Raw genomic sequence first — 106,782 nt, forward strand, 5'->3', positions numbered from 1 at the left:
TCAAAGTTTATCTTATCTGTGTAAAAGTGTTGTCTCCTTTTTTAATAGTTATGGTTTTCGATTATTTTTAATTTGAGCTTTTATAATCTATGTTTTTTTTAAGCAATTAAAAGACTAATACATTAATTTTCGCGACGTTTCGTCTGGTCTTCAGGGGTTTTAATTTTATTAGACATTAAAGTTATGGTTTTGTTGAGAAAACTTCTGAATATTTATGTAAGACTTAATTACATCCTCCTCCTAACAAAAAATTGTGGTATTAGTTAAATTAATTAAATTCTTTTACTGCAAAAAATCACTATAAAAAAGCCTTACAAAAATTAACACCGTGTTCTTGCTTAAATTTTGTCTATATTACCGTTCCAATAATGCAAATATTTTATTTTTTATTGCAAGGCTGCATCCTTTTCCGTCTACATGTATCGTTTTGACTTTTGTCGACTTCAAATAAGTATACATGTCTCTTATGTTTTCATCATATTCACTGAACTGAAAGAAAGATTTCATTCGTAATATTTAATATCAAGCAATTTAGTTAACTTACCTCTTTTTCTACTCGTGAGATGGTGTTTTTTAGCTTGAATCCGTCTTTCGATTCATCCCACTGTTTAACCAGTCTTTGTAAGGCTATACTTTTGGGACAGTGTAATATTACAAATCTATTTGGAGGAGTTTGGAATTTCTCAACTAAAATTTCTAGTTCATTAATGGATTTAGGGAAATTAACGATGATCCATCCTCTGGACAAAGTATCTGGCTCCAAAAGTCTTTTCCAAAGTGCAGCCGTTATAGCAGAACTTGAAAAGTGTTTATGTTTACTATACGATATAGAAAGCACTTTAGCCATATTGTCATTTTTAGAGTGTAAGATTTGTTCAATATGAGATTCAACATTAACTAATTGATTAGAGAAATTATTGTAAAAAATAAAAAAAAAGATTTTTCATAATTACATACTGTATACGGAATTGTATCTGACAGCAAGCATTTTTGCTTGAGTTTGTCTTCCAGAACCTCTTCTTCCTATAATAACAACTCTGTAGACGAAATTTTTTCCTAACCCGAAATTAGATTTCGGACTAGGAGAATATTTGATTTTGTGAAAGATTTTAGCGGCTAGACCATCAATATCATCATATTTTGAAAAAGAAATTTGTTTGGTAATGCTTCTGTAGAAATCCAAAACCTCTTTTAAATTAATTTCTGTCTGATTTTGCGATGTTAAATTTATGATATTTGTTACTTTAATGTTACATTTCTGAAGCAGTAGGCTTTCTTCAAAACTACTGGGGAAATCTGCGAATAAATTGTATTATGAATGTTGAGGTTTACATTTTTAGGGCACTAGAAAGTAGTTTCCAATGTTGTATTTGTGTTTTTTCAAAGTTTTCAACTCTTATTTTTTTCTTTCGGAAGCTTTTTGTTCAATGTTGAATAAGAACAGTAAAATTAATTTTTTAGACTGCTAGATGATTTTGGGAAAAACATCAAATTTTCACCTTGTCGTAATGTTGCCTTGTCGCCATGTTGCCTTGTCGCCTTGTCACCATGTCGCCTTGTCGCCATGTTGCCTTGTCGCCATGTCACTATGTTGCCATGTCGTCTTGTCGCTATGTCCCCTTCTTGCCTTGTCGCTATTTCGCCTTGCCGCCAAGTCGCCTTGTCACCAGGGCCCTATTTCATAAAACTACAAGACTAATAATTATTTGTGAATTTACTTCTAGCTTGTAAATTATCAGCAAATTTCTGTTTCATAAAGAATTTCAATAGACTAATAATTACAAGTAAGTAGACTTGTAGCTACAAGTGAAATTTACAAGTGCGGCGAATATTTCTGTTTCATAAAAGTATTTGTAAAATTTTTATTAGTGATAGACTTGTAACTACAAGCGATTTTTTTACAAGAGTAGAAAGACTAATAAAAACAAAATATGATGGCTAATTTTGGTTCCTTTGGGTTTTAAATTTAATTCATGGATAACGTTGTATCACTAAAATGGATCTTAAATTATCAAGCATTATAATCAAGAATTTACAACAATTTTTGGATGTCATGGACAGAAAAAAATACTAAAAAAATACTAGTTTTGTTGTCCCTTTAAGGAGCGTTAATGGACGTCGTTTGGCAGTTAAAGTGCAATACCAATGCAGTCTTTTAAATTTTTATGATATCAAAAATTAGTTGGCACTAAAATCAATTTTCCATTCCTAGATACAAAAAGTCTTGCCTTTTAAATCATTATGCATTCATCTTCCTGCAATATGCACTCAAAATAGAAGCTTTTGATTGTAAGTAATTGCGGTTTAAGGATATAAAGGAAACGACTTGAATTTAACTTTTTGATATAGTAAGAAGGATTTGTATTGGTGCCGGGCATTTGTATGGTAATTAAAAAAAATTGCATTGTTATAGCATTGAATTTTCATATGCTCTTGCTGTAGGGATTTCAACATTCATACACAGATAGTTTCATTAGTTTAAATTTCTCGTTACCTACTGCATTAGATTTGGAGCGCATGGGTTTGAAGACTATCTAGGAACTTTTGATGCTTAATATAACGCTAAGACCACTAAAATATTTTTTTAGATGGTAAAGAATTTTTTAAACAAAAAGTGCAAAAAGTTCCCGAGGCATTTCCACCCCATAACGCGGAAAAGTAATGAATATTAAATTTGGTTATTTATCCTTAAAGATTAATTTACTTAGAGATAAATATTTACTTCATTTATGAGTTTAAGCTTTTTTGACGAAAGTTGCAAAAGATGATTTGTTTTGCCAAGTAATAATTAGTGCATCAATGTTTTAGTTCAAAGGAATTTCACAACATTTTGCCATTCAAAAATCGAACACAACAACACTGATTCATCTTTAAAGCTCGATTTCATTTGTTTGTAGCTTTTTTCTCAAGAAACATAGACTTTTCTATAGCCTAATATTTAAACTAAATGTTAAGACCATAATCTACCAAAAACCAATCTTTAAAAATCAACCTTTAGCTAATAAAGCCAATAATGTTTATTATATTTCACAAATATTCCTCATAATATTTCGTCTCTCGCTGCTGCTACAAAAAGTTCGAATATTTGTTTATTATTTGTTTATTTTTGTTACCCCTAGTTACACTTGTAGTTTTTTAGAAGCAAAATAGTTTGAATTCGCCAGATTACAAATGAATGAAAATTTTTATGAAACAGAAAACTACAACTCCATACTTTATTTGTGCTTGTAACTACAAGTCTACAAGTACAACACTAATAGTTTTATGAAATAGGGCCCAGGTCGCCTTGTCGCCATGGCGCCTTGTTGCCATGTCGCCATGACGCCATGTTGCCTTGTCGACATGGCGACAGAGCGACTGTCGTCTTGTCGCCATGTTGCCATGTCGCCTTGTCACCATGTCGCACAGTGCGTTGAGTGCAAAGTATGGAAAAAATTCAAAACAGCCTTATTTTTATGATCTTTTCTTTTAACATTATTTTTTAGTCTCATGGCAAGTAAATAGTGTATAAAAACATTTTTTATTTCGATTATAAGTTTTTGTCATATAAGTACACTAAGGATTGTTATTTTTTTAACTCAAAAAGTGCGTTTTTCATACAAATTGTGTGTAAAAAGGCTTGAAACAATCAGTCATAGCTAGCAGGGACGCGGGTGGACGCGGATGAATGATACCTTGGAAAGGTCGTATTTCCCACTTTATAACCTATTAACTTTTTTGATGAATGCACGTGAATCAAAAATTATGCTGAACTTTGAAAATAAGCTGTTTTTGTGAGAAATAAACCGTTACTTTAACGGTTATTAAAACGATCTAAGACTTTGGAGTGCAAAAAAAACCAATAAAATATATTAAGCTTACCCTCCTTACGAGTATCCAATTAAAAACCGGTTTAATTGGAGCAATTTAACTCCGTGGTGCAGCTATTTGTAAATCATCACTAAATGGCCTACTTTTGACATGTTACCTTTAAGGGGTTGTGTAGCTTGCTGTAGTTGCATTTTACAAAAAAAAAAAATTACAGTTCATCTAGTTAGACATCTGGCTATAATTTTGCATTCTTCAAAACCGGTTTTAGAAGGTCAAATTTTTTGACTTTTTTCTACTGGTCGCCGCACTGTGTGTCGTCTTGTCGCCATGTCGCTTGGTCGCCAAATCGCCATGTCACCTTGTCGCCATGTCGCCTCGTTGACATATCGCCTTGTCGCCGTTTCGTCTTGTGGCTATGTCACCATGTCGCCTTGTCGCCAGGTCGCCATGTTGCCTTTACGCCATGTCGCCATGGCACTATGTCGCCTTGTCACCATGTTACCTTGCCGCGGAGTGCTATTAAATGAGAGGGTGGATACTGAAGATAGGGGTGTAAAATCCCCCTTTTTGGTTTTTTCAATATATCTCGTAAACCGAGCAAAATTTTAATGTATTGCTCCCAAAACTTTTTGTAGAGAATTGAATTTCCTATTAGAATAATGTTTTTTTTAAAAATTGTAAAAAAAATTTCCATACCAAAATAGTCGAAACAATCATAAAAAAATATCAAAAAAATCGATTTTTTGAGTTTTTTTGCTTTTTTTGTTGTACATTTTTTTTGGGTTGAGATAGACATAAACATTGCTCCAAAGAAAAAAAGAAGATTAAATATCCTTGAAAATGGTGTACTCACTAAATTTTTTCATTGAAAATTAACCGAAGTATGGCCATTTTAATCTATCTTTTTTTTCGCATTTTTAGTTTTACTCAAGTAAAACAAACATTTGAGGGGAAAGTACGATAACTTAAGCACCAAGAACTGATAATGAGATTTTGTAGAGGGGTTAAATACAATCATTGTTTACTATGGGAGGGGGGGTCTATGTGCCCCCGTTTTGGCGGGAGGGGCAATTTTCTAAAAAAAAATACTTAAAAGAAAAAAAAATCATTAAAAAACAACGGCAACACTTACAGTTTTGATTGATACTTTTCTGAAAAGCTAGAATTATAAACTTAATTTTAATTTTAAAATGAAGTTATTTTAATAAATTGTTTTTAAATACCCGATTTCAAAGTCAAAACTTGTGAAAAAAAAGTTTAAAAAGCACATTGAGTACAATTTTCACAAAGACTGTGGACTTCAATACGAAATTGATCGACAAAGTAAACTGCCCTAATTGATTTCTTATCAAATCATGAAAATCATAATGTTCCTATGCCTTCTACTTTTTGAGAAAATTAAAAAATAACAAAATACTTTCACTATCGGAATCACTCGTTTATTTCAAAAACGATTGATTAAAATAACTTCATTTTGAAATTAATATTAAGTTTATAATTCTAGCTTTTCAGAAAAGTATCAATCAAAACTGTAAGTGTTGCTGTTTTTTTTTAATAATTTTTTTTTTCTTTTAAGTATTTTTTTTTTAGAAAATTGCCCCTAGCGCCAAAACGGGGGGACATAGTAAACAATTATTGTATTTAACCCCTCTACAAAATCTCATTATCAGTTCTTGGTGCTTAAGTTATCGTACTTTCCCCTCAAATGTTTCTGTTTTACTTGAGTAAAACTAAAAATGCGAAAAAAAAGATTAAAATAGCCATATTTCGGTTAATTTTCAATGAAAAAATTTAGTGAGTACACCATTTTCAAGGATATTTAATCTTCTTTTTTTCTATCTCAACCCAAAAAAAATGTACAACTAAAAAAGCAAAAAAACTCAAAAAATCGATTTTTTTGATATTTTTTTATGATTGTTTCGACTATTTTGGTATGGAAATTTTTTTTACAATTTTTAAAAAAACATTATTCTAATAGGAAATTCAATTCTCTACAAAAAGTTTTGGGAGCAATATATTAAAATTTTGCTCGGTTTACGAGATATATTGAAAAAACCAAAAAGGGGGCTTTTACACCCCTACCTTCAGTATCCACCCTCTCATTTAATAGCACTCCGCGGTTTTATCTTCTCTTATAACCCATTGAACGATTCCTGCAATAAAAACCCGTGAACGTCTTAGTTTCTTTCTAAATGACATAATCAATAGCCTAGAAGACATATTGACCTGACCCTGTTTCAAGTTTATCTCTTTGAAGAAGCAATCTTTTTTCTCGAAACTTGGTAGGTCTTAAGGGCACATGATAAAGTTCATGTTCTAGAAGTTTCACTAAAAACTAATTAAACGCAGCCAAATTATTCACAGATAAAGCAGTAACGTCTTTGTCTGTTAATAACTTAGTTTTATCATGAGCCCTTGAGACCCACCAAGTTTCAAGAAAAAATATTGCTTCTTTAACCAGATAAACTGGATAAAAAGTGTGAAAATGCCCTAAAAATGCAAATGGAATGGCCGATGAGCGCAAATGACAAAAAAACGATTTCTGTATCATTTCTGCAGAATTTTGAAGAATAGTTACTAACTGTACAGCAAAAAAACTGTTAACACTCACTCAAAAGTATTTTGTTGCGAATTCCGTTTTTTTGGCATATATTTTCAAACTTCAATAATTTTTCTTCAAATTTCTTTATATCTGCATTTTTTGTATTTGTGTTATATAATATCATTGGAATGTTATACGTTTTTAACATTATATTGGCAAATTCTCTTACATCTAAAAAAATTAAATATGTAGGTAATTTTAGTAACCAAGTAGAAACAAAATTTGTTGTTGTAATTTGTACTTACCTACTCCAGGTGGAAGATGAATTGATGTATTCTTTGTCAAAATATTATTTGCAATTTTGTGAAGATTTTTTCGCACATAATGCTTTAAAGAATGAGGTCGGTCTATAACTAATCTTACTAAAAGTTCCTAGAATGAAAACGATTTTTTTTTCAAATTGTTTTAATTACATGCGAGTGCATAAAATTAAAGAATTAAAATAATCTTACCCTTAAGATATCAAAAAAATTGTGTTTCTCAAAATATACCATTAATTCAGCAGCATAATAAATTGTGTTACTCATCTTTTTCAGCTAATTTTGAGAAAGATTGAATTTGGGAAATTTGATAGATAAAACTTTTTTAAATAAGAAAATCTCCTGAGTAGTTGAAGTTAAAAATTATTAAAATTTTTGGGTTAGGTTTTTTTAGAACTGTAATAAAAAGCTATACTTTTAACTGTTAATTTAACAATGGTTTTTGTGTATCACAATCTGCGATGCTTGTCATAAATTTATAAATAAATTTTTCTGACCGTGCCTTTTAATCTTTCTTGAATTTTTAAGACTTTAAATTGGATCTAAACTTATTATGCTTGGATTAGGGGTGTGCTAAAGAGCGATTTTAAAGAGCAGTGATAGCAGTGAGCAGCATATTAAAAAAGCAGTGATTTAGAGCTGCTTTTTATTCACTCTTTAAATAGCAATTAGCTAAAGTTGCAAATTACTTTCCTTATTTGAATTATGATTGAAAATATTAAATGCAAAATAAATAATAAGTAAGTAAATTGCCATTTTTTAATAACTGCTTGAATGCCTGCACTAAAACAATGGTTATTCAAATAGAACTTCTCTGTTCTGCCATCATCATGTTAGACTTTTCTCTACACCTTTGCCTTTTTTCATGGTTAATCAAATCATTTGATATCAATAACAGAATGATCACAAAAAAGCAGTAGAAATTTTAAAGAATCGAGAATATTTTCTGAAAAAGAGCAGTGAAGTAACAAAGAACAGAGAGCAGCTTTGCTTTTAAAAGCAGTGAAATCCTTAAGAGCATCGAACATTATTACTGTGTTCTTGAAATTCTTGATCTTACAAGGTTACAAGGTCAAAAGCAAAACCACTTGTATTATATGTTCCTGAAATGGAAATTGACAGCCCTAAAATTTTTGCAATTTCTGTTTTCTGAACGAAGCCCAAACAATTAGGGATATTCTCACGATCCGGTGCAAAAAAAAGTGTAAATTTGCTAAATTTTGTTTTTCTACTACTTCAACTACATAGATAAATTTTCTTTGCAATAGGGTTAGAGTATAGCAAAAGTATAAAAGTTTAAAAAAAATTGTCGTCTGTATATTTGGTTGTTTTAGTGTTAGAAAATGTTACACTTTTGCAACGATACAAGGCCATTTTGCATCGAATCGAGAATACACCTATTGTTTTTGTTTGCCCTAAATCCTGCTTTTGGAGGTTTATTGACATTGAGTTAAGATTTACTTTGTTTGAAACAAACTTACTAAGTCGTCACTAAAGTAATCTTTAAAAAAATGTTAGTTTTTGTCACACAGCCCCAAAAGAAAAAAACGAAATATGTAAGGCCCCAAATTGGAGTATTTTTTTCAAAATGAAATATGTCCCAATGAAATAAGGCCTTAACTTGCTGTCGGTTATAGCGATCAGGAAAATGAATCAGGACAAAGTTCAAATAAACCCACCGAAATAACTATAAAGGCAGTCGATTTTATTCGTTTTTAAACCATATAAAGAATATTTAATTTTTACTACTTGCACGAATAAGAAGACAAGTATATATACTAGATTGTTTGCCACCCTTTATTTTTATTTAATTCCTAAATATAAGTATATACATACTTGTCTTCTTATTCGTGCAAGGAGTAAAAATTAAATATCCTTTATATGGTTTAAAAACGAATAAAATCGACTGCCTCTATAATTATTTCGGTGGGTGTAGATATTTTGTGATGTTTTAATTCGATTTGAAACACAAATGCAATAATGCCAGTCGATTATAAATGACTCAAAGCATTTTTTTCGAAAAGAAAATTTACAATTTGTTTAAATTGTATTTATTTGTTTTCCTGATGCAAATTCATTTTTCTTGCCAGCTGATTGACATTTGAAACAAAATGAAACAAATCGTTCCCCTGAAGTGTTTCATATTTTTCAGGTTCCACTGCATACGTAAATTTTGTTAGTCTACTTTACGATCAGGAAAATAAAAGAGTAGGTAGATTTTGTGTGTGTCAACTGACGTAAGTTTTCCTGATCGCTATAAACGAGTATCAGGATAAAATATTCAATTTCTTAGTGTTTCTTTTTTCTAATGCATTTTCCTAATCGCTATAACCGCCGCCGCGGCGCGCCGCCTAGTTTAAACCTCCACTCCAATTTTTCTATTTCATAATGAACTTATTTTAGATAAATCGCGCGATTTTGTCCGCTTTTCTGTTACTTACTAATACTTTTCAATTTAAAGATCGGTCTGCAAACCATTAGCGGGTCCACAATAAGCTGTACTTTTGAGTATTCTGGGTCCTTGATAAGCGGAATTTTACAAACGTTTTTTTGATAACTATTTACGGCCAATTTCTTCACACAAGTCCTAAGTCAGCTTAGTACCCGGTCTAGCTAGACCAGGTCCTAGCACTAGTACTCGGTCCTAACGAAAACTTAGTACCTGAGCATTTCTTCACATTTATAGGACCCGACCTAAAATCACAAAGCAGTACTAAGAATTAATACGTCTAAAACTGGTCTAACCCTAATTTTGACAATATTTTGACTTTTCAAATAATTTATTTTGATATTTCATACAAATTGAATATGAAGAAAAAAGAATATAAATTGTGATTTTTCAAAATACTCAAGAATTAAAAAACAATAATGATGGTGCGTGGGAGCGAAATACCCACTGAACAACCTGTAATAAAAATAAAATGTTTTCATGCTATGGCTTTCTACCTCTCAGCTTATTTAAAATCTATTTACCCGTATTTTTTCTGTTTGATAATTTTTAAATTTCCACGAATATTGATATATTGTTCAAAAAGCTTGCAGGCCAATTGCATTATTTAATTAATTCATTCAAAACCTGTTATTGTTGTGTATATTATTTCTAATTCGAAAAAAAAATGAAAAGAAAGGAAATGGTAAATGTAAGCTCTGACGCGAAAAAAAATCGTAGTGCCAACTGGAATCAATTTGACACCGATTTGTTGTGCGATCTCGTCCGTGAGATTGGGTTGAAATCGGTGTTAAATTGCAGAACAAATGGCACTACAAATGAAATTAAAAGGGCAGATTGGGTCACAATTTCAGAACGTTACAATTCTCATCCTTCGGTAAGTTCTTAATTTGTTGTTTAAATTCTTAAACATTTTTTTATTTGAAGGTTGCTACTCAGCGTAATGTGGATGCTATTATATCCCGGTATAAAAAAATCATGCAAGTGCTTCGAAATCATTTTGCTATGGAAAAGTATAATGCCAAGCAGACAGGCGGAGGTACGTCGTCTGTGCCAAAAATTGAAATAACCGGCCCAATGTTGGAGCTCAGATCATACTATGGGCATTTACTTTCTGGATTACCATCTTATGATTCTGACTTCCAGACACCGCAAAACGCAATGGAAACTAGTAAAACACCACCAAAAGAATGTTCCACTGAGGAAATGGAAATTTTAACTGAAAATTACTGCAGCACCAAAGAGACGAACACAGAGATAACTATTAGAGATGCCGCGAACTATTCGGCCACTATTCGGTATTCGGCCTATTTTTCTGGTATTCGGTATTCGGCCGAATAGTTTAACTATTCTGCCGAATACCAAATAGAGAAGAAAAAAGGCATAAATTATTATACCAAAATGTGTGTTTTATTAAAAAATTTTAATTTTAGTACTTATAATCTACTAAAGGCAAGTTGTGGTGAATGAAAACTATATTTGTTCCGCATTTGTTGTGTAGTAAACGATTACGTTTATCTTCGTAGACTATTTCTGATTCGAAAAATAGTCTTTTACTGTAAACGCTTGTCCCAGGAGAGGAAAGGTAGACTTTAGCAAATGTTGTCAAAATTGGAAATTTTGTAGTATGTGTTGACCACCACTTGTAAGGGTCCGCTGTTCGATCTTGGCGAACAGTCCTCTTATCAGTGTTGCCATGAAAATGTTTTGAAAAATCTGCTGAAACGACGAAAAAAAATCTGCAATGCAGACTTTTTTTTAAATTTGGGACACTCAATTTGAAAGTTTGCGAACAGGTGTCAGCAAAATGAATAACGAGAATATTTTTCCTCGTTCAAATTGTTAAATTTTCTTAATAGTTGTATTGTTATCCATTTTCCTCTATAAAACGTTATGAACAAACTCCAGCTGATTTGAAAACTATAGTTAAATAATAGAAAAAATTGATAGTTTTGGCAAAATATATGATGTCTTAATTCATCCTAGGCCTTACTTTAATTACCATTTTATTAGATTTTTTGGAAACGTTAAGTTTCAGTTGCAGATTTATGGTTCTTAAAAGTCTGGGAATAAGTTGAAAATGCAGATAAATCTGCACTATTGGCAACACTGCCTCATATGTAATTCGATTTTAGATGTCTACCTTTGCAGTAGTAGGTAGTGTGTTCAGACATTTATCTTAAAAGTAGTTCAGTTATTCATCGTTACAATACGATGTTGTTGGGAATTTTTTAAGCCACATCTATTCTTGAGACAAAGTATAAAATTTTTGAAATTACCAACGTTTTTTTCTGATTATCCTTGGCCGAATATTCGGTATTCGGCCGAGGAGCGTGGCCGAATAATAAGGCCCCAAATTGTTTTTAAAATAAAATGAAAGTAAGCCGCAAAATTATTAAGGCAGTGAATTTTTAAAGGTAGAGTAATTTTGAAGGAACAGCATCTTTATAAGCTGGGCATTATTAAAGCTAGAGCTCTTTCGAAGGTAGGGCATTTTCATAAGTTAGGGCCATTTTTAAAGCTAGAACATTTTTGAAAATATGACATTTTCATAAGTAGGGCATATTGTAAGGTAGGACATTCTTGAGACAGGAGATCTTTTAAGTTGGAGCATTTTTGAAGCAAGCCATTTTTATAAGAAGGGTATTTTTGAAGGTATGGCATTTTTCAAGGTAAGGCCTTTCTAATGGTTAAGCATTTCTTAATGTAAGGCATTTTTCAAGGTAGGGCATTTTAAATTTAAGGTAGGGCATTGCCCCTCAATATCTCCCACTGGCTACGGGCCTATTCATGTTTATAATTGTAAATATAAGAACAAAAATAAGATTGGTTTGGATTCTTGTAAGTTGTGGGCTGAGCAGTGAGCAGCATATTGAAGAGCAATCTTAACTGTTCACTGCTCAGTGGAAGAGCAGAGTGATTGAAAGCAGCTATTGCAATAGCAGGCTCAGCTATAGCTTGGATTAGATTTTTTAAATTGCAAAGCAAATTAAGTTTACAGCATTAGTTATTTTGATTCGCCAGAAGATCCCGCCATAGGACGACCTACCCTCAAACAAATTTAATTTCGTTCAAGATTTCACTAACGAAATTTTGTATGAAAAATTTCGTTTCGCTTCAGCTGCGTACTAGGCTTTTAACTTTATTTTTATATGAGTGTTTTCAAAGATTGGGAAGGCATTGTTTTGTTGAAATTTTATTGCTTGTCTATGTCTATCTTAAAAAATCTCTATTACTAACTAAGGCAGATTTAAAAATAACTTTACATGGCAACACTGCATCTGCATGCCAAGAAAATATCAATGTACAAATTGGAGAATTTACAAAAATGTCGCACAACAAGTATCCATTCAATGCCCCAATGTCTCTAAAGCAAAAATTGGTTGGTCTTTCTCCTTAACAAGGAAAAGTATGTTATTCGCGCATTAGCAACATCAATTACACCGGCTTCTTATAGTCCACCAACGATATAATATAATGTCCAAACGGTCTTCATGCGCTTAATATTGCAAACAAGGTTCTCTTCACGAATTAAATTACAAATTAAAAACTGCCCACTGGCTGGTTGCAATGTTGTGCATCCATTATAAAAATACTGTTGGAAGTGCAATTTTCGCCAGAAACAAGTATATTCTATGCGAACCTGCTGCTGCCGCATTATCCATCTTCAGAACCAAGATGCATTAATTCTAAGTGAGCAGCATGACTTGGTATCTATTATGCATGCATTCCTGTTGCGGTATTTAGCTTGTTGTAGCTTGATGTTCATGTAGGAATGTGGAACAGAGTGTTTAGTGGGTTATAACCTAGTTGAAGGCTTTTGATATTTTAATATTAATGCCTCGTTAAATAAACTATTTATTCATCCATTTTTAATTTATTATCAACTTTTTTTTTTATTTTCTTATCATGTTTATTAAATTGATTGAAATGTTGCTTGATATCATGATCATAGTTTGAAACTCTTTGATCATAATGTAAGCAAAGGTATTACCTTCACTTGTTTATGCAGATGTGGCAATAGGTATATTTTCTTATTACGACCGGGCCGGGCTTAACTGGACAAAAAAAAAGCAGTCGGGGCTAAGCAATTTACATGTTAAATGCAACAACACCTTAGCCTCTCGCACAGTGCGGCGACCAGTGGAAAAAAGTCAGAAAATATGATCTTCTAAAATGAGTTTTGAAAAATGCAAAAATATAGCCAGACATCTAACTAGATGAACTGTAAATTTTGTTTTTGTAAAATGCACCTACAGCAAGCTATACAACCTCTTAAAGGTAACATGTCAAAAGTAGGCCATTTAGTGATGATCTACGAAGCGCTGCACCGCGGAGTTAAATTGCTCCAAATAAAGCGGGTTTTAATTGGATACTCTTTAGAAGAGTAAGCTTAACATATTTTATTGGTTTTTTTTGCACTCGAAAGCCTTCGATCGTTTTAATAATTGGTTAAGTAACGGTTTATTTCTCCCAAAAACAGCTTGTTTTCAAACTTCAGTATCATTTTTGATTCACGTGCATTAATCAAAAAAGTTAAGTTGGTATTGCCATGTTCAAAGGAGAGATCCTGAGAACCCCGTCAAAAAAGCAATATCATATAACGTTCCAACACGAAATAAAAAGAAAGGTAGGCCTTAAAACTCCTGGTACAAGCAAATGCAAAAACACCAGCATTCAGTTGGCCTCAGAAACGGAACAATACAAAACCGGGAGGCTTGCCGCCGATTTCTGACGGAGGCGGATCACTAGTGCGAAGCAGTTACGTGGGAAGGTTATGATCCCCTCGACATCGAGATCATAACAGCGCCGAGAAAAAGGAAGAAGAAGAATAAAAAAAGTTAATAGGTTATAAAGTGGGAAATACGACCTTTTCAAAAACATATCATTCATCTGCGTCCACCCGCGTCCCTGCTGGCTATCACTGTTTGTTTCAAGCCTTTTAAAACACTATTTGTATGAAAAACGCACTTTTTAAGTTATAAAAATAACAATCCTTAGTGTACTTATATGACGAAAACTTATAACCGAAATAACAAATGTTTTTATGCACTATTTACTTGCCATGAGACAAAAAATAATGTTAAAAGAAAAGATCATACAAATCAGGCTGTTTTGAATTTTTTCCACACTTTGCACTGAATCAACGCACTGTGCGTCGTCGTGCTTAGTTGTTTAGCCGGAGAATTCTCTGGGCTTAACTTTTTCAACAGATTTAATTCTGGGCTATGTGAAGTTAGCACCTCCAAATGCAATTTTTTTTTTCAAAACTATCTGGTTCGATTGCCCAAGGATTTTTTTGTCCACCCTTAGTACTAAAATTATAACGGAGTTATTTTTTTTTTTTCACCTCAAAAATCACAAAAAAAAAATTTTATTTAGTGTAAAAATTGTTGGTTTTGCACTTTGGTTCGCATGCCCAACGTTATCCCAAGATAGCCCACCTTTTTTTTTCTTTATTCCACTATTTTTTCAAAAAATACAACAAAAAACTTTTTTTAATATCAGAAACCGAAAAAATTGTGTTTTTTTTTCATGTGAAAAAATCTTTGGTTAAAAACCGTGGTTTGTTTGCCCAAGGTTAGCCCGGAATAGCCCAACTTTTATTTTCGCTATCCTACGCTTAGTTTAAAAATTATACAAGAATTAGTTTTTATTCACCATACCAAAAACCATTTTCACCATAGAAGGTGAAATGTCAACTTAATCTTCTCAACAAGAATGTTTTATGGACTACATTCAATCAAGTAAAAATTTTAAGTCAAATAAATAACATTGGAGGCGAAATGCAAACACCAGTGGATTGAATTATTGTTCTAAATTATAAATTAAAAAAAGGTAACTGCGGTGTATGCGTACTTTTTTTTTTTTGGTGTGGTGAATAAAAACTAATTCTTCTATAATTTTTAAACTAAGAGTAGGATAGCGAAAATAAAAGTTGGCCAATCAAACCAGGTAGGTTTAAAAAAAAAAAAAAATTGCTTAGCTACAATATTATGTATGTCCTTTAACTCTATCAAATATTAAACACTTTGGCCAAAAAAAAAGTGATTTTAGTGTTTTTTTTTAGCATTTGAGTAGGGTTGCCGAGTACTTGTCTGCATTTGCGAGGTGGCACTCGACATTTTTTAGATAGAAGAGAGTATTATCTAAAATATGGTGTATAGTTTAGCTTTCTAGTGCATAAAAAGTTATACTGTTTTGTTCAAAGAAGATTTTTGTCAGTGTTGTTTTTATTTGAATGGGGTTGCCACATGTAGGGTTGCGTTCTTTATATTATTTTATTTTACTATTTTGACTTCGTTTGGCTTTAAAGAAAATTTTTTATCCGGCCAAACAACAAAGATATGAATGTATTAGTGTGACAATACATGTGACAATTTTTCTTTTTAAATAGAGTTGCCACATGGAAGTTCCCATTTTAGAAGTGGCAACCCTATTTTTTTATTTTCAGTATCAACTTATCTTTCATTTGACACCAATTTTAACCTCTAACCTTATATGAGCTTAGTAACTCGATGGTCTTCGCTTGGACTATGAGGGACCCATATCAGATCTCGTATTTGTTTGTCGGTTGAATACTTTTTCAAAATCAACCAACATTAAGATAAAATATGCCTTAAAATGACTTCAAAGTTTGGTTATGATGAAAATATTCACAAATATACCAGAAAAAAAATGTCTCACTGTTCGGACCTACATCATTTATCTATCAAAAGATTTTTTACTCAATTGCGTCAAAAATAAAAAAAATATCCGGTGGAATTGACCTTCACATAAGTATTATGTGTTATTTTCTGATAAATTTTCAATTCTTGTTGACTAACTTAAGCTAATGTAAAAATTATTCAATTGTCAGCTCAGCGTGAAAGTAATTTATTTCTATGTGTAATCAACTCCTTTTGAATTGAGATCCAAATTATAGGATATTTGATTGTATTATACCTAGGAATAAACCCACAAACTCTTAGGATACGCATAACCACGAAATCTTAGTTGTGTAGATTTTAGTCTGGTATTATTTAGATACATACAACTCTATTCAAGGTTACAACGCGACGGTGGTGGTGACAACGACACAAAGTCAATATAAAAGCTGAACGAATCTTGCTCGAGCTCTAATTTTTTTTTTAAATCAATGAAGGGATTTGATTTTTTTAAATTTTGAAAACCCACTGAATAAAATTCAAGAACTGGGTTTTTGGATGCTACTTTTTCGTATACATTATACATATTCTATGTTTTATTGGGCTCTAGGACTGCACTTTTTAGTACTTCTGAGTGCATTCAAAGACCTGTTCTATAGAAGAAATGAAGTTAAATGCAACCTGAAGTACTTAGCATTAGACGCTGGAGCCTAAACGAACAACTCTATTTATAAAATCACTTAATAAGAAAAAAAAATCGGTTTATTTATTTCAGCTGTGCCTTTAGAAATTTACCAAGATTTCTCTTTGGAGTGATAAAACGAACAATGTAAGAGTCACTGTGGCGTATACGCAACATTTATTTCTATGGAATACTTATTAAGTTAATATATATATTTTTTATCGCTGACAAAATAGAATATATGTAATTTATAATTTGCGTTTTATATTATGTTTTTACCGATGCTCACACCATTCAAAAATTTTTAATATAGGGCTCGCAAATATTGTAACAAGTTTGAAATAATAAATAAGAATTTTGATGTGCTCAGTGCCTTTTAAATGCAATTAAATGGATGTTATATACAGGGTGTCCCGGAATGAGATAAGAGCATTTTGGGGGATGATTCTTGGGTATATTCTGAGAAAAATATTGTTCCACAGTAACACTCTATCTGAAAGTTGATACCCTTTAGCGATGATTTAAGAAAACGCTTACTTTGCTATGCCTTTATTCATATTAATTTTAATTTCTCCATGTCCCCAACATGTTCCGAGCATGTCCCGAGCATTTCCCGACCATGTCCCGAAGATGTCCCAAGCATGTCCCGAGCATGTCCCGAGCGTGTCTCGAGCATGTCCCGAGCATGTTCCGAGCATGTTGTTCCGATGTTCCGATGATGTCTCGAGCATGTCCAGAGCATGTGCCGAAGATGTCCCGAAAATGTCCCGAAGATGTCCCGAAGATGTCCCGAAGATGTCCCGAGTATGTCCCGAGCATGTCCCGAGCATGTCCCGAAGATGTCCCGAACATGTCCCGAGCATGTCCCGAACATGTCCCGAACATGTCCCGAACATGTCCCAAGCATGTCCCGAGCATGTCCCGAGCATGTCCCGAAGATGTCCCGAGCATGTCCGGAGCATTTCCCGAGCATGTCCCGAGCATGTCCCGAAGATGTCCCGAAGATGTCTCGAGCATGTCCCGAGCATGTCCCGAAGATGTCCCGAGCATGTCCCGAAAATGTCCCGAGAATGTCCCGAGCATGTCCCGAGCATGTTCCGAGCATGTCCCAAACATGTCCCGAGCATGTCCCGAGCATGTCCCGAGCATGTCCCGAGCATGTTCCGAACATGTCCCAAGCATGTCCCGAAGATGTCCCGAAGATGTCTTGAGCATGTCCAGAGCATGTGCCGAAAATGTCCCGAAGATGTCCCGAAGATGTCCCGAAGATGTCCCGAGCATGTACCGAGCATGTCCTGAGCATGTCCCGAGTATGTCCCGAGCATGTCCCGAGCATGTCCCAAGCATGTCCCGAAGATGTCCCGAAGATGTCCCGAGCATGTCCCGAACATGTCCCGAACATGTCCTGAAGATGTCCCGAAGATGTCCCGAGCATGTCCCGAGCATGTCCCGAAGATGTCCCGAAGATGTCCCGAGCATGTCCGGAGCATTTCCCGATCATGTCCCGAGCATGTCCCGATGATGACCCGAAGATGTCTCGAGCATGTCCCGAGCATGTCCCGAAGATGTCCCGAGCATGTCCCGAAAATGTCCCGAGCATTTCCCGAGCATGTCCCGAGCATGTTCCGAGCATGTCCCAAGCATGTCCCGAGCATGTCCCGAGCATGTCCCTAGCATGTCCCGAAGATGTCTTGAGCATGTCCAGAGCATGTGCAGAAAATGTCCCGAAGATGTCCCGAAGATGTCCCGAATATGTCCCGAGCATGTCCCGAAAATGTCCCGAGCATTTCCCGAGCATGTCCCGAGTATGACCCGAGCATGTCCCAAGCATGTCCCGAAGATGTCCCGAAGATGTCCCGAGCATGTCCCGAACATGTCCCGAACATGTCCTGAAGATGTCCCGAAGATGTCCCGAGCATGTCCCGAAAATGTCCCGAGCATTTCCCGAGCATGTCCCGAGCATGTTCCGAGCATGTCCCAAGCATGTCCCGAGCATGTCCTAAGCATGTCCCGAGCATGTCCCGAAGATGTCTCGAGCATGTCCCGAGCATGTCCCAAAGATGTCCCAAGCATGTCCCGAGCATGTCCCGAGCGTGTCTCGAGCATTTCTCTAGAATGTCCCGAGCATGTCCCGAGGATGACTCGAAGATGTCCCGAAGATGTCCCGAAGATGTCCCGAGCATGTCCGGAGCATTTCCCGATCATGTCCCGAGCATGTCCCGAGGATGACTCGAAGATGTCCCGAGCATGTCCCGAAGATGTCCCGAGCATGTCCGGAGCATTTCCCGATCATGTCCCGAGCATGTCCCGATGATGACCCGAAGATGTCTCGAGCATGTCCCGAGCATGTCCCGAAGATGTCCCGAGCATGTCCCGAAAATGTCCCGAGCATTTCCCGAGCATGTCCCGAGCATGTTCCGAGCATGTCCCAAGCATGTCCCGAGCATGTCCTAAGCATGTCCCGAGCATGTCCCGAAGATGTCTCGAGCATGTCCCGAGCATGTCCCGAAGATGTCCCAAGCATGTCCCGAGCATGTCCCGAGCGTGTTTCGAGCATTTCTCTAGAATGTCCCGAGCATGTCCCGAGGATGACTCGAAGATGTCCCGAAGATGTCCCGAAGATGTCCCGAGCATGTCCCGAGCATGTCCCAAGCATGTCCCGAGCATGTCCCGAAGATCTCCCGAAGATGTCCCGAGCATGTCCCGAGCATGTCCCGAGCATGTCCCTAACATGTCCCGAGCATGTCCCTAGCATGTCCAGAGTATGTCCCAAGCATGTCCCAAGCATGTCACGAGCAAGCCCCGAAGATGTCCCAAGCATGTCCTGAGCATGTCCCGAGCATGTCTCGAAGTTGTCCTGAGCATGTCCAGAGCATGTCCCGAAGATATCCCGAGCATATCCCGAGCATGTCCTGAGCATGTCCCAATATGTCCCGAGCATGTCCCAAAGATGTTCCAGCATGTCACAAGCAAAGATGTCCCGAGCATGTCCCGAAGATGTCCCGAGAATGTCCCGAGCATGTCCCAAGCATGTCCCGAGCATGTCCCGAAGATGTCCCGAACATGTCCCGAGCATGTCCCAAGCATGTCCCGAGCATGTCCCGAAGATGTCCCGAAGATGTCCCGAGCATGTCCCGAAGATGTCCCAAGCATGTCCCGAGCATGTCCCGAGCGTGTCTCGAGCATGTCCTGAGCATGTCCCGAGCATGTCCCGAGCATGTCCCAAAGATGTCCCGAGCATGTCCCAAGCATGTCCCGAACATGTCCCGAACATGTCCCGAGCATGTCCCGAAGATGTCCTGAGCATGTCCAGAGCATTACCCGAAGATGTCCCGAACATGTCCCGAGCATGTCTCGAAGATGTCCCGAAGATGTCTCGAGCATGTCCCGAGCATGTCCCGAAGATGTCCCAAGCATGTCCCGAGCATGTCCCGAGCGTGTCTCGAGCATTTCTCTGGCATGTCCCTAGCATGTTCCGAGCAAGTCCCAAACATGTCCCAAACATGTCCCGAGCATGTCCCGAGCATGTCCCGAGCATGTCCCGAGCATGTTCCGAACATGTCCCAAGCATGTCCCGAAGATGTCCCGAAGATGTCTTGAGCATGTCCAGAGCATGTGCCGAAAATGTCCCGAAGATGTCCCGAAGATGTCCCGAGCATGTACCGAGCATGTCCTGAGCATGTCCCGAGTATGTCCCAAGCATGTCCCGAAGATGTCCCGAGCATGTCCCGAACATGTCCCGAACATGTCCTGAAGATGTCCCGAAGATGTCCCGAGCATGTCCCGAGCATGTCCCGAAGATGTCCCGAAGATGTCCCGAGCATGTCCGGAGCATTTCCCGATCATGTCCCGAGCATGTCCCGATGATGACCCGAAGATGTCTCGAGCATGTCCCGAGCATGTCCCGAAGATGTCCCGAGCATGTCCCGAAAATGTCCCGAGCATTTCCCGAGCATGTCCCGAGCATGTTCCGAGCATGTCCCAAGCATGTCCCGAGCATGTCCCGAGCATGTCCCTAGCATGTCCCGAAGATGTCTTGAGCATGTCCAGAGCATGTGCAGAAAATGTCCCGAAGATGTCCCGAAGATGTCCCGAATATGTCCCGAGCATGTCCCGAAAATGTCCCGAGCATTTCCCGAGCATGTCCCGAGTATGTCCCGAGCATGTCCCAAGCATGTCCCGAAGATGTCCCGAAGATGTCCCGAGCATGTCCCGAACATGTCCCGAACATGTCCTGAAGATGTCCCGAGCATGTCCCGTGCATGTCCCGAAAATGTCCCGAGCATTTCCCGAGCATGTCCCGAGCATGTTCCGAGCATGTCCCAAGCATGTCCCGAGCATGTCCTAAGCATGTCCCGAGCATGTCCCGAAGATGTCTCGAGCATGTCCCGAGCATGTCCCGAAGATGTCCCAAGCATGTCCCGAGCATGTCCCGAGCGTGTCTCGAGCATTTCTCTAGAATGTCCCGAGCATGTCCCGAGGATGACTCGAAGATGTCCCGAAGATGTCCCGAAGATGTCCCGAGCATGTCCGGAGCATTTCCCGATCATGTCCCGAGCATGTCCCGAGGATGACTCGAAGATGTCCCGAGCATGTCCCGAAGATGTCCCGAGCATGTCCGGAGCATTTCCCGATCATGTCCCGAGCATGTCCCGATGATGACCCGAAGATGTCTCGAGCATGTCCCGAGCATGTCCCGAAGATGTCCCGAGCATGTCCCGAGCATTTCCCGAGCATGTCCCGAGCATGTTCCGAGCATGTCCCAAGCATGTCCCGAGCATGTCCTAAGCATGTCCCGAGCATGTCCCGAAGATGTCTCGAGCATGTCCCGAGCATGTCCCGAAGATGTCCCAAGCATGTCCCGAGCATGTCCCGAGCGTGTCTCGAGCATTTCTCTAGAATGTCCCGAGCATGTCCCGAGGATGACTCGAAGATGTCCCGAAGATGTCCCGAAGATGTCCCGAGCATGTCCCGAGCATGTCCCGAAGATCTCCCGAAGATGTCCCGAGCATGTCCCGAGCATGTCCCGAGCATGTCCCTAACATGTCCCGAGCATGTCCCTAGCATGTCCAGAGTATGTCCCGAGCATGTCCCAAGCATGTCACGAGCAAGTCCCGAAGATGTCCCAAGCATGTCCTGAGCATGTCCCGAGCATGTCTCGAAGATGTCCTGAGCATGTCCAGAGCATGTCCCGAAGATATCCCGAGCATATCCCGAGCATGTCCTGAGCATGTCCTGAGCATGTCCCAATATGTCCCGAGCATGTCCCAAAGATGTTCCGAGCATGTCACAAGCAAAGATGTCCCGAGCATGTCCCGAAGATGTCCCGAGCATGTCCCGAGCATGTCCGGAGCATGTCCCGAGTATGTCCCGAGCATGTCCCAAGCATGTCCCGAAGATGTCCCGAACATGTCCCGAGCATGTCCCGAACATGTCCCGAACATGTCCCGAGCATGTCCCGAGCATGTCCCGAGCATGTCCCGAGCATGTCCCGAGCATGTCCCGAGCATGTCCCGAAGATGTCCCGAGCATGTCCGGAGCATTTCCCGAGCATGTCCCGAGCATGTCCCGAAGATGTCCCGAAGATGTCTCGAGCATGTCCCGAGCATGTCCCGAAGATGTCCCGAGCATGTCCCGAGCATGTCCCGAGCATGTCCCGAGCATGTTCCGAGCATGTCCCAAACATGTCCCGAGCATGTCCCGAGCATGTCCCGAGCATGTTCCGAGCATGTCCCAAGCATGTCCCGAGCATGTCCCGAAGATGTCTTGAGCATGTCCAGAGCATGTGCCGAAAATGTCCCGAAGATGTCCCGAGCATGTCCTGAGCATGTCCCGAGTATGTCCCGAGCATGTCCCAAGCATGTCCCGAAGATGTCCCGAAGATGTCCCGAGCATGTCCTGAACATGTCCCGAACATGTCCTGAAGATGTCCCGAAGATGTCCCGAGCATGTCCCGAGCATGTCCCGAAGATGTCCCGAGCATGTCCGGAGCATTTCCCGATCATGTCCCGAGCATGTCCCGAGCATGTCCCGATGATGACCCGAAGATGTCTCGAGCATATCCCCAGCATGTCCTAAAGATGTCCCGAGCATGTCCCGAAAATGTCCCGAGCATTTCCCGAGCATGTCCCGAGCATGTTCCGAGCATGTCCCAAGCATGTCCCGAGCATGTCCCGAGCATGTCCCTAGCATGTTCCGAGCATGTCCTAAGCATGTCCCGAGCATGTCCCGAAGATGTCTCGAGCATGTCCCGAGCTTGTCCCGAAGATGTCCCAAGCATGTCCCGAGCATGTCCCGAGCGTGTCTCGAGCATTTCTCTAGCATGTCCCGAGCATGTCCCGAGGATGATTCGAAGATGTCCCGAAGATGTCTCGAGCATGTCCCGAGCATGTCCCAAGCATGTCCCGAGCATGTCCCGAAGATCTCCCGAAGATGTCCCGAGCATGTCCCGAGCATGTCCCGAGCATGTCCCGAGCATGTCCCGAGCATGTCCTGAGCATGTCCCGAGCATGTCCCGAGTATGTCCCAAGCATGTCCCAAGCATGTCACGAGCAAGCTCCGAAGATGTCCCAAGCATGTCCTGAGCATGTCCCGAGCATGTCTCGAAGTTGTCCTGAGCATGTCCAGAGCATGTCCCGAAGATATCCCGAGCATATCCCGAGCATGTCCTGAGCATGTCCCAATATGTCCCGAGCATGTCCCAAAGATGTTCCAGCATGTCACAAGCAAAGATGTCCCGAGCATGTCCCGAAGATGTCCCGAGAATGTCCCGAGCATGTCCCAAGCATGTCCCGAGCATGTCCCGAAGATGTCCCGAACATGTCCCGAGCATGTCCCAAGCATGTCCCGAGCATGTCCCGAAGATGTCCCGAAGATGTCCCGAGCATGTCCCGAAGATGTCCCAAGCATGTCCCGAGCATGTCCCGAGCGTGTCTCGAGCATGTCCTGAGCATGTCCCGAGCATGTCCCGAGCATGTCCCAAAGATGTCCCGAGCATGTCCCAAGCATGTCCCGAACATGTCCCGAACATGTCCCGAGCATGTCCCGAAGATGTCCTGAGCATGTCCAGAGCATTACCCGAAGATGTCCCGAACATGTCCCGAGCATGTCTCGAAGATGTCCCGAAGATGTCTCGAGCATGTCCCGAGCATGTCCCGAAGATGTCCCAAGCATGTCCCGAGCATGTCCCGAGCGTGTCTCGAGCATTTCTCTGGCATGTCCCTAGCATGTTCCGAGCAAGTCCCAAACATGTCCCAAACGTGTTCCGAACGTGTCTTTTCCAAAAATTCTCAGTTGATTCAATTATGCCTGTAGTAAAAACTTATATTTTTGCCAAAAATTTCAAAAACTTTTAAAAGGTAGGTAGAAAGTCAAAAACTTAGATTTAGATCCACTGGTAACTACACCAGAAACTATTTCCAAAATTTCATTAGAATTCTAATTTTATTTCTTTTCAGAATTCTAATTTTACTGGAGTATATTTGTGTATCGAAAGTTTTTAATTTTCAAGTTCAAATGGCCTTACTTGTTTTTTCCAATATGCCTTGATCAGGTGCATTAATTGTAACTTTTTTCTTAAATTGTGTACTTACTACCTTAACAATTAAGTAGTGTCGAGTGTGGAACTGGACCTTAATTGGAATTAGTTGGCCTTGAAACCTTGAATTGAGGAAGTTAAAAATTTTCTTTTATTTTACTGACTTTCCTTTCATGCTGCATTTCCTCTCAATATTTTTTGCTTTATCTTTCTTATATTCCTTACCAATGAGATTTTTTATGACTAAAGCGTTGTCTTAAATATTTTGTCCAGGTTATTGAATTGCTTCGTTTGTGACAAAACTTGTTTTGTAAACGCACTTTATTTATAATTCCATTTTTTTTTATTTAAGCATCACGACTTCGATATCAAGAACAGTTTCAGCTTTGAGTATCTGCTGTCCAATTACACACAAGACAGGTCAGAAATTTAAGATATGATCGGAATGTGGAATTGGAAATGTGCGCTACATTGGTAGTTGATACTTGAACGAGCCAAAATAAGAGAAAAGACATCATCCAGTGTACGAAGACTACAACGAGTGTTGTTGTATGTTGTTCAAAGATATATAGAGAGAACATCATGGACCGGTCTTAACCGATAACCGGTGGTAGTTACTGACTGAACTGACGATAAAGAATTTATTGTTATTATTCCCATGTCCTCTCCTATACGCTCTTTGATGGTGCCATCTTCGTGTGACTGTTCACGATCTTACTATTAGCACAACGCCGCGGGAGTTAATGTTCACGAAGCAATGTGAAGATATACCTGCAAATATAAGATACTCGAAGAGTCAAGTTCTTTTGGGGAAAATGAAAATGTACACTGTACATGCGTACAGTGGCGTGCAGTTTAAATTTATAAAAAAAATTCTTAATGGTTCCATTATTAATTATACCAAGTAAAAGCTAAAATATTACCGACAACTGTCAACTATAATGCTTTTAAATGTAAGGATCATGCTGCAAACCACCACAATAAACGGTTCTTTAACAATTCTGGGTTCTTGATTAGCGTATTTGCACAAAAGAAAATAAAAATTATGCAAAATTAAATAAGGCCCCAAATTGTTTTTAAAATAAAATGAAATTTAGTACCAAAATTAGTGTTCGGGTCTTATTTCGTTGGAGACTTATTTTAATATGAAACACTATGCCCAAAAAAAAAAAAAAAATGAAATAAGGTACCAAAAATGAAATAACACCCCATAGTTTGAGAAATTTTGTTGTAGTTGTTTCGTGTGTATTTTGTTGCTCCTTACTTCTTGGGGCCTTACTTCGCGAGGCCAAATTATCCGTCCAGCAAGATGTTAAATGTAGAGATCTTAACTAGACAAGCAAGGGATCGCTGGTTCAACATCGATGGTGAATAATATGTTTTTTGTGTATTCAATAAAGTCTTCGAATTGTTCAAATCAGTTCATTATAAACAATTGGTCATATCTCAGGCATTAATGAACTGATTTGAAAAATTCAATGACTTTATTGTCTGGCTAGATTTCAACTTTAATATTTATTCATTTTGTTTAAAATTACACTTACCGATTTTGAGATAGTTCCTTTTGTTCCTTTTCAAGAATTTGCAAAAACTAACATTGCAGCTAGATTTCTCATGCCCTAAAACATATAAAAAAAACTCCCATATTGCGTTGATCTTAAAATTTATACTCAAAGCGGGTATAACGTTTAAGCTGAGTAAGGTAATACTTTATTTTTTTCAATTAACTCCAAAAATATGGGTCATATAGAAAAATTTATTAAGATAAAAGTTATAGAAAATAAAATTTTCTACAAGTTTTAACAATATAATTTTCGTCAAAAATCAAAAATGGCCGAGTTATTCACTAAAACTTGTTTTTCCTTAAATCCAAGATGGCGGCTTTTCTTTAAGCTCGATTTTCTCGAAAAAACTGCTTTTGAGCTGTTAGTGATACCCTCTACCGTCCTATGAAAAAAATTGCAGGATCTAAAATTTTTTTTTTGAGTTTTTTTTGTGCATTTCATTTACAATACTATCAGCATTGTATTTTTAAGGCTTTGGAGTTGAGGTCACTTGAAATTTAAAATTGAATCATTGTATTTTTTACCACACTTTGTATGGTATGGTATCCGCTATGCTCTGACCGCTTACCAATTAGATACTTAAACTAAGCAAACATAATATTTATTCGCGCAATTTATTTTTAAAACTTTGATTTTAACCAATAAAACTCAAACCATTTTGGAGAATCTTTTTTTTCGTTTATTATTACATAAATAATGTTAAATTAAAAATAATAATAAATTATTATTATAGTATGTCATTGATTTTGTACTACATTATTTTTATTTTGTTTAATATTTTCAAGTTCAGCTTCAGTCAATTTTATTTTCAGCAATAGATGTTGTCTCTCTAGTTCTTGGATTTTTCCTTTATGTTCGAATTCTTGTTCAAGTATTTTAGTTTGTGCAAGTTCTTTTTCAATTTCTTGCTGGACCAGTTGTTTTTGTAAATTCACAACTTCCAATTTTGCCTCAGCTAACTTATCATCGGCTAACTTTCGTTTCTTCAACTTATCTGTTAAGTGTAAAATATTAATTCATAAGAGGTAAGGAAATCAAAGCAGTAAAGTAAGCTTTTTTCAATTATCACAGTGTTTATTTTGATAAAAAATTACCAATGATTGTAGAATAATAAAACACTTACTTTTACAAAAAACTGGATGTTCTTTTTGTTTCACCGACGAAGTACTTTCAATTACTGGATCTATTACTTTTGTTGCAGCTTCAGTCTCACAATTATCTTGAACAATAAATTATATATAATTATATAATTCACATAAAAGTGAATTTTTAAAGAGTATAAGTTATTGTACTTACATGGAACATATTCTGATTGATTTTGAAATGGTTTTTCTTCAACTTCTTCAAACTGAACATCATTATTTTCAAGATGGTAGTCTTCGGCAGGATTATCTTCATTACTATCAATTGAAGGTAGTCCAAGAGAAAAGTTCTTTACATCTGAAAGAAAGATTTAAGGAAATTATACGAATGCTCAAAGTTACTTCAATTCAATCGGCGGGTTTTTGCGGGTAGGGGTTTCTCTACCTCTAAAAGTCTAAGTATATAATGAAAATGATGTATGGAATCAAGAAAGATATATAACATAGATGCTTTATCATAATTGTCTTTACTAATTTTCTGTGGGAAAGTAATGTCTTTTTAACCCGCCATTGGTGACGCAAATTTGACTTCGATAAATGGTGCCACCGGCCGGTCTCGCAGTCCGGGTTTTTCAACTGAAGATTTTTTGGAACGTGTCACTAAAAGTTCATGTTCTTAAATATATGCTCCTTTAACTATATAACAACGATATTAAGTCAACGTGCAATCAAAATAACAAATTTTTAATACTACATTTTTTAAAATTAAGTAAAAAGTAAAAAAATAAAATATTTATTAACGAAAATTACGCTTTTTTGTCCCTCGACATTAAGAACTTTAATAAACTAACAAATTGGTATTTTGGAGTAGGTATTCGATTTTTTAGGCCCATTTGCTCCATGTAAAATCCTTAATTATTTTTTTCCATGAACGGTGATGCACGGTCTCATGGACCGGGATAGCAAATAATTTATACAAATTGTGCTCATTTCAAAGTTTTGACGTCAAGTGATAGTGGGGGCGTGCAATGCGGCAGCTACTTTAAACGGCAACAAAAGAACAATAAATATTAGTAAAGTTATTCGCAATTTTTAGCACACCCGGTCTCACAGACCAGTGCGTCACAATTGGTGGGTTAAAAGAGAGGGATTCCATTAAGGGGCTAGGTAAAAAGTGACTTTTTAGCAGAATTTTTTTAATACAAAAATACCTTTTCAATGACATATGACTCATCGTTATTGGTCTCAGGGCCAAAATTACCATTGTCCTTTATGAGAGCCTTTAAGACTCAAAACCAAAAAAATTACGCGCCGTTGCACAGTGTGTCGTCCCCTTATGATAAATCACTTTTTTTTTTGTTAAAAATTAATATTTTTGCTATTAAAATATAATTTAGAAGTGTCAACTCATATGAAAACATATTTATCTTAGAAAATAACCCAGGTTATGTATTCAAAATAAGCTCCGAAACATGAGTACTTCGGAAATCGAAAATATTTTGAGGAATTTATGGGAATCTTTGAGAGTGTATATTTCATGTTTGGTAATTGTTGGAAAAATTTTATTAATGTTATTTTGTTTATTTGAGTGTTGTTGTAAAACGTATAACAAAAAAAAATAAATTTATAAAATTATGTATGAGTTATTAAAATTTCTTTGATAAATGGCCAAAAAAAAAAAATTTAATTTTTAAACTTAATTTAAAAAAAAAAACATATAAAATCATATCGATAATTTTTTTATATTATTTTGCCTTAGGCCTATACTTAATATTGGCAAAGTTTGGTCTACTTCTGTTTGCGATTACCAGAGATAATCACATTTATGTGCTACGAGTCAAGTACTCAAAATAATTCATTTTTTGAGAAACATCTTCAAGGGGATCACAAAAATGAAAAAATCGATGTTTTTAATAATTTTTAGCCATACACAAGTAACAAAAAGCTGTTCATGTAATTAAAAATATTTTAAATATTGTTTTCAACAAAAAAAAAATTATATTTTTCTGCATACTAAATTTTTAATATAATTACTTGACCCGGCCAAATATTATAGCGTATTTACCAACCTCGCCGATATAAGAATTTACGAAAATGCAAATAAAACGTTATTTCAAAATTTCAAAGCGATTGACAAAAAACTATTCGAGATTTGCTATGAAACGCAAATAAACATACGATTTTTTTGTATAGAGAAGATAAACAAAACAAGTTGACTTCAACTTAAGATTTCTCAAAGTAGAAAAAAGATATTGAAAAGATTTAAACGGACTTTAAAAGAAAACATTTAGTTCTTTTAGAAACTGTCACAAATTTATTTAAAATAAATCACCACGTTCAAGAACATAACCTCAAAAACTGTTAAACAACGACATTTCAGATTTTCTAACGTGATATGATATAATTTTTCTGACTTCGGATTCGAGTTCAGCACACCAAAAACCTTACGAAAAGTATATTTTTGTTTATATATAAAAAAAAATTAATTTTGCTCACAAGTGGCTTCTTCAATAAATGTTAATTTCATAAATTATACTAAAAAAAAAAGTAATAGGTTGTTTAATTTGTTAATTTGTAATTTTTTTTTCTATTCCTGCCATAAAAACACAAAAAAAGATATTCAAACTCCAAAAACTTAGCTGCAAGTATTTATGATAAACTTTTGTATGGGCTCGACACACTGTGCGTTGCAATAAAAATATTTTAAAACAAGTAAAAGTTTATGTTAAGTTAACAATGTTCCTCACAATGTTAATTTATTTTTACATTTACTCGTGTGTTTTAAGATATTTCCAAACAAAAAATCGTTTAAAATAATTTTGTCCAGCTTTTGAAGCTAAATGCTCCTATGTGCACTAAGGAGCGTTGTTTCTAACAAAGGGTTCCCAACAAAATATTAGTTTAAATTAATAAAATATGAAACAAAAAAATAACAAAAATATAAACAAAAGATATGAATTAATCATTATACTTTATTGTTTTTAACATATTTGCATTTTTTTTCCTCGGCTAAAAACGCATATTTATACTTGTCTTGGAGTAATTTATTCCACAAATCGACTCTGTTTCAATACTGCATGCCAAATCTGGTAGTATTACGATCTACGATGTAAAATAACTTAGTTCTTGTGTAAAACTCTTTTAAACTCTTTCGTTAGCATTTTTTTTGCTCGGTATTTATTTTGAAAATCTGCGCAAATTGACTGATGAAAAACACAAAATTTTAAAATGATTTCAACCCCATACCAAATTACGAATTGTTCCAAACACAAGTCTTAATTTTTACATCAGATTTCTATGCTTCTTGATCTTCTTAAACAAGCAGGTATATTACCTATATCTGTTTCTGTACTCACCTTCGGGTTCATCAGATAGAAATTCTTCTAACTCCACTTGGTATCTTGAGTTACACTCAGACTCTATTATAGGACTTTCCTCAATCTTCTTTTTATATCCTCTATTATTTTGACAAAGCTCACATATGTTAATATAGGTTTCTATATCTTTACGTGTTATATTTTTGTATCGACTTCCTATTTCCCTCATCATACGATCTCTCCCGCCGTGACCAACTTTTATATGTGTACCGTGCAATACGTCAAACAACTCGCTATCACATACATATAAAAGTATGCTTTTTGGATCTTGAGCAGGAAAAAAGAGCTTCATTTTTTGGTCTACCAAAATCATATCGTATCGCCGTAATAACCAATAATCGCGAGCATTCTTTTTTCCTGTTGTTTTTGCTGTCATGACATCTTTTATCAATGCTTTGTAACGTGCATCTTTAATATAAACTGTATTCTTAGCACTTGTTGCCTTTCTAGACTCTTCTAAATCTTTGTAAAACCGATGTCTCATTAAATCGACACATGGATCTGATGAATACGAAGCCATTATGAACAACGGAGACGTTTGTACGCAAGGAAAATTTTTCGACACTAACATTATTCTGTGTACAACAAAAATAATTATGTACCTAAAGTTCTTCTCTGCTTAGCATGTGCAAAACGCACATAAAACTGTTTACAATATACAATACATTTGTGTAAAGAATAAGAAAACAAAGAGAGAAAATAATAATGTATACAATTTCACACATTGCCTGGGGAATTTTAGTTTTTTATACATTTACTAGGAAATCTATATAATGACACATTACCCATATAACTTTCCGGTGCCGAACTTGGAAATTTTGTCGCCAAAGGCAAATTGCAACTTTGCCGCCCCAAGTCAAATAAAAATTATGTGCTTCGACGAATATTACAAAATTTGATGCACACAATTTGCATTTAATTTTTTTTCAATGCAGAAAATTTTGTATTTGCAATAAATTTGTTTTTAATGCAAAATGTTTTTGTTTGCAATAAAAATTTTATTTTCAGTGTGAATATTTTTCAGTTGCAATAACATACCTAACAATTTTTTTTTACTTGCAATAAATATTTTGTTTTTAATGCAAATATTTTTCAGAAGCAATAAAAAATTTGTTTAAAAACAATTTTTTTTTAGTTGCAAAAATATTTTTTGTTTAAATATTAAATGCATTTTTTTTTCAATTGAAATTTTTACAACTCTTCATGTATTTCTGTCTTCACTGATTTACTTTTATGGCTCAAATGGTTGGGATTGACGATTGAGAAGCTCGCCCTAAAATGCAGATCAATGACAATGGTTCTCTCCAATGTCTTGAGGAGGAACGAAGGGAGACTTACAGGTCTGTAATCAGGTCTGTTTGGGTACTGCCTAAAACAGAAATATTTCAATTTTTGTCAAAAATAATGTACAAAACTACACAGTTCCAGAGTACCCAAACAGGAATTGAGAGGAATATTTCTGTTTTAAGCAGTACCCAAACATTTGCTGCAGAGTATTTCGGTCGTTATGTTTTAAAATAAAAACCACTATAACCTCTATCCATTTGAAAGGGACGTATATGCGCTTGGCACAACTTTAAAAGATTACTATGTAAACTATGTACAGAAGGTTAGAGAAATAATTTATAGGGTTTGAGCGAATTTATTGCCCGCATACTCTTCTGCTCTATGAAAAAGATATCTATTCTAACTCTGGTACTGACTGTAAAGCTTCTAAAGAGTTTGTCTGTGTATAACTTCAATCCTCAGGACTCCAGGAATGTACGTTTCCATAAAGAGTTCAAGTGTTTCTTGGCCCCATTTCGAACATGATTTATGGGGCTGTTAAATATTACGCGTTTTTGTAAGTCTGTTTTGGAACCAACAATTTCGACTCTTTTTCCGAACATAATCATTAGTAAACAACCAAAAAATCTGATCTTCAGATTATGTAGAAACAGTTCAATTTGTCCTTCACAAATTTGGTATCAGGAGACATGAACCTATATAAATCTTCGTTATAAGATTTTGGTAATACCTTTTAACAAAGAATAAGCTACCAACTCCTAGACTATAACGGTTGGTATAATTATTTATGTTGGAAAACTACTTTTATTTAATTATAAACTATGGAATTTTAAGAATAATCTTTTTACTCTCTTTCATTTGGTGTCAAAAACATGAAGTTAGAGCAATTCGGAATTTCGCACAGCCGCCAGTACCAAACAAATAAATAAAAAAAAAATTATCTCATAAACCGGGTGAAAACCAAAACAAACCTTTCAAGGACGCTCGCAATAGTTTTAAGGAACTGTTTTTTTTTTTTTTTTTTAAATCATACAAATCGTTTTCAAGGTTTGTTTTTGGTAACAACAGCCCTGTTCCATTGGAGGTGGTAGTTTACTAATGGTAGATCTAGTACTACAAATAACACACGATCTTCTACTCGAGGAGATACGAAAGTGTAGTTGTCGTAGTAGATTTCTACTCACGAGTAAACTACCACCTCCAATGGAACAGGGCTAACGTTGTGTTTAAAACTTCAAAACGAAAACTGTAAAAAGAAAGATAGAAAAAGGACAATATAAATAGATATACATATACATATGTATTCCGAAACTCATTAATTTTTATACATAATGTATGAATATGCAGTGTTGCCAGCAGGGGCGTACACTCCCTTGGGGCAAGCGGGGCGGCGCCCCGGGGCTCCCGAACGACCGCAGGGCCCCCACTTGTTGATGGATTACTTAATATTACTTTAGAAGCCCCAAAAAATATGACCTCGGGGCTCCAAAAATATTATATGAAGTGTCCCAAAAAATCATTTTTCAGGAACCCTGTTAGTTAAGAGGCAATCAAATATTAATTTGGGGGCCCCAAAATCTATTACTAAGGAAAGGAGCCCAAAAATATTCATCAAATTTTCTGATGGCATGACAAATAATATTATTTGAAGATCCTCAAAAGCTATTACTTCAGTGGTTCAAAACAATCAAATGGAAAATTAAATATCAATTCAGGGGCCCCAACATAAATACATCAGGGCCCAAAATAAAAATATTACGTTATTGGTGGCATTCCGAATATTGCCTATTAATTCTTGGCTCCAAAAAAATTATATTATATTTTAGGGGCCTCTAAGCACTTAATTTTGAATCCCCAAAATTAATTTTTCAGGGGCCCAAAAAAATAAACTATGTTTGATGATGGAAAATCAAATGTGTACATATTACTTCAGAACAGAGGTCCCAAGAACTATCAATTCTAAGCTTCAAAAATTTTTATTTTAGGGGTCTCTAAATATTTAATTTTGGGGGTCCCTAGTACAAGTATTTACTACTTTTATGATGGAAATTTTAAGTAAGTATAGCAATTACGGACATATTAAAACATTAAAATAAACCTAAAAATAAATAAGCCATACAAAAAAAAAATGTATGGCGTATACGTTCTTTTCTTCGTATCTAGGGGCCCCCAAATATCAAAGGGGTCCCAAAATTTAGTCTTGCCCCGGCCTCGGCGACTCAAGGTACGCCACTGGTTGCCAGAATATTTTAAAGGGAAAGAGCCGATTTTGAAAAATCTTGGAACCGCTATCAAAAATTGTCCAAAAACACCCATTCAATTTTTTGTGGTATGAGATTTCTGATTTTTTTTTTAATTTTCAGAAAACTTTTGCTTATCACCCTTCAAGTAATTATTTGTTTTTAATTTTGTTCATAATTCTGGTTTTCACTCTCATTTGTAATACGTAAAAATGAAAAATGTATTCAAATTAATTGTCTCTGTTCACATCTTTGGTGGATTTTTGCTGCAAAAAGCTTCGATTTTAAAGGAGCCTTAAATCAACATCTTCAAAATTTAAAGAGCCAAATTGCTATAAATTGGAAATTAAATTTTAAGGATTGAGTGAAATGTTCTAGGAGCCTGTTTGGCTATAAATAGCCATCTCTGGCACACTGAATATGTAGTACTCAAACTTCAATCGCATTTCTAAAAAAACTAACTTAACCTCTTAAAACCTGCCCTAAAAGAATTATAATAATCAGCTACAAAAGACAAAAAATGGTTTTCTATTCCTAGAAAAAATTAAATTTAAAACAACAAAACTATTATCAAATTACCAGCATGATCTGAATCATATAAACTCTCGTGTAAATCCACACAAGGAGCTATCAAACTCCTCAATTTTTGTTCCAACCCACTAAAATTTCTCCTTATGCTTGTATTTTTTTCACTTGAGTTTCCTGCACTGTTACGTTCATAATGTAAAATTCTCTCTTTTCTTCTAATGTCTCTTTTAAGAGAATCAAATTTTAATCTTAAACATTTAGCATCGCGATACACTTCGCCAACACAATTCGAACGATTGAAATCTTCTTCAATGCACTTCCAAGCGAATTCTTTTTCTTGCCATGCTACCGCGTCGCATTTCTTCGATTCAAGAATATCTATTTTTGTTTCGATGAGAGAAATTAATATTTCAGTTTCTAGCAGAGTAAAATTTACGCTCCGAATACGTTTTTTCATTATGTTAAAGAAATGTCAGAGATAAAATGATTAGTAATTTGTATAAAAAATACGAAGTAGAAAATGTTCCCAATGTATTTATTACTTTTCTTAAATGCAATCAACAGATAATATACAAATGCGACGTCACTGTTCTCATGTATCTATCTGACAGATAAGATTTCATCGATTTATAAATTAAGTTTTATGATTCACAAAAATAATTATGCTGAACAAAAACTTTATCTGTTAGATTATTCTATGAAATAAAAACACTTTCGAAGCATGTAAATACTTCTTAATCAATTTAAATTACAAATAAGTTCAATATGAAGCTCTAAAGATGTAACTTTGTTATAAAAAACGAAGCGCCATTACATACACTTGGACGATGTGAAAAATATTTCTGAACTAAACTCCTAAATAGAGAAACAAACGTGTTGTTTATCTGTCAGATAAGCATGGAATGGAAATGGAAATAATATAAGAATGAAACAGGAAAATTGGATTCATGTGCATGAGATTCACTTTGGTATTAAACATAGATACATTTATATCAGTAAGACTGAGCCAAATATGTATTATAATTCCAGGGTAAGAAGTAAGTAAGCATAATGAAGGGTTGAAATGTATAATTGAATATGCGTCGTTTAACAACATGGTCATGTGGTAATTTTAATGCGTTTAATTTTTTCAATGTAATTATTTATTGAGTAGAGCGAGGAAGTAATGATTTAAAAAAATCCACTTTAAAGTGTTTGTTCTCAGTTGTTGATGAAAATAAAGTAAATTATATAGGAATATCAGCCGTGGTGTATGTGGTACTCAGTAATTTACTGAGTAAATGTTTTATGCTGTAAACATCAACAAAGGATAACTTTAATTTACCTATACTATTAATAGTTCTTAATTTTTGAAGAGCCAACAAAATATAAGTTAGGAACAAAATATTATCTGTAAACCAACAAAATAAAAAACTTTTGTTTATCCTTGGCTATCATTTGTTGTTGTTTCCAATGCAAAATATTACTGAGCTAAGTATTAAGTTACCAATGCAGTAACTCGGCTATAATTGAAATTCAAATCAGTAGATAATTCGAAATTTATGTAACGAACTGGTTAGGTAAAAACTGCCATAGAATCCGTTGCGTCCGTTCCGTCAATTGATCCGTTAAAGTTGACGGATGGGACAGAAAGGGGTGACCCATAGAATACGTCGCCGTCGTACGACGGATTGCTTTTTGACAGCTCACTTCAAATTCCAAGGTGTGTTCGATATTTTATCGCTGAATGTGCACTAATAAAGTTCTGATGCCAAAAATTGTTAACTATTATCGTCGTTGTTTTTTTTATTAAAATAAAATGCGCGAAGAGATTTCATGTACGAGTAGGTACTTGCTCTTCAGTTAAAAACAATTTTTAATAACAGATTATTTTGGCATTGTAAAATTGAACTCTTTAACAGAATTTAGATATTTACCTAATTGATATATTAGGTGTGTTTTTTTGTTTATCTATATAGATTTTGTGCAAAAAAACGACATCGGGATTTTTTAAATCCATGCAAACATTTGGCACCACTGTACATATACTTTGGCAGCTGTCTGTCAAAAATGTTGCTTTTGTTTTTTTTTTATTTTAACAGCGAAGTGGGAAGGCCATTACATCCATGTTGGATGCAAAAAAAAAATTTCATATGGCCATGGCATCCATGTTGGATTCAAAAAAATTGTTTTTTTCACAAAAAACCAAAAATTATCTGTATATTTTTAGCTACATTTTAAGACCATGACCATTAACATTAGTTGCGTCGTTCTTGTGTTATAAGCGTTTGAAGGTTTTTATTTTTATTTCTAATTTTTCAAAAAAAAATTGGGAATTTTATATACATATCTGTTCAACAATCTTATCAGGATCCATTTAAGACTTTTATCTGAAAAGTGCATTGCGTATATCTCGAGATATTAACATTTCAATGCAGCCATGTCAAACAAATTTTTGATTATTTTTTTCTATGAGAGTTTTTTTCAAACCTCGTTTTCTCCGCTTTTTTTTTTGTTAATATTTTCAGATATTTTTGTATGAACACAACAAATAAAGTACATTGGCACTACTGTTTTTATCGAGAGAAAGTAAAATCTGGATAATTATCTGGATTTTTCAAAAATCTATACAGATAAAGTTTTGATTTCAAAAATCTCGATATCGTTTTTTTGCACAAAATCTATATAGAAAAAAACACACCTATTACACTGGTCAACAAGGTTTTTCCCACAACAACCAAAATATACTTTTCCAGTAGTTTTTGATGTGCTGAACTCGAATCTGAAGTCAGAAAATTGTTATTGGCCTCCGTTTTTTAAATATTACCGTTAGAAAATGTAAAAAAACGTAATTTTGGCTGCTTTCGAGGTTATGTTTTTTTGTGGGGTAATACATTGTGAGTAAATTTGTAACGGTGGCTATAAGAACTGATTTTATTCTTTCAAAAAATGTTTAAATCTTTCCGATATCTGTTTTACTGCCCGAGATATTTAAAATTTAAGCAGCGGTCTTTGAATCAGAAACAACACTGGCCAACCAAATTAAACTTTTTTTGCCACAAGAACCAAAATATACTTTTCTGCAGGTTTTTGGGTTGCTGAGCTCGAATCCGCAATTAGAAAAATTTTATTAGCCTTAGTTCTTGAAATATTACCGTTATAAAGTGCAAAAAAAAGGTTTTTTTTTATAACGGTTATATTTCAAGAACGGAGGCTAATAGAATTTTTCTGATTGCGGATTCGTGCTCAGCAACCCAAAAACCTTCAGAAAAGTATATTTTGGTTCTTGTGGCAAAAATTCTGTGATCAGAGACTTAATCTTTTAATTAAGTTTAGTTTCTCTTTGGCTTATTAACTGAAATTTAAGATATCTCGAACAATAAAAGAGATATCGGGAAAATTTAAACAGTTTTTTAAAGTAGAATATCAGTTCTTATAATAACCGTTAATAATTTGTTTCTAATGAATTACCCCACATAAAAACAGAACCTCGAAAACAGCCAAAATGACGTTTTTTAGCATTTTATAACGGTAATATTTCAAAAACGGAGGCCAATCAAATTTTTCTGACTTCAGATTCGGATTCAGCACCCCGAAAAATATTAGAAAAGTATATTTTCGTTCTTGTGGCAAAAAAAAAGTCAAATTTTGTTGACCAGTGTTATTATTAAATATATCATTAAATGTTATTTTTGTTTCTATTTCTTCAAATGAACAATGAAAATTCACAATTCATAAAATCGGAGAAGTTCTAAAACTCCACGGTGTGCACTTAGAAGCAGAAAATCGAACTGATCTATTGTTGACAACCAATGTCAAAGAATACGACGGATGAAAAAGTCGGTGCAGGGAAATAATTCCACGGGAATCTGCTCCACATGGGAATTTATTCCACCTTATGTGGGAATCTGTTCCACTTTTTGAAGTGGAATAAATTCCCGCCCCGAGTGAGAATTCATTACACTTTTAATTGGGAAATAACTTCACCTTCAATTTTGGTGATTTATTTCTTGTCATTTTGGAGAATGATTTTACTTTTTGTTTGTATTGTATATGCCATCTGGAAAAAAGCTGCGTTTTTGCGGAAATGGATAGTACCTTCAGTTTATAAACCATTTTCATGGCATACAAAATAGTAGAGTCCTTCCAATTCGATCTGGGAAAATATAATATATTTCTATTGTAAGTTTCAGAAACATAGCTATATCTTGGATCGTGTCAACTGGTACATATTAGCTACTTACATGCTCTTCATACAAAAACTGATCAAAAACTTAAAAAAACAGCAGTGTCGCTTATAAGTAGGTAGTCTTAAGTCGACTTTGATTTTTTATGTTTCAAATCAAAGTAAGACATAGCAAAACAATAATTTACGGAAAAGAGGAAGAAGCAGTCCCAATCTTTGACCTTCCTTTGATATTCGTATCACAATTCACTTTACTTATTTAATTCTTTTGAATTTGTTTTTACCTTCAAAAAACACTAAAAAGTGCCGATACGATAATCATCCGCAAATGACTTCGTACTCGGTGAAAATTGACCCCAGAGCGTGCGGTATCTGGGGGGGGGGGAGTAAGAGGCGTGGGGATTTTTTTAAATGATTTCTTTCAAGTCTCATAGTTTTTAGTTCGCGTGATTTGAAGAAATATCTTACAAACAAAGCGGACAAATAATGATAACTTAATGATCAAAAACATATCAACCCCTCTTGTAATAATTGGTTGAAAGCGAAGCGGAAAAAAATTTGTTGACATGAGAATCTACTCAAATTTCACAACCGAGCGAAAAAAAATTTTGACCACGGGAGAATCAATTTTGAGGTGTGAAAATAAAAATTCGCGCGAATTTTTATTTTCACACCTCAAAATTGATTCTCCCGTGGTCAAAATTTTTTTTCGCTCGGTTGTGAAATTTGAGTAGATTCTCATGTCAACAAATTTTTTTCCGTTTCGCTTCTAATGTTGGCCTTATTTTACTTGGCGTTATTTCATAGCATCATTATCCATATAATTGCTTATATCCACAAGATGTAGTTACATAATTAAGAATTCCGTCCAAGCAACTTCAATTGAAAGAAAAACTCTATAATCGTTTGTTTTGAAAAAAGAATACAACGTAGTTTTATAAAAATAAAATATTTTGGTAAAACTAAACCTTCTATTTCCATATACATAAAAATATTGCTTAATATGAATTCAAATGGTTCTTAAAATATTCAGAAATCAATCTATTTTCTACAGTTTTGGTGGGTAATAATTCCACACAAAAATTGGTGTAGTAAATTCCCTTCCACGGTGAGAATTTATTCCACTTCAAAAAGTGTAATAGATTCCCACTTGAAGTGGAATAAATTCCCATGTGGAGCAGATTCCCGTGGAATTATTTCCCTGCACCGAAAAAGTCCGATCCGTCGCTTATGGGTCGCTTTCTATAAGAACGTGTGTATTTTATTGAGCTGTCCGTTGAAAACTGACGGAACGGACGCAACGGATTCTATGGGTTGGGGCCTTTAGGTTAAGTTTTGAGAAATAGTCTTTGGATTGTATAATGAGATGAACGAAAAGCAATATGAGTGGAGCATGGCTTCTATTTTGGAGTTTCGTTGTGCATTTTTTTAATTCTCAGACAATTTTGGGCTATGATGTACTTAGCTAATCTTTCTGCTGCTTCTTCTTCTTCTTCCCGCAATTCTGTCTGTCTGTCTATATGTACCTCTAGCTACAGGCTACAATACTAGAGCTATTTTTTAAAACTTGGTATTAAACAATTTTGGGTGATTCCTTAGAGGAAAAATTGAAATTTTTTTAGGACCAAAAACTAACGGTCATATAACGGAAATAGAAAAGTTACTTTTTTTGAAAACTGCTTTAACAATTATTATTAAAATTTAACACAAAAGAGCAAACTTTTAAAATAAAAAAAAATATTTTCAATCTATGAGTTTCTCGTAAACTATATAGCCGATTTCAATCGATTTACAGAAACGTAAAAATATTAAATTTTTTTTTTTTGAAAAATCAATATTTTGAAAACGGATTTATGATTTTTTTTTTCGAAGTTTTGCTTCTATGTGTTGAATTATATTTTCTTAACAATAGTAGGTATACCAACTATATACCTTATATATAAAAAAAAATATTTTTTAAATATACCTAACGTTTTTCATTTTTTTTCTTAAAATTTGTTTTTATACAATGATTGTATAAATTGTAATTGCGTAAGATCATTTGTAACGATGTTTAGTTAATTATAAAAACAGAATTTATTTTTTTACATTACTTATTTATGAAATTTCTTACAAAAATCAAATTATAATTTTTTCCTTATCTTGTTCAATAAAAAGCTTTAACATTTGATTGTCTTTTACCATAAGAGCAAGTACGTGTGACCCAGTCGTGCATTTTATTTATTTTTAGTTCAACGGTTTCTTTTATGAAAAATAAAGTGTTTCTTTAAAGAATTATTTGTAGTACAAACTGGTTGATGACTTCAATAGGTTCTAAGATTTTAATTTTGTTTTTAGTTAATTTATATTTAAATTTTTGTTTGTAGGTAATTCTTAAATTTCTAACAGGTACTTAATCCGCAATCTTGCTTTTGACAAAGTATCTACCACTTAAGAAATATTCTAATGTAAGTTTTCTAAAATGTGTGGTTTAAATTTTGCTAGATTTTTCTAAATAAAAGATTTTACTATAATGCAAGATTTTGTGATGTGGGATTTTTTTCAAAACAGTGAGATTTCGTCATGAAGAATTTTAGTCTGCGGTCAATTGTAGCGCTCCTGAAGAAGTGAATCTCGCAAGTTCGTCGTCTGTCAGTTTGTTAATTAGTCTGGGTGCCTGTCTGCCACAGCCCAAACAGATGAGTCGATTTACTTCAAACTTGGTATATAGATTTTTGGAGACTTTAGAGGAGTTTTTGTAATTTTTTTATTTATTTATGCCTAATTCTTATTGCGTACTGTAGCCAGAAGATTTATCGGGAAAAATGAGTAGGTATCCTTAATCCAATTCATGGGGGTTGCGAAAATTGAACTGTTCTGAAATAATAATTTTGCGGTACAGAAAGAACTATTCTAAATTTGACAATCGCAAAACTTTGGTTTTATTTTTTTTCCTACGAAGTTACTACTTGTAAACTTAATTTACTCTATTTAAATGTCCCATCAATTTGTATAACAAATGAACGCTAGCCACTTAACTGCAGCTAAATAACACCCAAAAACCCCACAAAAAGCTCCACCACTGTGTAAATTGTGTGGTGCTATGCATCCGCACATAAAAATACTCCAATATGTCTATACACAGACTTCTATACGCCAAGAAACTGGTAAGACAACTCTGAGTTACTTGGACTGACTGTCAACGCGCTGTTGTTGTTTGCTGTATATGCCGCTCTGCCAACATCGTCGTCGACGTCGATTCAAAATCTACGAGAGTATCCAAAGACAGTCTCTATGTTGAATTCAAACGACCAGCAAGCCTAACGTGCGGGTAAATCACATTTTGATTCGCGCCGATACATTTGAAAAAATTTTAACTTACATCTCAGTTAAAAACTTCACCTGACTTATTATCATTCAATTCATCCATTCACATCTAGGTATTCATCATCTATCACCCTCTCTCGTGCTATTGTAGATTTGCAAAAAAAGTATCTACAAGATACAAATGATACACCGACGACGATTGTCGTTTTAATTGTGATAATTATTCGCTACCGCTTACAATTTAATAGGGAGTTTCCTGTGGTGCCGTGTCAAGAATCAGCGTTTTTTTTTTTTAATTTTTTGCTTTCTTGTTAATTTTTTTTTTGTTTCAATTTAACTTTGTGAAATTTTAGTTTACTGTGCAGCATTGAAAAATATTTTATTGAAAATACACACAAATACAAAATCATATAAATAAGTTCGATTTTAGTTTTTATCTCATTATTTTTATTTAAAAAAGTTAAGCTAATTAGTTTTAATTAAAGGATTTACATATTACCTTTTCGAAAAAAAAGTGGAACTACGCAAAAGACCAATTCTAACTTATTTGGATTAATCTTCAACCGACATCGAACAAAAAAGGTGAGACACTTTTTGTGTTTATTTATTTATGTATTTTTTGTTGCTAATTGTAAACAAAGTTAATTGGCATTTTGCTTGTTAAGCTATGGTTGACTTATTATAATTGTATAAAAGCAAAAAGCTTGATCTATGTAAGATCGTAAATGATGGATCATCAAGTGAGGTCATCTTTTCGAGAAAAAAAAAATTTAAAACAAATTACCGGTGTTATGGATGAAATGTGCTATTTAAAAACTCGGTATCCCCCCCCCCCCCTATTCTTCACTTTAAACGCCTTCTTTCATTTGCAAACATACATACCATTCATATCTTTAAATCCTTTTAAGGCAGACCGATCCAAAGAAACAAAATACAAAATTTAATTTTGTTTTCTTCAAAAATTAAGTCAAGACGTAGAAAAAGATGACAAGCTGATCACGTCTCTCGAAGCCGCACCCTTGTCTTGTAAGGAGAGACCTACCTAATTATTATTTTTTTTTATTATTATTTTTGCAATGACGACGATGAATGATGCAAAATATTTTTAAAATTATATTTAGACATGGGTGCTATATGGAGATTTATGTTTGAATAAAATTTCATAAAAGGGGTGCTTCGACTTGTGGGGTTCTTGCTTTTTTTACGTGTGGGCTGTAATTTATTTTATTTTGTCTCAAATATTCAGGTATACATATATGTACGTGAAATTTTGCGCTTCGGTAGTGTATAGAAATTTTGTATTTAATCCAGTCAAATTCTATTGAATGTACAGATTTCAAAATGCTTTGAAAGATTTTTTTTTTATGTTTTTATATTAAGTTTTCTCCTGGTTTCTTTTTTAGCCTTTCTAGAACTATTTTGCAATCATTATAATTTTGTCATTCTGATGATTTTGAGGGAAAAAATTGGGATAAAAATGTGATATCAACTTTTTAAAACTTATAAGTACAGTCAAATTATATTTTTGCACTACCTACAAAAAATAAATTATTTGGTTTTATTTTGCATTTTATTGGTCCTGTAGGAATTACGGTAAATTCTTCTGAATTATTGTCTAGCTTGACTGTATTTACACCAAAAGTACAAAACTGGGTTGATTTATTTTTATTTTGCCGGCACACAGTGTATCAACTAGTACAAAATTCCGGACAGTGGTGGATTATAATTTTTTTTTTTTTGATTTAAAAATTATTTCTTTATGTGCTGCTGAAAAAATGTATTTTCTTTTAATATCCAAGTTTTTGTCACTAAACCTAGCGGTTTGCAAAATAGAACGTCTTAGTCAAGTACTCACACTTGTTTCAAAATAAAATAAAAGGTCCGTTAAGTTCAAGTTTCTTTTTCAGTTTTCTGACTCAATTTTGATATTATCTCTTTCAAATATTTTTTTTGTGGTTTAAAAATAGTGCGTTTTCTTAAAAACCTTAAAAAAATAAAAAGGTTTAAAAATTAAAAAAACAATTATTTTTGAAAAGTTTTTTGAAAAACAATCATTTCAGATTTATAAAAAAATGCTTACATATGTACATATGCAAGCATTCTAGATCACTCTATCAAAATATCTCATGTTTAAAAATTGGATCCGAGCACATCCGACCCCGACGCGTCGCGACGGTTATAAAAAAATTGCTATCTAATATTTTTATTCTTATTAGTCTCACTTTTTTTTTCGTTTGTTGGCAATTAATGTGTACTTTCATCATTTTAAGTTTTTCTATAGAAAAAAAATGTTACGCATACGCCACAGTGACTCATTCTTACATATCGAAAATTCATTGATTCGTATGGATTTTTTTTTGTCAAATCAAAATCAGGTAAAAAAGTTTATATTAAGGGGTAAGGGTGGATTTTTTTGAAATATTAAAATTTAACGATTTTATGGTCTTTTTTTCAACGAATTTTGTTTTTGGAATGAAATAATTTTTTCAAACTAATGTCATTTCTTTAAAAATTAATATTTCAAAAAAATCCTACGTACTTCACTAGAGAATAGTATTTTTAAGCTCCACACAAAATTTCAGCCCAATCGGTTAAAAACTGTAGGAGTTAGTTGGTCGCCCGATGGAAGCACAGGATTTTACTATCATCCTGAACTACACCGCCATTTAAAAAATTTCACATCATTAAAAAATTTAACATTAGCCTATTCTGTTACCTATCAATATACTTAAATAAACTAAACAAACACCAAAAGAAAATAATACTTCTTCTTTGTTTTATACGCTGATGAAAATAACGCACGATTTCATTGTTTACAAGGTGTTATTACCCCTTAATTGATCAAACAATGAAAAGAACAAAAAACCCTAGCCCAAAAAATTAAGTGAACAAACAAAATTCGTCATGTTTTTAGTGATTTTCTCAGTAAAAAAATGATCGTATCATGACAAAACAAGAAGCATGTGAAAGCTACATTCTTCTAATTTTAGGATTTAAGTACTGAATGTCTTATTTTGGTTAAATAAACAAATCATTGGAACTATTCAAAAATTTGTTCTTGTTTTTGTTTTATTAAGAAAGTGGGAAATTTTTGTCTGGTAAAATGCTTATGCTGCGATACAAGTCATCAAACCAAAACCAAACTCTTGACTTTGATTATTATCAATACCTCAACAACGGATTACTTTACAGAAAATTCGAGGATACAATTCAAAACTTCATTACATTTTCTACAAAGAAATCATTTGTTAAAAAAATTATTTTGTTAAAAAATGTTTACTTGCATTTGAGATCAAAATGGACATTTTTACCGTTTTTTAGATAATACAACGCTATTTTATAACTATGGATGAAAAGATTAAAATGAGGCTTAATTATTGAATTTTCAGATACCTGAAAAAATCTGCAAAGTTACAGATTTATTCATCAAACTGTTTTTCTTTAATGAAGGTTTGAACTTTGAAAGACATTGAAACCACATTTTTTTAGCTGTAAATGACTTACTTCTAAACACTTTTTTATGAGAAAAATCAAATTCATTTGAGTTAATTTGACCATTTTATTAATAAATATCGTTTAAATTCTAGATAAACACCTAGGTAGAATTGAAAGTTTTCAAAATGATGTAGCTTTAGCGTGTTTTTTTTTTACTGAGATACAGCATATCGAAAATCACTAAAAAAAATCACGAATTTTTTTTGTTTCTCTAATTTTTTAGGCTAGTGTATATGTAAAAAATTTTAAGCAAAGTTTTTAGTTTAAAATGCCCCGGCAGATGTCAGGGCCCCACGAAAAATTATGTAGTGAAGAACTCTTATATTTATTTTCATGTATCACTCGATAGATTTGTGGGAAATTTTTGAAAATTACTTTTTTTTAGATTTTTTTCGAAAATCTGAAAAAAAAAATAGATTTGCAAATTTTTGTACCTAAATGTTTACTGTGAATTCATATCTGTAAACCAAAACTTGTTTTTAAACTTAAATCCGCTTTCTCTAATTTAAGAAAAAAAACCAATATTTGTTTTGCAATAACTCAGCAACCAGATGTCCAAGAAACTTTTGGTTTTCTGTTATGAATAGAGATTGGGGAGACCTCTCTTTTGACCTACAATTCACCGCGGAGTCAGAAAAATGATTCAAAATGCGATAAATAGAGTATTAATTCCTTATTGAAAGATAACACTCTAAGAATTAAAAGAAAAAATGCAATTAAATAACGATACCTTTTTTTCAACCTTTTCAATTAAAAATTGAACTCCACATGCATTTTATATCAATGCTATTTCAATTAATTCAACAACATGCATTGTCCATGTCCAATGTCCATGTCATCCAATTTAAAACAACAACCTTTTAATCTTCTTTCAAGATTGCACCTGCATCATAAAATAAAATAAAAGAAAAAAGTGTCTACAAACACTCATATGGTTTATAAAAAAAGACTTTCGTGCCCCAAATTAGCCTAGTTTCCACGATGCGATAGAAAATCGAAAGCACAAAATAATTGCAATCCATGTTATTCTTTCTTTAACCGCACCAATAACACAAATAAATACAATTTCGTACAATTCATGTTGAGCATAAATAATATAGAGGCAACTAACCTGCCACTTAAAGATTTTTAGCTGCATTTAGAGTGCTTCAATTCACTGCAGCATGACCGGTGCATTCTCCTTCTTATAGAAAACTTAAGCATCTAATAAATAAAAATAAAAAAAAAAATAAACTTAGATGTATGTATGTACTCCTCCCGAATCCGAATGTGTAACCATTTGAAAGTCGAACAATTGACGATTATTTTATTTTAAGTCATTCTTTGGGTTCGTTAGGTTTTTTATGACAGGGAAATTTAGTTTACAAAATGTAAAAAAAAGTTTTATTAAATAGGTCTGTTCTTTGATGTACCTACTGAACAAAAAATTGTAATATTTTTACATAGGTAAAGAAAAAATAATCCGGTATCCTTTGAACTTTTCTTGCTCTTGTTCTTTTCTTTTTTCTTCATTAACAAAATTAATGTAATTTATTTAAAAATTTGATGTTTCGCCAACTTGACGTCAACTGAACGAAATATAATCCTGTTAAAAGAGGTTTATTTAAAAGGTGTTATGTATGTCTTCACTTTCGTTTAATTACGTGTGATATTTTCTATTTGATCGTTAATTTTTGCATATACAAAGTCTTAAGAAACTTAACGAAAAAAAAAAATCATGTGTGCAATTCACACGTGGTAGAAGTGAAACCTTAAAAAATCATCTTTCTTGCAAAAGAAAAAAAAAAAAAAAAAAAATAGAAAAAATCTACCTTTTTTTATTCTATCACCTTCAAATCCATGTTTTTTATATGACAACCTAGATAAATTTTATATCATCTGAAAGCTTATTGTCTTAAAATATATATATCGATCAAGTCTATGAGATATCTACAAAAAGAGCTAGAATTTTTTGAACTCGATCAATTTCCATCAAAAAAAAGCGAAAAAACACATATTTTTATCTTCTCACGCTATTAAATCCATTTCCCTAACAACCTATACAAATTTTTACACCATCTGAAAGCTTATTGTCTTACCTCAAAATATATATATCGATCAGGTGTATGAGACATCTACAAAAAGAGCTAGAATTTTTTAAACTCGATGAAATTTCATTAAAAAAAGCAAAAAAAAACATTTATTTTTATGTTCTCATGCTATTAAATCAATTTTTTTGTTTGACAACCTATAAAAAATTTTATACCATGTGAAAGCTTATTGTTTCACCTTGTATAATGATGTATCAATCTCATTTCAAAGATGTCTACAAGAGAAGTTAGAATTTTTTAAAGTCAACCATGTCGAATTTCCAGACTGAGATTACGGTACTTCCTACACTGGTAGCTGGTCATCGCCAGATCTCCAGAGGTGTTTTGAGGTATTTTTAAATTTTTTTCAATTTAAGATTGTGTAACTTGTAGAGCAAATAACGCTATGTGTGATATATCAAATAAAAGGTTATGTTATCAGCATGCGTTAAATCAAATTTGTATGTGCACTAGATCAAAAGATATAACGTGTGTTGGAAAAGAACATTTTTTTATCGTTACCTCCGAATTTTGAATATGAAATTAATTGAAATTTTGTACAATTATAATTTATTCAATTACCTATCTACAGTACAAATTTCATTCATCTATCTATTAAAACAAAAAAGTTATAACAAGTTGAAGTCGTGTCGCGTTTTCGTTTCATCTTGTTTCAAATCACTACGATACTAAAGAAGTTTTCACTTCAAAAATAAACTTAACGAAACACTCTATAAAACTATAAAAGACCGTTTAAATCCTGAATCACATATAATACAAAGAATACAACCGCTTTAAAATAGGATACTTTTCTAAGTTGACGTGTGAAGCTAAAGAAATATCTCTAAAGTCTTACGATACTAGTGGAGGCCAAATTTAAATCAGTCCCACATTTCCACGTTATAATATACAATAACTATTCTTCGTTAAGTGAACTCTATTTTTGTTGTATACCATCAGATTGGAACGCATGTTTCTTGGACACTTGGCACTTAAACGTAAGTTTCAAAGATACCTACTAAAAAAGGTGCACATTGCACATACATATTTCTAGAATGCAAGTCTTTAAAATTCCTTGCAGCATGCCGTCCAGTTGTGTTTTTGTGTAAGAAATAATTACTTGAAACATGTTACAAACCTAAGGGGAAAGTATAAAACCTCATTAAACTCAATAAGTACTCGTAAATTAAAATATTATTAAGTTTAATTAATGGTTAGAAAAGAAAAAAACCTATCAAATCTATACACTATGCGTGAACTTGAAATCAAGTTACTTTGAAATGTTTGAATGAACGTTAAGTTTTAATAGAAGAAGGGTTCGGCAAATAAAACCTGTTGAATTAATTGGTTTGTTTTGACGATTGTATGTTTTTTTTTCAAATTGGCCTTACGATGATTATATTGTACCCTAAGGAAATAACTGACCTGTTTATAACGATACACAACCTTGTACATAAAGTGCTGATTTTGATGTCTATTTATTGCAAAGAAAAATTATTTATAATTATTTTAAGCTAAAATAAATGTATACCTACTGACTACTTTTAAACATTATCTTAAGGTTAGGTTAGATAAAGACATTCTATAATGTCTTTTGATATTTTTTTTTACTATTTTATTTTACTTTTCTGCATATACAAAAAGGTAGTTAATGATGGTAATATTTTAATAAGACAGAAATTTTACTTTATGACCTGATGAATGGCTGGGGAACGTACATAATGTAGTTAGGTTGATCCCTAAGAATTACTACATCTAAATATAAGTACAAAAACAGTCAAAGCATATAGTCTGTGACCACAAAATGCGCTTTACGAGTATATTATGGTCATCCTAATCATTCCAAAAAGTTATTGACATTCTAACAGAAATTTGTAAAAATCAAAGCTTGTGCATAATTTTAATGGTTCTATAAACAAAAGATCGCTGCTGCAAGCCTGATGGATACTTAAATTTAAGATACGCTTTTTTTACTTGCGATATTGGTACTATTAGGAAAAATTTGGATTCGAAAAATAAATCGAACTCAAGATAACATTCAGACATCACATTACGATTGGAGAATGCAAAAAAAGTGGGCCCGGCAATTCTGTCTGTCTGTCTGTATATACCTACAGCACACAGCCTAAAAGAGTAAAGCGATTCTTCAAACTTGGTAGTAAACAGTTTTGTCAGATTCCCTAGAGGGAAACTTTAAATATTTTGTATGCCCAAAACTAATGGGACCTGCCATATAACAGAAAAAGAAAAGTAATTTTTTTTTTAAAAGGCTCTAACGATTTTGATTACAATTTTTGAGTGTAACGTTACAAATCGCTAGCTGAGAATTATAGGGTTGTATGTCGACTCACCTTAGTTTTGAGAAAATCGATCTCTAAGTTTTTTAAGGCTGGTTTTTGGATAAAATAGTTACATAGCAGTAAATTATTGATGCAATCTTATAAAGGACCCTAAAAAAAATCATTAAACCATGGAAAAAAACATTAATTTCACCAGAAAAAAAGATTCTATGAGCATTTTTAAAAAATGACATAGAACCTTTTTATGAAAAAGTTTGTAAAAAAATTTGAAAAAGGTTCTATGTAACAGAAAAAAATAACACAAATCACTTTGTTGCATTTATAGAAAGCAACAATTTTTGCTTTTGTTGAATTACATAGGTACACAGAAAAAAGACACGCTAAAAACAATTAGAATTTGTATTAAATCAATCGGATTTTTGCATGCTTTTTTGCCAAAAAGACAGTCGTCTTAAAACAATCATCTACGGTGCAAAATGTATGCGAAACAAAATTGAAAGTTTGTTTAATATTTTAATTTTAATAAGAATGCACATAAAATTAATGAAAAATCATTTCAATCTTAGCAGGAGGTATCTACACTGAAATTTTCTTAAGAAGAAAATTCTTGTAAAAATGAAGTTCACTTTGATTTTAACAAAGTTTAAACAAATTTTACTTATTTTTATTAGAAATCTTATTAATTTAAGAGGATTGGATTTTAGAGGAGTATCATCTTAATTCTAAGTGCCTTATTTGTCTCCATGTATAACGTAAGTAAATTTGCTTCAAGTTAAAAAAAAAAGTTTTATTCGATGAAACTATTAATAGAAAATATAATTGTAAAGATGAATAACGAAGAGTTCACTTCTGTTAGTAGAGTAAAATCTTGATCCTTGAAAAAAAAAATACTCAATTTTCCAACTAAATACAACAAAAAATTAGTTAATTTTTTGATTTATATTTTTGTTTTTTGGGTACTAAGGTGAGAGCTGAACCTCGTTTGCAGGTGCTTTATCCTAGTATATCTTGCCATCGGATTTAGGTTTGTCCGAAGGTACTTTTTAGGTCCTTTTTGAGTTTTGACTTCTTTTGTTTTAAGTTAAGGAATTTAAGTGTTTCTTTAACTTTTGGTTTATTAATAAGAACTATGAAATTTCCAACCTCGATTATGAAAAAAAAAGTTTTCAAAAAATCACTGTCAATTCTTGACACACAAAAAACATTACTCTAATTTAATTATGATGTAAGAATATCTAGGTTAGGTAACCCGAATGCACTATTGCAAAAGTTAAGGTTGGATACTACATATTTTGGGTTAAAGAGTACAGAATGAGATACAAAAATTCTTTGCTGTTTAGCAAAAGCCCTGGAGTGAAATCCGCTTACTTGATAGTCGATAGTGGATAGTGAAAAACGACGAATTATGGAGCAAAATCGTCGCTTTTGACTGTCAACTATCGACTATCAAGTTAGCCGATTCCACCCCTGTTGTTCAATACCAGTAATAAATCAAAAGATCTATTATGTTTACTTTAGTTAAAAAAAAAAAGATCTTTTTTTTATAAATGAATTTCACCAGAAATTAAATTAAATTATAATTTTCCTTAATTTTTGTTCTGATAATGCTTCAAGATAGTAGCTACTTTTACCTTCAGCATCTATCCAGTTTTGTGAAATTTGGATCAAAATCCAGAGTGATTTTCCTGATCTTGTATTCCGCTTGAATCTGAAATAAAATATACATCGACAGTTAAAGTAATCTAAAAAAAAAAAAACAAAAATTTCGTTGAAATCTGATCTTTGAGTTTTTTTTTCGAACTTAATTTCCTAAGAAGAAAATGGATAACCCTGTATTTAAAATCTTTTCATTGCAATCTGTGTTTTATTCTGAATTCTTATTGCTTACTGTGCTGTTTTAAGCAATAACAGCACCTTGACCAAGAAATTTGTCAGCTGGGTTAACAAGTTTTGTTATTAGTGGGAGTACTAAGATAGGTAGGTACTTAGAATTATTTATTTATTGAATGCGCTTTTTTTACTCTACAAATCTACATACATAGATTTTTTTTTGTCTAACTATGCAACTTAAGACTTAGGGGACAAATAAATTGATTTAATGATGCTATATCGATTTCATTTCTCGTTAATTTGTTTAGATTGAAAAATAAAAAATGTTGTATCGTTTTCTTTTGATGGAGAATTCACAATATTTATTTATATTAATATCCTTCGAATTTTGTTTTAATGTTTTAATTCAAATGAAATAGATACTATTGAATTTATTTGGACTATTGCTCAGACACAAACAAAAATTGGATTTGAAATTATTGACATTACCGTCGAGGATGCTTTTATTAGTTGGACTCCTATAGCAACTATTTGAAATTTTAGTCTTTTTTAAAGACATCTTTTAATGATGCCTTATTAAACAAAACATTTGTTAATGTAAGTTTTTTTTCTAAAATGTCGGGCTTACCACAATGAATGACAATGCCTGCAAAATATGTTATTTATAGGATTTTTTTTTTTTGAATAACAAATAATAGCTAAATTTGTCAAAAACAAGATTTTTGCCCTTCAAACTATTCATCATTAATAATTATAAAAAAAAAAAAAAAAAAATTTAAAGTGTACTCCACAATAACCTTGAAGCAAAATATTAAAAACATATTCATAACTTCACTTATGTAGCTCTAGCTCCGAAGTGAATGGATCCATCTCCAACACCTACAATAACACCTGTTTACATCCAAAGTTTTCGTTTATCGAGTGCATTGTCATTTCTTCAATTTTTATACTTAAGTCATAGACATTCAAGCTAAGGTAGAGGCAGGTAGGTACACCATATATTATATGTTTTTATGTAATAAAAGCTTGAGTTTGTATATATAAGGGGTATCTCACTTGATGCGAAGCATGCAATAAGACAATAATAGAAAAGAAAGTAACTTGGAGGTGAAACTTAAGCCGTCAATATTGAAAAGACAGGTATTGAGTTTTATTTCTGGGAGATTGTTGGAGTGTAAACGACGACGGACGCACACTGAAGGTGGGATTAGGCAGTTATATTATATTTCCTATGAAGTTTTGTTAAAAGCAACTACTGTTTGCGTGTCTTTAAGAAAAAGATGTACCCTCCTTAGGGTGAATTGCAGTAAGGTTACGATGCATTTGAAAGGTTTTTGTTGGCCCAAAGGGATATTTAGCTTTTTGTTTATAAAACAAAAAGTAAGATAGAAGGGACGCATTTGTGGTTTGTTGACTATAAGTTTTGACAAAAAATATGAAATTTTGTTATTGAATGATATTGCATAAAAAATATTGAGCAATTTTAGTCGATGCAGTTTTCACTTCGTTAAGCTTTGGGATATTAAGTACGTAATGCGAACAAAAAAAAAATATTATTATACGTAAGTTAGCCAATGCGTTAAGGAAAAGTGAAGTAAACTAGTTAATTAATTAATTGTTCGAAGCTGACGTAAGTGTGTGTTTAGTAAGTAGATACTTACATACTTACGTGCGCTGATATTTTGCGCACTTAGAAAGATATTTACACGGAAAATGTTAACAATCTAAGAAAACTGTCAGTCAATTTAAAAAAGGTTTCCGTAGTTTTGCTATTTTATTGAAATTTGCTAACTTTGTGTGGTTTTGCTGACATGAATCTGCAGGAAAGGCAGGTTGACAAAAATACATACATACATTTTGATTTCCACTCAACTTTTCCTCTCGAAAGAAGATGGACGAGGATTTTCATATTTTCATATTTAAGTACTCCTACTAATAACACAACTAAGGGCCATTTGCTGAATCGAAATTTAAATAATTTATGTTGAACATAAACTCTTATTCCCTACTTTTTCCTCTGCGTAAACTGTCACATAAGGATTTATGTACAGCTCAAATGCTTAAGTTTCGATTCAGCAAACGGGTCTAATTGATGAAAAGGAGCTTTTAAAATTTAATTCGATGAATCAGAAACTTCGATGTTGTCGGGAAGTGTATTTAACTGAAGACATTTTCCAAATAAAAACCACGTTTTAGATTTTTTTTCTTGCAAGCACCTGTTTAGTCAAGCTAGTTGCAGCGCCTAATGTAAAACACACTGATTAACAAAGCTCACTGTGGCGTATACGTAACAAAAAAAAATATTTTTTTTTATTTCTTTTTGAAGTAGTTAATTTCCAATCAAATGAATACGATTTCCATATTGTGGACCATTTTACATATTCTTACCTTACTGAAGGGTCCAGAGGAAAAACAGCGCAACTCTATTCCAACTCATTTCGGGAAAAACGCAATTTAAAATGTTGTTCTCCATACAACTTAGTACTAAAGGCACATTTTTTATTTTTTTTTTCTAGCAAGGCTTAAATTTGTTTTCTAAAAGTAAGGTCACCATCAGATAGTGCTCAGTACTCAATACAAATAGACCTCATCATTATTTCATTTTTGACAAAAAGTGGACATGTGCCGTTTTTCCCCTCGACCCTTCAACTATTCAAATTTTTCTAGATAAGAACCGCTTTTGATTTATTTGGGAATTATTTAGCAAAATTGCAAGACTTGAGGGAATTTAAGCCTGGACCTCCTATACAACACAAAATAAAAAAAAAAAGTTTTCAAGTTCAATTTTAATTTTCAATTGGCATATCAATATAGAGGATAAGCGGCAAATTTGTATGGAACGTGGACGTTCCGCGGCCAAAAATTTTTTTTTTATGTAATTTTAAGTCGTAGTTTATCCTTTTTACGAATTTCACAAAACGGATTAACACTTTCCTATTGGTTTTGTCAAGTGAAGTGTATTTGAAGTGTATTTTAAGAAAAAAAATATAATGCAATTTCATTTTGCCCTAAGGCTTTTATCTTGAATATCCAGCCCATAGAACTCAAAGAAAAATGACAGACCATTACATTTTATATACATATAATACAAAAATACAATTCAATTTGTCCTATACATTGCAAAATGCATTAACAATACTAATATTGCATTCTTATATTCTTAATGCAGTACAGTGAAACGTCCATTTTTAAATTTTTTCTTAAGTTTTAGATCATTCATATGATACTAATTTCATTAATGACCGCCAAACGTCCATCCTTCTTTGTTTTTAATACTTTGTACTTTTTTTCACTTTCATTGCCTTTGTGTTTCAACTTAGTTCTAGCATTAATTTATTATTCTTAAAACTAAGGTGTTAAAACTAAGGTGTATAGTTGTCTATGAGTATGTAAAAACAAGAACAAGTACGCTATTATAAGCATTAATTTTGCCAACGGCTGGCGGGTTAGACAGCGGTTGTGTAACTTTCTTCTAATCTCTTTCATCGTAATTTTAATTAGAAGCTAAAAAGAATAATGGTAAATTAAATAATAATAATAATGTACACTTTGGCGTATGAGTAATTTTTTGCTTTAATAAAAAACAACATTCATTTTAAATTCCAAATAAACTATTTTTCACAAAATTGGAAGCTTAGAAAAAGCCAAACTCTTTACCAGTTTTTGAGTATAGAGTTAAGGACTAGTCTTAAGTTTATGTTTTAAAATTTTGGAAATAGGCTACTGATAATTTTTAAAAAGGAAGCAGTTCACGGGTTAGCATGGAATCTAGTTCATATACCTACTTGAAACACACATCAATATTTTTGGTAGATATACCTACCTCGAAAGCTGAATTTGGGAATTTTGTCAAGATTGAAATATGAAAAGCTTGAAAAAATATAAAAAAATTAAGTAAGAAAAGTTAAAAGATTTTTTAAAAAATCGTAAAATCATTGGTTTTAAAATTTCTTGATAAATGCATTATTGCGTGACATAGGAAAATGCTTTAAAAGTAGACAATACAAAGTATGGCAGGATTAACTAAAAAATGAAAACGATCTTAGGCGACATAAGTTAATTGACGTTTTCAGTGAAATTTGCTATGGCACCACAGATATGTACATTCATAAAACATAGACAGTAAATTACCTTTAAATTTGACTAAATTTCTTCTCTATAATTGAAAACATTATTTTCATGACAAATTTAATCCCTATATCTTTGAAAACCTCAGCGACAAAATAATATTGAAAGGTCTCTAGTCTGAGCAAAATTATTTTTATCGATACGAACTCCCATACTGTAATGGGCATTTCCATTTAAGTGTTTTATTAGTGATTTGTCATTCCCGTTCCTGATTCTCTATTCCTATGCCTTCGGAAACCTTCTTAAGTGGGAAAATTCAATCATAAATTAAAGAAAAAAATTGTTTATTAATTTGCATTATGTCATTGCATTCCGTTGCATTGAAGCTATTTACTTATAAAATCTATTGCTAATTGTCCGTATATCCCAATTATATCTAACCATAATGTCTTATTACTCAGCTTCAAATGGTATTGCTGTGTACATAGCTAACGATTAACTATTTTTAATATTTTCCACAAATCTCATTTACATAATTCCATGACAACCGATGCAAATTAAACATCAACTCAAGCAAAAACAAGTGTACACTGTACAAGATGATCGTCATACTCACCACATGGACATGAACTCAATAACCTGTAAAGAGTGTGCTATTACATATAGTGTATTATCGAATAAGCACTTTTTTCTACAAATATTCAAACTGTATACTCGCAGACAGCTTAAGCACGAGATGAGAAAAAAAATGGCAAAACAAACCATTGATGAAGCAAAAAAGAGCATATACAATAATCGTGGTTAAGTCAGGTTGCTCGTGTGACATAACCTCGCCCGGAATGATAGTTTCTTTTAGTCACTTCAAGTCTCTTTTTTATGGTGTACGATAATGATGAAGAAAAGAATTGAACAAATTCATTGAAAAAGTCAGTGAATCTCATATTTCACTAGCGATAATTTATTATCTGAACTTGTTGAATAGATTATGTGTGATGGCAGCCATCTCAGCTAGCGGAGCGTGATCTTCTTTTTATTTGTCAAAGAAGAGCAAACCACAAACATTTTTCCCACGATTTTAATTAATGGCAAAGTGAAGTGACATGGTCGTGTGCTTTAAGTTCAAACTTCAAATTATTAACAAAGTTTTTTTTTTCTTAAAAATGTTAGCTATCAGAGAGTAAATGCTTATTAAGAAAAATCTGATCATTTTCTCATAAATAATTCAAAAATGAATGAATATGGTATTTTTATTGTATGTATTTTGTTTTCTTTTAAGTTAAAATAACTTTCTTTTTAATAAATTAAATAAACGCCGTGATTTGCATTTAATGCGTTAAAAGATCAGGGTCTTTATGGAAATTGTTGACGTCGAATTATAATCATGCAAATACTACTCAAAAATTGATAATTTAGCTGAGAAAAATCTTACATCTTTGTTTTCCTGTGGATCAAGGCTATAGCTTAATTCGTTTGACACAAAAGGTTCAAACTTTTGATCGAAATATTGATGACAGTCAAGCAAACCTTCAGTTTTTAAACTATACGTAAAATAGCTTCCATTTCGTTATTCTTTTGTTACATCAAAATCGATAATGTTTGAAGGAATACAGTGGACAAACAATTTGGCTTTGACTGTTAAGTTTAAGTTTTCCACATCCTTATTTTCGGTCGAAAGAATTGCTCATTGAGTAAACAAATTTCAATTTTTGTAGCTATCAATCATGTTTATGATCACTTTGTCTATTAGCTCGTCTTTCGTCGAGACTAAATCGCAAAATTTCAGGGCTTCGTTGAAAGGAATACCGACGTTATCGATAGTCGGCAATTGCTATCAGAACTCTTTGGCGGATCGGAAGTGATATTTTTCACTTGGTGAATTGATCAATGCTATATTAGAAAGCGGGATTATGAATTCAAAACTGGGCGGTTTTTGGTACAAGGATCCTTACATATATAACGATTTACTTATTTAATCACAGGGAAGCACCTCAACACATTATCGAATTTTTAAAAAATGTTCTTAGAGTGCTGGCTGTGTTAAATCCTCAAAAAACATATCCAGCTCTGTTCCCAAATAAGTATAATACAAAGAAGATTGTCAACCAAGGATATGTACTAGCTTGCACTTGCATCAGTGAAGCCGAGTTTATTGGTTTAATTTTTTACAAAAAATGAGTAAGAAAAGCTACCTTAGCCCTCTTCTCATACGAAAAAGCCATTGCACCGAAAAACAAATTTGATAATAACAGCTATCAAATTAACATTTTTCAGTGACAAAAGTCGTCCAACAATTAAAATATCAATTTTGATATTTTATCATATCATTTTGACATTTTTTAATTTCAGGTGGGACAGTGAAAATTTCACTTTGACAATTAAAATATCATTTTGACATTTTTTTAAATTTAAGTGGATAGTGAAAATTTCACTTTGACAATTAAAATATTAATCTTGACTAGATTTCACGTTTTAGTTTGTTATAATGAAACCTATTTCTTTTCTTTTCTTTTTTATTATTTTTATTATTTTAAGAATTTTCTTTCTTTTTTCAAAACATTACTGAAAGGGAATATTCTTTACAAAATAGTGGTGATATTATTTTTTTTATTATGTATATAGGTGATATAATTGTTTTGTTATTTTCTCCCAAACTATGTGAAGTAAAATCTTAGTGCCGATCAAATTTTCTCAGTGAATCATACATTTTACTTCGAAAAAACACAAAGCGCCCTTAAATTAGTACACATTAAGAATTTTTTATTTAATATTTTTCAATAATTTGGAATAAGAAATTGATATGAAAAAATGATAATAAAATATCAAAAAAAATTACAAAATGTGACATTTAAATATCATTCTGATAATAAAAATGTTATTTTAACATTTTAAATATCATAAAACACATTTTATAGAGCATTTTTGGCTGATATTTAAGAAATGTTAATTTGATATTTAAAAAATGTTAAATTGATATTGGTTTTTTTTTTTCGGTGATGGTTGCAGATGAGGTCTGGAGACTCGCATTACCGATTGGATATATGTATACAACGGTTATTGCACCGATTCTTATCAAGGTAGCTGTATGGTAGATTTAGTCAACACCGACATATAAAGTCTATTTCGCCTTATTTAAAGCTGTAAGTGGTTCGACGTGTAGAAAAATCTACAGATTTATGATCTATCAAAATAGGTAATTTTGTGACCTAAGGGTGACAAACTTACAGTTGCCAGCTACTTATACCTAAGCTAACCTAACCTTCAAAGTTTGAAAACCTTTTTCTCACACGTCTTCCCACTTCCCACACGCATTTCAGCATGATTGGTGCAGTAGGGTGCAAATGACCGTCTAACGTTTAGCTTTCTTGTGTATCTTGAAAATTTTTAAGTCACCATCTCTTCTGGGAGAATTAACATTTCTTAGAAGATCAAGCAGTTCATTGTACATGGATAGATCGAACACTGAAAATTAGGTCTGTGGAAGATTGTACTTGGATGAAATAAGTCGTAATCTCTCCTGCCACCTCCCTAACCATTGTATCAAATTTCAAGCGGAAACTCTGGCAATAAAATAAGTAGTATTGTCCTGCTCCTGGCTCAAAGGAAATGTGATATCCAGCTCGAACATTCCTATCTTCTCCCTGATAATATCTTAAGTTTAGTAATAGGTGTCATTACTGAGCTCTGTCAGTGAAAAGTAGTAAGGCCGTAAAATGCAGCCTTATATGGTTTTCGGGAGGTTAAAAATCACGAGTTTTCCAATTAATGTGAGTCTTCTAAATTAACACAAATTAATATTACAAATATGTATAATTACTGATGCTCTGTCATTTTCCCTAAGCCTGAAGACATCAATCTTAACGATGCTTCAAATAGTCTTCAGGCTTAGGGGAAATTTTAGAGCACCAGTAATTATATTCAGAATATGAATTTGTTTTAATTTAGCCTACTCACATTTATTGGATATTTTATCTCCCGAAAACCATAAGGCTGTCAGACTTTTGAATTCATTATTAGAACGCATAAAACTGGAAACTCACATTTTGGTTATCACTCTACTCCCAAAATTTGCTGAGGGCTCATAGAGTAAGATGTTTTAACTTACGGAAGTTATTTTCATTCTTCCAAATTCTGTAGGTATCGTACGCTAGAAACGGTAGTACCGTATATTTATGCATGTATCACAACCATTTTGGAGGTTGAATGCGCATGTATGTACATATTTCTGTAGAGATAGAAAATCTTTCAGATCCTCCTTTTTCAGTAAATGTATAGTTTCCAGTGCAAGGTCCAGCGATGTAATTTTCTTTGCAATAAATTAAGCAGATCTCTTATAAACATAATGATCTTAAATCCTAACTTCATGTTTACTTAATTTACTGAATCATTCTATATTAAAAAAATTGCTAGGAATTTCAAACTATGAGAGCAAATTCCTTACACCTGAATCGGTGATTGTTAAAACAACATAAGTAACAATTTTTTTTTTTTTTTTTCAGGAGAGACAAAAAACTCTGTATTTTTGACGACGCGGCCGCATTGACAATTTTAGCTTTAAATTCGGTTTAGAGGCCTTGTTGGGAGTGTAAACTAACTAAAAGTTCTAAAAAAATATCTTTATCAAAGAAGATTTAACAAAAAATAAATATTTTTTATATGTTGTTTTAACACCCAACGTTTTGTTGCGAGTCAAAACCACTTAATTACTTGAAAATAATGTTGTTTTGACACTCATTTTACATCCAAAGTATTAGCAAATTTAATGGAAATGAATAAAAGACCATCATAATTCAGCAATTTTATTAATACATACATTAAAAAACAAGAACATTAAACAAATAGGCGAAAGTGGACGTTCCACGGCCAGCAATGAATTTGTTATTTTTTGAGGTAGTTAAGTCTTACTAATATTGTGCAAAAGTTTTATCCTTGTGACGTAGGTACTTCAAAATAGTATAAAATGCATTTTTGCATTTAACACTTTTTATTGATTGTCTCATTGAATTTTAATGTTTATTTGAAGTGAAAAATATGATGGTTTGTAATTTTCCCTGAGTTTAAATACCTTGATTTTGAATATCAAACCAATAGAACCCAAACTAGAAGCCTTTAAGACAAGATTTACGAATTTTTTTTTTAGTTTGCATTTTCAATTCTTTGCTGGTATTTATAGCTTGAAAGCTCTAGAACAAAATGTCGAAGTTAATGGCTCAGGGTAAATAACAGAGCATCATATTTTATATTCAAAATAAAAATTAAATTCAATATGTCCTTCCAACATTGCAAGATGCATTACCAATACTAATATTGCAATACCTTACATTCTTAATCCAAATGCAGAGAAAAATTCATAATAAAACATTTTCCTAAGATATAGTTTTTTTCATTTGGTACCAATTTAATTTATTAACAAGAACATTTTGAAAGATGCAATTCCATTCGAATGACCGCGAACAACTTACTGACACTAAATCATCGAAAAACTGTTAGAAACAACAGTTTACTTACTTCATTTTTCAAGCGTTGAATGTAAAAAACAAATTGATATGAAGTACTTAAGGTGTTTTAACACTCAATTTCAAAATTGGCAGAAGAGATATGTTGTTTTAGCACTAAATGCGTATTTTAACCTCGAAATTTTATATGATCAAAATATGAAATCATGTTGGTTTTGCTCTCAGCTTTAGCTCTACCCATAAGCAATGCAAAACAGTTATAAAAGTGGTTTCAAAAAATTTGTCACTTATGTTGTTTTAACAATCACCGATTCACCTAGTCATGCTAATACTTTTTGTCATATTATATACAATAGTGGAGTGGTGCGAAACTCGAATTTTTGAAAAAAAAATTGACATTGATAAAATACACCTTAAAAACTATAATTTTATAAATATGACAACAACAAAAATTGTATATCTAGTCAAGCATGTTATTTGGAGACAAAGCTCAAGCTCACATTGTATTTTTTATCTAGAACCAACAACAAAACAAATTACATATTAATTTATCTTGAACAACAAAAAAAATTCAAGTTGAAATGTGGACACGCTACCACCTCCCGCCGCTGCTGAACACAAGCTAAAACCTGAAACCCACTTAACGATGCGAAATCAAATAAAGGTCGGATATTGACGTGGTGTTTGTTTTTTCCTTTAACAGTTCACATTTGGAATGCAGAAGATACCACAAAACCTGTTAACCAATCTTTTCACCAAGATAATGTTGTATTGATGTTGTTGTTGTTGTTGTTGTTTTGGAAGAAAGGTGTGTGTGGCGTGTGGGTTCTTAAAAAATAAGCGTTATTTTCACTTTAGCTTTATACGGAAGACCGATATTGTTGTAAAGATATAGGAACTCGAAATAACCAAAGAGTCTCTGATGAAAGCAAACGCAGAGTAAAAATATAGAATCTATTGATCTCATTTATTAATCTGGTGTAAATTATAACCTACGTGATCCAAATCAAGGACTAAATTTAAGTATCAGAAGAATTTAGTACACATCAAGGCTTGAGCTATTTAAATCCAGAAAAGAAGTTAGCGGTTCACCTTTGAAATCGACTTAATCACACAAGAACTTTACAAATAAAATGTGAAAAGCATACATGCTATTGGTTTCTATTTGCTCTGTTCGGAATTTAAATTTATGAAAAGATTCTTTTCAACCAGTCTTATGGAGGCATACAAAATAGTGGTTTACCTACAGGCTAAATATACTCCATAAGTATAGAGTATATCTTTGGTTATTCGCAATAGAATGTGCTCTTTCTTTTCCCCAATTGCTTGATGTTTGTTTTTTATTTTTTATAAACTCAACCACAGTTCAGTGGTTGTGAGCAATAATTCGGTCAATTGCCCCTGATTGGTATGAATGATCGAAAAGTGGGTCACATATAAGAATTAAGCGCGCGATCTCTAATCGTTGCATAATTAATCAAATAAATTGAGTGAAATCTTTAAAGAAATAAATTAAAATCTTAAGATACTTGGTGTCACCGGCAGTAAGCTAAAAATTAGATGCAATTAATTTTGTTTTCATATTGAATTTTACGCTTCCGTTTATTTTTGAATAGAAAAAAAAAAACTTAACTTGATTGAATTAACGATAAAATATGGAAATTTGTGCAAAAGTTGTTTTGTTATTATGCTTTTGGCAGATGGTGACAATGACCGGCTCAAATTGGATTAAAAAAATTAAAAACGAAAAAAGTTACAATGACATTTGTTGAAATAAAAGCTATAAGCTTGAACATGCGTGAGACTAAAACTTTCTTTAAAAAGTTAGCTATACTTTTTGACAAATTGGTTTTTTAACCCTTACCAAGGTTATATTTAATTCCCCAATCAAATTATTATTGTAATCAGCTATATTTACCAAATTTAAATCTGCTCTTACAACCTAGCTAACCAAATCAAGTCCTTTAATTAAATTTTGAAGATCAATTCACAGATCCATTTCGAGAAACTATATCCGTTCATCGAATATTTTGAAGTCAAAGCCGTTATACCTAGGAATAAGGCTTCTAATAGTAAGGGAGGCGTGCTGGCCGTCATAATTCCTACCTCAACCGTTCAATGGAAAATGAATGGCAAATTATACGAATTTAACAAAACTGCTGGTCGGATAGACTTTTCCCGGGACTCTTGGAGGCTAACTAGACACTTACGGTAGCGATTTTTAAGTTAAGTTATGTATGTCAACGAGTCAATAGAAAACTTTATTAGAAGGGAATACAAAACTCACCGTAGATTACAAATCAAAAAGTCGGACAAAATAATACGGGTCCCAGAGTTTGTCCGATCAACTCGGTAAATTTGGCGTTACCTTATCAAATTAGGTACAAAATGAAAGCTTACATTTAGAATCTTATATATCTTGTTATTATTACGAATCTACTGGTCGGACAATTTTTTTCAAAACGTCCCACCGCCTTTTTCGAAAAACTATGTAAATTTATTAATTTTTTCTTTTTTGACTTAAAACCAAAATTTTTTAACACTAAAGCCTAGTACGCAGATCGAGCTAAATTTTAGCTCCCATACAAAAATATCTCAAAAATTTAGCTGAGCTAAAATTTGTTTAAGAATTTATGCCTAGTGCGCAGATTCAGCTTATTAATCAAAGATTCGTTTCCATACATTTTTTTATCTGTCACAATTTAGCGGACGAAAAATAAGTCGGGAAAAAACGAAGGCAAAAATGTCAGCTTCAGCGCTATTTGCCTATTAATACTACCTACATTAAGAATCTTCAAAGAATCGGACAAACATTGCGTGGGCCTAACATGTTCCTTTGCGAATTTCAATATTTTTAATTTGTTTTTACGCGACAAATCCCTTTGGTATTATCTTGCGATAAGGATCCCAAAATTGTTTTCCTCGACCTTCTTGCGAATTATACTTTTACTAACAATATTTTTTTTTAAAGGATTTCAAAAAGATGCACTAGTTTGAATGTTTCTGTTTAGTTCTTCTTCTTAAAAAGAAACGTTTGTCAAAGAAACTCAGAAATTAACACTCAAACTTAGAGGAGGAATCGGCTAACGCGATAGTCGATAATTTTGATTATCAAAATCAACGATTTACGGAGCAAAATTGTCGTTTTTTGACTACCAACTATCGACTTTCGCTTCAACCGATTCCACCCCAGGATTAGCAAGCAGCACCATCTATAGTGCTCACAATAATTGCTAAACCGTTTTTTATGGTATGAACCTACTAAGTGAATTTTTGTGAGTAAGAAATACAACATGTGATTGTGTCTTTTTTTTATGACAACATAAACAACATAACGGGACTGTTACTTGATGGCTATGAGCTTTTTAATGAACTAAGCCTCGTTAAGGTCCGGCTCTTATTTGGTCTTAAGTTTTTCAGTGTTTATCTAACCCTTAGAAATCTCTGGAGAAGTTAACCCTGGAAAACAAAGCTACCCAGAGGAAACTCATCAGTGTCAGTCTTTCCATGCAGGATTGACCAATTTTTACGTATCGAACACTAGATGACGAATATAATAAAAAGCTTTTTTCGCTTTTGGCCCAAATTGTTTTTTGTGTGAGTTTTTTAGTATTTCTGTTAATCAGTAGATTGTGCGCATAGATTTGTCAAATATATCCCATCATTTACTCGCAGGGCTAACTTAGCCAGTTTTATTTATTTCCAAAAAATATTATTTATAATAAGTTCGTTGCTCTAACATTACAACTTTCCAAATTCCCATAACTCAAATTAAACGAAGAGTGCAAAAAAACAAAAATTTACCACGTTTTACATTTATGTATATATTATGTATGTACCTACCTATCTTGATTTGGCAACTAATTGAATATTATTTTGAACCGTTATAGTGTCACATACATTTAACTGTTTTATTTGTGCAAAGTACCTACCTACTGCACATTCAGCAAAAATGCAAAATCAAGCTTAACTAGGCTAATCAACGCAATATTTTGTTTCAGTCTATTTGGATGTGACGAAAATGTAAAACACATAAAACTGATGAAGGTAAACTATATAACGCGTAAATGAACGTTTTCTTAAAAGTGGCTACCATGCGATATCTCTTATAAAAGGTTTAGACTGAATAGCATTGATTAGAGTAGGTAATAATTTTACGTGCAAAAGCGTAATGGAAATTCGGTTGCAGTCATTGCATTTGTAAATAAAATAACAACAACGACGATGGTGAGCGGTGACGCCGACGACCGGCTAAAAGTGAAATCTTGTTAACTTGGCAAACATGTAGTTTACTTATATACAAAAGTACACATATTTTCTGTTTGATGCTAAGGTTGGATTCATATGCAAATTGGTAACCAATCACGTTCGTTTAAGACCTCGAAAACATAATGTTGATATGACAGAAAAGATATTTTAATAAAAACAACGTATTTACTTATTTGTACCCCTGAAGTCGTTCCTTTAAAAATTCTATATTTTATAAAATAATCGTTATTCCCCAAACTCATTATAGATCTGTTGTTGAATGTTGAGTTTTTAATTTTGCTATTTTTTCCTCAATTTTTACAAATATAGTTTTTATATAAAAGAAGTGGATTCTACAGAAAAAAGGAACTGAAGAAATGTGTACTATTACAATAGTTGTTCAGAAATCATAACACCTAGTCTTTAAGGTTTGCTTGAACAGACTTTGCATGTCTGTACGTGACGGGGCTTTCGTTTTGTGCTAGTCTTTTAATAAAGCATGTAAGGAGTTGAATTTTTTTGTGTTTATCGAAGTTGAATGATAGTTTCGCAAGTACAATCTATGGGAATTACTTGAAAAAAGACAAAACGAAAGTTTTAACAAAAATAAGGTAAATGTATTTGTTTGACTGCGACTTTGTCTGTACGTGACGGTTAATCTGTCACGTATATAAGTGTTTAAGGCTTCCATAATTTTGCTTGCAGTAAGATTTGTATTATATCGACTTTCACAGGGCTGTGTGTTGTGTGTTGTGTGTTTTTATAAAACTTGAACCAAATACTCAATTAGTATGCCTCATGTAAATTATCAAACAAATAAGATTAAAATTCTTTGGCAAAGGCAGCAATTAGCTGTTGTTACACTCCATTAAATAGCCAATCTTTACTTCATGGTTTAGTTAATATGTAAACCTATAGCTTAATAATTATTATTTTCAAAGCATCAATTGAAACTCAAACGTGCACAACTAATTGCGTATCAGAGAAATCAGTCAGTGAAGATTGAAACCCATAACTTTGTTGAATTTAATACTTCTCTAACTTTTCTCCTTCAATTTTATCTATTTTTTTTTTTTTTTTTTTTTTGATTCAGTTAAAATTAAGAGAGAAAATGTTTTAGTAATTTTATCACCTTCAATTTTTTTTAAACGTATATTGGCCACTTTCGGTTTTCTTAATTGACTTGCATGCCACCTACAATATATTTTTGAGCTTTTGTTTTACTCAAAAAGGCCTCTCTATAAGCTCATATATGTAGAATCGTTGTGTTGCATTATTAATAGGAGATTTTTAATTATTTTACTTTGGTAAGACTAATTATGGTAAAGCTACGTACGCAAGAAAAACAATAACAAAATTAAAAAAAAAAAAATAGTAATAAAATTATTGAGGCTTCATATTGCAATCACGTTTGATGAGGCAATGGCGTTCAGCTTGAAGGCTTGGATGGTCTTCTGTATAGACGTAAAATTTCTATTTAGTTTCAGCTTATTCTTTGTTTTATTTTTGTGACCATAATTTTTTGTGGCTCCAAGTGTTTTGGTCTGGGTATTTAATATTTTTTTTTTTTTTTAATTTTTTTTATCGACGGCAATTTGAGGTCTTGACGAATTAAAATTCATTTTATTTAGGGCAATTAACTAGATTAAATGAGCAATCAAAAGGCATTATGCGACACTTTCAGTTATTAACTATATGTGCGAATTATTTCTTGACCTTCGTTTGACGAAAAAAACAACTTTTGCTCAATATGTTAATTTTAGTATAATTTATTATATTGAGTTTTGCATGAATTATTGGTTGTTTATTTTGCAAACTTTAAAAATTTTTGCTTGTTTTATTAAATTTATTTAATTGTTAATCTCTCCAAGTTCTTAGGTCAGTTAAGAATCTGATTTTTGTAACCCCTGTTCAACTCAGTTGCATGTAATACTATACTAGTTGTTTTATTAAACTGGGGTTGGTATAGTTAATGGTGCTAAAGTGATAAAAAATCTTGATTTGAAACGTTTACATATATAGATAGTAGGTATACAAATTAAAAATGGAATTTGTATTTGTTCATTGCAAATGGCAGGTCAACTGAATAAGTTAATACAGCCTGGATTTGAGTTTTTAAATTTTTTTCGTAAATTGTTGGAACCGATTTTTATTTTTTAATTAGTTTAGTTTTAGAACAAAAATCTGGTATGCTTTTCTGAAGAAATTATTATTCGGCACATCCCATCCGTTTTCAAAAAGTTAATTATACGATTTGATATTCGAAGTGCGATAATTTGCGAAATTAGCTCATTTGAGCTGTAGTAGAAAAAAGGCTATTATCAGTGAGTGTTTCAAAACTGAGTTTCAGGAAATTCTTTTGTAGGCTCAGATATCACTGGTCGACAAAAAAAAAAAAACAAAAGTCGGGAGCAAGAACTTTGTAAGGTGAATTTAATTGACTTTAGTGTGCTGAATTAAAAACTGTTTACAGATTTATTCTATCACGTCTAGTTTTTCAGCTACACTCTACACACATCAATATTTTTGCTATAAAATCTCAAAAACTAATTTTCAATTAAGTTCTTTTTGATGTTTAGTTTTTGTTAGTCCAAATCAGAAGACGCAAACTGGACCGTTTATTACTTTGAAAAAAAAAAAAAAAACAATCAAGATTTTGAGATACGTATCATAAATTTCTTTTTCCAAAATCTTTGAGTAAAAAAAATTATTTAAAAAAAAATTATTACCTTTAGGACGTTTTAATATGGCGTTTTGAAAGTGCATAAGTAGTTTTGCAAAATAAAATTTGACGCGTTTTTGACCTATTAATATTCAAGTATTTCAAAAACGTGACGTGCCAGTGAAATTTTGAAAAATCCTTTAGAAAAAAGGGTTGGGTTAAAACTCTATTTTCGTTGACGACAGGTATTTGAAGTTTTCAGAGATGCACTCCTTCTCTACCTTCTCTTGTTCAATTACTGGGATGTCAGAAACTCCAAGTGACACATACCTGCATGTGCATGCATACATACATAATAAAAATGAAAACTTTATTTCTTCATTTGAAAAGAAAGTGTTTTGTTCAATAAATTACTCAAATACAAAATGAAAAAAAAATATATTACATTTTCTCATAATTTAAATCTAAAGTTTAGTAAATTGTTAATTTAATTAACAATTCCATCTCTCAAGAAACATAAAACACCAACATGCAGTAGTAAAGTAATTCGCTAACATAAAAAACAAATGAGTTCCTATTTTAGTTTTGTTTTGAAGTCATTCATCTACGAATAGCACCTCAATGAACACGCGTTGCACTTTCATATCTCACAAAAGGCGGATATAGATATACGTTGTTTTGTACCGTCTACCGTGTCATTCCTAATGACCACTTGGCTTTGGTTAAACCGCATTCGGGCAAACAAACGTAGATAAATAACCGTCTATCTCTATAGTCGTGGTTTCTCCTTTAACAAAAATTAAAACCGCAATCAACGTTTTCATAAAATTGTACGTTGGTTTGCTTCTACTTCCAAGCCTGCAAACTTATTAACGATGCCATTGCATATTATTAAAGAGTTGCCATAATGTTATTTTATTTAATACAGATAATACACTGTAGGTACACTTGTGCAATATGACTGCTGTTTGATTAAAGGTCATAATATTTTCAAGGGAAAGTAAAAAGGTACCTATTACAGTAATAATTTAATTTATATACTTGGAGTTTACTGTGAACTTATAACTGTAAACCAAAACTTGTTTCGAGACTTTGTTCGGGAGATATGTATCTGCTTCTGCATATCTGCCTCCGAATGTAAGAAAAACAATGTTTGGATGCAAATAACTCCGCAACCAGACCTCCAACAAACTCTTGCTTTCCAGTTATGAATATATCTTGAAAAGACCTTTCTTTTGAAGTATCATTCTATGAATTTGGAGGAAATTTTTTAAAATCAATTTTTTTTCGAAAAGAGGTACCCCTTGAAAATTGTTTGAAGATCTTATAAAAATAAATTTGTAATTTATATCTGCTTCCGAATGTAAGAAAAAAATGTTTGGATGCAAATAACTCAGCTACTAGGCCTACAAACAAATTTTGGTCTTCTGTTATAAATAAACTTCAAATTGCTCATTTTTATGTTAAATTTATTACCTCAAAATATTTTGTTTACTGGAACAGTTACATATTTAACAAAGCAAACTTATATATCTGCATATTTTAATTGCTAGAGTTAAAATAACACAATCAACACTGTAAACATACTCAATAGCTATAAACGCTTATTCCAACACCGCATGAATTCCTCTGAAATGGAGGCACAATAATAATTGTTCAAATTGATTTCCTCGTCTAAATTTTGCAATAAAATTTGTTGTGTGAATACTTTGGTATGAACGAGTGCATATATTTCCATATTATTTGTCATATGCATTATAAAGTCAGTCCTCTGAACGATCTTATTCCGAAGTCTAACGCGTTAGTCGCGCTATTGTTTCGCATTTACCATTTTCAAACACTTGGTCCGATTTCAACATTTGTACTCTTTTGTTCGTAATTGCGTTGGTTATGTGAAAAAAAATACAATAATTGTAACTGTTGTATACGTATTTCTATACTGACAAGGAAATTGCAGTTTACATGAGTAATACAAATGGAATGTAAATTGGTTGACATTAAAGTCACTGGAAATTGTTAAGTTCTACACTCAGATGAAGGAATAATAAATTTATTTCTTAAATAAGATCGAAAGTTTTGGTGCAAATATAGATCGATATCAAATATAAACACTTATTCACTTTTTGCAACCTGTTATTAAAATCTAAGAATAAATAAAAAATAACGTTTCACAATTCTTTTAAGATTTAAAAAAAAATTGTTTAACTCTATTTTATTTTCAACATTTGATGATGATAGTGATAGGGGTTGGTTGTTTCGATATGAACAGTACACCACCCACAACATGAATCACATTGGGCGTATGCGTAATATCTTACTTTATCGAAATAAAATTAATAAGTTTGATAATACAACAAATTGGCTTTTATGGAATATTATACTTACTTTCAAAATAATGACCATTCGAAATTGTACATACGAATTCAAAAGTTAACCATTTATAAATAAAGTTTATGTATTCTTGAAGTCAAAGTTGATTTCCATCATGATTAAGGACCTGGTTTTCAATTCCGAATTATCTCAAAGTAAACTAATTATGGAACTTTATTTAACTCCAATCAACTAAAAAAATTGGGAAGAGTACACAGAGAAAAATAAAAACTAATAGATTGTCTTATTAGGTTGTTTTATAAAGAAATCTTATTAAAATAAACGATTACAAAGATTTTTCAATAGAGATTTGTCATTATTTTTGTAGAGAAAATTTTCTTAAAATTTAAGTAAAACTTTATTTATTTTTCAACTTGTCCCTTAAACAAAAATTCTATAACCAAAATTTGTATATAGCAAGTTGGTTCAGGTGCGGTAAGTGTGCTGCCGGTAATTTAAAGTCTTCAGTTCGATTAATGATCGTAGGTTTTTTTTCTAGACAAAACCCTACAAATGCAGATTTTAAAACAATACGAAAAACCTAATTGTTTTAATAAGGTTTTCATCTTGTATGAAAACCATAGAGAAATCTTATTGTTTTTGTTCTATTTTATGTAACGTGACATTATGACAAAATCTAGATATATTTTAATTCATGCTAGTTAAAAACCACGGCTCGCTTGAATACATACTTGGTATAAATCATGCTTTTCATGCGATTTCCTAAAAGGTTTTATGAGTTTTGGTACATTCTTAACAAATAACACAAGCACATACAAAATTAGGACAAATTTATTCGATCCCAAAATTAACCCCAGAGCGACCGACTTGTCAAATAGAAAATTAGCAATGACTTTCTCATTGAAAATATGATTCCCTTTCTTTTGATCCCAAATACTGACGTCAGAACTTTTCTCAGATTCCAAAAAAAGGCTTAAGTTGGAGTAAACTCCTAAGTGGATTAAAAGTTTTTAGTTTTTAAATGATGTTACTGGATTAAGAAATATCTCTTGTTATATTTTTTTTATCATTGTAAGCTTATAATTAACGAGAAAAAACGCTGTCACGAATTGGTCTTTAAAATAAAATAAAATAAAATAAAATAAAATAAAATAAAATAAAATAAAATAAAATAAAATAAAATAAAATAAAATAAAATAAAATAAAATTTGCACTTCTGATGAAGTTGAGTCTGTTTTTGAGACACCAGAGATCAGTAGATACAAAACATTTTTGCTGTCTACTGTCTCTCAAAAATAAAAACAGACTCAACTTTATCAGAAGTGCAAATTTTCTTTTATTTTATTTTATTTTATTTTATTTTTTTTTTAATTTAATTTAATTTAATTTAATTTAATTTAATTTAATTTAATTTAATTTAATTTAATTTAATTTAATTTAATTTAATTTAATTTAATTTAATTTAATTTAATTTAATTTAATTTAATTTAATTTAATTTAATTTAATTTAATTTAATTTAATTTAATTTAATTTAATTTAATTTAATTTAATTTAATTTAATTTAATTTAATTTAATTTAATTTAATTTAATTTAATTTAATTTAATTTAATTTAATTTAATTTAATTTAATTTAATTTAATTTAATTTAATTTAATTTAATTTAATTTAATTTAATTTAATTTAATTTAATTTAATTTAATTTAATTTAATTTAATTTAATTTAATTTAATTTAATTTAATTTAATTTAATTTAATTTAATTTAATTTAATTTAATTTAATTTAATTTAATTTAATTTAATTTAATTTAATTTAATTTAATTTAATTTAATTTAATTTAATTTAATTTAATTTAATTTAATTTAATTTAATTTAATTTAATTTAATTTAATTTAATTTAATTTAATTTAATTTAATTTAATTTAATTTAATTTAATTTAATTTAATTTAATTTAATTTAATTTAATTTAATTTAATTTAATTTAATTTAATTTAATTTAATTTAATTTAATTTAATTTAATTTAATTTAATTTAATTTAATTTAATTTAATTTAATTTAATTTAATTTAATTTAATTTAATTTAATTTAATTTAATTTAATTTAATTTAATTTAATTTAATTTAATTTAATTTAATTTAATTTAATTTAATTTAATTTAATTTAATTTAATTTAATTTAATTTAATTTAATTTAATTTAATTTAATTTAATTTAATTTAATTTAATTTAATTTAATTTAATTTAATTTAATTTAATTTAATTTAATTTAATTTAATTTAATTTAATTTAATTTAATTTAATTTAATTTAATTTAATTTAATTTAATTTAATTTAATTTAATTTAATTTAATTTAATTTAATTTAATTTAATTTAATTTAATTTAATTTAATTTAATTTAATTTAATTTAATTTAATTTAATTTAATTTAATTTAATTTAATTTAATTTAATTTAATTTAATTTAATTTAATTTAATTTAATTTAATTTAATTTAATTTAATTTAATTTAATTTAATTTAATTTAATTTAATTTAATTTAATTTAATTTAATTTAATTTAATTTAATTTAATTTAATTTAATTTAATTTAATTTAATTTAATTTAATTTAATTTAATTTAATTTAATTTAATTTAATTTAATTTAATTTAATTTAATTTAATTTAATTTAATTTAATTTAATTTAATTTAATTTAATTTAATTTAATTTAATTTAATTTAATTTAATTTAATTTAATTTAATTTAATTTAATTTAATTTAATTTAATTTAATTTAATTTAATTTAATTTAATTTAATTTAATTTAATTTAATTTAATTTAATTTAATTTAATTTAATTTAATTTAATTTAATTTAATTTAATTTAATTTAATTTAATTTAATTTAATTTAATTTAATTTAATTTAATTTAATTTAATTTAATTTAATTTAATTTAATTTAATTTAATTTAATTTAATTTAATTTAATTTAATTTAATTTAATTTAATTTAATTTAATTTAATTTAATTTAATTTAATTTAATTTAATTTAATTTAATTTAATTTAATTTAATTTAATTTAATTTAATTTAATTTAATTTAATTTAATTTAATTTAATTTAATTTAATTTAATTTAATTTAATTTAATTTAATTTAATTTAATTTAATTTAATTTAATTTAATTTAATTTAATTTAATTTAATTTAATTTAATTTAATTTAATTTAATTTAATTTAATTTAATTTAATTTAATTTAATTTAATTTAATTTAATTTAATTTAATTTAATTTAATTTAATTTAATTTAATTTAATTTAATTTAATTTAATTTAATTTAATTTAATTTAATTTAATTTAATTTAATTTAATTTAATTTAATTTAATTTAATTTAATTTAATTTAATTTAATTTAATTTAATTTAATTTAATTTAATTTAATTTAATTTAATTTAATTTAATTTAATTTAATTTAATTTAATTTAATTTAATTTAATTTAATTTAATTTAATTTAATTTAATTTAATTTAATTTAATTTAATTTAATTTAATTTAATTTAATTTAATTTAATTTAATTTAATTTAATTTAATTTAATTTAATTTAATTTAATTTAATTTAATTTAATTTAATTTAATTTAATTTAATTTAATTTAATTTAATTTAATTTAATTTAATTTAATTTAATTTAATTTAATTTAATTTAATTTAATTTAATTTAATTTAATTTAATTTAATTTAATTTAATTTAATTTAATTTAATTTAATTTAATTTAATTTAATTTAATTTAATTTAATTTAATTTAATTTAATTTAATTTAATTTAATTTAATTTAATTTAATTTAATTTAATTTAATTTAATTTAATTTAATTTAATTTAATTTAATTTAATTTAATTTAATTTAATTTAATTTAATTTAATTTAATTTAATTTAATTTAATTTAATTTAATTTAATTTAATTTAATTTAATTTAATTTAATTTAATTTAATTTAATTTAATTTAATTTAATTTAATTTAATTTAATTTAATTTAATTTAATTTAATTTAATTTAATTTAATTTAATTTAATTTAATTTAATTTAATTTAATTTAATTTAATTTAATTTAATTTAATTTAATTTAATTTAATTTAATTTAATTTAATTTAATTTAATTTAATTTAATTTAATTTAATTTAATTTAATTTAATTTAATTTAATTTAATTTAATTTAATTTAATTTAATTTAATTTAATTTAATTTAATTTAATTTAATTTAATTTAATTTAATTTAATTTAATTTAATTTAATTTAATTTAATTTAATTTAATTTAATTTAATTTAATTTAATTTAATTTAATTTAATTTAATTTAATTTAATTTAATTTAATTTAATTTAATTTAATTTAATTTAATTTAATTTAATTTAATTTAATTTAATTTAATTTAATTTAATTTAATTTAATTTAATTTAATTTAATTTAATTTAATTTAATTTAATTTAATTTAATTTAATTTAATTTAATTTAATTTAATTTAATTTAATTTAATTTAATTTAATTTAATTTAATTTAATTTTATTTGATTTGATTTGATTTGATTTGATTTGATTTGATTTGATTTGATTTGATTTGATTTGATTTGATTTGATTTGATTTGATTTGATTTGATTTGATTTGATTTGATTTGATTTGATTTGATTTGATTTGATTTGATTTGATTTGATTTGATTTGATTTGATTTGATTTGATTTGATTTGATTTGATTTGATTTGATTTGATTTGATTTGATTTGATTTGATTTGATTTGATTTGATTTGATTTGATTTGATTTGATTTGATTTGATTTGATTTGATTTGATTTGATTTGATTTGATTTGATTTGATTTGATTTGATTTGATTTGATTTGATTTGATTTGATTTGATTTGATTTGATTTGATTTGATTTGATTTGATTTGATTTGATTTGATTTGATTTGATTTGATTTGATTTGATTTGATTTGATTTGATTTGATTTGATTTGATTTGATTTGATTTGATTTGATTTGATTTGATTTGATTTGATTTGATTTGATTTGATTTGATTTGATTTGATTTGATTTGATTTGATTTGATTTGATTTGATTTGATTTGATTTGATTTGATTTGATTTGATTTGATTTGATTTGATTTGATTTGATTTGATTTGATTTGATTTGATTTGATTTGATTTGATTTGATTTTATTTGATTTTATTTGATTTGATTTGATTTGATTTGATTTGATTTGATTTGATTTGATTTGATTTGATTTTATTTTATTTTATTTTATTTTATTTTATTTTATTTTATTTTATTTTATTTTATTTTATTTTATTTAAAATGTTTTTTTAAAAAGCATTTATTTATTTATTTTTTTTAAATGTTAAAATAATTGTAATTTTTATTCAAAAAAGTGAGTTAATTTATTGTTTTAAAATTATTGTCATTATACAATTATACTAATAATGTAAATTTTTGTTTAAATTAAGTTCTCTGAAGAAGGCAGCAACCCCTGCCGAAACGTCGGGAAAGTAAATGTAACTTTACTGTTTCATTGCAATAATTAATACGACCAAAAAAGCCGACGGAAAATACATTTTCCAACCCAAACTACTAAAAAAATAATATCATTTGTTAACATACACATAATTTCAAATGAGAAAAAAAACTTTTAACATTTTGGGGGGCCATCTATCGTCAAAATAAAAATCTGCAAAAATTAGTCGATTATTTTTTTTTTTAATTTGGAATTTGATTCACGAAAAACCCTTAAATAGCGAATGCCCACCTAGTGCGTATATCATTTCGAACTTGGAGTTCTGCAATTAAGACCAGGCTTTCAGCTTCATTAAAATGTTTGATGTGTGTAACGCGCTGATTAATAGATTGGTTCGATTTAAACTTTAAAGTGATATTAAACTGCTTCTTGCTAATGTTTTGTTGTTAATATTAAAATATCGGCTTTTGTTTTAACTTCCCGGCTTTTCTCATTTTTTTGTGCTTAACGCAAAATTACGGGGAAACATGTTTAAAAACAATGAATAAAACTATGAAAAACCAATCAAAACTAATTGAGTTCATTAGCACTACGTTTTGGGTGAGCGACTTGAAACGGAAGTCTAATATGTATTCGTCATAACTATATTCCGATTGCATTTCCTGTTTAAATACATATAAAAATTATTTCGAACACACTTGTCCAGTTATTCAGTGCTTATGTAGTTTCTCACAAACATGGGAATCACCATTTTGTTATTCATAAAACATAAGTTAAAGCAATCAAACCAACAATTATGTCTCACTTATGCAGGTATAGCAGGTGCTCTCTTGTCTTTAAAAAAAAATTGTATGTTGCCTTGAATTTCACTTTCATATGTCAGATTAGTTGTGAGCTCGTGTCTGCCCAACAACAAAATACAAAAGGCACATGCACAGCAGCTATTCATTAGTTTAAATTCGTTCATTTCTTTTTGTGCAAATAATTATAAACTCCTTTATGTACCTCTACGAAATAGCTTTATTAAAAGACTTGGCAGTAAAATATCTTCCATCTGGTGAAGATGTTGGAATCTTACCTGATTTAATCTGATTTTCCCATGCCCATGCCACTCTGCCACCTTTTATGCATTGTTTGATTGAATCTCATAACGGCACAAGGAAAAAAAGGGTATTGCACTTGAAATCATCTTTGAATCATGCTTATGCGTAATTAATTTTAAGTCTTGATCTGGTGTTTGATACAAAGTTTAAGGCTTGGAAGAGTTAAATCTTGATTGCATGAGTCAAAGCTGACGCCTCAATGAATGATGTTAATGTTTCTCTCTGTTTTGTTTTTATTATAGGGACTGACTCTTACCCAGGTATTAACATTGGCCTGTGAGGCTTATTACTTTGTCTACTAAAATGCAATGTTTGAAAACTAACTTCAGCTTAAGCCATACAAACTTTTTTAAAACCTGTTGAATTGCGCTGCTTAGAACAGGTAGGTTAGGTTAGGTTAGGTTAGGTTAGGTTAGGTTAGGTTAGGTTAGGTTAGGTTAGGTTAGGTTAGGTTAGGTTAGGTTAGGTTAGGTTAGGTTAGGTTAGGTTAGGTTAGGTTAGGTTAGGTTAGGTTAGGTTAGGTTAGGTTAGGTTAGGTTAGGTTAGGTTAGGTTAGGTTAGGTTAGGTTAGGTTAGGTTAGGTTAGGTTAGGTTAGGTTAGGTTAGGTTAGGTTAGGTTAGGTTAGGTTAGGTTAGGTTAGGTTAGGTTAGGTTAGGTTAGGTTAGGTTAGGTTAGGTTAGGTTAGGTTAGGTTAGGTTAGGTTAGGTTAGGTTAGGTTAGGTTAGGTTAGGTTAGGTTAGGTTAGGTTAGGTTAGGTTAGGTTAGGTTAGGTTAGGTTAGGTTAGGTTAGGTTAGGTTAGGTTAGGTTAGGTTAGGTTAGGTTAGGTTAGGTTAGGTTAGGTTAGGTTAGGTTAGGTTAGGTTAGGTTAGGTTAGGTTAGGTTAGGTTAGGTTAGGTTAGGTTAGGTTAGGTTAGGTTAGGTTAGGTTAGGTTAGGTTAGGTTAGGTTAGGTTAGGTTAGGTTAGGTTAGGTTAGGTTAGGTTAGGTTAGGTTAGGTTAGGTTAGGTTAGGTTAGGTTAGGTTAGGTTAGGTTAGGTTAGGTTAGGTTAGGTTAGGTTAGGTTAGGTTAGGTTAGGTTAGGTTAGGTTAGGTTAGGTTAGGTTAGGTTAGGTTAGGTTAGGTTAGGTTAGGTTAGGTTAGGTTAGGTTAGGTTAGGTTAGGTTAGGTTAGGTTAGGTTAGGTTAGGTTAGGTTAGGTTAGGTTAGGTTAGGTTAGGTTAGGTTAGGTTAGGTTAGGTTAGGTTAGGTTAGGTTAGGTTAGGTTAGGTTAGGTTAGGTTAGGTTAGCAAAAATAACTTTAACTTTGTTTATGCAAAATCATATTTTAAAAGCTTTATTATAAATTAAATCTTTATTCTATTTTCAGACATGCCATAATGGAGCCCATGACCGCTCTAGTTCTAGCATTTCAGCTAATAGCATTGTTCTCAATAGCAGGAGCTTTAGTTTTGTACTTGCTGTGTAAGGTCCGAAGTACACTGGCACCGTTCTAGTGACAAGTGCTGATAGTGCCTTGGGACTCCAACTATGCACACATTTGGCCAATAGAGGATGTCGGGTTTTTGCCGGAATGAAAGACCCAGTCGATTCGATTCCCGCTAAACTCCTTAGAAATTGGATTAAAATGAAAGAGGTCACTGTTGAACCTGCACAAGGTTCAATCACTATAATGCAATTAGATGTTACTCGAGAAGATATTTTACGCGAAGCCACAGAAGCAATGGGTTCTCACTTGAATGCTGGTGAACGAGGAATAAGTGCAGTTATAAACACAAGTGGATGCATTTATCGTGGAAGAATTGAGAACCAGGATGTCCAACAGTGGGAAACAATGCTGAAGACAAATATATTAGGATCGTTGAGGGTTGCTAAGGCTTTTGTAAGCTTACTTCGACCAACTCGTGGACGTCTTATTTATCTTGGTGCCGGAAATGATGGGGACGAATTAGTAGCATTCAATGCATCACGAGTTGCTGTAGAAAAGTGTGCTGAAGAACTTCGCAAGGAACTACAGCCGTATGGTATAAGTGTAGTAGCTTTGGATACAAATGGTGTACCAGCTGATTCTTTGTTCCGAGCACCGATACCGCATGGTAAGTAAATTTAATTTTTCAACTAACTTAACTGAACTTAATTTCTAATTTTTTTTTGTTTGATTCCAAGTTATATCTGACTGCGAGGGTGCCCCAACACAGTACTCAGCTGAAGTTCTTACTTCCAGTGCCTTAACAGCCATTGAACATGCTCTCTGGGATATCAGACCAAATGAGAGATACCAATTAGCGGTGCCACAAAACAAGTATAACATAACGTTGCCATGCAGGTCATCATTCCGTTTAAGAATGGACATGGGTGCCGTACAGAAGGTCTAATTTAGTTTTAGACTTTTTCGTGTTGAAACTTACTAAAAAAAAAAAAAAAATAAATAAAAATCGACATGAATTTTGTGCCATCTGGTGGCAATCAATGATTTTGATTACAAAACAAAAACGGGACAAAATTCACAGACGAAAAAGTTGATTGATTTATGATAAATTATAATCTTATTTAATTCATAATAATTATATGTATTATCTGTTGGAATTTGTATATACCTTACCTATTTTATAGCCAAACATTACTTGTAAATATTTTTTTTTTATTATTAAAACATTATATCATTGTGTTAATTTTATGTTTACCTATCTTTAAAGCAAAATTGTTTTCTTCTTTAAAAACCTTTTTATTGGAAAAGTAATAAAAAAAACTAATATAATAAATGTGATTTATTTATATTTTTTATTGTTGAAAATGTATGGAAATTTTGTTAAAAAATTAATAAACTCGACATATAAATGGAACATTTTATTATGATGATGCAAAACTCGAAAAATGTGGGTCCAATTCAAAACACAACGGAAACACTTAACATAACAGAAAACACTTTATTGTATTTAAACAGTGAATCCATTGAAACCAAATGAATACTTTTAAAAGAAATGACGCACAATTTTAAACGATTAAGTAAAATGCTAAAGCCATTTTAGTAAGTTACTATCAAACAGTCTACTTTTCAACTTAGTAACTTACAAATAGCCTGTTTTCACTAGAGCCCAAAAGAGCTAATTTCATAAATTATCTCATTTGTCAAATCGCATTGAAAATGAAATTTAATTTCAAATTTGAACTGACCTAATTTGTGCTTTGAAAGTGCTAGAACAAGGAAATTCGATAACGTGTGTTTAAAAATTCAACTAAGTTGCTAAAAGTTAGGCTAGGCGCACACATGCGATTTTGATCGCGCGATTATTCAGTCGCAAATTAGATGACAACAATTTCAATGACTGAAGACACAACTTTCAAATTTTTAATCGCGGGAAGCATGTGTGAGCACAGGCATTGAAATCCTTGTGATCCATTTTTTCGACTAAATAATCGCGCGACTAAAATCGCATGTGTGCGCCTAGCCTAAGGCAGAAGTGGGAGCAGTCTTGAAGAAGACTCAATCAGTTCATGGTTGCTAACTAAAAACTTGGCTGAAATCTAGTCTGAATATACCTAATGCTGCTTTACTTGATTGCGTAAGTGATAAAAATGTTTAAAACGAGACAAAAGTTTAAAACGAGAAATTCTCCTAAAACCAATATTATTTATAACATTTTATCGATTTCATTATTGGATTATAATGCTTCAATATTATTCATAAATTTAAATTAATTGAAAGAAGAGAATAAAAAGACAATCATAAAAAAAAGTTCGCTGCTCAACTCTTTTAATTAAATGAATTTCTTTGCTAAAAATTTTCCATTTATTTGGTTTTCATTTTTAATTTATAGATTTAGGTGTACTAAATAGAAATCTTAATGCAACTTTGAGTTTTTTTAATCAATTTAACGCAAGATGTTAGAGCGGCCAGACATAATAAGACAAATTCATTAGTCAGCTTTCAGGTGGAATCAATAAAAAAGAATAAATTCAGGGTTAATTCTCTACTGTGACCCTTATTGTACCCTCATAAGTTTCATAAAAAAATTTTCCAATAAGTCCATCCATTTGTTAAAATTTTCCCATCCGGTTTTTGACTTAAAACTATGTATTAAGAGCATTGAATTTTGAAACAAAATCGGGGTGAAATCGGCTAACGCAATAGTCGAGTCAAAAAACGATAATTTTGTTCCAAAAATGGTCGATTTTGTTTATCAATTTTATCAACTATCGCACTAGCCGATTTCAACCCAGTTCTTAATTACATACAATTTTGAAAAAAAAAGTTCGATATTTTGTTTGCAATTTTTTTTTTCAAAAAACTATTTCTTAAAACAGTTTTTTTTTTTTTTTAAATAAAAGAAAAAATTATTGGCCATTACGACTGTCGTTTAACTTTCGATGCGATAAAAGTCGATAGAATCGATAAATATCTCTTTTGGTATTGTGTATTTCTTTCGATTGCAAAGTTATTGTAAACGAAAAAGAACGAAAGATAAAACAAAAAATATCGTTAACAATAAAGATTCACAATACCGAATTTCATTTTTGTTATGATCGACTATCGACAAAAGTCGTTTATCGATAAACAAACGAAACTCGCAATAAGGGCCATTGGCTTTATAAAAGGGTATTATTAAATATTTTTGTTTCACGTCCTGGCTAAATAAAGGATAATAATCCTCGCCCTCTGATTCACACTGTATCTATAGTTGACGATAATTATAGCCGCAGATATGTTCACCGTTTTTCTGCTGCAAAATTTTAAAAATATTCCATAGGTTTTTACTCATCGCTGACAAAACTTAACTGAGTTAAAATGTATCAGCTTATGAATACATACTGATTATTTGTATATTTATGGTGTATAATTAATTTTATTAATATCTAATTTTGTTCCCAATTTTTGTAGAAGAAATATTTTCTTTTTTTGATCATTTTTATAACAACTAAAAGTAAATTCGATTTTATACTTAGAACCAATAAAGCCATTTAAATGGAAAAAAAATAGTTTTTTTGTTGCATTGATTAAATATAAAGTAATTCAACGAGATACGATTATTCATATTTTGATATAAAATCATAACGCAGCACAGATGCTCTCAAAATGTCACCGGCCGATGCAACTGGTTTTTCTGGCGTTTTTCCCGGCAAATGAACAAGAACATCAGCACCAATAATGCTTTGTAGTCTACTGCTAATCTGTAGAAAAGTGAATTAATAATATTAATAGAAAACATGTAAGAATGAATTTGAGTTTTTACTTGATTTCCATTGACTGAAGCATAGAGACGTCCATTTTTACTAGTTACCGAAGCACGAACATATTCGGGTCTAGGATCAAGATCAATATTATCGTTTTGAAGCTGAAAAAAATAAATATTTTAAGCTTGGAATTAACAAACGATGAGGCACTTTTAAACAATTAAAGGATAAAAGTGTGTACTTAAAACTTTATTTTGCAAGCGCTTAAATTATAAATTGAACTCACAGTAACTTGAATTGTTGCCAACTCGCATTTATCCCTCTCCCAACCGGAAGCCCAACGAATGACTGGCAGTGCAAACAAATGAAATGTTACAAAAGCTGATACTGGATTTCCTGGTAGACCAAAGAAATATTTTCCGTTACTAGTATTTGATGCAAAGGTCATGGGTTTTCTGTGTTAATTAAACCAAAATTTCAATAAATTACAAACCAAAATAATTGGGATTTTAAAAATGAGACTTACCCAGGTTTCATATTAATTCGTCCAAAATTAATTTGAAAACCTAGTTTCTCTAAAACCGGTTTTATATAATCTTTATCGCCCATTGAAACACCTCCACTGCAAATAATGAAATCTACTGATTGATAAATTTCTTCAACTGCAGCTTTAAGTGACTCGAAACTGAAACAAAATTAGTTAGGTTATATATCACGAATACTGAATTATTACTTACTCATCTCTCAAGACACTCTTCATCATGCAATCGAAATTAAAATAGGCCAACAATTCTTCCAGCATTGTTGTATTTGAATCGTAGATTTTACCCGAAACTTCCACATCATCTGGGGCTAGAAGTTCACTGCCAGTGGAAATAACAGCTATTTTTGGTTTCTTAAATTGAATAGTTTTTCCAACAGAAGCTAAAATTGATTTAACCACAACTTCGGAATGATCGGCGCTAGGAAAGAGTTGAGTGCCTTTTCTTAGGTCACATCCAATCGGCCTAAGTTAAATGAATATTAATAATTTGTTTTATAGGTGAAACTATATGCTATACTATATATTATGTTATGTACAAACCTTATATCTAGATTAGCCTTAGGTTCAACCAAGATCTCCACTAAATCTTCATTGCCCTGTTTTGTAGTACGCAAAAGTTTAGTGTCTTCTATTTGAATAACACAGTCTGCATGATTTGGAATTGGGGCACCGGTATTTATTTTGAAACATTCATCTTCTTGAAGTTCATAGTCCGAAACCTATGACAGAAACCATCAAAGTATGAAATAAGAAGAACAAATCTGTTTCAATTTAAATTTTTAGAGAAAAAATTGTAAAAATTGAGTGACACTGACAATATTGCATTAAAGTTAAATGTCTCTAAGTCAAACATTTTATCGCTAAAAGATGATTATTCATCTGGTTCAGATAGTAGTCCCCTTTAATTCTATCAAAAAAATGTAGAAATACATTACTTCATCCCCTTCTCTTTTTTATCGAGCTTTTCATCACATCAGGAAAATTTTCTTATTTGGAAAAAATCATTTTTCACTTCAATAACAAAAAAACGTGAAAAACATTAAAAACAAATTATAGGGCTATTTTTAAGCTATCCACCATTCTATAGTTGTTTGAGCAAATTGTTATTATCTTTGTAATTCATTTCTAAGGTCAACTAAATGCTGGTGTTTTTGCATTTGCTTGTACCAAAAGTTTTAAGTCCTACTTTTCTTTTTATTTTTTAATATGAACATCTAATGGCCTTAAATTATATATAAAAAAAAAATACTTCAGAGCCGAGACCAAACCTAATATACATACATACTATACATACAGCGTGTCCGGTAATTCTATCGGAAGCAGTTCAAAAAAGTTTAATTCAAAACACAACGGAAACACTTAACATAACAGAAAACACTTTATTGTATTTAAACAGTGAATCCATTGAAACCAAATGAATACTTTTAAAAGAAATGACGCACAATTTTAAACGATTAAGTAAAATGCTAAAGCCATTTTAGTAAGTTACTATCAAACAGTCTACTTTTCAACTTAGTAACTTACAAATAGCCTGTTTTCACTAGAGCCCAAAAGAGCTAATTTCATAAATTATCTCATTTGTCAAATCGCATTGAAAATGAAATTTAATTTCAAATTTGAACTGACCTAATTTGTGCTTTGAAAGTGCTAGAACAAGGAAATTCGATAACGTGTGTTTAAAAATTCAACTAAGTTGCTAAAAGTTAGGCTAGGCGCACACATGCGATTTTGATCGCGCGATTATTCAGTCGCAAATTAGATGACAACAATTTCAATGACTGAAGACACAACTTTCAAATTTTTAATCGCGGGAAGCATGTGTGAGCACAGGCATTGAAATCCTTGTGATCCATTTTTTCGACTAAATAATCGCGCGACTAAAATCGCATGTGTGCGCCTAGCCTAAGGCAGAAGTGGGAGCAGTCTTGAAGAAGACTCAATCAGTTCATGGTTGCTAACTAAAAACTTGGCTGAAATCTAGTCTGAATATACCTAATGCTGCTTTACTTGATTGCGTAAGTGATAAAAATGTTTAAAACGAGACAAAAGTTTAAAACGAGAAATTCTCCTAAAACCAATATTATTTATAACATTTTATCGATTTCATTATTGGATTATAATGCTTCAATATTATTCATAAATTTAAATTAATTGAAAGAAGAGAATAAAAAGACAATCATAAAAAAAAGTTCGCTGCTCAACTCTTTTAATTAAATGAATTTCTTTGCTAAAAATTTTCCATTTATTTGGTTTTCATTTTTAATTTATAGATTTAGGTGTACTAAATAGAAATCTTAATGCAACTTTGAGTTTTTTTAATCAATTTAACGCAAGATGTTAGAGCGGCCAGACATAATAAGACAAATTCATTAGTCAGCTTTCAGGTGGAATCAATAAAAAAGAATAAATTCAGGGTTAATTCTCTACTGTGACCCTTATTGTACCCTCATAAGTTTCATAAAAAAATTTTCCAATAAGTCCATCCATTTGTTAAAATTTTCCCATCCGGTTTTTGACTTAAAACTATGTATTAAGAGCATTGAATTTTGAAACAAAATCGGGGTGAAATCGGCTAACGCAATAGTCGAGTCAAAAAACGATAATTTTGTTCCAAAAATGGTCGATTTTGTTTATCAATTTTATCAACTATCGCACTAGCCGATTTCAACCCAGTTCTTAATTACATACAATTTTGAAAAAAAAAGTTCGATATTTTGTTTGCAATTTTTTTTTTCAAAAAACTATTTCTTAAAACAGTTTTTTTTTTTTTTTAAATAAAAGAAAAAATTATTGGCCATTACGACTGTCGTTTAACTTTCGATGCGATAAAAGTCGATAGAATCGATAAATATCTCTTTTGGTATTGTGTATTTCTTTCGATTGCAAAGTTATTGTAAACGAAAAAGAACGAAAGATAAAACAAAAAATATCGTTAACAATAAAGATTCACAATACCGAATTTCATTTTTGTTATGATCGACTATCGACAAAAGTCGTTTATCGATAAACAAACGAAACTCGCAATAAGGGCCATTGGCTTTATAAAAGGGTATTATTAAATATTTTTGTTTCACGTCCTGGCTAAATAAAGGATAATAATCCTCGCCCTCTGATTCACACTGTATCTATAGTTGACGATAATTATAGCCGCAGATATGTTCACCGTTTTTCTGCTGCAAAATTTTAAAAATATTCCATAGGTTTTTACTCATCGCTGACAAAACTTAACTGAGTTAAAATGTATCAGCTTATGAATACATACTGATTATTTGTATATTTATGGTGTATAATTAATTTTATTAATATCTAATTTTGTTCCCAATTTTTGTAGAAGAAATATTTTCTTTTTTTGATCATTTTTATAACAACTAAAAGTAAATTCGATTTTATACTTAGAACCAATAAAGCCATTTAAATGGAAAAAAAATAGTTTTTTTGTTGCATTGATTAAATATAAAGTAATTCAACGAGATACGATTATTCATATTTTGATATAAAATCATAACGCAGCACAGATGCTCTCAAAATGTCACCGGCCGATGCAACTGGTTTTTCTGGCGTTTTTCCCGGCAAATGAACAAGAACATCAGCACCAATAATGCTTTGTAGTCTACTGCTAATCTGTAGAAAAGTGAATTAATAATATTAATAGAAAACATGTAAGAATGAATTTGAGTTTTTACTTGATTTCCATTGACTGAAGCATAGAGACGTCCATTTTTACTAGTTACCGAAGCACGAACATATTCGGGTCTAGGATCAAGATCAATATTATCGTTTTGAAGCTGAAAAAAATAAATATTTTAAGCTTGGAATTAACAAACGATGAGGCACTTTTAAACAATTAAAGGATAAAAGTGTGTACTTAAAACTTTATTTTGCAAGCGCTTAAATTATAAATTGAACTCACAGTAACTTGAATTGTTGCCAACTCGCATTTATCCCTCTCCCAACCGGAAGCCCAACGAATGACTGGCAGTGCAAACAAATGAAATGTTACAAAAGCTGATACTGGATTTCCTGGTAGACCAAAGAAATATTTTCCGTTACTAGTATTTGATGCAAAGGTCATGGGTTTTCTGTGTTAATTAAACCAAAATTTCAATAAATTACAAACCAAAATAATTGGGATTTTAAAAATGAGACTTACCCAGGTTTCATATTAATTCGTCCAAAATTAATTTGAAAACCTAGTTTCTCTAAAACCGGTTTTATATAATCTTTATCGCCCATTGAAACACCTCCACTGCAAATAATGAAATCTACTGATTGATAAATTTCTTCAACTGCAGCTTTAAGTGACTCGAAACTGAAACAAAATTAGTTAGGTTATATATCACGAATACTGAATTATTACTTACTCATCTCTCAAGACACTCTTCATCATGCAATCGAAATTAAAATAGGCCAACAATTCTTCCAGCATTGTTGTATTTGAATCGTAGATTTTACCCGAAACTTCCACATCATCTGGGGCTAGAAGTTCACTGCCAGTGGAAATAACAGCTATTTTTGGTTTCTTAAATTGAATAGTTTTTCCAACAGAAGCTAAAATTGATTTAACCACAACTTCGGAATGATCGGCGCTAGGAAAGAGTTGAGTGCCTTTTCTTAGGTCACATCCAATCGGCCTAAGTTAAATGAATATTAATAATTTGTTTTATAGGTGAAACTATATGCTATACTATATATTATGTTATGTACAAACCTTATATCTAGATTAGCCTTAGGTTCAACCAAGATCTCCACTAAATCTTCATTGCCCTGTTTTGTAGTACGCAAAAGTTTAGTGTCTTCTATTTGAATAACACAGTCTGCATGATTTGGAATTGGGGCACCGGTATTTATTTTGAAACATTCATCTTCTTGAAGTTCATAGTCCGAAACCTATGACAGAAACCATCAAAGTATGAAATAAGAAGAACAAATCTGTTTCAATTTAAATTTTTAGAGAAAAAATTGTAAAAATTGAGTGACACTGACAATATTGCATTAAAGTTAAATGTCTCTAAGTCAAACATTTTATCGCTAAAAGATGATTATTCATCTGGTTCAGATAGTAGTCCCCTTTAATTCTATCAAAAAAATGTAGAAATACATTACTTCATCCCCTTCTCTTTTTTATCGAGCTTTTCATCACATCAGGAAAATTTTCTTATTTGGAAAAAATCATTTTTCACTTCAATAACAAAAAAACGTGAAAAACATTAAAAACAAATTATAGGGCTATTTTTAAGCTATCCACCATTCTATAGTTGTTTGAGCAAATTGTTATTATCTTTGTAATTCATTTCTAAGGTCAACTAAATGCTGGTGTTTTTGCATTTGCTTGTACCAAAAGTTTTAAGTCCTACTTTTCTTTTTATTTTTTAATATGAACATCTAATGGCCTTAAATTATATATAAAAAAAAAATACTTCAGAGCCGAGACCAAACCTAATATACATACATACTATACATACAGCGTGTCCGGTAATTCTATCGGAAGCAGTTCAAAAAAGTTTAATTCAAAACACAACGGAAACACTTAACATAACAGAAAACACTTTATTGTATTTAAACAGTGAATCCATTGAAACCAAATGAATACTTTTAAAAGAAATGACGCACAATTTTAAACGATTAAGTAAAATGCTAAAGCCATTTTAGTAAGTTACTATCAAACAGTCTACTTTTCAACTTAGTAACTTACAAATAGCCTGTTTTCACTAGAGCCCAAAAGAGCTAATTTCATAAATTATCTCATTTGTCAAATCGCATTGAAAATGAAATTTAATTTCAAATTTGAACTGACCTAATTTGTGCTTTGAAAGTGCTAGAACAAGGAAATTCGATAACGTGTGTTTAAAAATTCAACTAAGTTGCTAAAAGTTAGGCTAGGCGCACACATGCGATTTTGATCGCGCGATTATTCAGTCGCAAATTAGATGACAACAATTTCAATGACTGAAGACACAACTTTCAAATTTTTAATCGCGGGAAGCATGTGTGAGCACAGGCATTGAAATCCTTGTGATCCATTTTTTCGACTAAATAATCGCGCGACTAAAATCGCATGTGTGCGCCTAGCCTAAGGCAGAAGTGGGAGCAGTCTTGAAGAAGACTCAATCAGTTCATGGTTGCTAACTAAAAACATGGCTGAAATCTAGTCTGAATATACCTAATGCTGCTTTACTTGATTGCGTAAGTGATAAAAACGTTTAAAACGAGACAAAAGTTTAAAACGAGAAATTCTCCTAAAACCAATATTATTTATAACATTTTATCGATTTCATTATTGGATTATAATGCTTCAATATTATTCATAAATTTAAATTAATTGAAAGAAGAGAATAAAAAGACAATCATAAAAAAAAGTTCGCTGCTCAACTCTTTTAATTAAATGAATTTCTTTGCTAAAAATTTTCCATTTATTTGGTTTTCATTTTTAATTTATAGATTTAGGTGTACTAAATAGAAATCTTAATGCAACTTTGAGTTTTTTTAATCAATTTAACGCAAGATGTTAGAGCGGCCAGACATAATAAGACAAATTCATTAGTCAGCTTTCAGGTGGAATCAATAAAAAAGAATAAATTCAGGGTTAATTCTCTACTGTGACCCTTATTGTACCCTCATAAGTTTCATAAAAAAATTTTCCAATAAGTCCATCCATTTGTTAAATTTTTCCCATCCGGTTTTTGACTTAAAACTATGTATTAAGAGCATTGAATTTTGAAACAAAATCGGGGTGAAATCGGCTAACGCAATAGTCGAGTCAAAAAACGATAATTTTGTTCCAAAAATGGTCGATTTTGTTTATCAATTTTATCAACTATCGCACTAGCCGATTTCAACCCAGTTCTTAGTTACATACAATTTTGAAAAAAAAAGTTCGATATTTTGTTTGCAATTTTTTTTTCAAAAAACTATTTCTTAAAACAGTTTTTTTTTTTTTTAAATAAAAGAAAAAATTATTGGCCATTACGACTGTCGTTTAACTTTCGATGCGATAAAAGTCGATAGAATCGATAAATATCTCTTTTGGTATTGTGTATTTCTTTCGATTGCAAAGTTATTGTAAACGAAAAAGAACGAAAGATAAAACAAAAAATATCGTTAACAATAAAGATTCACAATACCGAATTTCATTTTTTTTATGATCGACTATCGACAAAAGTCGTTTATCGATAAACAAACGAAACTCGCAATAAGGGCCATTGGCTTTATAAAAGGGTATTATTAAATATTTTTGTTTCACGTCCTGGCTAAATAAAGGATAATAATCCTCGCCCTCTGATTCACACTGTATCTATAGTTGACGATAATTATAGCCGCAGATATGTTCACCGTTTTTCTGCTGCAAAATTTTAAAAATATTCCATAGGTTTTTACTCATCGCTGACAAAACTTAACTGAGTTAAAATGTATCAGCTTATGAATACATACTGATTATTTGTATATTTATGGTGTATAATTAATTTTATTAATATCTAATTTTGTTCCCAATTTTTGTAGAAGAAATATTTTCTTTTTTTGATCATTTTTATAACAACTAAAAGTAAATTCGATTTTATACTTAGAACCAATAAAGCCATTTAAATGGAAAAAAAATAGTTTTTTTGTTGCATTGATTAAATATAAAGTAATTCAACGAGATACGATTATTCATATTTTGATATAAAATCATAACGCAGCACAGATGCTCTCAAAATGTCACCGGCCGATGCAACTGGTTTTTCTGGCGTTTTTCCCGGCAAATGAACAAGAACATCAGCACCAATAATGCTTTGTAGTCTACTGCTAATCTGTAGAAAAGTGAATTAATAATATTAATAGAAAACATGTAAGAATGAATTTGAGTTTTTACTTGATTTCCATTGACTGAAGCATAGAGACGTCCATTTTTACTAGTTACCGAAGCACGAACATATTCGGGTCTAGGATCAAGATCAATATTATCGTTTTGAAGCTGAAAAAAATAAATATTTTAAGCTTGGAATTAACAAACGATGAGGCACTTTTAAACAATTAAAGGATAAAAGTGTGTACTTAAAACTTTATTTTGCAAGCGCTTAAATTATAAATTGAACTCACAGTAACTTGAATTGTTGCCAACTCGCATTTATCCCTCTCCCAACCGGAAGCCCAACGAATGGCTGGCAGTGCAAACAAATGAAATGTTACAAAAGCTGATACTGGATTTCCTGGTAGACCAAAGAAATATTTTCCGTTACTAGTATTTGATGCAAAGGTCATGGGTTTTCTGTGTTAATTAAACCAAAATTTCAATAAATTACAAACCAAAATAATTGGGATTTTAAAAATGAGACTTACCCAGGTTTCATATTAATTCGTCCAAAATTAATTTGAAAACCTAGTTTCTCTAAAACCGGTTTTATATAATCTTTATCGCCCATTGAAACACCTCCACTGCAAATAATGAAATCTACTGATTGATAAATTTCTTCAACTGCAGCTTTAAGTGACTCGAAACTGAAACAAAATTAGTTAGGTTATATATCACGAATACTGAATTATTACTTACTCATCTCTCAAGACACTCTTCATCATGCAATCGAAATTAAAATAGGCCAACAATTCTTCCAGCATTGTTGTATTTGAATCGTAGATTTTACCCGAAACTTCCACATCATCTGGGGCTAGAAGTTCACTGCCAGTGGAAATAACAGCTATTTTTGGTTTCTTAAATTGAATAGTTTTTCCAACAGAAGCTAAAATTGATTTAACCACAACTTCGGAATGATCGGCGCTAGGAAAGAGTTGAGTGCCTTTTCTTAGGTCACATCCAATCGGCCTAAGTTAAATGAATATTAATAATTTGTTTTATAGGTGAAACTATATGCTATACTATATATTATGTTATGTACAAACCTTATATCTAGATTAGCCTTAGGTTCAACCAAGATCTCCACTAAATCTTCATTGCCCTGTTTTGTAGTACGCAAAAGTTTAGTGTCTTCTATTTGAATAACACAGTCTGAATGATTTGGAATTGGGGCACCGGTATTTATTTTGAAACATTCATCTTCTTGAAGTTCATAGTCCGAAACCTATGAAAGAAACCATCAAAGTATGAAATAAGAAGAACAAATCTGTTTCAATTTAAATTTTTAGAGAAAAAATTGTAAAAATTGAGTGACACTGACAAAATTGCATTAAAGTTAAATGTCTCTAAGTCAAACATTTTATCGCTAAAAGATGATTATTCATCTGGTTCAGATAGTAGTCCCCTTTAATTCTATCAAAAAAATGTAGAAATACATTACTTCATCCCCTTCTCTTTTTTATCGAGCTTTTCATCACATCAGGAAAATTTTCTTATTTGGAAAAAATCATTTTTCACTTCAATAACAAAAAAACGTGAAAAACATTAAAAACAAATTATAGGGCTATTTTTAAGCTATCCACCATTCTATAGTTGTTTGAGCAAATTGTTATTATCTTTGTAATTCATTTCTAAGGTCAACTAAATGCTGGTGTTTTTGCATTTGCTTGTACCAAAAGTTTTAAGTCCTACTTTTCTTTTTATTTTTTAATATGAACATCTAATGGCCTTAAATTATATATAAAAAAAAAAATACTTCAGAGCCGAGACCAAACCTAATATACATACATACTATACATACAGCGTGTCCGGTAATTCTATCGGAAGCAGTTCAAAAAAGTTTAATTTTTTTTTCGTTCAGTGCATTTTTAATTTCACCATCTTACGTTTTCGTTGAACACAACTACAAATGAATGAATTTTATAAATTTCTATTTTTTTTTTATAAATTTCTACAATAATTGACTCGCAACATAAGAAGTTAAAAGTTTTCGTACTGTTGAACCTTTTCTTTAAAAAAATTTGAAATTTGTTTTTCGATGCAAAAAATGTAAACAAAAAATTTTAAACACCTGTGGTATAAAAAATATCTATAGGAACATAGGTGGCCAACTTTTTTTTTTAAATATGCGCGTCTATAATGAATTTCATAATGGTAATAGTTTTTATCGTATCTAGAGTTATTAGGATAATTTAAATTTTTGGTACCAAATAACTCTAGATACAATAAAAGCTATTACCATTCTGAAATTCCTATGTTTCTATAGATCTTTTTTATGGCACAGATGTTTAAAATATTTTTGTTCTTACAATATGCATTGAAAAACAAATTTCAATATTTTTCAAAGAAAAAGTGTAATATTACGAAAGCTTTTAACGAGTCAATTATTGTAGAAAATTATAAACCAAAAAGAAATTTGTAAAATTCGTTCATTCGTGGTCTTGGTGAACGAAAACTTTAGATGATGAAATTGAAAATACACTGAACGCAAACAGGTTCCTATTTAATGAACTGGTGGCGATAGAATTTTGTTCTACTTGGTTTTTGAACAGTCATAACCAGAAACCCTGTATGTAGTTCTTTTTAAACTGTGTTTCTATGTACTTGACCTCCTATATAGTACATTTTTAATCTAGACGATTATATTTAACAAACAAGCGCCATCCGGTTTTTACCATTATTATTGATAGCAATTTAATTATTTTAATATATCAATTTGATGAGTATCATGTTTTTAATGGTAACAAGCGGTATTATTGCAAAAGCAATCAATCAACTTCATAATAAAATTAGATAAGGGAACAAATGTTTACAATTTTTATCAAAACCAACACGTTTCGTCGGCGTCTGATAACAATCAGTAACAAATTTAAAACTTCATAAATTATGTTCTTCTTCACGCTTGACTGCCTCAACAGTTAACTGAAGTACGAATTTCATCATAATAGATTTGATTTGTTATGTCACATGATAACAATTTTGTTTTTAAATTATTATAATAATTGATTAAAAGAAAAAAAAAAAGTTACCTCATCACCAGCAGCTATGTATCCTATGACTTTCTTTGCACCAGAAAATCCTGCCGACTTCATTGCGTAGCCATCCTTTATCGAAGCTCTAAATGGTGGGATATCAACAGGTGCTACATATTGCGACAAAAAGTTCGGAATTGTTCGTTGCACCACAACAATTCGAAACATAATTCCAAGTGCCTCGTGAACGGCCAACATTGGAAATGGTGAATTCCGATCATTGTGATCTCCAGAAATAGCAGTTTTATGTGGACAAACGTGTCCTCTTTCCATTCTAGCAAAACTTCCCTGAACTTCCATATGAGTCTTTTGGACTAATTTAAAATCATCACCAATTAATTGGAGCGCATGAGGCAGTACCTCTCGAATGGATTCAAAACATTCGACTACTGCTTTTTCACTGCCTGGAAAATTGACAATCAGTGTTTTATTATGTATACCTGCAACAGCTCGAGATAATGCAGCAAAGGGGGTTTTCTTGAGACTCTCCAAAGCCATTGTCAACACGAGTTGTGGACATTCTTTTTGTATAACATCTTTAGTAGCTTCGGGTGTAATATCTCTGGGACCGAAACCGGTGCCACCAGTTGAGAAAATTGCACGAACATTTCTGAGGGCATAGCCATTTAGTTTGCTACTGATGACACTACGTTCGTCGGGTAGAATTTCGGTAATTATTTGGCAATTGGAAAAAGTTTCTTTAACCAATTCCACTAAACGTGGACCGCTTTTATCAATTGCTGTTTGTTGGTGACACGAATCACTGACTTGTAAATAAAGAAAAAAAGATTTATTTTTTATTTAATTTTTTTTTTAAATAATTTACTTGTTAGGACAACAAACACTGGTTGATCCATGTTTTTCTTGTAGTACTTGGGCAGTGTACCTGTTTGACTTTTGACTTTTTATGACAGGTGGTTTTTGTTAAAAAAAAAAAAAAAATAAAATATGTAGATGTGTCCATGTTTTAGAAATTTCAGTGGGTAACGAACAGTGATCTGTTTAACGGCCATATTAATTCACTAGTTTTAAAAAATGCATCTGGATGTCAAATGTCAAAAATAAATCCAAATCAAAAATAGTTATCCCGATTTTAACTATGAAAATAGTTAAAAAATAGTTAAAAATGACTATTTTTTTCTCTGTGTGATAGTGAATATTATGGATTTGGATTTATTTTTGATATTTCAATTTCTTTACATCCAGATATATTTTTTAAACTAGTGAATAATATGGCCGTAAGGGTCAGTTGTATGAATAAATTTTAATCCGTGGTTCAGCTACTTTTATATTTTAAAATCGGTAGTAAAGCTGATGTTTAGCATTGGTTCAAGGTCCATTTATGTAAAAATAGTCACAATCCATCTTCGAACCGAAGTTGAACCGCAGCTAATCCACCGAAATCGGCGAATTTAACTCCTGAACCAAGACTGATCCATGATTGTATAATTGGCACTGAAATCGGTAATATAGCTAAGGTTTAGCACTGGTTCAAGGTTAATATATGTGAAAATAACCAACTCCATGCTTGAATTAAAGTTAAAACACAGCCAATCCCCCCAAAAAAAGTTAAATTTGTGAACCAAGGCTGAAACACGTTTGTACAACCTGGCCCAAAATCACTGCATAGGGTATTCATGTAAAAATTTGAAGAATTTAAGTTCCTATAACGATTTGAGATTCGAAACAAGATAATTTTCGAGATTATTTCATCCCGACAAACAATTTTGGTTCTATAAAGAATTACAGTAGGGATTTTTCATTTGAAAATTCGTCGCCCCACCGAATTGTTTTGTTTCATACGCCATTGGCACTTTTTCGGGGAACCGCATTTAAAGGTTTGCGTCCCACATCCATGGCATTTTCTTTATTTTTGACGCCTTGGTATGCAAGTGGAACTAAACAATTCTTAAACAAACAATAGCCAAAAATTATATGGAAACGTCCAAACGCCAAAAAATGGTTTATGGCACAAAACAAATCTAGAAAATGTTGATTTTGATTGATATGGAACAAAATCGATGTTCGATATCTTGGGATTGGAAAGACATAGCGCAAATCTGATCACAATTTTAGAATGAGCATACAAAATTACCCTGCATTCATAAACTCAAAAACGACAAAAATGGCGTATGGAACAAAACAATTCTATAGGGCGACGAATTGAAGAAAAGATTGAAATGGGTAAAGATCAAAGAATATTGCGAATCTTCCAGCTAGTTGAAACGTTCACAGGGAAATGATAATTAAATTCAAAATTAAATTCCACTGACATTCAAAATCAACAAAAACACGTCTTAACAACTGAAAGTGTGTACTAGCATGCTGACCAACAAATAAAACAGAGTGTGAATAGTGACTACGATTCACAGAAATTTACCTAGTTCATACCATAACAAAACTAGTTTACAATGGACACGTTCAAACACCAAGCTATCAAGCTATCTGGGATACCCGTATCTAGAATATCTCTTTTAACGAAAAAAGTATCCAGATAGCTTGCCAAAGCAGCAACAAAAAAAATATGTAAATATTGAAGAAAGGAAATTTTTGCTTTTGAGCAAATTCCTTTTTTTTCATTTTGGATAGTACTTGCACAATTGATTTAACTTTTATTCTTGAAAATTTATTTTATTTTCAAGCTGAATAATCGCGCGAATAGAAATCAAAATAAAAAAGAGTCAAATGTTTATCAGCTGATCACTCGGATACCTTCAGATTATTATTTTTTGACAGAAAATGGTTCGTTTCTTTGCTAATTTTTAACATTGTTTACAACAACAAAAAGTTATCCGATAGCTTTATGTTAACTGTTTGAACGTGTCCAATTATAAACACTAGATGGTGCTACTTGTTAATCCCTTTGACATTTCATTTCAAAACGTAAATTTTCATACCCCAACATAGTACGCAGATCGACATGCTCTTTTACGAGTTTATAGACATTTTTCACACACATTTCATTTTCAAGAACATCTAGAGCAGCAAGAGCTATGGAGAATCTCCATAGAAAACCAAATATCACCATCCACAAACTGGGAGAGAATATGAAAAGTACTGTTCGATTGAACTAACAAATAATAAAAATTAATATTTTGTTCTAATCTGGAACGCATTCCCTTATCAACTGACACATGTCAAATTCTGACGACTAGATACTTTTTCTTATGAAAATAAACAATTTTATAAATAAATTCACATTTTCGCATAGACTTGAATAATTCATCTCTAATTTGTGCACAATAATGTTTTAATTTTTAAAAATTATCAACAATTTTTTCGTATCAAATCACATAGAGTAAAAAAAAAAAACCCAATCAAATATGAGTAGCACAAGTTCAGAATATAATGCAGAACCCCTTCAAAGAGAAGTATGTTCCTTGAATGCATTTTTATTGATTTATCATAATTCTATTCTTTATTTTATATAGCCAATAGTTCAGCGTCCACGACCACCACCAGAAGCTCTAACCAAAGGCAGAGCAAACCTCCGCAAATGGCTAGGCAAGACATTCAGAGTAGTCATAACCGACGGCCGGGTTCTAACCGGCTTCTTCAACTGCACCGACAAAGACGCAAATGTTGTCCTATCAATGTGCACTGAATATTTGGAAGAAGGAAAAGATGCACGAGTTCTGGGCAATGTCATGATTCCAGGCAAGCACATAGTCTCAATATCTGTGGATATGCCTGTCGACCCACCAATGACTTCCCAAGAATTGACACAATGACTAGCACATAATTAAACTATGTATTTTCTTTTTTTTTTTGTATTTATTAAACAATTTTTAACAAAAAAACTATAATGAAGAGTTTTAAATTCCTTAAACTATAGAAACGTAAATGTTATTTCTCTTTTTGTTCGAGCGGGTCAAAGCCCTTGCTAACTTTTTCCTTGAATTGTTCGTAGGTTCGTTTTCGGTCAAAGTGTTTGACCCATTGCGACGGACAGGATTTTTCGTAGAGTTTCCTCAAGTCGGCACATTGTTTGGGAACAGCTTCACCACTGGTGGATTGATGACCGGGGGCATGAGTATCTAGGCAAGCCCAGAAATCATCGCGAGCTTTCCAGCATTTTGCCCGTTCGTCTTTGGTTGGAAAACTCATTTATGGAGTGGAGTTCTGAAATATTTGGAGTAATTATTGGATACTTTTTAGATATTTTGTTGTGAAATATTTAAGTAAAATATTCTGTATCTTACTTGTAATTTTGATCACATAACCTGGAATATTTACGAAAAAAAATTTAGACAGCTGACATTTGACAGTTTTTGAGGTTCATCAGGGAAGGAAAATGAATAATGACACTTTGGAGTTTGGAGAGTTCATTCCATTCCATAATTCATTTTGTAAATCGAATTCTCTACAAAATCAAAAACCGTTAAAAATTCTAAGTTTGTTTGGACTAGAGCCCGAAAGAAATAATTCCAGAAATTATTCATACTCATAGTGTTTTGAAATTGAAATTTTACTATCTCATTTCGTTTGATAGCTCATTTGGGAATTTTTATTTCCACACCTCAAAATTGATTCTTCCGTGGCCAAAATTTTTTCCGCTTCTCGTTTCAGTCACATTCGTACAAATTAGAGAGATTCGCATGTAAACATTTTTTCGGCTTCAAGCCTAGTACGCTGCTGATGCGAAATGAAATTTTCCATACAAAATTTCGTTAACGAAATTTTAAACGAAAAATTTCGTTTTGCTTTTCGTTTTTCAGTACATATGTAGCTCTAGCGAAAAATTGGAGAGCTTTTACTCATTTGTCACTTACATTGTACTGTCCTGTGCATTTTTCTTGACTCCAAGAGCAGTGTTGACGAAATTCATTTATTTCTTGCTTTAAAAATTAGTTTCTGTTGATTTTTCTTGATTTTAAATTAATTTTGAATTTTTTTATTTTGACTTTGACAGAATATTCGATGATATTTTTTTGTTAGCATTTTCGTTGTCGACTTTGGAGACTTGAAAATTTTTCGTTTCGCATCAGCAGCGTACCAGGCTAAAGCCAAGTACGCTGCTGATGCGAAACGAAATTTTCCATACAAAATTTCGTTAACGAAATCTTGAGCGAAATTAAATTTGTTTTGTTTTTGCTTTAAAACTTATTTTCGGATGTTTTTTCTTGAATTTTTTGATTTATATTTCTATTATTTTCACTTTGCTATAATACCTGATAGTATTTTTTCGTTAACATGTCCGCTGTTGACTTTGGAGACTACAAAATTTTTCGTTTCGCTTCAGCAGCGTACTAGGCTTTTATTTGTTAAAAAATATTTTCTTAAAAATAGCATATTAAATTTTTGTTTTAAAAATCTAACGATTTTCCAAATTTTTCTAAGAATTCCTTGTTAAATGTACAAGAATTAAAATGGCTTACTTGGTTTTATATATAAAAATTATTTAACACCGTGTTTAATTAATTATAAAAACAGATTTTATTTTTTTATGAAAGTTCTTAAAAAATCACACTAGGTATAAATGTTTCCTAATTTTGTTCAGTAAAAAGTTTTAAGCCTAGTACGGTGTCTTATTTTGAATTGAGAAATGTAATACATTCAAAAAATATCAAATATCAAGATCAAAAGGCATACCCAACAAACTTTATCCCTTCTATAAAGCTTTACAGGAGCTTCATTAACACCTGTAAAGCTTTATAGGAGCAAATTTGTTAGTCGGGTAGGTAAAACATATTTTTAGAAAACATGTTTATTTTGCATATTTTCAATGTGAAATTTTCACATTGATGCGGCAAAAAGTTTCGGAGGAAGTGCTGTGTTTACTTACACCTGCTTCTTAACTCAGTTTAAATGGTTTCCAGAACTTTAAACACGTTTTTCTAGAACCGGTGTCTTTTAAGTTGATGAGAAAAATTTCTACGAAACGACTAACCGATCGGGTTGAAATTTTTACACGATCTTTTTTGATAGTTTTGTCAATTAATGATTGAGGGAATAAAGTTTGTGTTAGTTAAAATTTTCTTGAAAAAAGTTTTTTTTTAGGGAAACCGCCATTTTGTAAATAATCAAAGTTTGGACTATTCAATTGATCATTACCTGTATTTATATCCTAAAAATGAATCATAAATGTTTTTTTTACTTACGATGATTTGGATAAGAGATATCTTCCTAGATTTGGAGAATGTCCGAAGTATCTTTTATTCTATATTTTCTTAAAACTAGTCGACTTTTTATGAATTCAACACTATTAAAAAGCTTTCGAACAATTCAAAAGCAAATATTCGTAATGATTTTGTGGTCCAGTATCCACAATGGGTTGTTTTCATTAAACGGAGCTACGATCTTCCTTGTCTTCTCGGACCTGTTGCTTGGTATATGATATACAAATACTTGACTGCAAAATTTTTGTATGTATGTGGCCAAGCCTATGTTGACAATATAATGACCTATATATCACATTTTTGAACAGATTAAGGAGTCCATGATTGTAAATAAAATAACAGTAGGTAGATTCTGTGCTGCTTGCCAATAAGCATAATTTTCCAGTGCACTTTAAACGACCACTACAAAATACTATGCAATTTTATACAGCTTCTCCTGATCAATTTTCTGGATCGTTACAACTGGCCTATTACTCAGCATCGAGACGAATTATTATAAATCTACTTAAAAAAACAAAACAAATTAATCATTTAATTTTAATGAAACCAACCAACCCTGAGAAAAAAAATATATTTATTGCATTGAAATAAATTATCTGAATCATTAAAAGCTATACAGATCAGATTCAGTAAAATATTTTGCCACAATAACCTAATTGATTGTCGTCAAGAATTAAACACAAGAAAACTTTGTGGTATTTCTCACACTTCAAGGTGAAACAATCGTTATCTTTGTATCCCCCTTGGGCTCCCGTGACATCTTAGTCATAGATTTACTATAAAGTAACAATCGATCTCTTTTTATATAGAAATAAAAATATTAAATAAATCCTTTAGCAACAATAAACACAAGTAATAACGCCATAAATCTGAATCTTCATTCTATCCAGATGTTGCATTGCATTTATTCTCATCATCATCATCATTCTCATCACTCAGAATCTCTTTGCAGTTTCTGAAAACAATGCATCATAAACAATTGTTACATACAAACATAATGTTAACTATAATGACGTAGGTAAACTTACATGAAGCTTTAACAATACAATTTTATGTTGCTCTTCACCCCATCTTTACTAGTTTTACCCCATTAAGATGTAAGCCAACCTTAACATTTGGTCTAGGTACATAAGGTATTATACGAACAAGACGGACAACCGCATCAGAATAATGCGGGACAAGTTCAAAACAACAAATTGCATTTTTAAAGATTGCATCAATTTTTGTGGCTTAGGATTATACAAATGCGTCGCAGCACTGCTGCTGACTGACGTTGACAACTAAGAGGCGGGCAGAGTGTAGATCATGCGGTTTGATTTGAACTCGAAAGGGGAGGTATACTTTTAAGTTTGAATGAAGTGCGTGTACCTTCAAAACTTGCACCAACACCCACCAGATAATGTGGTTTTAAATGCTAAAATTTAATTGTGAGAAAAATCAATTTGAGGCCAATGGCAAGTCCACGACAACAGAACTTTACTCATAACGTAGCTCAGTGAACTTTATTAGAAAAGAACTATTGTTCATAATTTATCAGTCAATTTTAAAATTAGCGTCCAACGGACTGAGAGTTTTACTGGTATTTAGCATATAGTGACAAAAAAATTTGACAATGATTTAGCAGTCATAAATTCTTATAATTGAAAAGCAAATTTGTAGCATATTCATATTGACTTGCTTGAAAAAGGGGTACGCTCTGGAATGAATTTGTAAAAATGTTTTCTCTTTCTACAGCCAATTTCAATTATCTTATAAGATCGTTATATCTTGCGTTGCTATTTTGTGAGCCAATCAAAGAGGTTAAGGTTTACATAATCAAAGAAAACGAATACCCTGCGAAGAATGGTAAAGTGAAAAATGTAATAGGCGACAGTCTTAACTTACTTAAAACATCTCATTTTGCTAGTCATGATTTTCAAGGACCAAAGGTTGTAAAAGGTTCTTAAAATTTAGGGAAAAATGTTTTGACATTTTCTTTTTAATGACGAATCCAAAAAAAAAAAAATTCATTTGGAGGCTTAAATCTAATCGAGAATATTCATTAATTGAATTCCATCACTATAATGTTTGTATGAAAGCATAAGATCTGGTTAAATTTTGAATCTGAAATTTCTAACCATTAAAAGTTGTTAGCAATAAAACAAAGGTTGCACGTTCGCCGTAGTGATCCTAGTCTAAAAAGGGACAAACATACCTTACACACATTTGAACGAGCAAACAATGTGATTTGTATAAGACAAAACGAACATCTAGAGCAATGTATTAAAGGGTTATAACTACACTAGCCCAAAAAACTAAGGGAACAAAAAAAAAAAATAGTGGTTTTTCTTAGTGATTTTCGATATATGATCGCCATGCCAAAATAAAAAGCATGTGAAGCTCTATTCTTCTTGTTTTAGAATTAAATGTTAAAATATTTTCTTTCTAACGGTAAAATAGCTAAATCGTTAGAACTGTTCAAAAACCAAAATTTTCCAATTTTTTTTGTTTTTACTTTTCTCTTAAGAAAGTGGGAAAATTATTTCTGATAAAATGATTATTATTTTTAGAAACGGTATTTATTTGGCTTTAAGATTCATTTTGTTTCAAACTTCTACGATTTTTTTTAGACGGCAATATCAGTTATCAAACCAAAAACCATACTTTTGACTTTGACTATCAATATATGGTTTGGTTTCCGTAACAAAAACCTTGTTGAACAGTGTAACTTACCTTTTATTTGATTTATTGAAAATACTTTTTATTTTTTTTATTTTTTATCCGAAATTGTTTCAATGCCAGTTCGTCACTTGCTAGTTTATTCACAGTTAGAGCCTTTTCCTAGGAGTAAACTTTTTTACTTATTCATTATCACGAAAAATGATTTACATAATTGAATTGCAGGGTATTGTTTTTTGGATTTCTGACTTTAAAATATTTTTGATTGTTGAAATTTGGCCTTGTCCATTCGGTTATATTTTGATTCACAACTTGGTTTTATAGTATCTTATGATATCGTCCTGGGGTGCCAACCCCAAAATCTCTCGCTGGCTCTATACAGCCATTGCAAGAACAATTATAACATACGAACAGCCCCCACAGCAGCGTTAGAAGTTATCACAGATCTACCACCACTCCATCTCCTACTAAAGAAAGAAGCCATGGTCAACGGCTACAGGCTCATCGCAGAAGATAACTCTAATTGCAAGATAATTCACTCTGATATTCTCACTGAATTAAATAGGGAAGAATTACTTAAAATATCTCTAGTAGACAATTGTCTCCCAAGATATACCTTCACCCAAAACTATAAGGTCACATTCCCCTCACGACATGAGTGGGAACAGAACAGACCCATCTTCAATAGCGAGTCTCATGTATGGTACACAGATGGCTCCAAAACAAATGAAGGTGTTGGGGCCGGAGTATTCGGAATGAACACCAAAACTTATCTGCACCAGAGCATGGACAGCTTCAATTCCGTATTCCGAGCAGAGATATTCGCAATTGAACTCTGCCTCAGAGAAAACTTAAACAGAGCTGTAATAAACAAAAAAATTTATATTCTCTCTGACAGCAAGGCCGCACTCCAAGCTCTTAGGAGCAATGAAGTCATCTCAAAGCTGGTATGGGACTGCATACAACTTCTACACCAACCTGCCAGTACAAACAGAGTTCAACTCATTTGGATACCTGGTCACAGCGGTCACGTTGGGAATGAAATAGCAGACACACTAGCCAGAAAAGGTTCCGCATCTACATTCATGATGCCAAGACCATTCTGTGGCATACCAACAAGCACTGCAAAACATTACATTAATAAATGGCTAAGAGATATGGCTAATCATTACTGGACGCATACGGAAGGTAACAGACAAGCCAAAAAATTTATACCAAACATCTCCCACGCCAGAACGAAACAACTCCTCACACTCACCAGGAGTCAGATTCGCATAACCACAGGCTTCCTTACTGGACACTGCTCAGTAAAAAAACACCTCAAGACCATGGGCATTACACAAGACGATACCTGCAGAATGTGTAACGAAGACGAAGAAACAGCAGAACACATATTGTGTCACTGTAATTGCTTAATCAATACACGTCGACGTCACCTCGGAGGGTATTATCTCGAAGCGGAAAACATTGCCGCTAGTTCATCCAAAAACATACTAAATTTTCTAAACTCAGGATTTCTACATGAACTCTAAAAAGAGGACATCACAATAGGCCCATCAGAGGACGCAGTGATAAGGCGAATTATTCCCACCTCTCACCCTAATCTTAATCTTAATCTTATGATATCGTCCGCACAACGCCAAAACCGTGAATCTTCATTTTTGGACATTTTGACTTTAATGTGTCATTTTACTTGTTATCGGTCCTTCTATTCACTGCGTCAATACCAATCCTCCATCTGTTGCATAGAAGCCTAAAATATCATTTTTTGCTGCACGAGTTTCCATAAGATTGCATGTGTTTCCAAAACTTTGAAGCCGTTTTTCTCAAAACTACAATTTTGCAGATTCGTGGTTTTGGCTTTGTGCCTACGATATCTTGTAGTATGTCAAAGAAAATATTTCCACAAAATTTATATCCATTAGCTTACGAATTTTTTTAATCACGAAGATTCAGTGGTAGATTGAGTACTTTTTCCTCTTAAGTGTTTTTTTATTTTACTTTTTATTTTTTTCTGATACTAATGCTAAAAGTAGTTATGGGAACTATCGAATAATAACTAACAAATTTGTAAAATATTCATTGATTCGATAGTTTTAATCATTCATTCATTCATTTAGTTACTATTCATTCGAATAGTTTTTTCATTCGGTAGTTTTTTCATTCGAATAGTTTAGTTACTATTTTCATTTGAATAGTTTAGTTACTATTTTCATTCGAATAGTTAAGTTACTATTTTCATTCGAATAGTTTAGTTACTATTTTCATTCGAATAGTTTTTTTTATACGATAGCTTTTTCATTCCAATAGATTTTTTATACGATAGTTTTCTCATTAAAATGTTTTTTTTTATTTGATAGTATTTTCTTTTGAACATTATTCTTGTTCGATAGTTTTTTCATTCGAATAGAATTTTTTGTGCGATAGTTTTTTCATTCGAATAGTTTTCTCATTAAAATAGTTTTTTTTATTTGATAATATTTTCTTTTGAACATTATTTTTATTCGATAGTTTTATTCGATGGTTTTTATTCGAATGAATAAATGAATGAATTATTCGATAGTTCAAAACATTCGATAAGTCCCATCACTAGCTAAAAGTTTTGTTTATTATTAAAAAAGGTTACACATACACCCTAGAGTGACCCACCTAGTCTAGGAGAAATAATATACTAAAAAGAACTCTTAAAAAAGTTTACCTTAACAGTGCATTATGCAATAATGATCAGAATTTTTAAAAGAATAAGATTTAAAAGTGATTTGATGGTGTAATTAGGTCAGTAATTTTTAAAATAACTTAATACCTATGCTAAAGCACTTGTATTAAAGAACTTATAAGAACAAAATTTATTTAGGGCCACCACTATAAGAGTCCTCTTTTTTCCAACAAATCATGGTTAAGGCTTAAGGAATACCAAATGTCATTCCTAGTTCGCTTCCCAGTTACTATCAAAGTAAAAACCTCTATCAAATTAATACTCTTGGCGGAAGAAAACCTTTTTCTCGTTGTTTTCATACTATTGGCTACTAATCAAGAATTAGGTCGACAAATAACGGATAAAATACAAAGTTTTGCCTTATAAATAACGATGTTATATTTTTGAATTATTCAAAATGCAAACAAAAAGTAAGAAAAAACCTACAGGTAGCATAGTTTTGCGTACTCATTTATGTTACTATACAAAACTATTGGAAGATTTTGAAATATTGACTTGTAAGTTAGCCTATACTTGAAAAAGAGAACATTGTAAACAAATTACAGAAAAAAAAAAAAACCGAAGAAAACATGAACCCGTAGGTAGCCAAAATTTCCCATATTCAATGGATACCATTGTTACCCTGCATAAAATCGGTTTGTGTTTGTGACCGTCAATAAGCACCTATTGTAAGCTCTGATGTATCTACTATGTACCTACAAGATACTTTTTGTACGCAATTTCTATGTTTAGTAGTTGTAAAGTGTTAGAGCAAATCATTTTCTGCAAAGTCTAACGAATAGGTTTGATTGGCTTAAGTCATATAAAAGCCAAGCCGCCACTATTGTGCAGCATCAGTTTCCGATTTGAATCTCTTGGATTAACATTAGCTCCTGGATCATTTTTAATTCTATTTAGAAGTTCGAATAAATTTATAGAAATGATGAAGTGCTTTGTAAGTCTTAAAACTATTGGATTGGATAAAAATAAAGTTGTAATCTTCCTAACTTGTTTGTCTTAAGATAATCTTCACGGTCCTTATTGTGTGTGTGGTGGTTAGAGCTGAAATCAAATCGGAAGGAGATTCTGAGTCAGCGCCATCTGAAATCGAAATCTCAGAAAATCAGTTGAAGAAACAGGAGAAACGTGGAATAGGATACAATACTCTTGGTGGTTATACAAGTGGATTGGGTGTTGATGGAGCATTAGGAGGAGTTGGAGCATTAGGTGGAGTTGGATACAACGGCATTGCTGGATATAATGGAGGAGTTGGATACTCAGGTGCTGTAGGCGGTTACAATAGCGCTTATTATAGTCCTTATACACCACCCAGAGTAGCGGGTCTTGGAGGTGAGATAGCACTTGTTTTTCTGATATTTTTATTTTTAGCTGTGATTTCAATATACGAGCAGGTATCTCCAGCTACACAAATCCAGGATATTACAACAGTGGATATAATACGGGATATAGTGGTTTGGGTGGATATACTGGATACAATTCTGGTTATGGATACCCATCAACAGCAGCTGCATATAGTAGCTCCCGACTAGGATATCCATATACTCGTCAAGGCTATTACAATTCGTATCCATCAAGTTATTACAACAGTCAACTTGGAAGCAGTATTGTAGGAGGTGGTCTAGGACTTGGCGTTGGCCCTACACCAGTTCCAGTTGTTGCAGGTGGGGGTTATCAGTACGGACCTGGTATTTCAGGAGGAATATATTAATTTAATTGAAATGGTAGAGGAGAAGATAACAATTTTGCAATTAATTTTTTTTATAACGAAGCAATGGTGTATTAATAAAAGAAACTTATTTATTTATGCGTCCAACAAAATATTGAAAGCATGTGACTTTTTGTCGGGTGGGTTCGAAATACTATATGGATACTTGTTCTGTTTTAAAAATCCTGTTTTCTGTGTGTAAAATACACTGTATAATACAGCCAAATTAGGTTTTGATATCATACAAATTATAAACAGGATTTTCTTGGCTTGTTATTATTCTTTGAAAACGAAAGTAAAAACACAAAAATTGGTGTATTTCCTTCATACGCTTTTTTTTTAATTTCAATCCTCAATTTTTCAAATCCAATTATTTCAATCTCCTTTAATTTTCAAACATTATTCTGTTCAAGGTTTTGGTTTTGTGCTCTGTAGCTGCTC

The 106,782-nt window shown here is 31.5% G+C and overlaps 9 protein-coding genes across 11 annotated transcripts; 4 read left to right on the forward strand and 5 right to left on the reverse strand.

Annotated features, from left to right (window-relative positions):
- Positions 1-331: 331 nt before the first annotated feature.
- Positions 332-7,006, reverse strand: LOC129908573 (adenylate kinase 8). 2 transcript variants are annotated; one of them, XM_055985171.1, is made up of 6 exons: positions 6,865-7,006; positions 6,658-6,784; positions 6,422-6,583; positions 958-1,296; positions 545-897; positions 332-489 (listed from the first exon to the last, which is right to left on the reverse strand). In XM_055985171.1, exons 1-6 carry the CDS (start codon positions 6,937-6,939, stop codon positions 355-357), a joined length of 1,191 nt encoding a protein of 396 aa, XP_055841146.1. In that variant the 5' UTR covers positions 6,940-7,006; the 3' UTR covers positions 332-354. The 2 variants fall into 2 exon arrangements, with proteins under 2 accessions (XP_055841146.1, XP_055841147.1); XM_055985172.1 differs by lacking the exon at positions 6,865-7,006 and having other exon boundaries at positions 6,662-6,777.
- Positions 7,007-26,218: 19,212 nt separating this feature from the next.
- On the reverse strand, positions 26,219-30,571 carry LOC129909514 (uncharacterized). The gene is made up of 4 exons (XM_055986589.1): positions 29,991-30,571; positions 26,849-26,992; positions 26,676-26,771; positions 26,219-26,546 (listed from the first exon to the last, which is right to left on the reverse strand). The coding sequence occupies exons 1-4, from the start codon at positions 30,529-30,531 to the stop codon at positions 26,290-26,292; spliced, it is 1,038 nt and encodes a 345-aa protein (XP_055842564.1). The 5' UTR covers positions 30,532-30,571; the 3' UTR covers positions 26,219-26,289.
- Positions 30,572-41,470: 10,899 nt separating this feature from the next.
- LOC129909251 (uncharacterized oxidoreductase SAR2567) lies at positions 41,471-79,334 on the forward strand. The gene is given in 4 exon segments (XM_055986308.1): positions 41,471-41,541; positions 77,937-78,052; positions 78,055-78,663; positions 78,734-79,334. Coding segments are annotated over 3 exon segments (924 nt in total). The 5' UTR covers positions 41,471-41,541; positions 77,937-77,946; the 3' UTR covers positions 78,943-79,334.
- A 2,046-nt stretch (positions 79,335-81,380) lies between these two features.
- On the reverse strand, positions 81,381-88,901 carry LOC129909515 (molybdenum cofactor synthesis protein cinnamon-like). The gene is made up of 13 exons (XM_055986590.1): positions 88,896-88,901; positions 86,992-87,170; positions 86,645-86,914; positions 86,434-86,592; positions 86,194-86,362; positions 85,967-86,068; positions 85,797-85,904; positions 82,824-83,002; positions 82,477-82,746; positions 82,266-82,424; positions 82,026-82,194; positions 81,799-81,900; positions 81,381-81,736 (listed from the first exon to the last, which is right to left on the reverse strand). The coding sequence occupies exons 1-13, from the start codon at positions 88,899-88,901 to the stop codon at positions 81,593-81,595; spliced, it is 2,016 nt and encodes a 671-aa protein (XP_055842565.1). The 3' UTR covers positions 81,381-81,592.
- Positions 88,902-89,714: 813 nt separating this feature from the next.
- LOC129910341 (molybdenum cofactor synthesis protein cinnamon-like) lies at positions 89,715-94,060 on the reverse strand. Its single transcript, XM_055987679.1, has 8 exons — positions 93,970-94,060; positions 93,141-93,910; positions 91,158-91,336; positions 90,811-91,080; positions 90,600-90,758; positions 90,360-90,528; positions 90,133-90,234; positions 89,715-90,070 (listed from the first exon to the last, which is right to left on the reverse strand). Exons 1-8 carry the CDS (start codon positions 93,998-94,000, stop codon positions 89,927-89,929), a joined length of 1,824 nt encoding a protein of 607 aa, XP_055843654.1. The 5' UTR covers positions 94,001-94,060; the 3' UTR covers positions 89,715-89,926.
- Positions 94,061-96,283: 2,223 nt separating this feature from the next.
- LOC129909814 (N-alpha-acetyltransferase 38, NatC auxiliary subunit) lies at positions 96,284-96,949 on the forward strand. Its single transcript, XM_055986912.1, has 2 exons — positions 96,284-96,514; positions 96,575-96,949. Exons 1-2 carry the CDS (start codon positions 96,467-96,469, stop codon positions 96,872-96,874), a joined length of 348 nt encoding a protein of 115 aa, XP_055842887.1. The 5' UTR covers positions 96,284-96,466; the 3' UTR covers positions 96,875-96,949.
- Positions 96,950-96,989: 40 nt separating this feature from the next.
- LOC129909816 (cytochrome c oxidase assembly factor 6 homolog) lies at positions 96,990-97,464 on the reverse strand. The gene is made up of 2 exons (XM_055986913.1): positions 97,346-97,464; positions 96,990-97,265 (listed from the first exon to the last, which is right to left on the reverse strand). The coding sequence occupies exon 2, from the start codon at positions 97,248-97,250 to the stop codon at positions 96,990-96,992; it is 261 nt and encodes an 86-aa protein (XP_055842888.1). The 5' UTR covers positions 97,251-97,265; positions 97,346-97,464.
- A 4,657-nt stretch (positions 97,465-102,121) lies between these two features.
- Positions 102,122-103,445, forward strand: LOC129909517 (uncharacterized). The gene is made up of 3 exons (XM_055986591.1): positions 102,122-102,146; positions 102,245-103,364; positions 103,433-103,445. The coding sequence occupies exons 1-3, from the start codon at positions 102,122-102,124 to the stop codon at positions 103,443-103,445; spliced, it is 1,158 nt and encodes a 385-aa protein (XP_055842566.1).
- A 1,979-nt stretch (positions 103,446-105,424) lies between these two features.
- On the forward strand, positions 105,425-106,437 carry LOC129911462 (uncharacterized). 2 transcript variants are annotated; one of them, XM_055989273.1, is made up of 3 exons: positions 105,425-105,570; positions 105,638-105,965; positions 106,025-106,437. In XM_055989273.1, the coding sequence occupies exons 1-3, from the start codon at positions 105,556-105,558 to the stop codon at positions 106,342-106,344; spliced, it is 663 nt and encodes a 220-aa protein (XP_055845248.1). In that variant the 5' UTR covers positions 105,425-105,555; the 3' UTR covers positions 106,345-106,437. The 2 variants fall into 2 exon arrangements, with proteins under 2 accessions (XP_055845248.1, XP_055845249.1); XM_055989274.1 differs by having other exon boundaries at positions 106,028-106,437.
- Positions 106,438-106,782: the final 345 nt, after the last annotated feature.

Source organism: Episyrphus balteatus, chromosome 2 (assembly GCF_945859705.1).
Source record: "Episyrphus balteatus chromosome 2, idEpiBalt1.1, whole genome shotgun sequence".
Taxonomy (NCBI): domain Eukaryota; kingdom Metazoa; phylum Arthropoda; class Insecta; order Diptera; family Syrphidae; genus Episyrphus; species Episyrphus balteatus.

Coding starts and splice junctions, on each gene's coding strand:
- LOC129909814 (XM_055986912.1), top strand. CDS start 96,467: ATGAGTAGCACAAGTTCAGAATATAATGCAGAACCCCTTCAAAGAGAA. Junction 96,515..96,574: donor CAGAACCCCTTCAAAGAGAA/GTATGTTCCTTG, acceptor TATTTTATATAG/CCAATAGTTCAGCGTCCACG.
- LOC129909514 (XM_055986589.1), bottom strand. CDS start 30,531: ATGGCTTCGTATTCATCAGATCCATGTGTCGATTTAATGAGACATCGG. Junction 26,772..26,848: donor TCAATCAGAATATGTTCCAT/GTAAGTACAATA, acceptor TTATTGTTCAAG/ATAATTGTGAGACTGAAGCT. Junction 26,547..26,675: donor ACATCCAGTTTTTTGTAAAA/GTAAGTGTTTTA, acceptor TACACTTAACAG/ATAAGTTGAAGAAACGAAAG.
- LOC129911462 (XM_055989273.1), top strand. Junction 105,966..106,024: donor CAGAGTAGCGGGTCTTGGAG/GTGAGATAGCAC, acceptor TCAATATACGAG/CAGGTATCTCCAGCTACACA.
- LOC129909816 (XM_055986913.1), bottom strand. CDS start 97,250: ATGAGTTTTCCAACCAAAGACGAACGGGCAAAATGCTGGAAAGCTCGC.
- LOC129909515 (XM_055986590.1), bottom strand. Junction 82,425..82,476: donor AAGAGTGTCTTGAGAGATGA/GTAAGTAATAAT, acceptor ATTTTGTTTCAG/TTTCGAGTCACTTAAAGCTG. Junction 81,901..82,025: donor TGGCAACAATTCAAGTTACT/GTGAGTTCAATT, acceptor TATTTTTTTCAG/CTTCAAAACGATAATATTGA.
- LOC129910341 (XM_055987679.1), bottom strand. CDS start 94,000: ATGGATCAACCAGTGTTTGTTGTCCTAACAA. Junction 90,759..90,810: donor AAGAGTGTCTTGAGAGATGA/GTAAGTAATAAT, acceptor ATTTTGTTTCAG/TTTCGAGTCACTTAAAGCTG. Junction 90,071..90,132: donor CTTCAGTCAATGGAAATCAA/GTAAAAACTCAA, acceptor ACTTTTCTACAG/ATTAGCAGTAGACTACAAAG.
- LOC129908573 (XM_055985171.1), bottom strand. CDS start 6,939: ATGAGTAACACAATTTATTATGCTGCTGAATTAATGGTATATTTTGAG. Junction 6,584..6,657: donor TCATCTTCCACCTGGAGTAG/GTAAGTACAAAT, acceptor TAATTTTTTTAG/ATGTAAGAGAATTTGCCAAT. Junction 898..957: donor CAGATACAATTCCGTATACA/GTATGTAATTAT, acceptor CTAATCAATTAG/TTAATGTTGAATCTCATATT.
- LOC129909517 (XM_055986591.1), top strand. CDS start 102,122: ATGATTTACATAATTGAATTGCAGG. Junction 102,147..102,244: donor TTACATAATTGAATTGCAGG/GTATTGTTTTTT, acceptor TTGGTTTTATAG/TATCTTATGATATCGTCCTG.